At 33.8% G+C, this 144179-nt stretch overlaps 1 protein-coding gene across 1 annotated transcript; it reads right to left on the bottom strand.

The window, feature by feature from the left end:
- Positions 1–80275: 80275 nt before the first annotated feature.
- Positions 80276–83270, bottom strand: LOC149557943 (nuclear pore complex protein NUP98A-like). Its single transcript, XM_089830518.1, has 6 exons — positions 83066–83270; positions 82005–82975; positions 81799–81912; positions 81512–81691; positions 81338–81407; positions 80276–81213 (listed from the first exon to the last, which is right to left on the bottom strand). The coding sequence occupies exons 1-6, from the start codon at positions 83268–83270 to the stop codon at positions 80276–80278; spliced, it is 2478 nt and encodes an 825-aa protein (XP_089686644.1).
- Positions 83271–144179: the final 60909 nt, after the last annotated feature.

Here is a 144179-nt window from a genome sequence, read left to right as displayed (position 1 = left end):
TTATAAAGCCCTCATTTCACCTGATTGGTTGCAGTCCTCCTCTTGCAAGTTAGCTCTTTTGCCTAGAGTTGGGTCCAACCACACTCCCATCTCCCTCTCGATTGTTCCTTTTGACCCTTGTAGACCTCCTCCTTTTCATTTTGAGAAAATGTGGACCTCCCACCCTAACCTTTTAGAAAGAATAAAGGGCTAGTGGAGCATAGATGTGGAAGGCACTGCAATGTTCAGGGTAGCTAGAAAACTCAGTAATGTTAAAATGATTGTAAAAGCTTGGAATAAGTTAGATTTCAATCATTTATTCTCTTAGAAATAGGATCTCTCTTCTAATCTCACTTCTATCGAAGTCTCCATTCAGGAAAATGGGTATGATGCCTCAAGTAGGGAAGAAGAGTTGTCCATCCTGTCTGATTTACATGATATCATTAGCAAAGAGGAAAAGTTCTGGAGGCAAAGATTTAGAATGAATTGGCTCAAGGAAGGAGACTAGAACACAAAGTTCTTCCATTTATCCACTCTTAAACATAGAGCTAATAACAGGATATCTGGCCTAAAGAAATATCAGGTTGTGCTGACTAAGGAAGAAGATATTTCACTTGAAGTTGTTTCTTTTTTCTCCTCCCTTCTTTCTTGGGATCATTTTCTCTCTAAGGTGGACTAGGATGACATTGTCTCTTGTATCCCTCAGCTCCTCCAATCACACCATAATAATCTACTCTAGGCTATTCCTTCTGATTCTGAAGTGAGAGAAGCTCTTTTTTCTCTTTCGATGGATAAATCACCTGAACTTGATGGTTTTCCTACCTTCTTTTTCCAATTATACTAGCCTATCATTATGAAGGATTTGGTTAAGGCAGTTTAGGAGTTCTTTGGAGCCAAAAGTATTTTGAAGGAAATCAACTCCACATTCTTAGTTCTTATTTCCAAAGTGCTAGGTGTTGACACTCTAGATAAGTTCAGACCCATCAGCTTATGCAACTCATTTTATAGGATCATCTCGAAGGTGCTCACTTTGAGGTTGCTTAAGCTTCTTCCCCTAATTATTTCTCAACAACAATCTAGTTTTTTCCTGGGCAGACAGATTTTAGATTCAATCATCATGGTGCACGAAGTGATTCACTCTATTGAAGCTCAAAAGAGAGAAGGGATGTTACTCAAACTTGACATGTCCAAAGCTTACGATCGGGTGGATTGGTCTTTTTTGGAGTTGGTGTTGAAGACTTTTTCCTTTGATGTCAAATCATGCAAGCTAATCTCCCAGCTGGTCACCACCCCCTCTCTTGTAGTTTTAGTGAATGGATCCCCCTCTAATTTCTTCAAACCTACTAGAGGCCTTCATTAGGGGGATCCTCTATCACCAATACTCTTTATCATCTTGGAAAAATGTATTGGCAAACTCATCGAGAAGAAAAAGAAAGAAGGGAGGATCAAAGGTTTTAAACCTTCTTCCAAATGCACCCCCTTCATGCATCAACAATTTTTTAATGATACTATTATGGCTGGAGAGGCCTCAGTTAGGGAGGCCAAGGCTATGAAAGACACTTTGGACACCTATTCTAGCAAATCAAGGCAGCTCATCAATTGGGACAAAAGCTCTATTTTCTTTATCAACACTCTGGAGGAAAGATAGTAGAGAATCTCCAGAATCTTGGAATGTCAGGTGGGGAAGCTTCCATCTACCTACCTTGGTCTCCCCTTGGGTATGATCCCTTTTGATTCCTTCTAGAATGACATCATGGATAGGTTCAGTAAGAAATTGGCTGGCTGGAAAGGAACCATTCTTAGCCAAGCTAGAAAATGTCAACTAGTTAAATCCATCCTCCAAAACTTGCCAATATATGCCTTGAGCATTTTCACCATACCCAAGAAATATTTCAAGAGGATCGAGAAAATCCAAAGGGATTTTTTATGGATGGGAACTAAAAGGAATAAAAGGTACCCCCTGGTTGCTTGGGACAAAGTTTGGCTCCCTAAGAAGAATGGAGGTCTGGGAATTAGGAAGCTCACTCACATCAACAAGGCCCTCTTGACAAAGAAAATCTGGCACTTCTTTAGTAGCATGGGGGAATGGAGAGACACTGTGGTAAATAAGTATATAAAAATGCCCTCTATTTAGTTCACTCTATTCAGTGAGGATATCCTTAGAGGCTCATTTGTTTGGTATGCCTTCTTAAAAGCTAGGGACTTGGCTAATTCTAAAGTCTCCTGGAAGCTAGGAAATGGGGAGAACATTCTATTCTAGTTTGACTGCTAGCTTTCTTAGTGCCCCCTCATAAATAACCCCAGCTATGGAGTTTGGGCTAATGATTGCATCAACCTTTTTGGGCACAAAGTTAATAATTACAGGATTGAACAGGGATGGAAGGACCTTTCCATTATCTCAGAGGACCTCAAACCAATTATGATCATGCTTAATTCCTTATCCCTCAGCAACAATAAGGATAAACTGGTTTGGAGGGATAATGTCAATGGGCTCTATTTGGTCGCCTCTAGTTACTCTACTTTATGGAGCTCAAAAGAGTCCCCCCCTTGGTCAAGGGTCTGGCTCACGAGCCTAATGCCAAAAGTCAACATGTTTTTTTGGTTGCCACTTCAAGACAAAACTCTCACCCAAGAGAATCTCATTAAAAGAGGTCATATCATGCCTAGCAGATATGTTTTGTGCAAAGAAGAGTCAGAGATAGGTAATCATTTGTTTGTTCTATGCTCTTACTCCAGGATAGTTTGGGGCTTCCTCACCCAGGACCTTGGCCACAGCTGGTGCTTTCCTTCCAACCTTCTAGACTTTTTTTGTCAATGGCATGGCATGTTCAATGGGTCTGCCTTGCAAGAAATCAGCTCCTAGATCCTGCCCCATTTTTGGTGGAGCATATGGAAGGAGAGAAACAATCAAATTTTTAGAGATAAGGAGGAGCCGGCTTTAGTTTTTGGAAGGAAGATCTTTAGTAACATTAAGGAAAACTTTTTCGTGAGGAAGAGGGGAGCTTTTGAGATAAGAGGCAGGAAAAAGGAGAAGGTAAAAGAAAAAATGAGGAAAAGACAAGAAGCCAAGTGGCTCCTCCCCCTTAAGGCTGGCACAAAACCAACTTTGACGAAGCCTCCAAGGGCAACCCTGGATCCTTGAGTAGTGGAGGTGTGGTTAGAAATAAAAATGGAGATAGTGTTGTGGCTTTCACTCTCCCATTGGGTTTCCAAACAAATCATTTTGTGAAAGCCAACGCAGCGTGAAATGTTGTTAAACTGGCTTTTGAAATAGGGGTCACCAATTTATGGCTTGAAGGGGACTTAAATAACATTATTAAGTGCATCAATGGAAATTCATATCCTTCTTGGACAATTGAAAATCTCATTAATGAGACTAGAGAGACCCTTGCTAAATTCAATAAATTCCACATCACCCAGACTTTTCGGGAAGCAAACTTGGTTGTCGACAAGTTTGCGCATATAGGGATCAGCACAGACCAAAAAATGACTTGGCTTTCTGGAACTTGTTTGTTGGTAGACGTTAAATGTCTGATTGACTTGGATAAAATCCAAGGAAGTATGGAGGAAATCAAGTTTTAATTATAAAAATGAAAGGATTAAGAAATAAGGGTACTTTTCATAATAGAAGCATGGGAATTCGTAAATGCAATAATCATTTATTGATGAATTGCCATGCTTTATGGGTTGTTTATTGCAATCATTTCAGGGGAAAAAATAGGTTTATTTTTCTCTGTTCTTTGCTTACTCTCGGTGGTCCATTCCAGTCACAGAGTGAAGAGCACATGAGTAAAGTGGGTGTGCAGTATACGAAGATGGTGGCTGAGAGTGTAGAAAGGAGCCAGCGAGGGAGTCTGAGAAATGGAGAAGTAGGCCAAAAGTGTGGGAAAATCTTGAAGAGGCTGGGGTTAGCAAGTATATCATGAACCTACATGGTTTTGATCAGGAGGTGACCAAAATTATGATGGGGTCCTGGAAGGATGGCAGGGTTAAGGTGAATGGCATCTACTTTCAGATAATGGAGGAGGTGATTGTGGTTGTCACCAAAATCCCTATTGAGGGTTTCAAATTCTTTATGGATAAGAAGCTCTCCACCAATGTGATTAGGGACTTTGTGGAGAGTTAGAAGGAATTGAAGGCGTTGAAAAAGATTTACACCTACTATGTCCCCAACTCCATGAAGAAGCGGTGGAGGTATGTTCTAAAAGTTGTCATTGAGTACATTACTCTGGACCCAAGGTTTGATAGAGCTCAAACCCACCACTTTGTCATTTTGAATCATTTTCAGAAGAAAGCCAGAATTTCTTTCCCTTTTTACCTGTTAACCTCTTTGAGCAAGGCTGCGGACAGCTTCAAAAAGAAGCCCATAGCTAACTCAACTCTACACAAGGGACGGCTACTACTTATCCACGAGCACTTCAAAGCTTAGACTATAAGCATCACCCCCCCTTAGACAGAGAATGTGGAGTCTGGAAGTTCCATTTACTCCTCTGACTCAGATAAAATTTAGAGCCTCAACTCTGAGAAAGGTGGGATCTCTTCTTCAAGGAAAGTAGCGACTTAACAAGCTAAAAAATCCCTCTCCCTGATAACCCCAAGTAGAAAAATCCCTAGGGATCTTGGGCAGAAGCTAGCTAAGAAGGTTGAGGAGGGAGATAGCAATGACAAGGAGGAACCAGAGTCTAAGGAGATGGTTAAGGAGACGTAGAAGGAAATAAAGGAGGAAAGTGGAAGGAAGAAATGCAAGAGGGAGAGTTTGGAGGATGTGCGCTCTCAATTTGATGAGGTGTCTATGCTGCCTCTTTCTCCTATCCATCTCCATCCTGAGGAGCAGAAAGAGGAGAAAGTTGGGTATGTGGAAGGGGAAGTGTAGACCAATGGTAGGAGGAAAGTGTGGATCAACTTCAATGTCAAGACTGCCAAGATGGGCATCTTTAGGGAGACCATGAATCTCCAAATCCTTGTGGATAATCAAGAAGAGTAGCGGCTAGAAGAACTAATTGATCTAGTGATTGCGGCTATTTCAGACAGGTCCAAGGAGACAGGATGAACCTCTTAAATAATGATTGCAATAGTATAATTGATAATTTTAGATCAATCAAATGGCTTTTCCATGAGCTTGAGGAGGTTAAGGATCAGGTGAAACATATTGAGGCTACAAGGAAAGGGATGGATGCCAGCAGGAGGACAGATTCGGCTGACAGGCTCAGTCTGGTGGAAAAAGGAATACACAACATAGAAAACTACAATCACAACCTTGTGAATTAGATGTTTTCCTTGTTAAGCTCCATTAACAAAAACATCATCTCTCTCATGGGATGGACCAAAGACAGAGAAATGCACAAAGATGAGGATGGAAAAGATAAGGATGAGGCCAGAATGGAGGATGACTCTACAAAGGACAACTCCATTCTTGATCATGACCAGGGGAATCAAAGGGTGCAACAAATGGAAACGGAGGAGATTCAACTAGCCTTTGAGGCTGCTCAGGTGACGCATGATCTAGAGTGAAAGAATGAGGAATAAATCTCACTTGTTCTTTTTTTTATCGTTTTCTTTTAGCTTTTTGTTCTGGCTTTAGGCCATGGCTTAGCTTGTTTCTTTTTCCTAGTCTTTTCTCAGAACTCTTTCCTTTGGCTAGGCTTAATGCTTATTATTAGCCTTTGAACTTATACTTTTTTGGCTGGGCTTTCATGCTTATTATTAGCCTTTTTTTGTACTAACTATTGGGTTTTAGGTTCCCTATAAAACCTGTTTATCTAATCAAAAACATCCACTGCACATATCATAAGGTATGTGAAAATAGATACAAGTACATCAATATACAATACAATATCTCGTAGGATCTCAAAACACATTATACATAGATACATCAAGTGAATAGAAGTCTTCAAGATAAGAGGAAGAATGATAATGGTATCATTGTATCGATGAGCATCCAACATCTATCAATTTGAGGGGGACCCAAATGGTAAGAATACACTACCTCCCGACTGCATGGTCACCTAATCAGGTGTAACACCCTACCAAGGGACCTAAATTTCTACTAATTTTTCCAAACAATTTTTTTTTTGAAACATGAAAGATAAACCATTCATATCAAACATGTAGTAGTAGAAGCAATAACATACGTTCAACTAAAGCATACATAACATGTTACATTCCTTAAGGATCCCTGGATGTTGAGTCACACTTAAATTAAAAACTAAGTCTAACAACCACCACATCCATATAAATTATAGAAAGTCCAAAGTCGATAATATTCATTTGTTCTGAATGCATCTTGGCAAATCAATTCTAAATGCTCAATCATCTATTGAACATGTCACATGGTATGAATGGCTCAAAAGGATATAAAAATGCAAAGATAATGATTCATCAACCTTATTAAATCCATGATACAAGTACATTCAAGTAAATGAAACTAATAACATACATGATACATTCATTCATCACTAAGGGTATAACAATCATCATAAAAGATAACCATCTATCATAATACACAATTAATCTAAGTGTGCAGTTCCTCCCAACCATCAATAGCATCATTAGACCATCGTGCACCCTAGCCATCTCTCCATGCGTAACATCCCAAGTCATTGAAGGGATCATTGGTATTATCATAGTAGGGATGTTGCTCCTAAAACATGCTACAATGTATGCACAAAGAAATCTAACATGCAAGAATAAAGCATAAGATGATCCTACAAAGAAGATAACATCATCTATCACATGCTAATCATTAATATAAAGAAACATGTTAGAAAATAGCATCTAGCATAAGATATAACATCCATCATAATGATCCAAGAAAAGAAGGAAGGTAAATGTCAACAAAGAATGCCCTGGAGGAGATAGGCTCAAGTCAAAATCCACATGTCAAGAGTATATCATCCAAAAAATTGCCAATCATCATCAATGAAAGTAAATAACCACAATAAGCACATTCAACAATAAGTACATCATCAGAGGTACACACAAACTCTACAAAGGAGACTTAGGCTATATTCTAGGGTGTGTCATCACATGGCTACTTGAGTTACCCTGAACTGGTCTCTCATTAGACCCCAGACCCTCAAGCATTCAAATGGCTACTTGAGTTACCCTGGACTGGTCTCTCATTAGACCCTGGACCCTCAAGTGTTGAGTTACCCTGGACTAGTTACTCTGAACCCCGGACCCTCAACATGGCACATGTGGAACCAGAAAGCCCTCTCATGAAAACAAGGAAATCATCTTGTTCCCATCCTTAGTCTATAAAAGCACTCAAGGTATGGGCGGGTCAAATATCTCTAACTTATCAAATACTAGATTACATAACTTACAATAGGTTACCCTGGTACTGACCACTTTGGGCCTCGGACCCCCACTGTAAGCCACTCCCAAAGACATGTACCTAGACAACCTCTCTTAAGAACATAAATCACAGTTGTGTCCCATACCAAAACACCCATAATAATCAAACTTGGTTCCTTAATAGGTAACTTGAAATAAGCTGGCACTTCCATCCAAGTACCCATAAATGCTCCACAAAATAAATCTCATAAATGTGATCTTCAAAGTTCATGCTCATGAAATCACAAATCAAAGAATCATATAAAAGTACTTCAGTCCTATACGAGTGACTGGACCGCACTAAAAGATAATCCACACTATTCCCATCAGTTCCTTATGAGCAACCAAAAGTCATTAAATGACAATCCACAATGTCCATGGCATAACTTAATTATCAATTAAATTTAATTAATTATATTAATTAATAATTACATAACTATAATAATAATCAAATGATTATCAGAACCACTAAAGTTCTCATTTTTAGACCGTGACTAAAATGTGTCCATATAGAGAATAACATTCGTTAGGGCTTGTCATCAAGTGAGAAGACTCTCCTTCACCCTATAGTTATCCTATACAAATAACTGAATAAATTAAGGTTTAATCCCTGAAATATTTTGAAGTCAACCTCTCTAACGACAACTAAGAGTAAATGTTTGAATGGCTTAAATAATTAAGATTATATTAAATAACCTTTTAGTGATTTAATTCTAAAATCATCATCATGAGTTCATTTCAATTAACCATTTCCCCCTTATTTCAATCTCCATCAAATTATTCATTGATATCCAATAAATCCATTTGTATTTCTAATGAACCCAATATTATAAATAATAGTTTTAAGAGAACTTCAATTTTTAGCATACTCTAATAATTAACCTTAATTAAACTATATTTAATTAAGTTAATTATTAAATTCTAAATGTAAAACTATAATGATATCCCTCCTCTATTAATATGAACTAATGAATTGTTATTAGTTAATTCTTTAGTTATTTGTTAAAACAATTCCTAAGAGGCATCTCTCCTTAATCCAATCATTGGAATGGTTCCTATCACTTTCAAATTACAGTTTCCTTAACACACTATAAATACATATGTTTATTCAAAATAGCCTTCATAATTTTAAATAAAGTAACCGTCAAATAAAATAACTACATAATTCCACTAATTAGGATGTCATAAATGAGAGGAAGTCAAGATAGGAACCATAGAGATTCACCAACTTGTCTTTTCTCATAATTATCACTTTCAAGTCTTTCACAAAGAAAAAGGGACTTATAAATGTTAGCATTTAACATTAAAACATAAAACCACATCTTATTATTATAAACACACAATAAGTATGTAACCTACACTCTTTAACAAGACAAAATAACCTTAGAAGATAATTGACACTTAGATTATTGTGTGTGTAAGTCTGTAGCCTATGCTCTTAACATCTTAGTGTTTAATTTTACATGCGCTGTGGCCCCTTGATGTGAACATTGATCACTAATTGTTGAGGTGACAGTTTGTTGATAGCTATCATGGCTTGAAAGGGGTTTTTTTTATTTTTTTTGAGTGATCTCAGCAAGCCATGGCAGACAAAGGAAAATTTTGCAATACAAGGGGAAGGATCCACGTATAAGAGCAGCTAAAGAAATCACCATATGCAATAATTTTTATGAATCTTCATCACAGGAGGTTAAATATTATCTTGTGGAAAGGATCTCTACTATGAAGTGAAAATAATGTTCCTTCAATGTGACTACTGACTGTAACTTGAATTTTTGCAGCTGAATAGAGGTATAAACATTATTATGTCTTTGTATTTCATCTATGTAGAGAAGCTATGGGGAAGGTGCATTTCAAGTTGTTGATAAGCTAAATGGAAAACTCATCTGCAGCCGCAATGATATCACAGAATGCCAGGTGTCTAATTTTCAACTCAGCCTTTTAATGTTTTATTAAGTGATTGGGAATATAAAAAGGAATATCTCTAAATGCATCACAATCAACTACAATTCTAGGGGAGGCTATAAGTGGCCTGTAGATTGCATTCAAATCCATAGCATGCTTGATTGTACTCAAGCATGTTTGAATGTGCCCTAAGCTCCCTGCATGTTATTATTTATTAGAATTTTATGAAACCGTATGGAAAGGTAAAACCTTAATTGCAATGTGGATTTAGATTGGTTCATATTTGTTATACATCTCAATTGTACTACCCTTTTCTTATATAAATGTTGTGAAGGATTAACAAAATGTTCAAAGTAGTTAAAACTTATTATTGTAAGGGATGGTAGACATGTACATTGTTTCATTTACAAGCTTCACTTGTCTTTCTTAATTTCCCTTCACTTTCCTTTTGTCTAATTCAGAAGGAGATGTGTTGCCTATGTTCAGGAGGAGTTAACAGATCTAGACAATGTTTAATTGAAGAAATCTCCTTTCCCATTTATCCATCTTGACAATGGATCATAGAATGCAACAGTGACTAATACTGAGGCAAACATTAGAAGTGATTGTAATTACAGCTTAGGTTAAATAGTAGATGACATAAAACTCATGCACCTACGGTTAGGGAGAATGATGTAGCAACAACGTAAGCTAGAGAAATTAATTGACGTTTAACACTTCCCTACGCACTCAATTTCTTGTATATGTGAAAGATTTGAAACTCACAAGGCTAAACTCAATTACATTTGAGATCCCCAAGGAAACTTGTGGGTTAAGTAAAACTTTCATTGCATCTTTATTTTATGTAAAACCTTAAGAAATATTAACAATTTGAATCCCATTTTCTCATTGGCTAAAGGAGTGCTCAACATTTAGGTAAATGATACTTTAACCTGAATTTACATGGTAAGGCCTTTAGTTGTTAGGGGTTGTGACTTAAAGCCATATTTGCAATTTAAGAAAATTCTCATCTTAAGCTATTAATACAATTTAACTATGACGGAATTCTGAAACTTAAAGCATCTAATTTTGAGTTTTTAAGCAAGTCATTAACTTGAAGCTGTATTCAGAATGTTTCCAAACTCTAGAACTTAACAAAGACAAGTAAGGTACTCTAATGAAGCCATGTATCAATAAATTAAAATACCATTTCCACTAGTTTCCCCAAAGTACTTAATCAAACTTTTCAATTGGTGAATACTCAAAGTCCTTTAAAAAGCATCCAACAGAAAATCAATACAATCAGGTGAGAGGTTCTGAATGGATCACACAAGAAAAAGTATGCACTTTCAAATAGCAAGAGCATAAAAGAAAGATTTGTGAACACAGTATCAGATTTCATACTCGATTGGCTTTCAAGAGAGATCTCGGATCAAACTTATGAATGGCTTGTGCACCGACTGAGTGTATCCTTGGAGCAATGAGATATTCTAAATCTACCTTCAACCAATCCCTCTTTTTCCACTCCAACATTCACAACTCCTCCAAGAACCAAACCGACCCCCAGCTACTAGGAGTGTGTGTAGAAGCATATGAGGATGTCCATATACACTAGGAGAGCCTCTATATAAAGGCCTCTAAGATGCATCTAGAATGTGTCTAGAAAGAACTAAGAGATAAGCATTGACAACTCAACGCAAGCCTTATCCCACCTTCTAGGTAACAGAATAAGAATAACAAGGTTGTAGACACCATGTGTTTAATTAGTGCACTAACTCTCGTGTCATAGACAACTCGTGCATAAAAGAGGTGAGCATACTCCTAGGTAAATAATTATTAAAATAATTCACATTACTTTATTTAATATTTACTTGACCCTTTTTTAATTAATTTTTTAAAATCTTATGCACTTATCATGCAATCGTGACATTTTTAATAAATTAATTTATTTTCCCACTTTAAAATTTATTTTTGAAAACTTTATTTAATAAAATATTCATTAACTTAAATAATAATATTATTTAACATTTATTTAAAAATGGACACTAAACATATTATTATTAAGTTAAATAAACATTACGACATTCCAACTTTAAACTTATGATTTTCATCTCCAAATTTAATTCTTTTATTTAATTAATTTTTTGACTAATTAAATAAAATCAAATAATAAAATATCATATTAATTTTCCATTTAATTAAGTCATTAATTAAATCTTTTAATTAGACCTAATTAATAGAAAATACACAAAGGATTTACAAAGTAAAATACAGAAATCCATCATAGCGAAATGCAAACTAGGGTAGGCACTACATCAGGCTTCCACTCCCATCGTGTAGGAGAGATAATGTATGACCCACACATAGATAATCAAATCATAAAATAATCCTAGGAAAAAAATCTTAATAGCCAAAACTAACTCAAGGGTAACACAAACTACTCAAGAAGAAGAGATAATCAAAATTTAAAGGACACTCATCCAATACCAAAACCACATACCAAGTCAACATACAAATACTAAGACCAAAAATATACAACCATTTCAAAATCAATGTCAAGTGTCACAAGCACAAAGACCAAGAGATAAAAAATTTCATCAATAAAAGTAAACTACCAATCACTAATTCCAACAATAAAAACACCACTAATGAATAACTAATCATTCATTAATAAAAGTCAATTGTCAACAATAAATGACATCCAATCAATGAGTAACAAATCACAATAAATAAACCATCAACAGTAATATCCAACAAGTACACCACTAGAGGCAAATATTAAAAAATCATGAAGAAGACTCAGGTTACATACTATGCAGTTTTATCACATAAACAAACTCTAAGGTTACCCTGGCAATCTCTCAGGATCTTGACCCCCTAGTGACTCTATGTGGAACCAGAATAACCTCTTCTAAAGACAAGGAAACTAGTCATACTTCTCAAGGTATCATCTCCATCTCATCCTTAGTCTATACAAGCACTCAAGGCATAGACAAGGAAAAATCTCTAACTTATTTTTTTAATGTATCTCAAAGAAAAGAGATAGGCATGATATTTTAATTACTATGTTATCACTCATTACACGACTTACAATGAGTTACCCTAGTAGCCATTTTGGACCTTGGCCCCCATTGCAAGCCACTCTCATAGATATACATCTAGACTACCTTCCCAAAAATCACAAACCACTATAGTGTCCCATACCATAAAAGTAGTATTGATTGAATTTGGTTCTTTAATAGGCAAACCAAAAATAATATTGGTTCTCAAAACCCAAGTTCTCAGAAATGCTCAATAGTATAAAGCTCATAAATTAGAAATCTCAATTCAAATCATAAAATTCATCATGACATCCAGTCAAATAATCATAAAAGAAATCTCAAAAATGTCTTTAGTTCACATCCTAACTTGGCCAACTAAACAACCCACAAAGAAAACCATCATGAAAATAAACATGACAAGACTATAAATAGAATATTAGAAAACATGTAGTTTTCAGCCACATGATTTAATTCCATCAATTTCTCTTATTTAATTTGGGTCATAAAGATGTGTTCAGAAATAATGTAAGAATATATGTGTTATTATAAATTGTTATGCTAATATACTTATTTAAAACAATAAGTATTTAAATATCCAATCTTTTGTATATATAAAATATCATGCAATATTATCATATTATTAAGTTAGCTTTCTATTTTTAGCATATTTATTTTCACATGCATGCATAAGTTCAGTTACAACATACTTTCCTCTCAATTAATATTATTTATTTTTCTAATAAATTTTACAATTAAATTAAATTTAGATATAAGAATAATATTCATCTATATTTAGAAAATTATGATAATCTCATGGTTCTAATGACAAATTTAAAGTTGAAACTCTAACTGTTCAATTTATTATTTTCTTCCAAATTTTCATAATCATATATTTCCTATTATCTAAAGGGGTTTAAAAGATTACAATCATAATAATTTTCTACAATTTTTCCACAATCAAGTTATCATGATTAATAAGTTTTCTTTTTCAAAATCTACAACACAATTCTTCATCCAAAATTAATACAATAAATTAATAACCATAATACAAGCACCCATGAAGATATGAAGTAGACAAATCTTTTAATTAAATTCTATAATGAGTTTTCAAACCCTACTTTAAAACCACAACTAAAATCTGAGACAATTTGTGAATGTATGCAATTCCAAAATCTCTAGAACTTTCAACAATTCTTCTGATCCCCTTCCAAATTCTGCTTCCCAAAACTTGTGTAATTGCAAGATGAGCTCTTGATCACTGATAAAGAGTTCTACCCTAAATTGGGGCTCTGATTATGCAATCACAAGAGAGAACTCATTGATCAATTATTGTTTATCACTTTATTACCTTTTACCTTTTCATGCACAACTCTTTTAGATATTTAAATACAAAATATCTTAATTTAAATAATGATCTTTCTCTCTTTAATTAATTTTTGAAGCATTTTTAATAATATATTTATTAATTTAATTAATAACTTTATTTTAGAATTTATTATTCAAATAAAACTTCTAAATAATTATCATTAAATTAAATAAATATAACTATGTCATAATTAGAACTATAACTTTATCTTTAAATTTCATTCTTTTATATTTTATTCTCTTCTAATTTATTAATTAGTGCAAGCACTAATTAAAGCACAATTTGTTATTTAAATTAATAATAATAATCAAAATTCATTATTTAAATGCAACTCTAATTTAATTATTATTAAATAAATAATTATAACAAAGCAATATAAATCTTTAATATTTTAATTCTTTTTTTGTCCAACTTAAATTAAATCTTTTAAACTGAAGTACATATTTAATTAATTTATAATTAATTAAATATCATCATATTTTAATTTTTCTTTAACCAATTTTATAAATTTAGACTTTTAAATTAAAACACATATTTAATTAGTTTCTTAATTAATTAAATATTCTCATGCTTTAATATTTCCTTTTTAATCAAATAATATTTAATTATATGATTAACCCAAATATTATAATTAAATCATTTATCAAATAAATTGCATAACAAAATCCACATAAAAGCAACATTACCAAAATAGACCAAAACTCAAAATCAAACAACACAAACAAAGATAAACTCACAGGTTTTAAAAAGGGTGGAAAGTTAGTTATGAGTCCTCCTTGCAAGACAACTATTTAGGTTATGGTTGGGATTGGACCTGAACATTATCTCCCCATTCTTCTCATTGAGCTATTGTGATAGGGTACGCTCATCCTAGCAATTTAAGGAAGTCGATGTTCGGTACCTACATCCTACATAAAAGATTAGCATGTACATGTATATAAATATATCTTAATTAAACAAGCAATGGTAGGGAGTGGTACATCGTGTAGATCCTGAATAGCAAGTGACTATGACTCCCTCCTTTAACCACATCAAACATGGCAAACAGAAAGATAAAACAAACATACACACCATACACATGCAAGTATGGAGTAAGTACTATAATAAGTCTTGAGTACAACTCATCAAATATTCAAACATCGAAAACTCATCATTATAAATATCAAATATTCATCATTTGATATCATATAGAAAACAATCATATTCGGTAAGAACCATTAAAGCATCATTAATGCGCTCGTAATTGTAATACCCCACCAAGGGATCCAAAGAATTAACCTAAAGTTTGGTAGCATTTTTTTTTTTAACATGAAAGTAAATCCATCTACATCATACACATGATAGCAGAAGCAATAGCAACAATTCAAGTGAAAGTAAACATGACATACATAACAGGTTACATTCTTCATGGATCCCTTAACATTGAATCACATCTAATTAACTATTAATGATTCCATCTAATACTACATCCACATAAAATAATAATGATAAGTCCAACATTCTTTAACAAATATACTTTGTTCCAAATGTCCCTTAATAAACTACATTTCAAAAAGCTCAATCATCCACTGTACATGCCACAGGGTATGAAAGGCTTAAAAGAATATACATATGTGAAAATGAAGTACATCATCCTATTCTAAATCCATAATGCAAGTGTTATAAAGTAAACGAAACCACATGTCATACATGATACATCATCATAAAAGATATAAACATCCATCGTAAAAGATAGCCATAAATCATAAACACAACACATAATTATCTAAATACATAGTTCCTAATCGTAAATAGCATCATTAGACCATCATAGGCCCTAGCCATCCCTCCATGCGTAACATCCCAAGTCACTGAAGAGATCATCGATATTATTATAGTAATAGGGATGTTACTCCTAAAACAAGCTACAACATTTGCATAAAGAAATCTAACATGCAAGAATAAAGCATAAGATGATCTTACAAATTAGATAACATCATCTATCACATGCTAATCATCAATATAAATAAACATACCAATAAATAACATCCATCATAAGATCTATGAATAGAATGAAGGTAAATGCCAACAAAGAATGCTCTAGCCATGATGTCTCAGATGGATCTCAAATGGTAAGAGTGAAAAAACACTACCACTCGACCGCGTGGAACCTAAATGGTCCACTCCCACCACACTAAGGAGATAATGTCAAGTCCCAAATAGCTTATCAAACCACATAGCACAAAAACTCTCTAAGTCTAGGAATCCTAAAAGTTTTCTAACTCAAAGGTTCCAATCACAAACCGACATCTAATTCCAGAGGCACAAAAAAGACATGTAGGAAACCTACTATGCAAGCAAGAAAGTGACATCGCATGAATCATGCTAGAGTTACCCTGGTAGTCTCTCAATAGACCCTGCCCCCCTAGAAATCCCTATGCAACCACTAGTATCCTCTCGTATAGATGAGGCATACTACGGAATGCAAGGTCGCAACCAAACACTAGTACATTTGAGACCATTTTTCGACCATTATTGGTCAAAATTTTGACCCAATTTTTGACCAAAATTTGACCAACTTCGACCAACCCATTGGTCGAAATTTTTCTAGTCAAAATTTTAACCAACCTTCTGTTGGTCAAAATTTTGACCAATACGTTGGTCGAAAAACCTCAATTGCCATGTGCAAGTTCTAGCAGGAATTGGTTGAAATTTTGACCAATAAAGGTAGAAATTTTGACCAATGGAAGAAAAAATTTCTACCAAAAAAGGTAAAAATTTTGACCAATGAAGGTCAAAATTTTTGACCAAGCAAGGTAGAAATTTCGACCAACGAGGGTTAAAAATTTTTGTGGATTAAGGTAGAAATTTTGACCAATGAAGGTCAAAAATTTCAACCGCTAAAGGTCAAAAATTTTGACCAATGAAGGTAGAAATTTTGACCAATGAAGGTCAAAAAATTTGACCAGATAAGGTAGAAATTTTGACCAATGAAGGTCAAAAATTTTGACCAACGAAGGTAGAAATTTCTACCAACAAATAGGTGTAAATTTTTTTTCAAGCATTCTATAAAACAGTCACATGTCTTGCGTATGATATGACATTTTGCATGCATCCTACACTCTCTCATCCGACTGATGATGGATTACAGAGAGTGATCTGAAACCATGATGCTAAAAAAAACACACAATCAAATCCAAAACGAACTTGCATTACAAATGGATTGTGGAAATCTGATATTATTAATTTTGCATGCATGTCTACTAGGACAAATATATGTTTAAGTTGTGATTGTCCTGGTAGACATGCATGCAATTTTACCAATATTAGATTTTCACAATCCATTTGTAGTGCAAGTTCATTTTGGATTTGATTGTGTGTTTTTTAGCATCATGGTTTCAGATCACTCTATGTAATCCATCATTAGCTGGATGAGAGAGAGTGCAGGATACATGCAAAATGTCATATCATACGCAAGGCATGTGAACTATTTTATAGAATGCCTGAAAAACATTGACAGTAACTAATATGAAAAATATATAATTAGTTATATGATTGAGACAAATCATGTACCAGTGAGTTGGTCAAAATTTTGACCAGATAAATTTTTTCCAATGGGTTGGTCAAATTTGGTCAAAAATTGGGTCAAAAATTTGATCAATGAAGGTCAAAAAATGAACCCAAATGCACTAGTATGCTCGCCAAGTTGACTATTTAAGTTCGGTCATCAAGTCACCCCACCAAAGTGCCTCAATAAGGTCAATCTTTAGGTCTGCTCATCGAGCTTGCTCACCAAGTCAGCTCACCATGTCATGTCTCTAAGTGGCCTCGCTAAGTCGGCTCGCCAACTTGCCCCACCAAGTTGCCACTTTAAGCCCACTCACCATATTAGATCGCTAGGCTGGCTCTCGGCCAAGTCAGCTCACCAAGCTGACAATTGAAGTATGCTCACCAAGTCAACTCTCTAAGTTCACTCACCAAGACCGCCCCCTAGGCCAACTCTCCAGGTCAGCTCACCAAGTCACCCCCACCAAGTCACCTCAACGAGTTGACTCATTAAGTCAGCTCATGAAGTCAACTCACCCAATGGTTTTACCACCTTGCCCTAGCAAGTGGGCTCACTCAGTGCGCTTACAAAGTTGCCCCATACAGTTGCTTCTCTAAGCTCGCTCACCATGTAAACTCACTTGGTCGGCATGCCAAGTTGACACTTTAAGTTTTGTCATCAAGTCACCCCACCAAAGTGCCTCATCAAGGTTAGTCTTTAAGTACACTTAGTAGGTCAGCTCACCAAGTTGCTTTGTGAACTCACCTCACCAAGTGGCCTCGATAAGTCAGCTCACCAACTTGCACCACCAAGTTGCCACTTTAAGTCAACTCGCCATATCAGCTTGCCAAGCCGACTCCCATAGTCAGCTTGCCAAGCTGACAATTCAAGTATGTTCACCAAGTCAATTCTTTAAGTTCGCTCACCAAGTCCGCCCCTAGGTCAACTTTCCAGGTCAGCCCACCAAGTCACCTCAACGAGTTGACTCTTTAAGTTAGTACACCAAGTCTACTATTCAAGTACGCATGCCAGGTTGGCTCGACAAGCCCACCAAGTCATGTCACCAAGTTGATTGTTCGAGTACACTCAAAAATTTGACTCTTTAAGGTTGACTCACCAAGCCAGCCTACCAATTCATGTCACCAAGTCGCCTCACCAAGTTGGCTTGCCCACATGTCCCACCAAGTCCCTAAGTCTGCTCACCAAGCTGATAATTCAAGTGCACTCACCAAGTTGACTCTTTAAGTTTTCTCACCAAGCCCATCCCCTAGGTCAACTCTCTAGGTCAGCTCGCTAAGTCACTCCCACCCAGTCACCTCAATGAGTTGACTCTTTTAGTCAGCTCACCAAGTCTACTGTTCAAGTACTCGAAGCATGCTCTGCCTCAACAATACTCAAATTTAGGATAGTACTCTTTGGTCGATTGCTATTCTTATTGTGCTTATATTAATGCTTTTAATATAAGGCATGCAACCCCTCCCCACTACAGATTTGAACTTTTGACCTCTTACAAGAGCACAAGTTCTCTACCATCCACAATTGGCAAAGTATCAATTCATTTTTCACTTTCTATATCATTCAAAGAATATGATATTAACATTATTTCATCATCCTAGGGAAAACAATTTGGATTATTGTCATCCTTCATCTTTGCTCAAGGCCTTTAAATCTATTCATCTCAAGGTTTGATGAATGGAGAAACAAACCTTGCCTAGTTTTTGTGTGTGCATGTCATCATTTACAATTTGATGAAGCAAATTATGTCATGCCCTTACACATCAACAACAATTATTTTAAGTGATTGTCACTGTTTTTGCACCAATAGACTCAACAAGACTTTGCATAAAAGCATGCAAATCAAAAGCCAACTAATGTTGTCAATCTTCAAATGTATAGCTATGGAAATAGCATGCAAATAAGCTCAAAATGTAAAATCATAAAGTTCACCCCACATGCAATATTCTGATGTGTGCAGTTCTCTACCACTGAGTGGAACTTCGATTCTTTGTGTAATGTGGAATACTATTGGTTATTGTCGTGACAGGCACTCATTCTATTCTCTAATAGCCACGGTGAATTGTAACTCCTTGCATGTGTGCCATACAGTGCCCATTGCTTATTTTATTGCACTTGAAGTCCAAATTTAACATTAATCTAAATTACAAAAAGTATAAAACATATAGTTACAATGAAAATTGACACCAATTGATTTAAACTTGAAAAGGATGCCATCCGTGTAGTCCAATGTGGTCTTCAACTGCCAAAGAACTACATATTTAACTTTGATCTACATTACACATTATATAACACCATAAGGTTAAAATGCCAAAAATAATACAACAATTGATTTCAGCATAAAAGGTGCCACACATGCAGTAACATACAACCATTCAATTTATCACCAGCTCCTGATTATGGTTTTGTGAGTTATATGTTATAGCACATTGCATTTTTATGTTGTGAAATCCATTCTTTAATTTTTTGCGACATTAATGTAATTTTGTACTACCAACCTCATGTGTCAGTCACCTTGTTTGACAATTTGATGACATAATTCTTTATGATACAAGTAAAGATCGAGCACATTTTCTGTATTACAAAAAAGTTAAATATGAGAAATGCCAAAATACATAATGTTTAGTAGAATCCAACTCCACTTAATAGATATTGGGTGCACATCACTCACAAATAATCCCAATTTTATAACAGGGAATCGGGAACTACAATTAAGGCACTTGACATGCACTGATAGGCCATACAATTCACCTTCTATGTAAAATTATTTTGCGAGGCCCATTTAGATATAGCCTAAAATTTGATAAAATCTAGCAAATTTGCATGGCACCTGATGTAGATTCAGGTTTCTCAAAATTGACCTCAAGAAGGCAACTTCTAGAGGTGTATTAAAAAGATTAAATCATTAAGCAATTTTTTTCATATCTACTACAAAATTACATTGGCTTTACAACAAATAAAAGAATGCATAGATTGAGAGGAAAAAATTAGAAAATTCTCTCTGCACTACATCTCATGTCAAGCCAACTTCCTAAAAATATATTTGATATATTCTCGAATAAAATATTCTGGTCAGCCATAGTTAGGGGTCAAAACGATCTTGGTGCTTGAAACTTGAAATGTGGCAGACGACCTTAGACATAAACAAAACATTGACAAATCAGGATAATGTGTTGCTATAAAGGATTTCCCAAAACAAGCACCAAGTTCTCCTATACACTAACGTACATACCAGGCATATCACTAAGACAAGCAACAAAGATATGATACGATAATTCCAATTTTCTCCTCATGCTCATCATGAAATATCTATAGGGTACAAAGCAATACCATTGTGAGAAGCTTTAATGCGACCCATTCTACCTAACCGAGGCTCCTGTTTAAGAAATTTCCAATTAGATAATCAGTGCTTGCTCTAACTGTTAATTTTAATGATTGATAAAACAACTTGAATTGTAATTATGAAGGAATTCGTACAGAATTCAAAATGAAAAGATATGCAGATGAAAGTGAAAAATTGTACATTTAGCATTGGTTTGTAGCTATAAATCAACAAGCAAGGAAGCAAAAGTATAGCAGCAAATAGGATTTATTGAAACCAGAGCCCTCCCTTTCCCAAAGACATGTAACACCATATCCAGTATATTTAGTTAGCATATGTATTAACTTGTTAAATGTATTGGATATAGTACCACCAAAAAAATCAAGTCGTGAACTAATTAACAATAGTGCAATGCAGTCTTTTATAACAAGGTAAGCATTTAAGTAGGTACGATGAGCATAGATAAATCATAAAAATTAGTCATAGTCATGCTTGTGACCACCGATAATGCCAAAGCTTGAAATGTACAGAGTTCAGATAATTCCACGTAGGGTCTGGTGTAGGCAATTTTAGAGGAATGGAGACAAAAAGCTGCAGAACCAAAAACTCGGGTGAATGCTGCATTGGAATTACGATCTTACAGTTTCTATTTAAGTAAAATATTCAATGATAAATAGATATGATATATCTAAAAAATGTACAAAATGATAGACCAAACGCAATACTGGAGTGGAATCCTCCAAGTATTGTAACAACAAAATATACTCAACATTAAGAAAAAAAAGGAGAACAGAATATAAATTTGATAATAGAGTGATGGCCTTAGACTACCTATAAATTCTACTACAAAATTAACATGTGAGATGAGCTGGCTAACCTCTTCCAAAACATGCCTACATACATCTTAGAGTATCAGTAATACATATATAAAGATATATTTAAGACCCATTAATGGAGTTTTGCATCCACTCTAATATCACCCCAACATCATTGCTTAAAGAGCCTTGACAAAGGCGGCATTCACTTAACACTTCGTGACAATCTTCAATCGCAAATCTTTGCACAGCCATGAATACTACTCCCTTGCACTAATTACAAAAAACAAGTTGCAATGAAAGATGTCCCAATAGAAATGCGGCTAAATTAGCATATAAAGGTAGAATCATATAAAGTTATTGGGAAGCATGAAATTATTGGAAGTAACCTAGAACCCTAATAAAAACACTTATATATTGTATGCAGAACTTCACAGAGAATTATGTATCCTCTTTGCCATAAGTCACAACATGAATGAATGCATGTCTCAAGGTTTGCCTTTTTAAGCTTATTATTTGAGTCTGTAAGACATGATTAAACTCTCCTTTCGAAACAGTGCAACAACTTAAGGACAATGAATTAGTGAATAGTAACCAGCCAGGAAGAATGGCACACATTAAAGCAATTGAAGAATAAGAAGAAGTTTCGTGTAGTAAAACTGAAACACAAAATAGTAATGCGTAACAGAGGAGTATATGTCAGTCAATGGAAGGGTGGTTTTTAGGCCTTATTTCTAGATTTGAAATCCTTCGACCTTTTTTCCATTTCAAATTTCTTGTAGTGTTATTTTTAATATTTTATTGTTTTGTGTTAGTATTTCTTTATTTAGTTATTAAATTTTATTTTTATTTCTATTGAATTGACCCACAAATCAGTCAGCAACCTTGGTTAAAAGCCAGCAACAATTCTTTCCAGCATATAATCTGATAGAAACTTATCTTCAAAATTAGACACGGTAGCTGAATGCAAAACATTAATTGAACCTCTGTGCAGATGCACAAGGCAATTGCAAGCATTTCTATCATTGGTTAAAATGAAGCTTCTGTATAGTAATACTTGCAAATGTTTAACAGGATAAACTCAACCTTAATGTGTATTGATTTCAGCATCTTTGTAATTAGTTGACACATATTAAAGAGCTCAGGAAATATTGAACTCAACCGCAGTGTTTTCAGAATTACAAATTTTATGGTAAAATTGTCAGTGTAGCATAAAACTTCCAAAAAATTCTACAAAAAAATGGTTTGATGGTGAAATGTTTGCAAATTAATGATAGACTACTTAATTTGGTACAAGTAGTTCTATGTCTTGTCTAAGATGCATGAGTTGATTTCTAGCACCACAATGCACAACATGGAAAAAAATTATCCTATTTTTTGAGACAATTTGGTATGTGTTGCCATCTCACATCAGAGTTAGGCAGTGAAAATGTCTTAAGGTTGTTCGATCCCAATGATCTCTGCCCTTTTTTTTTTGGCATTGGTACTAACCAGTAATTGCTATTGGTGTGTGATGGGTATGCCAAAGAGGAGTGGAAGGTGAAATGGGGAAAATTTAGGTCTATTTTTGACATACATTTTTTATGTCCATGAGAGAGAGAGAGATACAGAGGTTGAGGAAGAGGAAGCTAGAGAGGGAGAGAAAGAGATGAGAGGAGAGATGAATGGGCAAAGAGACTAAGATCGAAGCACGCTCTGCCCCAACAAAGATTGTTATTCGAGATGTATATTCCCTGAAATACTGTACTTGCTTCCACAATGCTCATTTAACAATACCTACACCAATCAGCAGACACCAAAGAACCAACAAATTTAGAGCTAGATGTTACAAACACATTGTAGAGCTAAGTCTTATATGACAAAGCATTATCTACAAAATTTGTGTTGGATTCATTTAACAAAATTTGGAAAGACTTTAGCAAGAATATGATAAGGACCAAACTTTTGCAAGAATGGGACTAGACTTTGGGCTTGCCAATGAAGAATTTGATAACATATTACTCAATGAAAAATTCTTGCAAAATATATACTTTCAAAAGAAATTTTGACCAGAAAGGCACCTGATAAGCTGAAGGTTCAAGACAAAATTTTGTAGGAAGATCAGAGCGAAAGACACCACTTTCAAGACATTCAACATGGCCTCCAATATATGTTTCACTCTCAAGTAGATGCCCATTGTAAAAAATTTCTGGTTTAGATTGATGCTTGTTGCAACAAATGATGTTTTCCTTGAATGCCTGCAAAGGTTCATACATTAATAAAAATCCAACAATAATATCATCAACCCTATATTATAATCACCAAAGCACTAATAATCATGTTTAAGCCTCAAAGCACCTTTCAAAAAACCTGTGAACAAAAATGATGAAATTGCTAAAGAAAATAAATAGATTTTTCTAGAATGATAATCCAGGACTTGAAGAAAGCATTTAAGCATTATAACACTTAATAAGATCTAGCTTGGATTTAACCAATGTTGTACCAAAATAGTAGGGAACAACCAGGAATGTAATTATTTCAATAGCCATTTCATTTACAAAAATTTTTTAAAAGTATACATTATTGAATTTCAGTTTTCTAAATGTGTGAATATTCCAAAACCTTGATAGATTTAAGTGACCCTAAATTAGATCAGAACAATTTATAAAAGATTTCAAGCCATTGAAAGATTAGTCACCTGAACCATAAGCAACATTTCACAAAGAGTTCCACTGCCTTTGCGTAAAACTTCGTCAGGGGGTATAAGGATTATTGTTGCTAAAGAAAAGATAAAAGGGTGTACATATGTCATGTAAAGGTAATATGTTGCAACTGCATCAAATACTAAATAGGAAGCCATTGTTTGCAAAAAATAAGTATCAAAAGAACATATCATGGCACTCAGAAATGGAGAACAATGAAACTAGTACACTGACAAATAATTTAAACAAGCAATGTAAATAGCAATGCAATATTATCTTTTACTCCTACCAGTGAAATACAAAATGAGTGAATCAAGAAATCAGCATCAATATTCAAGTGTATCATTATGACTGACCTGTGGCTCTTCCATTGCAAAGCAGACCATATCCTCAGGATTTACTTCCAATGGATCATAACCATGAATGACCAAGAATAAGTCAACAGGTTGGAACATACATAAGATATAATACAAGCAAGCTATGAAAGCTTGTCCTAGGATAATTAACTGAATTGTTAAGCACTGACATAATACTTGCATATTTCTGATTTTTTGTCTACAGCTTAAAACATGGAGCATCACAAATCTTGGTGTTACTTTGATTTCATCTTGAAGCTTTTTTCTATTTGTTTGAAGCTATCCTGGGTCAATCATTTTTCTCTAAAAAATTAATGACTTTAACTAACAACTATGTAGAAACCACATATTTGTTAAAAAATAGAGCTATCATAACAAAAGCACTTTTGGTTCTAATGGGAAATTTTTCATACCCACACTTTCTTCTTCATTATGGACTTTGTTTGGTTGGTTGTTCTTTATGCAATGACTAGTGCAAGTGGCATCTTACAATGTGGAATAGTCCTACTGATCCCTAATCATGTACCCAACCTCATTGCCCCACTATGGGAAGTCCTTTTGAGAATATTAAACTATACATTCTCCTCCTAGGTGCTCTTAGCATTGCAACCAAAATGCACTGTCAAATTGTATAGTTGCACCATATTTTTTAGATTGTACCCTACTGCAAGACTTATTGATGAGCCCTAGAGATACAAGGGGCCTAGAAGGCATGATATATGTGCTCAAAGGTCATATGGACCTAAACTGATGTAATGAAGCCCTTAAAGACATTAATATATAATAAGCTCAACATTGGTGTCAAAGGACCCAATTGTCAAGAATAATGTAAAAGTGGTCAAAATGACCAAATGATACAAATATGGGTGTTTAGGGTCTAGGAGTATTGGGATAATTGTTTCAAATCATAAAAATCATGATTAAGTCATTTTGATGTCTTTTCAATAGGTGGAAAGAGTGAAGCAAATTGAATACAAGCAGATAGGTTCAAAAGTTTACAATTTTAAAATCTTGCTTCAGGAATGCAATATAGACACTAGTCACATGGTGCAAAGGATGAAGGATCTACCGACAAAATTGCAAACTCAAACACAATATGGACCCAAACCCCTATGTTTCAATGGTGTTCCCAAAAACACACAATGCCACCAAAGACTCCAAACTTGGATTTACCTTCACCAAGTGTTTCCTCCACCTCTACACACCTTAAAAAACTTCAACCAATATGTTTCTAAGGTTTCCAAACCCACAAATCTTTGGTAGATACAAAAAAGAATAGTTTTCCCCTTTACTAGGCTATTATCTTCTTTGGATCAGCAGACCCTGTTTTCTTGATTTTCCTCTGAAACTTTCTAAAAAACCAAGAAAATAAATAGGCTTTTAAGATACCCTTTTGGGAGTTCTATAACATACTAAAAACTTAATATGGACTCCTTTGGAAAAATATGCCAAAAATCATGATTGTCACTGTTTTTCAAGGGTAAAACATGAGGTTTTACAAAGAAACTATGCAATATACTTATCCCAACTCCACCAAATTCATAGATTCATCATATTTTGTGCCTAATTAGACAAATCCATCATCAATTTCATTCTATGAGGACTTCTGATATGAAACCCCCAAATTCAAGCCTTAAAACCCTCAAAATCAAGGGTATCACCAATCTAGGTCAAGCACACACTTCTAGGATCTAAAACTTAGGATTCACCATCCAATCATCATGTCTTCAAAGAATATAAAATAAAAAGTATACCTTGTTAAGCCAGATGTACGGCTGCATAACACCTAGCACTCATTTGGGTACCCAAATTAGTCCTTCCAGCACTCAACTTTGCATTTATTTCACAATAACCTGCAAATCTTCACTTTTCTTTCATATTAGAGGTTAGTTGGGCATTTTAGTGCTATGGGTTCCATCCCAAGAAGCAGTTAAGTTTACACATTGGATGGAACCCTCATTTCTTCATGTTAAACTAGGCAAAACTGTGACTTTCAACGTGACAGCAACAATAAAGATTTAAACCTGTTAATAAATGTATTAAATCTGATTCAAAGTATCTTAATAACACTTTACCAATATGAATGAAAGATTACACCACCAAAATATGCTTCAAATGTGCAAGAAAACTCAAAAAAAAAATTGTATTCTTGGTTGTCCGTACAATTTCTATACTATTTCATACATACCAATATAGACACTAGTCATATTAAAAGTAATTTACTTCAAGATTGAAGATATTTGGTGATCAAATGCGTATGGAGGGATCAGTTATGAAGTGTTTATGCAATTATTTTGTTCTGGTGATATGGTTAGAGGTCATGTTGAACAGGCACTAGATTAGTGACCCCAAAACCAAGGGTTTGGTGGCAAATGTGTTGTGTAAAGGGTAGAACCTTAAAATCTTGAAAATCTATTGTTTCTCAACCCCTAGAAGGACTGTTTCACCCTTTGGAATCCTAGGGTTCAGTGGAGTTGTGGGTTGCTGTGTAAAATTGGAGAATTAGGCCTAGTGTGGATAGGCTAGGGGTATCAGATCTTGGGTATGGTACAAAAGAGTTGATATTGAAACTTAGGGAGGATGTATAGATCCCAAAAGGGTATCTTAATCAGGTTTTAGTTTCCATAGTTGTTTGGGAACTATTGGAGAGAAATCCAAATTAGTGACTAGTGAGGGCTACTAGCTTTAAGGCTAGATATGAATGTTGGGTAAGAGATTAGTTGTCCAAAATGAATGGATGGATGGAACATGGTGGAAATTCCATGAGCAGATGATTCACAAAGGAAGAATTAAGGTTGAAGCCTTGGAAGAAGTTATGGTGTTTGGGAAACTCTAAGTGCACTTGGGGTAGCCTGGAAGGTAAGTCCTTGAGGGGACATAGGAGTAAAGAGTTGTTGCTAAATGAATGGATTTGCTATCTCATATGAAGAAGATGGATACCACACACCACCTCTACATCATAGACTAAGAGTGCATTGTGCTTGTTAAGGCTCTTGGGAATGTAGTTTCTTCATGTGATGCATTGGTCTTGGGGATCAATCTCAATTGGGTGTCAATGTTGGAATTTCTCAACAAGAAGTAACGGAACTGGTTGGGATTCACTGGAGTGACCTTGGAAGATATAAGGATGAAAGTTTTAGATGTTTAGGTGTTATTCACCATTTGACTAGTCATTTTGTGTCCTTGTTTCATCTAGAGATTGATTGGGACAAGATTCTCAATAAGGATTGGAGCATTGATCAAATTGGTACACTTGAGATCGTTGCTTGGCAATCGTTGGTGAAGGAAGGCTCATTCCTTTAATTGTGAACTTATTAGTTGGTTGCAAACTAGCCACACCACTCTGTAGTTTGCCATAATAGTAGAGAGTTGGCTAGTTCTTCTTGGCCAAGGCGGGGAGAGTTCATAGTCTTAGATTCATGCAGGCTTCTTCCAGCCACTTCTGAGCCAATCTAGACTGAGGCATTACTCAAAATTCATGCTAAGACTATAGGCCACTCCTATGCTTCAAATAGAGTGTTGAAATTGGTGATATCAAAATGTATTTCACAAATTCATGTTATGGGCAATAGTAGTCGTGGATCATTTTAGACCTACCACATGTGAAGTGTCCATTTTATGTTAGTTTGAGCTTCACTTGGTTTCAAGAATACTATAATATCCTCTACTTAACAAGGCCAACCACGTGAAGGTGGAACCTCATCTAGCCTCACCCCCCTCCCCCTAACATCAATCTAAAGTACCCATTATCATCTAATTACATACTTCATTGATTCATTCATCCATTTATGAACCATAACATTCAATCAATACAATCACATAACATTCATTAATATGATATAAAATTCATTACTACACAATACTAATCAAGACTTCATTAAGACATAACAATATTCATTAACATAAGATAAAAATCAGTATTAATACGCATCATTCATACATAATTACTTAAAACAAAGTTCTTTCATTATCCAACAAGGTTTATCAAAGAAGATTTTTAAAACATCATTTCTTCTTTTTGTTTTTATGAGCTCTTTTAAGAAAAGCACTCATAGGAGCATCCATATCTGCATCATTCTCCTCCTCTTCTAGCACGTGTAATGTCAAATTATGATGGCTCCTTCTCTTTGCAGGAGCAGGAGGCTGCTGCACTAAAGGGGGCTCTATTGCAAGAACAAGTGAATGGGATAAATTGGCATACTCTTTTTCATTTTTTAACTCTTACCAGTCTATAATTAAGTACTAGTACAACATAACATGCATTTTTCTTACCTGACAATGCCACATCATGTAATTTAACATTTTCATCTGCCACCATGTCAACATGTTGAACACTTGGAACATGTTCCACTCCTTCGACATGATGTTCAACATGCTCTGAAATATTCAAAAAAATATTATCATGAGTGATGGATTCATTTTGAGCACTGCACATGAAATATGAGTCAATAAATTTGACTCAAATACTACACAGTTAAATCATGATAGCAATATCACAATATTTACTCTATGAGATTTGTTAGAAAAAATGATTTATCAAAGTACAAAGTTGGAAATCATAATCAACTACCGATCAAAAGCTTAAAGATCCCTATTTTAAAATAATGAATATGTTTCAGCAACCAGAGATAATCTTTAAAGTAGTGTTAGAGAAATAAGAACAAAACTATGTGAATGTTCCAAATCATATAATAAATTGCCTTGCCAATCTATAAACCTGGTTGTCATTGCTCAAGAATACCCTAAATACATAATACAAGAAATGCAAACTACTATGATTTAATAAACAACAAATAGCGAAGAATATATGAGCATAGAATATATGTTTGCATAAGACCATGCTTGGAAAATAAATGGAAGGAGAACATTTCATATTTCTAATTGCATAATTAATTTCCAATAGAAAATTAATACCTCCACCACTATAATGCACATTATGGCCTTCGTCACGAGCAGGTTCTGTGGTAGGATATGAAGGCTGCAATAAAATGTTATGCACATTGTTATGTAGTCAATTTACGTTCAAAACTAATACCAAAAAAGAAAAGGATCAACTATTCAATTTCATTTACTTTTCATCTAACCAATTTACCTGTGAGATATCATTTGGTGAACTAGATTCTTGGGTAAGGCTTATAGGTTCTTCGCATAGGCGTGTAGCCACGACTTTATAGCCTTCCTTCAAGGCAAGTTTTCTATCTTCATCTGTGACCTCCACATTGAATTCTGTGCCCAGTATTTTTTGCTTAATATCATCAGTTTTGTATCTATGGTTTCACTAAACAAAATTTTTTGCAACATTATATTAAAAAAAATTATTTCATATCATTGCTCCTACTTACAACTTGAGACTGGAGATTCATATAGCCACCAGAGCCAAGTTTGTGTTGGCCAAACTTTTCTAGTCTCGCTTTTGTAGCCACGGATGTGTCTTGCAATCTATTAACAATTTCAAACATCTTAGATTATATATTTACAAATATGAATAATTAGTGCATGATTACAATGTACTTAATACTATCATGACATACCTCTTTTTGCCCTGTGCTGCTTCATTACCTCTATCTTCACATAGCCTTTTCTCCTTTGCATCTTCTACTATTTCATTCCACTCCATTGGTGGAATCATAGCTGGATGATTGTACTTTGGGTTATCCTTAAGAGCCCTTCTATATTGATCCCTCATAGTCTTTAAATGCTTTGCTTCTCTTTTGAGAAGTAGGCCATTGTCAAACATGTCTTTTCCAAATTTCTCGTCAAAAGATGCAATGAGCTGATTTTTTAATTCCACGGTTTGTAAATTCCACCTTTTTAAAAACAAATAGATTGTTAGATCAATAGCTTTAATATATTACACTAAATGAAAGAAAAGAAAATTTATGTAGAAATGATATGAAACTACGTACCTTTTACATATGGTGGGTCCAAATAGTCTCAATGTCATATGAAAAAGATGATCAAAGAAAACATTATTACCTACAAAAACATAAAGGATTTATCAGTCCAAAACGAGTAATATAAAAATAAATTAAATTTACACTTTAAATAAAAATAATTTTAAAGCACCTGGAAGCTTTCGTTCTTTTAAAGGGAAAATAGTTTTCTTATTCAGCAATAATGTCCCTTCATATGAACCAGTACTAATCACACGAACTACTCCAGGAAATGGATCAACTTCAGCAGTATTGCTCTCTGCTAGTCTGTCAACTGAAACATTGTGACAATTAAAGTAGAAACCAAATGAATTAAAGCATACTTATGGATATAATCAAATTGAAGAAATTGACTAGCAAAAATGTTTTTTCATTAGGTAGTCAGATTTTCAAAAATGCATAAAGTTGCATATAAAAGTTGTTGACAACTTTTAAAAATGTTGCTCGGTATTGTTTAAAAGTTGTTATTGTTTGTTTTAAGTTGGGGAATGACTACTTGGTTGTTCCAAAAGTCCTATAGGCCTCTATATATATCATGTGTGATCTCAGAAGGCAAGGGAGATTAGGTTGTAGTCGATGCTTGGACAAAATGAATAAAAAATCTCTGATTTACTGGTAATTTTGCTATTACAGTGGGTTGTACGATTTCGTACGGTATTGTTATGATTGCTAAGTGTGTGGCTTAGTTGCAGGGGTGTGTTCATAAGTTTTTTGGCTTTGATTTGACATTAATTCAAAAAGTAGCACAAAATCTTGCCTACATAGTATAATATATGTATGTATGTATGTATGCGTGGTGTGTGTATGCATGTGTTTGTGTGTATGCAAGCTTCTGTAGACATCATTTAAGCACTGATATGCTACTTCGTTGTTCATCAACTTGTACAAATAAATTACAAAATCTAGCAAAACAAGGTTTTACCAGTTCTAGTGGGTATAGATGAGAATGTTTGTGTGGCCCTTGTTGCTGACAATTCAGTAGGCAATAGTGGACCGACAACCAAAGGAGTAATCTGCACATCATCATGAGCTGAGGAATACAATATTGTTAGCAAAGAAATTTGCAATGGATAAAGATCAAATGGGATACTAGCTAGAAATGTCCACAAAAAAAAATTAACTGTTATAATGTTGATGAAAACAAACAAAGTGCTACTGACACGAAGGTTGTGCGCAACAACCATCACCATGTTCACCATGTCATGTCACAAATGGCACAAATGTCTATACAAGTACACATAAAATTAGAGATCAAGATCCATAAGATAGTATAAAATATTCATATCTATTGAACTTTTATTATTGCTTTAGTCGAATTACTGCTTACCTGTAAAGATCGGATTCTACGGCCCAATTCTGTTCTCAGTGCCTCTTTCTCCTCACTTTTGTCACCCTCGATGATAATGTAACAAGTTCATCAGTGTATCTTTTCTTGATTTTCTGGGTGATGAACACAGGGTCAGTACTAAGGGCGATGTTATGTAGATATGAAGCTCGTATTTTAGATCGCATTTGATCAGCGGTCATTCTAGCTTTTTCCTATCATTTGTGACATTAAATATCAATAAAATTTCATCAAAACAACTCCAAAGCCACAAAGAAAAGAACATAATAATACGAAATCTATTTCTATAGTAACATTAAAATTTACAATATTTAATGTTTACCTCTACTGAAGGTGTCTGAGATGGTGCATCCATATCGCCCTGTGAAAAAAATTAGTAAGTCTTAGAAATCAACAACGAAATTAAAGTAATAGACTTACCCAAAAAAAATATTAATAATAAAGTAGATTGTATATGTAAATAATTTTTTTTAAGTTAAAAATTTAGTGTAACTAATGTGTATATCTAAAAAAAATTTGACATGTTCTACTTAATGTTTATATGTGCACATATGGTTTAGAAAGAAAAGTTTGGTCGTACAAGACCCCATCATAGTTGACATTGATCCTAGCTGGACATTTCATTGATCATCATGATCTTCATCCATGTCATCATCATCATCATCATCACCATCATCATACTTGTCACTTTGATCATTGTTGTCACCACCACCATCTTCTTCGCCATCATCACCATCTTCATCACCATCATCATCATCTTCATCACCATCATCATCATGACCATCATCACCATGATCATGATCATCATCAACATCATCATCATCATTATCACCATTATCATCAGCATGACCAAAATCATCACCATCTTCTTCATCTTCACCATTGGGTAACTGTTGTTCCTGATAATCATTTACTTCCTCTTCTGCTTCTTCAATTTCTTCTTCTTTGATCACATTATACTTTACCAGACTTCCTCTTGGGTCATGTCTAACAAAAAATGACCAACCTTATTTTTGTGGAACACCAAAATAAAACACTTGCTCACACTGGCTTGGAAGAACATAGGGCTTATCTCTGACTAGCTCAAATAACCTTGTATTAATCATAGTAAATCCACTATCATGTTCAATAACAGTCCTATCAAGATCATTTCAATTCAATCGTAACCTAAACCATTTGATGAAAAATAGAACTATTTTGAATGAATTAAAGTCACACTCAAGTATATCATCCAAAATGCCATAGTATCGATTTTCAGATCGTTGAGGATGTATGTCAGTTCTAGATGAAATATTGGTGACCGCGAAGACAGCACTTATCTTGGAATCACATGTTTTCTTCATTTCATCTAACATTTTTATGCAGAATTTATAGCCATGGTAGTACATAGCTTTGTGGTGTTTGACTTGCAATTATTCAAACATGTCAAGATTATTTGCATCGATCTATGAGTTGATATTAAACTTATGTGTGATGATTAGTAATCTTATGCGTACCTTTGTATCTCTTAAGCCATATATTAGATCAAGTACCATTTGTGTAACATTGGGATCTCCATTACGATGAGCTTCTTTAATGAATGATACAACACCATCCCATGTTAATGAGCGACCATTTTCTTGAGACTGCTCAATCCATACCATCATCCAATCAAGATTGTTTGCAATATACAAGTTTAGTGCATCCCACTCACGACCAACTATAAAGAAGACAATTACACTAGTTAGAAACAACTTATATATATTGATGATGAATAATAATTATTAAACTACAAAAAAAAAAACTTATAATTACCTCTCACCCTCCTCAATCTACCTTTCCCCCTTAGATACTCCCCTTCGAATTTTTCATTAGAGTTGGGATCCCAAATGCGATCTACATGGATATTTGCTACAAATTTTGGAAGATATTTAGTAATGTACACCATTGTCTAGTATATCATATATCCCTCTATCATAGAACCCTTAGGACGTGCTCTTTGTCGAACCAAGCCCTTTATAAATTTCAAGTGCCTCTCAACCATCCACATTGATCTAGCTTGTACAGGTCCACACAATTCAATCTCCTCAACTTGATGTATGAGGTAGTGTTCTTGAGCATTGAAAAAGGTTGGAGGTAAACACTTTTGCATTTCACACATAAGCTGTGGAATTTTTCTCTTCCAATATTTTATATCTTTTTTGTCAATTTCTTTAGATGATAACCACCTAAAAGAGATTCAACACACAAAACCACATAAATGAGATTTCAAATAATATTATACAATAGATTTAAAAGAAAGCTACAAATCTAAGAAAAAACACTTCTAACCTCATGTATTTTCCAAGATCATATATAACTTGTTTAATACTGTTGTCAAACTGTTGTGGAAGGGATAGAGGTAGGACAAAATGCAATCATTAAAAATGATCATTTCAATATATTATTAAATAATGCAATAGGTAGTACATTCAATCTTACAAATATACTGTAAATAGAGAACATGACTTACCTTGACGAAGGTATGCCAATCATGTGTTTTCAACCTAGGCCCAAAATCACCTTTCTTTGATAGAAGAGTGCTTATATTTGCAGCAAATCCTGTTGGAAATTTTGTTTTTTTATGACTTCTTTTAATGCATCACTCTATTGCTCCGTTAATAACCAAGGAAGGGTGCTTGTATTTATGCAGTCTCCATTGCTATTTGATTCAATGGAAGCTTTTAGTGCATGATTGGATTCATGAATGTCGGTACAAATTTTGGAAATTTTTTCTCTATCACGCCTTCCATCCAACATTTTCCATAGTGTCTCTATTACATTCTTTCCAATATGCATAGCATCAAACAAATGCGCAATTGGGAGATTGTTGTAGTACGATAACCTACTAAATTGAGTAGGATAACTTTTCATTCCTCTAGGAAGTTGGTCATTGATGCCTTGATGACCTTCACAAGCATCAATTACAATGTTATTAAATATAAGACAATATCAAAATACAAATTTTAAACTTCGGACGACAAATTGGATATTACCTCGACAATTTAGTTGATCATATTCCAACTTCAATAAATGAGGTGTCATTCTTCGTGGCCTTGATGATGTCTCTTCTTTCAAATTGAAAAGATGTTTTTCGGCAATTCGATACCTATGATTATTGTGGAGAAAGTGTCTAAACTCATCAAACACCTACTTTCTTAAAGTTCTCGAATGACGAGATTTCATCTTCGAACCACAAACTGGACATGCAAATTTTCCCTTTGTCTGAAGACCTACAAGATCATGTAGAAGTGGATCATGTACAATTATCATGCACAACTTAAAAATTTGATAGTAATGTGTAAGCACTATAACAAACCAAAAATATGTGATATTAACAATATAACATACCACAAAAATGAGTTAATCCAGCGGCATCATGTATTGTCCATACAAGCATTGCATGGAATTGAAATTGTCGATGTCCTATCGATCTAGAGATGTCATACATAGTGATGCCATTCCATAACTTCAACAACTTATCAATTAGGGGCTCAATATACACGTTCATATCTTTCACTTGATATTTACCTAACAATTGAATGAACATAAACATTACATTATTATTATGACCATTTTCATGCACTATTTATAAATTAATTTAGATAACTATAAAATGATAAAAATACCGGGCACAATCATTGAAAATATTATGTGCTCCCTCTTTATGGACATCCAAGGAGGAATTTTATTATTAATAACAAAAATAGGCCACACTGAGTAAACAGATCTCATATCTCCATATGGATTGACACCGTTCGTTGCCAATGAAAGCTTCAAATTATGAGGTTCTCCTTTAAAGTGTGACCATGTTTCTTCTATCTCTTTAAATGCAAAACCATCGATAGGCATTCGCATAATGTCATCCTGACTTCTATTGCATGCATGATAATCCATAAATTGTGCCAAGGTAGCCCACTTGAATAACCGTTGAAGACGTGGAATAATGGGAATGTACCGAAGAACCTTGTGAGGCACTTTTTTTGTTATTTGATCTGACCGATATCTACTACTATGAAAATCAGGGCATTCTGCTACAAATTCATATTGTTTATGATATAGAATGTGATCATTGGGACATGCATGTATTGTTTCATACTTCATTCCAATCTGATCCATAATGTTAGATAATTCTCGGTACGAACGAGGCAAAATGTTTGATGGTGGTAACAAACACTCACTAATCAACCTACAACAAAAAATATGCATTGTTAATATAATAAATAGTAATTGTATGCTAACATTGAAGATGACAAAAATGACATACCTTAGCATACGTGACATTGCTACATTGGATATACCATTCATAACCTTTAAGTTCACCAAAAACACTATAGCTGAGAGTAGAGTTGTTTGGGAGCCTTCGTATAAGGGCTCGTGTGCCTTCTCAAGTAAAGGTATATCAAGACCATCTTCATCATCATTATTAGATTCACTAGTACCATCATTTTGAGTCTCTTCATCACCTGCCCCAATACCATCTTCTTCAATCATGTCCTCTGGCACATTATCATCTTCTTCATGAGAGTTTTATCCTCAGCTTGGATATTCACACCTCCATGTTCCTCCAGTAGGAAATCCACATCCAGCAATGGATGAAAATCGTGGCCCCCTTCAACATGACCATGTTTCCTATAATGAATCTGGGCTATTGTGATTAGAATTCTTCGAGTCTTTAAGCCTTTACACTTCTTGCAAAGACAATAACATTTATTAGGTTTTCTTCAGAACTGAGCCCACAATGCAACCATTGTCTCATTTTGTTCAACGTTCATATTGTCAAGCGTGGTCTTTCTTCATAGGAAAATATATCTGCAAATAAATTGGACATGTTGTGATTAATGTTTATATCTGCACATATGGTTTTCTTGATTAATGTTTTCACATGTAACTAAAATGAACCTATAATTTCTAGAAGGCGTAGATGTTTGGTATGTATAATTTCCACATGTTCAGTTGATGGTATAAATAGCTATGTAGTTCGTACTTCTAGCCATCTTAAGCTAGGCATTACTTTCTTATGTCAATCATATTGCCTGAATTGGGCATAGCAAGTCAGCAAGAACAAGGCACATCAAAATCCTTTAAGAGCACTCAAAAGTATTGGCACTAATTGGTGGATACTCGCTGTAACAACTTGGTCATCCATTGCTATCTGGGATCTTAGTCATCCATTACTATATTAAGAAAGATATTGGAAAATATTGTAGTTTGATGTGCACCAATATGAGGAATTAGAAGATAAGGAATCACATTATGAAGTCAAATGATATGACGGTATCATGTCGATACTAGTGATAAATTAATTCAATCAAATAAAACATATTCATATGGAATTATTGACTAAGACCACTCTTAAAGAGGAGAGATCCACTTTTAGAGTAGGCCTCCAGTGTTCATCATTTACCTTGACATCCTATTAGGTGTTTCCAGGTCTACCAAGACACAAACAAATATGTTGCCATGCATCCTCTTTTGAATCTAGAAATTTTGTATGAACCTAAGATCCACGATTGTTATTATGAAAAAAATGATGGAACGATGTGGAAGCATTGAGAAAACATTTTAACATAGCTTCTTCCCCAAAAATCTCACATTGAACCTCAAATGAAGTTTGAAAAATGTCCTCTAAAAAAAATATTTGTACAAAAATAAATAAAAGAATGAAAATTTTGTCATTTAAGTGAAATGATATCACTATAACATAAATGCTTCATAAAGTCCATTTACCACTTTGTTAGGGTATTGAGTGCAAAGATGGCTTCAAAGGAAGAACTTGATGATTCAAGGTTCATCCAAAATATTAAGAAGAAGAAAATCTGCTTGGATAACATTTCAAGTTAAGAGAATGAGGGGAGTGGCGAAGGCTTAAGCAAGTCTCCATACAGCAAAGCTAAGGAAATGGCTGCACCAAATGAAGGTGACTTTGGATCAACTGAACCATATGCCAATTGGCTTACCCTTGAAGAAGGCTCATACATTAAAGATGGAACTAGGAAGCATACAGATTTCATAGATGAGGTCAATGCTGTAGAAAATAGAGGGGAGGCTTCATCAAGCAGTGATGATGGATCAAACAAAAGAGGAGAAGGAAGGGAAGAATTTTTTTTTCCATTTCATATTCTAGAGGAAATATTGACCTTGATATTTTGCAAACTTCCTCTCCACACTGTTCCAAATGCAAATAGTTTCTACTTCATAGCAACGTACTATTTTTGGATCTGCTTACTTTCACAATCTATGGGAGCAGGGCAATGCACAAAGGTGGCTGGTGATGGAACTTTATGATGAAACCATTAGATCTTCCAAAGGTCTTGTTTTCTATGATGTCAATAGAAGACGAAGGTACAAGAAAATATTTAATGAAGACTGGATATGTAGTGACTTGCAGTGGTTTCTAAGAGTTGGAGATGGAGGCCTCTTGGTGTATAGCTGTAAGAGAAATGGGAACCTTCAAGTGGTCAATCCACTGACTATGAAATCCCATTATATTGAAGATGTAAGACTAAATAGAGAAACCAAACTTTCATATTACATAAAAGATTATAATGATGATGTGGCTGTTCATCTCAACTGTGATCCCAAGACAAAAACCTATCAGGTAACCCTTATAATTGGAAATCTTTACCTTGTCAGAAGTAAGAAATTTGTTGTTCTGATTTATAAATCTGTGAATAAGAGAAGGGAAATAAGAGATGCTCCCTTCGAGAAAAGAAGGCCTTATGAATATATGCCAATTGGCTTTTTACAAGTATTTTCATGCAGAACCAGAAAATCTATTGGGTTTCTAAAGATGGGACATATGTCTTTGTCTGTGGTTTGAATAGAGATGGCAATATCAAGTATCTCTGGGTTCTATCGAGGACGCAAGGTAAACTGCATCAGATCTTGGGAATTTTAATGTACAACGGTAGAATTATAATGGTTTTTAGTGGTGAGACATGATATCCAAATACTCTTATTTTTAATGAGCTTGATGAGCTTGGGGAGATCTGGAGATTTAAATATGAACTAACTGTAGCTTCCAAAATTTTGTTTTCAGGAATAACTATTGTAAATCTATTAGCACTATCAACTTGATCTATGGCTAATACTTCTTTAGAACTCTCATTCTACTCTAACATTAGTGAAGCAACATAAATCCCTCTAAGCTTGGCCTTCGGTGCTGCTTAAATAATAGAAGATGATGGTTCATATTATTATATGCAAAATTGGTCTTTGGTCAAGCTCCACATATTATTATTGTACCCTCATCATAGTCACCACATCAACAACACCTTTGATTTCTAAAAATACTTCTCAAATAGAGGAGGAACTGTATTGCAGATTTTGTACAGTATCACAGAAAAGTTCTAAATGCACTTATGTAGGGCCAACTTTCATGCAACATAAAATGAAGTAATGTGTAATTCGTTGTCTTAGATTCTATCATCAAGATACAAAGTTAGAATAGAAGAATTTTTTTACATCAACATTTCAAATCCCATTTTGTCATTAGTATAATATAGAGTCAGAGATAAACATTTCTAGATTGACATTTTAAATCACATTCTATCCTTAGTAAAATAGAGAGTTAAGGGAGAAGAATTTTTTTGCATTGACATTTCAAATCAGATGCTTGTATTGCACTGGCATAAATTGAGAATCCATCATTAGAATAATAAAGAGCTTGAAAAGAATATATGTTATTTAATAACTATCTAAAGCCCTATTATATAACTAGGATATTACAGGGGTTGCGAATGAGAACTTTTTGCATCAATGTTTCAATTGTATTGTATTTTCTGTGTCAATACTTTGAATCATCCTCTAATTTTTCATCCAAATAATAAAATCCTAAATAAAATAATAAATCAATTTCTTCCTCTAGTCCATCATATCATCCTTCCAAAACTATCTCATAGAATATAATCCTCTTCAAATAATGTTCCAAATTTCTCACAATCATATTAATAGTCTAATGTCTTGTTATTAAGAGATAGGAAAATATATGCTTGAACATATTGTACATTCTATTAGATAAACATCACAGAATGTTTAAAATGTAATTACTTTTATATATAAAAATTAAATTAAAAGGAAGCACATAAGTAGTTGCACTACTTACAAATATTAAAAAAATACATTGCTTTTATTTGTGTAATCTTATAATCAAATTATAGGGGCCAAAGTATTTGATTTGTGTATTCATTTGCATTTCCTTATGGCTCAAAATATTTTTTGCTTCTGATTTCCTAAAACCATTAAGATGTTATCAAAGATTGTACATTTCTGCTTTCCCCTATCCAACTTATTTCTGATGGTTTGTAATGCTTGGTGGTGTGATGATTTTCTGCTCTATAAAGTAACTCATAACTGATCTCAATTCTTTCTAGTCAAAAAAGTTACTGTGCTTATCATGTAATTTTTAATTTCTTTTTGCAGGATAAGTCTGCTCTATCTTTCTATCTGTAATGAATGCTTGAATTCCAAACAAGAATATAACATTTTTGATACGGACCTGTGAATGATTGATAAGTGCATAGAAATTATGGGAAGTGTGTGTTGTTGTATTGCCATGTTCCAATTGGGAAAAATGTGGTTGGCACACTACATTTTACACTGATTAATGGACCAGCTGAATGAGAGTACTTTTTAAAATTTTCTTGTCTAGGCACCAATCTAATAGGTATCTCATGGACAATTAAGTATTATTCTCAGTACTTGAGATTAATGGAGAGTTCGATCTGTTCTGTTTCTGAGAAGGGAAAAGATTTGTTTTTTCTTTAAGGCACACCTTGATTTCCATGTCCAATACAATGGTAGATAGAGCACCTAACATAGAGTACCTATTGAAAACATGCAAGGACTCTCCCTTTCTCTAATTATATAGTGTTGATCATTTTCTTGCAAAAGAAGTCTGGTCCATCTTCCACTCGATGTCGAATGCTTGGATTCCAAGTAAGTTTCGGTGCATTTTTTCTATTATTGTGGGTCTTCATAAAACTTACAAATAATCCTGATAATTACAAATGGGTGGGAGAAAAGGGAGAGACCTTCACTTCGCCTCCATGTCAGTAGGAAAAAGACAAGCAGTGTTAGGTCACGGACACCCAAGTGACTCTTGAAGGTGAAAACCTGAAACAAGAAGAGAACTATCTCACCCTAGAGAAGCTTTAAGAAACTACAAGAGAGGCAAGAGATTATTGAAAAAAGATTTGATGATGTGGCCAAGTTTTTGGTAGGGTTATGCACTCGATAACTGGGAATCTTCACCTGCTTCATGCTGAAAAATAAGGCCTCACTACTACAGTGGGGGTGGACATCACTAGTTCTATATATATTTTCTTAGCTAATGATTGGTTATAGCTATTGTTAGACAAGCGGGAGGGAAAGGAGACAAATCAGAAGAAATATCTCTTCTCTTCATTTGGGATTTTGTTATATGTTTTTTACTGCAGCACTTGGCACAAGTGGGCTATGCTTGTGGTACTATATATCTCAAATGAAAATCTACACATCAAACAATATAAAATATTGACTAAAATATTTATGAACTTAAGAAATTTTTAAAATTTAAATGCATGATGTGTCACTTTAATGTTTTATGGTATTTTTGGCCCCGCAAATTTCATTATATCCCTAGCTAAAATAGTTTAGTAGATGACCACTATAAAACTCCCTCACCACTTTGTTAGGGTATTGAGCATAAAGATCACTTGAAGGAAGAACTCCATGATTCAAGGTTCAAGCAAATGAGAAATGTCTAGTACAAAAAAAGGCAAACATTGTATAGGGTGCATATAAATATATTCAAAACAAGGCAAGAAATTTCAATCTATAAAACAAAACTTCAACTCGCCTTTGTAATTCTGGGAAGGAGACTCTTCAACATTTCCAGCTGTTATTTGATCCTTTCATGTTGCCTTCTTTCTGAAATCTCTTTCAATGTGATGCTATTAAACCCTTTTTTTGCGTACTCTTCGCCACAAATCGTAGTGGTAGAAAATGGTTCAGTGAAACACACAAGGAACATTTAATTGGAGATCCACGAGACATTCAAATCCATGCCATAATCTATGACATCAAACAATTATCACCCTGCTACATTGGAGTCATTTCACACATTTACATCTAAGAGCCAAGTTCCCTGGTCAACCATTGTATACATTGCTCTGAGCCGGGACTCATTGATACAATCTGAGCTAACTGTCACGTGAACACATTGGCATTGCAGTCTGAGTATTGTGATCTACTCTTAATCAAACATTGGATTGCCAATTTTTGGCATGCACTTTAAAGTCTGACAAAATCGCTTTCAAGCTTAAGCAAATAGGTGACATAAATCTCGATACTTCTTTGAAAATATTTTACTCCTACTAACTTTGTGAATCCAGTAAATTGTAGATCTCTCTCAAATCTACCAAGGTATTATCAGCAATGCGTTTACTTCTGGCATAATCCTTGTCCTTCTATCAACCTTTGCATTTGCATCCAAAAAGTAATGTGCTTGAAAGATAGGTGGGCTGAAGTCCGCTCTTATAGATCCAGGAAGAGAAGATTAAATTTCCTTAGTGGGAAAAGGAATAATCCCCCAACTAGGTTTCTTATGTGCAATGGAGGCAGGCAATCAATGAAATGATCTAACTCCTTTGACCCACTCCAGAATGTAGAAATATTGGATAATAAATCTCAACTAAACCCATCTTCCTAGAATTTCAAAAAGAAGGAGTCCCCAATGTATGAGTCTTCTAGGTTGCATGGTAACAATAAGATTAGGGCAGCAAACATAACAATTTTTCAATTTTTTCTTAGTGTGAGCCCGTGTTGGTCAAAATTTTGACCAACACGGGCTCATCTTTAACTAAAGCCATCACATTTCAACCAAAATTACCCCAAACTATCAGATGGTCAAAAGTTTTGGACAAAAATTCGATTCAAATGTACTAGTGAAACATTCTCTATACTCCCATTCTAGTCTATACTAGCACTTGAGGCATGGATGAGAACAAAACAATTATCTTATTAGGTTCATTTAATCTCCATTTAGTGTAAATGTTTTCACTTATTAATAAAACTTACAATGAGTTACCCTGGCAGCCACTTAGGGCCCCAACCCCCATTACAAGTCACTTCCCAACACTACAAATAAATAACCTACCCTAAGCTCATGGAATCATAAATCACAAAATCACTACAGTCCTATACAAGCGACTGAAAAAAATACCAAAAGATAATCCATAATAAGAGCATCAAATCTCAATGAGCAATTGAAAAGCATCCATAGATAATCATGATCACAATAGTTTTCTATTGGCAACTAAAGGTATCAACAATAATCACAATATCCATATCAATGATAAATCACAATATCCATTGGTTCTCAACAATCAACCAAAAAGGCATCTCAAAGAAATTAATACTGATCGAAGACTCCAAAATGGTTGAGTCAAAACATGTCACAACATGACAACATCAAGAATAAATCAACACTTCAATCCCATCAAGGCAACTGGAAAGCAATCCAAGTATAACTAATCGATGACTCAAAAATGGTTAAGTCAAGTGTCTCAAATACATACAACTCAGCTTCACACAAGAAGACTGGAAAGCAATAATAATTAGTAAATACAAACATCTCATACAGCATGTCATCACATTACCATGGTTGGATTTTAAAAGAATTGAGACCAAATAACATCAACATGCCATCACATTCACATAACTCCCAAGCCTCTGGTAGACATCCTAACTGGTCAACACTCTAGGACCACCAAAACCTCAAGCATGGATAGCACAAAGAACAAGATACAAACACATATTTTAGTTTGCTTTCACAATCACATGGTTAAGCCAAATATTAGGTTTCAGTTTTCACTTTCAAGTACATTTCAAAAGTTTAAGATTCTTCATTTAATCTACAACTCAACCTATTTATTTTTTGAATAAAACATAGAATTATCCCTCCATTATTTTTAAAAAATTCTCTAAAATAATCAGAAGATAATTATTTACTTATTTAAATCATTAAACTAGTTCCCATTGACTTTTAGATTAAATCATTCACATTATTCAAAACATTAGAATAATACTTATCAACTTTCAAATAATTAGTTTACAATTTCCTTTAAACACTTCAAGGACAATTATTTATATAAAATAATCCTCATTGATTTTAAGTAAAATCAATCTCATTAATAATTCAATTATTTAATTCCACTTATTAATATCTCTTTTCTTTTAATTTCCCCTCATTTAAAAATCCATTTACTTAAATTGACTAATAATTAATGACACTTCTTCTACTATTAACTAATCTTAATTTAATTTAATTTAATTAGATTAGTTAATAAATCATATAAAACAAATGCGTAATAATAAGATTCTATTTTAATTCAAACCCAAACTTGAATCAATTTCCAAATCTTGATTCTACTAGGGGAGATTGCAATAATATTTTAATTCCCATAACGGGATGAAACAATATGCATGCCCAAAATCCAAATTATAAAATTGAAGATCCATTCATAGAGAATTATTCAAACACACATAACAGACACGATGAAGATAGGAAAAGAAAGAGCATAATACAATATGCAAAATAATCACAAGTGCCTACCTGGACACTGATGGTAATTCGCTATGCCTCAGAAGATTGTAGAGAAGCTCCTCCTCTTAGAACCTTCTTCTTTCTAAAAATTCCTTCCTTCTCCAACATTTGCAATTCCTCCAAGAACCAAAACCCCCAAATGACTAGAAGTGCTTGTAGAAGCATTTGAGGATGTCCATATACACTAGGAGAGTCTCTATATAAAGGCCTCTAAGATGCATCTAGAATGTGTTTAGAAAGAACTAATAGATAAGCATGACAACTAAGCATGTAACTTCCATGACAAGAAGATAGACATGATAAGGTGTCTAGAATGTTGTAGACACCATGTGCTCAAATAATATGCTAACTCCTAAGTGTAGACAACATGTGCATAATTAGAGTGCAAACTCTTATGTTGTCCACATGACAACTTACAAGAGTTCGCATACTCCTATGTGAATAAATATTAAAATAATACACCTTAATTTTAATAATCACTTGACTCTTTTTAAAATTAATTTATTAATTTTAAATCTCATGCACTCACTTTATTAAATCCACTTGTTTTATCTTAATATACTTTAATCACATGCATGCATCATGTGATCTAGAATCTTTTAATAATTTTAATATCTTTTCCACTTTTAAATTTATTTTTCAAACTTAATTGATAAAATATTTATTAACTTAAATAATAATATTATTTAGCATTTATTTAAAAATTTACTCTAAATATATTAGTATTAAATTAAGTAAATATTATCACATTCCAAATCTAAACTTATAAATTTTATCTTCAAATTTAATTCTTTTTATTTAATTAATTTTCCAATTAATTAAATTAAATTAAATATTAAAATATCATTTTAATTTTCCATTAAATTAAATCTTTTAATTAGGCTTAATTAATAGAAAATACACTAAAGACTCATAAATTAAAATACAAAAACCCATCATAGCAAGACACATACAAAATCAAACCAAAAAGGTTAATATCATGAATTATGTCATCTGATGCATTCAGAGGGTACTCGACTTAGATACTGGTCCTAATTTTCAATTAGGAAAAATGGCTTAAAGGATTGGGATTTGGACTTGATAATTTATCTCACCTCTCTTACCATTGAGATAATGCGATAGGGTACCTATCTTGGCAATTCAAGGAAGTCGATACCCAATACTTGCAACTTGCATAAAATCCATGCATGTACAAGCACAATATATACTAAGCTAAATATGCAATGGTAGGAAGTAGTGCATCATGTAGATCCTGACTAGCAGGTGACTACGACTCCCTTCCTTAACCACATCAAAAATGCCATACAGAAAGGAAACAAACACACACACCATACACATGCAAGTATGGGGTAAGTATCCATAAGAAAACACATATGATAATAAATCATCTAACTAATTATCATCAACAACTACAAACACTAAAATAATCATCATACATACACGAACTATAAAGTACCAAGTAATCTCATCATATAATAAACTGAATGTAAAACAATATCTAATAATCTCAAAACAATGTCACTATTAATCATCAACATAAAACCAGCCCTAAAAGAGTTTGACAATGATAGCAAAAATGTGAACTAGGGGTAGGCACTATAGTAATCATAATCAATAATCAACAAGTGAAATATAATAAACTAAGTAATTCTTTGTTGCTATACATGTAATCCAAGTCATGAAATAATTTCATAATTATAAACCCAATCTCCTTGAAACTAACACATGCATAAAATAGGTATAAAAAGAGTTTGGTAAATATAATGAAAAATCATACTATGGGTGGGCACTACACTTCAACCTAGTAACTAAAATTTTTACCTTTCTCATATTAGGAGTGTTTTCATACTCAAAGAACTAATCCATACTAGAGATCCAATCCAACACAACATTGGTATCCAATTTTCTATCATAAAGAACAACATCTACGGAAGACTTTGAATTTGACCTTGACAATACTCTCAACAATCTTGCCTCATCTTGATCTTCTTCAGCTTCTTGATTAGGATTTGGTGTTATTGCTTCATCATCACACACATCATCAAGATGTGTTCCTCTCCTCTAGGTGATCTCTACAACATCTAATATGGATGCAATTTGTCTCAATGTATCCAATATGGAATTGTCATCATTTCCTCTACATTGAACTATCTTTATAATCAAGTTCCTACAAGATTATAACCCTCTACAAGTTGTAGGTCAAATCCTCAAATTTGCTACCCCAAAACCAATTCAAATTAGGGTTCTACACAATCCATTCACCATAAGAATGAACCTCCAACTTAGATACCAAATGACATGGGGAGGGATAATGGATAACTAGGGCCAAAGGCACACCCAGCTACCAAGGCCACCTATAAGAGTAAACATAGCAGAAACACAACACAAAGAAAAGAAACCAAAGGAGATAGAAGAGAAAAACACTTTAATAATTCATCAAACATCAACATACATGCCAAACTATAAGGCCTTGTGGGTTACAACCAACATTACAATTCAGACTCTAATGATGATCTTCACATTCCAACTCCTACTAACTCTTCCTTCTCGAACTACCTTTTATTTTCCTCCCCTAAAGGCTCTACCCAAGAACCCCTTAAATACTTGCACAACTAGAAGTCAACCTATTACAAATTACCAACTAAATAAACCCTTACATGAAATGCATAACTAAGCCACAAGTCAGCACTCAACAAATATTAAATAAAAATTATGAAATTAATGCACAAGGTCGGCTCAGACTAGAACCAAACATAGACAAATTGGCCAAAGAACAACCAAGGCAAATATAGGCACTCAAAAATGCTCAACACATACATGAACTTGGCAATACTGGTATGTGAAAATGCTTAACATATACACAAACATGGAAATAGTGGCACTTGACAACACTTGACACATACACAAACTTGACAACCACAAAGAACTCAACAACAACCACAAACTTGGCATCAATTACAAACTCGACAATAATAGGGAACTCGGCATCAACTATGAACTCATAATCAACTATGAACTTGACACCAACTAGAAGCTTGGAAACAATAAAGAGCTCAATAGAAACAAAGAAACATGAGAAACATGTAGGATAGCAATGCAATCCAGGATGCTCTTACATCACTAGGCGACAACTGTTGATCTTCATCACATGGTGCAATCTAGTGTGTCAATCAGAAATCTTCCACATCAGCATCAACTACCATATGTCTTGATGTTCCATTTTTGCATGTCCAATCAACAACTTGCCACATCATCTTGAGATAATGGCATCACGCCATGTGTTAGGTCTTGCCAACTCACTACCTCATTTTGTGTGCCATGTCACTTCTCTTGTCACATGGAAGCCTATCTCTTTGTTGCTATACACAACATCATCCACCATGTCATCTATGACATAGAAAGAATCTACCACATATCCACCTTTCTATGTTATTCAAACATTGTTATCCTCATTTGATGCATTTTGATTTAATTGAATAACAATCTGATCTTCTAGTGGTGGTGAGCTATTGTAGGTAAACTAGTTAACTAGGTAAACTCGACAAAGCTTGGCAACCAATGAAACCATGGAAGAGCTCATAAATCGCCAAAAATAACACCAGAAAAACCTCAAGTTTTCCAAAATACAAAAAATTGCCACTATATTATACCCTACTCGGCACCTTTAGTTTCCTCCTCTTCCTTGTCTTCTCTGATGTCTTGGGTCAGTGCAAGAGGTGCTTGAGTTTTTGTTTCTTCTTCCTCTTCATCATCATCTTCTTCTTCCTCCTCCTCAACACCTTCTCCAAATTTGGCTTTTAGTTTCTGCACTATCTTATCTTTCTTCTTAATGGCTAATGTAGTTTTCAACTCCATGGTAATCTTTGATTCTACCATCTCATAGTTGCCAAATATCTTTGCACTTTTATATATTTCCTCTGCTAGTAGTGTAGTGATGGCTATTGAGGCTTCATCAATATTAATTTCATACCCAAGTGGTCTTAACCATCTTACCCTTGGTGTGGAAGCTTGCACAAAAGTGTAATCAACATCAACAATAAAACATATGTCATTATAGTATTGTTCAACCAAAGAAACTAGTATCCTTATTCTTTCCTTCATTGATTTCTTAAAATCTTTAAAGTAACTTGCCATCAAGGTTTCAAAGTTTTCTCCCATTTTCTCAATGTATTAATTTATCTGCACCACAAATGACCTATTTTTCTTCCATCCTACATTACCAAAAGAGGGAAATGCATTTTGTACGTAAAAGAATATGCAAACCAGTATTGAACCAAATTTGCATTGTGCACTCTTGGTTTTCTTGATAGCTCCAAGATTCTCCATCAGTTGTTGTAATTGTAGCTCTACCAAATCATATGTATCATATTTCATTACAATCTTGTAACCCACATCCACAACTATATAGGGTACACTGTTCATTCTACTAGATTGATAAAATTTATGTGAGATTACCCTTATAGAAAAGTTCAACAATGGATCAGCAATAGTATCTATTGTCATGCCTCTCTTAGTCTATTTTGCTCAAGTATTCTCAATTACTTCCTTGGAGTCACTTTTGAGTGTCTTTGGCCGATCTAGGTTTGGTTAGCTAGTAACCCTATGAATTATTATTTTGGTGATCTTGATAGGTCCTCCCTCTAGCCATAAAGAACCATCATGAATTCAACTTAGTACAATTCTTATCCACTCAATCTTAAATACATTCAAAAAATCGAAGGCTCTCATTAAACCCTTTTTCTCAACAATTTTGTATTCCTCTTTTAAAACACAATTCTCACACAATCTATTATATGTATCTCTTATCTCCATGCCTCTTATACTTCCTATCTTGCAATTGTAGCACTTCCTCGCATCTTGCACATAATTACGTTTGGTGGGATCATTGACAATGTGCAAGAAGGATCTTGTTAATAGGAGATGTCAAGAATGGCTTTAAATATGGGTTGCTTAACTTCATTACTAACAAGTTGAACATTTAGAAACCTCCTTCCCTTCAACATTTTTCAAACTAGACATCATTTTGTCAAACTAGGGTTTATGCAAAAGTAAACTGTGTAGCTTGGCTTTTGATAAATGCCTTGTAAAATTTGATAAACTAGTGTGAGATCATTGCTAAAATCTTTGCAAACACCTTGGACAGGTTTCTGAATCACCTTCTACTCTGCTTGCTCTTGCTTGAATTCAAAATGAAAAATAATGAGAAAAAATTGATCATATAACCATCAAAAACCTTGCATTTAATGTTGAGTGCTTACACAACTATGAGCTTGGAATCTACCAATTTTAGGATCACTTGGCATCCATTGATATTTCAATCACTCAACAACTACTATGAGCTCAGCATCAAGTAGCTAGATTGCTAGCTCAGCATTAACTAGCATTCCACTCGGCATACATATGAAATATTTCATGCTCGGCAACAAAATGAAAAACTTAAAGATTTAACTTGAATTTTTAACAACATCTTGCATCTTTATTCATGCTAATGTAGTCTTTTTAGTACTATCTCCTTTGAAATTGGTGTATGATATAACACTTGAATATCAGTCCCATATACCTCTTGATTTCCTAGTTTGATGAGGTGTGATCACCTGACCCATTGGGTGAAGTGATCCCTTCTCCATTTGATGTGCTTCAATCATCTTTCTTTTTCCATGTCTTGTTCATCTCATCTCCCATGTGTTCAACATTTGCCTTTCCTTTTCCTTTATCAAATTCACAACTTGGTGCCTTTGACGTAGTTGTATAATGCTTACTGATGTGACTAGTCTTTGAATAGCTAAAACATGTGGTTTGCCTCAACCACCTTTTATAATTACCATTGAAGTGTGTCTTAATACAATTCTTAGGAACATGTCCATATTCTTGACAATAATGACAATTGTATCTTGTATTATAATCCCAATTATAAAAGTTCCCATTGTTTCTTACCTTTGTTGGCTTGTTTGATAACCACATGGATTTGGATCTAAATTCAAAAGCTCTATGCCCATACTTCTGAAAGTTGTAGCAATATCCTTCAAATCTTTGTTTATTCATGGTCCTGGTTCTACATTCATGTGCTTGATGGCCTTGCTTCTTGCACTTATGACAATGAGTCATGTTCTTAGGCTTGACATTCTAATTTGTATTCTTGCTTCAACACATATTAGCAGTATGTCCTTTCTTATCACAATTATGAAAAGTAGGTTTGGAGTTCTTACCTTTGATATTCCTTTTTCAGCAACTTTGGATGATTCTCCTTCTTTAGTGCTTGTGTAACCCAATCCTGATGTATCATTGTTGGATCTAGGGTATCTCAATAATTGCTCAAAGTATTTGATGGCTTCATTTGGCTTGTTGAAATTTTCAGCAAATTCTTTCTCTCTTTTCAGGTCACTCTGCAATTGTTCATTCTGCAACTTCAATGTAGTTATCTCAATGTCCTTGACATTCAATTCATAGTTGGCATTCATCATTTGACTTAGAGTATCCAATTGCATGTTAGAAATCTTGGTCAATTCTATTGACTTCTCTTCCAGTCTACTAGCCAAAACTCTTTTGTCTTCTTCAATCATGGCTTTGTCTTCCATGACAACTTCACATACCGGTATGTCTTGTGATTCTTGTTCTAACTTAAGATTTTTTATTTTCTCAGCTTGGATTCTGTGTTTTTCCATTAGATCTACAATTGTTGCATCAAATTTATTTGAGTCTCCATCTACAAATAGCTTAGCAGTGTCTATCTCTTTGTATAGTGTGTCATTCTCTGCAATGGCAATTTCTTTCCTTCTCTTCAAGAATTTCTTTAGTTCCTCTCTTGACTCATTTAGTTGATGTAGTATGAGATGTATTTCAATGTCCTAGTTTTCAATAGTCTTTCCCAACTTGTAGACTTCCATTTCAAGATCTTTCCTCAAAGCTACAAAGCTTGTTTTTTAGAGAACTAGGCTCTAATACTAATTGTTGGAATTACAAGTGGAAGGAGTAAACTTTTGACATTCATCATATACATTCAATATTTAAACTAAAATAATATGTAAAGCATATGCATCTATATCATGTAAACATGTAAGCAATCACAAACATAACACCAGATATGATTACCCAGAAACCCTCCAAGTGAGAAGGTAAAACTGGGGTGGGGATGACACCCAAAAATCTTCACTACTGTAGTTCTAAAGTGTACCCAAATAAAGTTACAATGATTTGACCATGAATCATGGTCTACCCTGTGAAAGGTCTACCCTATTAAAGGCTTACAAAGACAGTTAGGTCTCACCTTGTTAGAGGATTTCAACACCCTGTTAGAAGTGTGTCTTGTTAGAGGACTTCAACTTACAACTAATAAGAACCCTATTAAAGGATTTCATACAATTTTTTGGCACTAGTTTTCTTAAGAGATTTGACTAAAATCACCTGTTAAAATGTTTCAACATAGATCCTGCAATTGGCACTTGCTTTCTTGATGAAAGATCACCTCTACACAATGTCTAATTAATCCTTCATGATCAAATTTCTCAATGTTGTATCATTCTCTCTATCCTCTATTCTTCCTAACTAATTTTGCAATTCACTTCTTAATTCTAAGTCACCTTGACTACTCTACAAACTATCTTGTTCGCTTCTCCAATTTGATCACTCTCCCATAAAGAGTTTAGGGCTTCATCCTCCATAAGAAGACTTAGGTAGCTTAGTGTTAGGTATGAATCTACGGCTAAGATTCATCCATATTGCCACTTAAACCTTCTCATTTTATGATCAACTACATGTAATTGCATATGGAATCCAAATATAGATATGCCCTTATCTCCAAAAGATCATAATCTATCCTCAAGTCGGCTCAAAATTAGTTTACATAGTTGTTTGTACCATTACAAACAAATATGTCAAAACTGTGTCACTCAGCATATGAAATCACTGATGCTTGACATGTATTGTATTTCTGCTCTGACTCGACACCTGCACTGCTTGGCATCCACTATTTACTTGGCTCCTAAATTTCTCAACATGGTCTATCTTCTTGTAACTTGAGTGACTCGGTACATGAGTGACTTGACACTCATTGCAACTTGGCATGGTCTAATATTTACATATTGTGCTTGACATGTATTTCTAGTTTGGCATGAACTAAGTAAATGGCTTAAGTGTGGTGACACTCACTTGTCAAAACCAATCTAAGATCAACAATTGTGTATCCCTTTTCACACTTCATCATCGACACACAATCATACTCCCTTGTAGAGGGATGTACTTTAGAAATATTACATGTAGTGAATTAATATCAGTCACAACAAAATAGCTAAAACACAATCAGTTTGATAACCAAATACTCAACAATAGCTTCCATGCCCTCTGTTAGGGTTTAAAGATATGAAGGAAACAATCTTCTTGATCAAGTTCAGAGAAGTTGTGTTGACAATCATTTCCACATGTGAACTATTAAAGACTTTGATAAAGAAAGAAAAATTGAATCATCTTTACTATTCTAGGAAAACAAATAATTTCATTTTTTTTCCATTTTGATGATAAACAACATCATCATGAATGCATTGATAAAAAACCTATCTTAACATGATGTTGGTTAATAAAACTATAATTGTCAACCATAAAAAATAAATTTGTGCTTATATCTTTGCTTCTTCATACCAAGGTAGATTTTGTTTAGTTATTATGAACCGATATTAAACCCTCGATACTAATGTATTTACAAAACAATGCATGACATCTAAAGAAGAATAAACTTATTTTTTAATCCTTAGAAAAGATTTAACTTCCTTTACTGATATTAGAATCCATTCCAAAATGACAAACCCTAACACCATTTTCATTTTCATCAACTTTTACAAAAGAGATGAAAGGCAACATACATGCGACTGCGAAATATAATAGTTACCTCTTTTATTAACACTTTTTTGAGAGAGACAAAAAAACACCTCTGCACTTTATTTGCTTCAAACTCTCACAAAATATGCAGTGGAGATTCACATACAAATACAAAGAGTGAGCAACAATATATCAATCATGGAGATAAGATGAAATGATGCTATTAATCTTTATCAACCAAGAGCATATAAAAAACCATGATGTTTTGTAAAAACTTGATCATTTTACCTTGATATAATAGTGTCATTAACATTGGCTTCTATTACTATGCAACATATTAGAAACCCACAAAGAAATCTTCAACTTTACTGTCAAACAAATTTTCATGATGACTGCCTTAAAACTTGATGAACACAACTAGACTATAGCAAAATGAGTATCAATGGAATCACAATTACAAGGTGATTGATATATCAAAAAACCATCAACCAGCTTGACAAAACCATTTCTAAATTTACGGTCAAAGAATCATAGTGGTGGCCTACAATAAGGTACGGTTTTGCTTGGAGAACAAAGAAGCTGAAAGAAATTTTTTTGATGCCCTTTTCAATGTGATTATTAACCAAATTGCATAAGTCTCTCAAATCTACCATACACTCTCAAGAGGTGGCAATACGTTCACTAAGAGGTATAACCACTGTCCTCTTTAAACTTAACCACTGCTATGATGAGTAGAGTGAATATACAACATGAATATGCAAATATTCCAAAAAAATAAGCATAATAATAACATATTAAATAGCCACGTTATTGCAGTCAAAGACATTACACCATATTTTATTGTTAACTTTGCCATTTTAACAAAACACAACTGCTAAGGAATATTGACTTTTCAAACACATCTATGTTGCCACCTTTTTCATGTTATTTGCATCAAGGACAACATTATTGTCAACAAACTCCCACATTTTCCTTAAAGAAATATCATTTGCTTCCCTTCGTACATCATAGCACATGCATATATAAATGAATAAAAAATAACCACATGTGTGTGTAAGAAATTATTTTATGCATATACTTTTTTGTGTACATGATAAGCATATCATCCACTTACATTTGAAAATATTGATTATGATATATAAAGTAATAAAAAATGAAATGATAAATGCCAAAAAATATATATACCTTAAATACTAAGAGTTTATCATGTAGATCACCCATACATGTAGAAAACATGTACTTGTACCTGTTCATTCTATAATCCAATTACAATACTGAACCAATTGAAACAACTATGATATCACTGAACTGAATCATACTAAAATCAAAGATGTTAAATCACACACTGAATCACTGAAAAAATGTCTAGAGATAGTATTGAAAAAGAAATTATTTCTCCCCCATTTTGCATCAAGGACACACAATAATAACAACTACTTTTAATAAAATGAATGATTGTTTTTAGGAGTCAAAAACTAAGAAATAGACTCCCCCAGAATATAGAGAATCAATGCAACAAGGATTGAAAAATAACTCCCAATTGTTTTCAAAACCATTCAAAAGTTTCTCTCGGTAGGGCTTTGTGAAGATGCCAACGACTTGAGTATGAGTAGAAACATAGACTAATTGAAATTCATTGTCAAGGACTTTATCTTTGAGAAAGTCAAGCTTTGTGGTAATATTCTTTTTTCTTGAGTGAACATTTTTATTTTTACTTAAATGAATAGCACCAATGTTATCACACATGATTGAAATAGGCTTTGATATTTGAATGCCCAAATCTTATAACTAATATGCCATAAAAATCAATTGAGTATAACATGCAGTGTCAACAATATATTCACATTCACATGTGGACAATGTAATACATCCTTTCTTTTTTCTATTCCAAGTAACAAACCTATCACCAAGAAAGAATGCAACACCACTGGTGCTTTTCTTGTCATCAAAACAACCTTCCCAATCTACATTAGTATAACCAATCAAAGAAAATCAACACTATGTGGAAACCACAAACCATAATCAAGTGTCCCTTGAATATAAGTGAAAATTATTTTAACTACATTGTGATGTGATTTCCTAGGTGTAGATTGATATTAAGAAACCATACATACATCCTGCATTAGATCAGGCCTTGAGGTTGTTAAATAGAGAAAACTACTAATCATGGATCTATATTATGGTTGACTAACTACTGTAGAATCGTCACTTGTCCATGTGTCCTAGATTATCTCTTTACCATTAGATGTTTTCACCTAGGCTAGGGTCCTCCTAAAGTGTATAAAAGGGACCCTCATTCCCTCACATAGGAATATTAGTATACTTACAATTACAATGCTGAGGATGTGTACACAATTAGAATTTAGCAATTGGGGCAAAAATGAAGCAATTATCCATCAATTCCATAGTTGTTCATCCAATCCCCATTAGAATCTTAGTTTTCTCATCCATGCATCTTTATCATTTACATTAGCATTATAGGATCATTTGGATAGAATATTGCATTGAAGCTCACAAATCTCCAAAACCTTGAAGCTTCTTGTAGAAGGGAGCTGATCAAAATTTGAGGGCTCATGAATCAAGAAACTAAAGTTTAGGAGGACAATGGAGGCATATTACAACTAGCAAGGAAAGGTAAATATTCCATTTTGAATTGTAATCCTTCATTGGATATGCATTTGTTAGCTTAGATTGATTGTTTATGTATTGTCACTAATTTATACATACAATAACAACCTAAAGGATAAGGGATGAATTAAGATAATGTATGACTTGGTAAGGGCTAAAAATTTCATTGAACCTTCCTACGTTGAAAAATTGCATATAAAGAACTCCAAAAGAAAGCATAAATCCAAGATTTTCAATCCAAATATGTTGCTCCAAAAAACCTAAAAATATGTTCTGAGACACAAAAAATGGTATTTTGTATTACTAGTAGAGGACTTGCCTTGGTCAATCCCCCATATAAGAATTAACCTTGAAATAAGAAAGAATATAAAAGTCAAATAAATGTAAATATTCACCTTAATTATTAAATTTCTATGAATGAATTTGGATTGGCTATTAACAAATATGTATTAACAAATATATATATATATATATGCTAAGCTAAACAGGTAATGGCAGAAAGTGGTGCATCGCTTAGATCTTGACTAGTAGGTGACTACAACTCCCTTCCTTAACCACATCAGAAACACCATCCAAGAACAAACACACACACCATACACATGCAAGTATGGGGTAAGTATCCATAAGAAAACACATGTGATAATAAACCATCTAACTAATCATCATCAATAACTAGAAATAATGTAATAATCATCATGTATACATGAAATGTAGAGTCTAAGTAATCGCATCACATATCAACTGAATCCATAGCACAATATTTGATAGTCTCAAAATAATGTTGCTAACAAGAAACATAAAACTAGCCCTAAAAGAGTTCGACAATGATAACAGAAATGCGACCAAGGGGTAGGCACTACAAGAGTGGACTTGGGCTTGAGTCAGAGGGAATAAATCATGCCTTAATTTGTGCAAGTGATATGGAGAGGGATTTTAGACATGGAAGAAGAGGTGATGTGTTTCAATTAAGGTGGGTGAGGCGGATTAGTTAACTAGATGATGTGTGAGGTGGATGGATTTGTTATAGAAAGGTTGGTGGGTGAGCTTAATTAAATAAATAAATAATTTAATTAAAAGAGAAATTATTGGTGCATGGAATTTAATTAAATACATGAATTATTTTATTAAAAGAGAAATTATTGGTGCATGAAATTTAATTAAATAAATGAATTATTTAATTAAAAGAGGAATATTTGATGCATGGAATTTTATTAAATAAATGCATTGTTTAATTAAAAGAGGAATTATTGATGCATGAGATTTAATTAAATAAATAAATTATTTAATTAAAAGATGAATTATTGGTGCATGAGTTGAGTTTGGGTAACTGTTGGTTTAGAGGATGAGTTTGTGGGTAGAGGAATTTAATTAATTTAATTAATTAAATAGAGAGGAGTTTTGGAGATTAAATTAAATAGGTTTTGCATTTATTTAATTTAATAGAGGAAGGGGGTTTTATTAATACATTAGACTATTGGTTGTATGTTAATTTATTAATTGGGTTATATTTAATTAATTAGGAGATAGCATTAAATTTATTTAATATTTAATTAAAATATGCTATAGAAGATGACTAAATTTGATTACAAATTTACATGATCAAATTTAGGTGTCTACAATATCTATAAAAGAAAATGCATGATTCATGACACAGAATGAGGGACTTCTCTAATCCTTTCATAATTGTCCTGAAATCCTTAATACACCTTGAAAGTTTAGTTGTAAATGATGACTTGAATGTATTCTTCCTCATGAAAATATTGATTTCTCTTAGAATTTGTAGCTTGCTTGCGCAAAATATGGAAGTGAATAATGGATGATAAAATGATGTGAGTAAGCCTCCTTTTATAGAAATTTTTTTCAAAATTAAAAGAGTTGACTATCCACTTAGATGGTAAAAGATTAAAAACCCTAAAATGAGCTTGAGGTTAAAGTAAAAGAACCTAGGGTAAGGGATGAATTTGACCCTTACCTAAGGTGTAAGGAATAACCTCACCCCTTACTTGGGGTAAGGGAAGACTTCAACCATTACCTAAGGGTTTTTCACAATAGGATATCCTCCAAGATCTTGGGCATGAAAAAAATAAGAATAAAAAATGGGAAGGAACTCAAAAAAAGGGACTATTCAAGCATAAATGCATCCTTAATCTATGAGATCACTAAATAGCACCTAAAAAGTCTATAGACCTTCCAAATTAGTGGGTGCTAACTTTTAATATAGTACAAATCCCAAAAATTTATGTTAATTCCATTGTGAACCTAGCCATGATACTACAACATGTACTTTGAAGAATGTAGTGCAAGACCTTATTTATTCTAATGCATATATATTAATTTTAATCATGAAAGAAAATCAGTTGCACCTCCTACTCATAATTTTCCAATCTATACTAATCATTCTCCATTTCATTGAGCTAATATTGTTGAGAAACTTTTTGTTCCTCTAAACATTGATTATGATGAGAAAATAAAAGAGGTTAATTATACTATTAATAAAGTTGAGAATGTGTAGCCTATTAATGGGCCTAAGAGTGATTATCCTCTTCTAAATTTGAAGGAAATAATGAAAGCTAGTTGAGTTCCCCTAAATTCTAGGTGGATCAAGATTAATTTCGATGGAACCTCAAAGGGGAATCCATGCCTCTCTAGAATATGGATTATTGGAAGGAATGCAAAAGGAAGTATCATAGAAATTGGAGAAAAGTGGGTGGAAGATGAGACTAATAATAAAGCATAATTTTTGGCAATAGTTGATGCAATTTTAATGGGTATCAAAATTGGGGTGTATAAGCTTCATCTTGAAGGGAATTCATAGATTGTAATCAAAAAAATCCTCAAAGGGGAAATGGATAATTGGAACTTCAACAAATATATTAGGAAAAATCATACACTAGTGGGGGAAGTGGACAAATTTAGACATTCCCATGTTTTTAGGCATGTTGACTCATTGGTTGATAAGCTCTTCAAGGTTGGGGTGATGGGACTATTGCATGACAAGTTGGAACTTTTTGAGGACTTTAGTACCGTTTGAACAAAATATTTAGATTCAAAACATTTCAAAATATTTGGATTGATAACATATTGGCTCCATTTGGAAAGGAGACAATTTCATTGCTAATTTGATAGGTGTAATGAGTGTCTATATTATTGTTTACAACACAACAAGTTGATGGTTTTAAGGAAGGCATTAATGGTACTAATGGCACAACATTTTAAGCAATTTTTTGGAGACTTATGTTACTCCTATGAACATTCATATTGTGAATTAGTTTCAAAAACTAGTTAATGAGATAAGAAGGTATTGGTCAGTGAGTACTACTACCAAACCATGAGACATTGATAGGGTTAATAATAGACAAAAGTGAAAGCATGAAGTAGTTATATTAAGTGTAGTATATACCGACCAAGTCTATATACACCAAGTATACATGTCACCAAGTGATTCATGGTTAACTAAGTAGGAAAAAATGCCAAGTTACAACGTAACTACCAAGAATGAATGGAATATTCACTAATTTGTGTAGAAATCACACACATGTCTGAAATGGCATAGAAGGGTATGTGTGGGATCATGTTAGCCCAAAAAGTAGCAATGTGAAAAAGAAAACAAATCCAAAAATGTCCAAAAGTTTCTTAGAAATTGTATTGAATTTGTCTCTCCAATCCTAATACCAAAGAAAAAACTATATTACCTAAGAAAATTGCATACCTAATATATCAAATATCCTAGCCTTTGTTGCCCATACTAGAGGAATCCCATGCAAATTGGAGGTTTTTGATTCAAACTTAGTGAGAGGTTGAGATTCTCTCTTCCTTGATCCATGTGACTAAAATTTAATTGGTCAACATTATGCCTTTTTGGTTGTTATATAATGAGAGACTACTATATTTGGACCCAAATTTCCATGACAAGTTGTCACAATTATGACAGTGACTCGTCACTCAACTGACATCAGTCAAAATTGGCTCATATTGGACAGCATCAAACTTTTATTTTAGCAAGTTGTGATGACAAGGGTTACCATTGCAATTAAGATGGTTACAGGTATCATAAATTGGCCTACCATTTTGGAAAACCATTCATTTTCACCATAAGAATTATGATAGAAATATTTTGAAGACACCATTACAATTACAACATCTTTACGACAGATATGCTATGGGTCCCATAGCAAGCTATCATAAAACTCTGTCAAGCTTGGGATAGGCATGTGGTAGGAATATTGTGGGATTGACGGTCAACCATTGCAATTGCAATGATGTGCTATTGGTCAATGAATACTACTACCAAACCATGATACATTGATAGGGTTAATAATAGACAAAAGTGAAAGCATGAAGTAGTTATATTGAGTGTAGTATATACTGACCAAGTTTGTATACACTAAGTATATACATCATCAAGTGATTCAAGGTTAACCAAGTAGGAAAGAATGTTGAGTTACAACATATCTACTGAGAATGAATGGAATCCCATACTAACTTAGTATCTATGGAATCCCATATCTACTGAGTATATACCCATACTAAAGGAATCCCATGGAAATTGGAGGGTTTTGATTCAAACTTAGTGAGAGGTTGAGATTCTCTCTTCCTTGATCCATGTGACTAAAATTTAATTGGTCAAATTTATGCCTTTTTGGTTGTTATATAATGAGACACTGCTACATCTAGACCCAAATTGCAATAGTAGGCCATCACAATTAGGATAGTAACCCATCGCCCAACTAACATCAGTCAGAATTGGTTCTCGTCAGATGGGTGTCAGAATTTTGTCGTTGCAAGTTGTGATGGAAAGGTTACCATCACAATTGAGATGGCTATAGGTGTCATAAATTTGCCTACCATTCTAGAAAGCTATTCATTTTCATTGTAAGAATTTTGGCAAAAATCTATCAAAGACATTGTTGCAATTGTGACATCTTTGAGACAGATATGCTATGGGTCCCAATGCAAGCCATTGGAAACCTTCATCACAATTAAGAAAGGCATGTAGCAAGAATGTTGTGGGATCAATGGCTAGCCATTAAAATTGTGATGATGTGTTGTATTAATTTAAAAAAAATTGACAAATGTTGAATAGTTATGATGCAATCATAGGTTAATATTGAGCTTTACTTGGTTTCAAGAATTGTTTAATATTCTCTACTAATTAGGGCCAACCACATGAAGGTGGAACCTCATTTGGTCCGTCCCCCCCCCCCCCAACACCCAACATCTAAATTTCCTATTAACATCTAAAATCTTTAAGAAATTATCAATGTTTAAAATACAAAAGAAGATTCCAAACCTACAAAAGTGACATCATTTTCCCATCTTCTGATGCATGTCATTTTCCATCACATCCAAAATAAGGTTCTGCCGCTCTAAATTGAGAATGCACATGAAACTACATTCAAATGCATGAACAATAAGTAGAGATGATAAAATATACCAGGATTACATTTATTTAATAGGTCTATTAATTTTTTAAAATTATAGACCATCATCATGAACAATGTTTGTGATGGTCTATAACTTAAAATACCTGATTAAAGAACTCTAACAAAAATGCAAACCTATTGCATTTTTCAGCTCCACCTGATGTTGTATGCATATGAATTGACATTTCACATTGAACTATGGCATCCTTCTACAATGTCTAAGAACAAGAGATTCACACAATTAGTTGTCATACACTCATAGCTTATTATTGAGCTTCACTTGGTTTTGAGAATAGTTTAATATCCACTACCAATTAGGGTCAACCACATGAAGGTGGAAGCTCATTTCCTCCCCCCACCCCCCCCCCCACATCTAAAATCTTTAAGAAAGGATTTATCTTTAAAGTACCTAGAATGTCCTCATCACCTACTAATACTCTCAAGGGAAGTCCATCCTTATTTCTCACGAGCAATTCATCACACAGGTACACCCAAGAATGTCCTCATTGCCTCCTACATAAAATGAATTCAATATTAGAAAATTCCCCCTAAGAAATAATAGTTCAAGTGAAATAAACACATGAAAAATGAGAGAGAGAAAGATGAATCTACTTACTAATAGGTGTTTCCATTGAATACATGACCATGCTACCTATTGAGTGAGTTTTATTATTTTTCTACTGTGCCAAGATCTCTCTATTTATATACATACATACATACATACATACATATACACAGACACATATATATATACATATACATATACATATGTATATACATACATACATACAAAGATACATGCATATATACATACATATACAAAGATCACAAGGGCACGACAATAAGATGTAGAGATCACAAGGACATGACAACAAAATACAATGATCATAAGGGCACATACATACATACATATATATAGATACATATATATACATACATATATACATACATACATGCATACATACATATATACATACATACATGCATACATACATATATACATACATACATGTATGTATGCATGTATGTATATATAGAGAGAGATCTTTTTTAAGGTGTTGAGTGACTTACCTAAAGATGCTACACAAAAATAATGCAGACCAAGAAAAATAGGTAGAGTTCGCAAGAAATTTTACAAAAACATATCATAGCAAATATTTTCAAAAAGAAACAAGCCATAACCTAGTTAAATGTATCTAGTTGCTGATTAGTTGTGTTGATATATACATATATTTTATTGGGTTATGGATTCTACAAGGGAATGTACCTCATGATTATGGCATTTACATAGAAGCAATTGTTGCTTCTTCAACTCCCTACACTCAACTCTTTACTGAAGTTATTCTTCTAGCAATGAGAATAACTGTTGCAAATTCCTAAGAGCCAAGGGACCCTAAACCTATTCTATGTTTTCTAGTGACATGGGAGAATTTACTACTGGCTTCATTACTTCATTACATTTTGGATCATACAGTGATACCCAAATTAACAATGACATTATATACTTGGGATCCTCGCAAGGAGAGTAGGCCAATACATACATGGTTACATCCTTGGCTTCCATTGTTGTGTTAGCATATGGATCCTTTATATCCAACCATTCATTATAAATTGGGGAATGCACTACATGCTTGGAATTCAAGTGATGCATTTGCATATGCAATTTTATCACCTTGGAAAACTGTATTTGATCTTGGTAGTTGGGAACAACCAATTGTTCATTTTATTGTACCTAATATAATGATAGTTCTACATGAATTTGTATTCAACTCAGGTAATCAGAAACTAGACCAAATTAATAGTAGTAGTAGATACTTGGGATCCTTGTAGGGAGAGTATGCTAATAGAATTCAAAACTCACAAAATTTAAATTAAGTTATTTATCTACAATTTTTTTAAACCTTTAATAAGATAGGCATAAAATACCAAGTCTACTAAATCCAAACATTCTAGTTAAATTTACTGGCAAACATAGAACAAATAATAACATAGTCCACTAAGTTTCCCAACATGTTCCTACATTGTTAATACACTATCTTAACTAATTTTCCTTAATCTAATTGAAGTCAAATTGGAATTTCAAAAACTCATATTTCTTAAGCACATAGGAAAATAGTTATAATTAAGAGGCACAAACAAGTAAACATATTTCAAATCCCATTGCAAAATAAAAAAATCATTAAATACAAATACTCTTTAAAAAGTTGAACAAATTTTTCCTTAACAAAATTAGATATATTCTACGATTTCTATATGATATTTCAGCTAGATTTTCTCGTTTGAAATCATGGCATTCAGAAAAAAACATAGATTTGAAATAAAAGTTCCTATTAGCCAAAGCCAAATAAAAATCAACTCAATTTTTCCACACCATTGAAAATATCATTTATTCCTACATTGTCAAAACTTTGTCTCAACTTATTAGGCAACAAATTATCTAATGGGGTTTCTTCTTTGGGGGCAAATTAGATGCATCTTAACAAAGAATTCAAAGAAATATTGTCAAAAGTTTTATAATATACTTAAAATTGGTAGAAAAAAGGAGGAAATGAATAGAGTTCCTATTTTTGAGTGGTAAAGTGGTTTTCAGAGCTAGTAAATTAAATGGACATCAACAATCAGAATGTGGATAAAATATTGACCACCCTTTTCACTTAATCCACATTGTTTGACATTGTACAAGATCAAAAACATCTAAACTTTCTTAATTTATCTTTATGTTCTTCTTTATATCTGAGCTCTTATTATCTTAATTTTGATAAGGTAGTTGTTTATAATTTAGATAATCTTTCCTCCTTCAAATAGTTGATGCTTTCTGTCAACTTGCAATGCACATTCATAATGAAATATGTTGATTAATCTCTAAGTCGTGGCATTTTATGGGTAAGAAATGTAAATTCAGGAATCTCTTTGGTCACAATGTCAAACATTTCTAGAAGATTTCATAATGCACTTGGGTCAAGAAAGATTACATGTACGAATTGTCTATGCGGTATACTTTCATTTAATAATTAAAAAATCAATATAGAATTATAATCTATGTTTTTTATATAATTATTATTAAATAAAGAAATAGGTCTTATCACAAGACAAGAAAAAAAATCAATTATCTATGGACAAGGGAGTGAATTTCATAAGTAGAGAATCCTAGCAAACTTTCTATTTGGAAACTCCTTACGAAAGATTTGTTTGGAATTTCCAAGGATGTCGATATTCATGATGTTTCTATAATTACTACCTATAAAGCTTTTAGCTCCCAAAGAATTACCTTTCCCCTTGTTAAAACATCTAGATAAAGGGAATGCACTTAAGAACTGGTATAACAACCTAGAAAGAGTACCTAAGAAGAGATAGATCTCTCATTCATTCATTAATAAAATATAGAATTCATTCATTATCACATGAAGTAAAAAATGATTATGAGAATACATAAAATAATCTCATGATGTCCAAAGCTAACAGCTAACATTAGTTCATCCTTTAACATTCATTAATAGTAGCACATAAGCACATAACATTCAATAACATGTGAAATAAGGTATTTAAAATACCTCAACCAATTGTGATTTAATTTTGGATCACCTACCTAATTAGTTTGGAATTTTGTTCTCACTAGAAATCATAAAATGTAAGAACAAGTATGCCAAAAAGAGTGTAAAAAGATGATTATTGTACACCAATCATATTTTTTTAGCTCTTTTGGCACAATCATTCTTACAATTTTTCAGCTCAATCTCCAACTGGTCAATTTGTGTTTTGAAAAATTATTGTTAGACTATGAGTCAAAAAAAAAAGAAATATAAAACTTGAAAAAGATGTACATAAATGCAATTAATTTTTAAACTTCAATTTTATAAACTTACAAAGAGAACCATAGAATTACAAGAAACTATTGTGGTTTGTACTATTTGGAAATTATAGTTACAAGTGATAAAGTTATATACATTTGATATAGAGAGAGCAAATAATAGAAATGAAGTATTGTAGAAGATGTAAGGTCAACTACCCCCCCACAAAATTTGGATGGCATTGTTAAGTAGAGAATAGTTACATCCATAAATACATAGATACATACATGGTTAAGTGCTACCTAGCTATGTCCAAGGCTACCAATCTATGTCCAAGGCATCTTCACACTAGAGGCATACTTTTCCTACCTACATATCTATATCCACAGGATCAAGACCCTTGAACTACTCACTCTAAAAAATATGTAGTTTTGGTTTCTAATTGTTTTGATGTAGTTGTATTCCTATGACCATCAGTGAGCTTTACTCACCTAATACAACTCTTCACCATCATACACCCACTCAGGTAAATCGTGCATTTTTTTTATAATTACAATATTGTAGTACCCTAGTGCAACTATTATGTTTTAGTTTATAGTTAATGTAAAGTTAACCTATTTACTAACTCACTCATAACCTATTTACTAACTCACTCATTATATAGTTATGTTTAAAAGCTTGTGACAATAATCAATGGGTCTAAATAGATCGGTCAAGTTAATGTTGAAACATAGAGTTTAGCCTTCTATTCTCAAAGGCTAGGCACACTAGGTACATATAATGTCTTAAAATAGTTAAGTTATACCTAACTATGTCCAAGGTATTTGCACACTAGAGGCATACTCTGCCTACCAGGCTGCCTACATACCCGTATCCATGGGATCAAAACCCTTGAGCTACCCACTCTAATGAATATGCAGTTCTAGTTTCTAATTATTTTGATGTAATTGTATTCTTATAACCACTAGTGAGCTTTACTCACCTAATACAGCTCTTCGTCATCATACACCCACTTGGGTGAATCGAGCAATTTTCTATAATTACAATACTATAATACCCTAGTGCAACCTTTGTATTTTAGTTTATAATTAATGTAAGGTTAACGTATATACATTTTAACTCACTCCTTATACAGTTATGTTTAAAAGCTTGTGACAATACTCTTGGCCATGCTACCTATTGAGTGAGTTTTATTATTTTTCCATTGTGCCAAGATCTCTCTATTTATATACATACATACATACATATACACATATATACATATACATATGTGTGTGTGTGTATGTATGTACATACATACATACATACATACATATACATAGATCACAAGGCCATGACAATGAAATATTAGATCTCCATTGATCTCCATAATCCACAAGATCTTTCTATATATATACATACATACATATATAGATACATACATGTACACACACACACACACACACACACACACACACACACACACACACACACACACATACATACATACATATGCATATGCAATTTTATCACTTTAGAAAATTGTTTTTGATCCTGCTAGTTGAGAACAACTGATTATACATTTTATTGTACCTAATTTGATGACAATTCTATAGGAATTTGTAATCAACCCAACTTATCAGAAACTAGACCAATTTAACTAGGTTATAGCTTGTTTCTTTCTAAAAATATCTGCTATGATATGTTTTTGTAAAATTTCTTGCCCATTTCTCTCGGTCTACATTATTTTTTTGTAGGATCTTGAGATAAGTTAGTTAGCATGGGTTGAGTGAGTTTTATTGTTTTATTGTTTAAATTCTGGAACATGAGCTTTATTTTATCATTGGCTTTGTTCAAGTCCTGATTTTAATGAAGTAACAAAGTGATTTTTAGGGTGGAAAGGACTATATAATGAAGAGGAAACTTGAAAACTTGAATGTTGAAATGCTAAAATGAAATCTATCAATGATCAAACACCTTTGGTAGAGTTACAACACAATGTGAAGTTGATTTTAGATATTTGAAAAAGAAAACATGACATAAATCATTCCCTATTTTTTGATTGTGGAGAATTGCATGTGAAAGAGAGTGGAGAGCTTTGAACGAGGGTGGAGAGCCCTGATATTTGGTGGAGATTTCATTGTCCTGCCCTTGTGATCATTGCATTTTATTGTCGTGCCCTTATGATCTTTGCATTTCATTTTCATGCCCTTGGTGGAGATTGGTGGAGATCTAGGATTTCATTGTCATGCCCTTGTGATCTTTGCATTTCGTTGTCGTGCCCTTGTGATCTTTGTGCCGTTGTGATATATGTTCCCTTTGCAGAACTACAACATTTAAGGTCAAATTATGATGACAATTTGTGATGGTGGTGTAATTTGTGGTATTCGGGCCCAAATGTAGTTGTGTTGATTGGGCAAGTTGTAGAAAATTAAGGTGTCAGTTGTAAGTAGTCTCATTAATTAGATAAGGGAATCATCTTAGAAAGTGGGATGGTCAAAATTGGCATGTCTATCCTTATGATAAATGCCTCCATCTCATAATAGAAAATTACCTCAAATGAAAAGCAAAAAATTATTAAATATATGGAAAATCAGAAAAATGTTCACCTATAATATTTTTGAAGGACAAAAATATAATTTGGTGGAAAAAGCCATGAGCAATGTGGCTCCACATTGTGGCTATTCCAATGTCCAGTAGTATAAACTCTTCACATTAAATATGAAGATCTTGAAATTAAAAAAGATAACTATCAAAGATCCATATTGTATTTTAGTGATAATAAATATATAGTCTAATTTTAAGAAAAATAATAGTCTTAAATGTATATGATTAAGCAAAATAAACAAGAGTACTAGTTGTAGCTATACAATTCTAGCATTACTGATTATGTTAAAAAAAATGTTCAATAAAACAAGTATGAAGTAACATAAATGGATCATCTACTCGATCCTATTATGACTTAATATGAATGCATCTGATCATTACCTAGACAATATTATGCATGAGATCTTTAGTCAATCACCAAGAGATAATATAATCTATAAGTACATATTTATGCATACTTAGTTTGGTATGAATAAATTTGATTGAATGCAGGGATATTTGCTTGTGTGAATTCAAGACATGAATGATTAATTTAATTTGGCACAAGTACTATGCAAGTGTGTATGTATGCATGTAAAGTATTTCACAAAGTGAATTGATTTACATACATACATGCACATATGCATATAATCATCATAATCAGTTATCCTTGAACCTGACCAAATTTATTATATATGAACAAGAGATACATGTTTAGAAAGAAAAGAAAAGAACATTTACATAGGTACTTATTCTCCCCTTGAATACAATCGCAAAGCAAGGGCACCAAGATCACAAGGGAATGAAAACAAAATCCTAGATCTCTACTAATCTCCACCAATGTTCAGAGCTCTCCACCCTAATTTGGAGCTTTCTACCCTCTTTCACACATAGCTCTCCATAATGAATCAAAAAAATGGGGAATGATTAATGTCATGTTTTCTTTTCTTTTTTGTTTATAATCCATAATCCACAATCCACAAGATCTCTATATATATACATAGATACATAGATACATACATATACATACATTCATATATACATACATACATATACATACATACATACATACATGAAAACAACAAGGCATTTTCTAAGAGTTTACAATTATTCAAGAAAATTAATGTTTTACAAGAAAATACATCTGAAGAATTTTTAGCTCAAAAGCAAGAACATGGTGATGAAACCATACAAAAAATGCTTGACATGAGAGGTCTACAAGTGAGGGTGTTGACCAATCTTGAAAACTTGAATGCTGAAATAAAAGTTATCGATGATCAAACACCTATGTTAGAGTTACAGTACACTATGAAGTTGATTTTAGATAAGGTAGAGGAAGATATTAATAAGTTTGGCAATCAAAATTTAAGGCATGAGAGGAAAGGAGAAGGAGAAACTTTAGAAAGAGAATGCGAAGGAACGGCTTTAGAAAGAGACTACACGACAGAAGCAACATAGAGGATATTATGGGGGCCACTGGATAGAATCTAGGAAAGTGTTGTGGTAGGTACTATGACATTGGAATTGCTTTCAAGTGTCTATAATAATGTATAGTCCAAATATCAAATTCTTATAAGAGTGTCAAGTATTGGCATAGTCTCCCTACGATGATCCCATGTATCAAATTCTTATAAGAGTGTTTCAAGGTTGGGAACCGCTTCAACATCCTTTACATGGTTTAGAGGTAATGTCATTATGGTAAAGGCTTCTACAAGGGAATGAGCCTCATGATTATGACATTTACATAGAAGAAAAACTTGCTTCTTCAACTCATTACACTCAACACTTCACTGAATTTATTCTTCAATTCCTTGCATATGCAATTTTATCACCCTAGAAAACTGTATTTAATCTTGCTAGCTAGGAACAATTAATTGTTCATTTTATTGTACCTAATCTGATGGTAGTTCTAAATGAATTTTTAATCAACCTAGCTAATCAATGACTAGATCCATTTAACTAGTTATGACTAGTTTCTTTCAAAAAATATCTTCTATGATATATTTTTGTAAAAGTTCTTGCAAACTCTACCCATTTTTCCTAGTCTACATTATTTTTGTGGAGGATCTTGAGGTAAGTCACTTAGCATGGGTTGAGTGAGTTTTATTTATTTTTTATTTGGATTCTGGAATATGTATGTAGCTAGATCAATTTTTCTATTGTGTAGCTAAGATGTAATAAGCACCTTAAAAAGATCTCTAAATATACATGATCAAAAGGAGATATAAAGAGATACCTATTTAGAAGGGGAAAAAACCTACATTTACATACCCTTGAAGAAAATCGTAGAACTAGGGCATGGTAACAAAATCACAGAGAAAGGGCACAACATGGCAACAAAATATTAGAGCAAGGGCACAACATGGCAACAAAATCATAGAACAAGGGTACCACACCAAAATTGCAAAGCAAGGGCATGATAATGAAACACAAAGATCACAAGGGCATGACAACCAAATCAAAGAGAAAGGGTACAACAAAAAAATGTAGAGATATATCATAGGAACTAAATGAACCAAATACATATGCATAATCATGAGGCCCATTCCCTTGTAGAAGCCATAACCTAGTTAAATATACATATATATCAACCCTGCTAATCAACAACTAGACCCATTTAACTAGTTATGCCTTGTTTCTTTCTTAAAATATCTACTATGATATGTTTTTGTAAAATTTCTTGCAAACTTGACCCATTTTTTGTGGTCTGCATTATTTTTGTGCATGATCTTGAGGTAAGTCACTTAACATGGGTGAGTGAGTTTTAATGTTTTATTATTTGGATTCTGGAATATGTATGCAACTGGATCATATATGTAATAAGCACCTTGAAAAAGATCTCTCTAAATATATAATGAGATAGAGGTTTAGAAGGAAATATAAAGACATACATGTTTACAAGGAAAAGAAAAAAATATTTAAATGTGTACCTCTTCTCGCCCTTGAAGAAAATCACAGAGCTAGGGCATGTAGATCACAAGGGCATGACACAATAACGAAATCACAGAGCAAAGGCATGACATGACAATGAAATCACAGAGCAAGGGCGTAGAAACGAAATGTAGAGATCATGAGGGCGCAACAACCAAATGCACCAATCACAAGGGCCATGACAATGTTCACATCTCTCCACCCTTGTTCAGAGCTCTCCACCCCTTTCATGTGTAGCTCTCCAAAATCAAAACAAATGGAAAATGATTGTTTTGTTTTGTTTTTTTGTTTTATGCTTGTGAGGGTGTCGCAATTACGTTTCTGATGTCAGTATTGCAAAGACATCAAGGACAATTGCAAAAATAATAATATGAAAATGACCACAAATTACACTATTGTTGCAAATTGTCGTTGCAATTTGACCACAAATGTTGTAGTGAGACAAATCAAAAAATTTATCTTTTAATTCTCTTTTTAATTACAAATTATTGCATATATTTAATATCATGAGTTTATAGCATATACTATATATGATAGTATTATACTATATTCTATATTATATAGTGTATAAGATATATTATTATATATAGTTTATATTTTAGTATATATAGTAATTATATAGCATATATTTAATATACTATATATGTTTATTATATAGTATTTATATTAATTTATAGTATATATTAAATTATATAGTAATTATGTCTTAATAATTATATAGTATATATTATGATAATTATATAGGGACATATTTCTTTTGTTTTGATGGGTCGAAGGGGTCATAAGGAATCCTATGACCTCTTTCAACCAATTCAATGAAAACATAGGTTCCTAGGGGTGCTAGGACCCCTAAGGACAAATCTAATGTGATTGAATGGGTTGAAAGGGGTCATAGGGTAACTTATGATCTCTTTTGACCCATCCCATGACAACATATGTCCCTAAGTGTCATAGGAGCTCTAGGGTCATATCTTATTTTTCAAAAAGGGTCATATGTTATCTTATGACCCCTTTCAACCCATTTGATGACAACATATGTCCTACAGGTCCTCATTAGTTCAAATGGGTTGAAAGACATCATAGGGTATCCTATGACCCATTTTGACCTATTCCTTGCCAACATACATCCCTAGGAATCTTAGAACCTCCAAGGACATATCTCATTCATTTGAATGGGTTGAAAGGGGTTATAGGGTATCCTATGACCCCTTTCAACCCATTACATGAAAACATACATCCCTAGGGGTCCTAGGACCCTTTGGAACATATTTCATTCATTTGAATTGGTTGAAAGGGGTCATAGGGTATCGTATGATGCTTTTCAACCTATTCCATGACAAAATATGTCCCTTGGGGTCCTATGAGCCCCTATGGACATATCTCATTTGTTTGAATTGGTCAAAAGGGGTCATAGGGTATTCTATGACCCCTATCGACCCTTTCTATGACAATATATCCCCTTAGGAGTCCTAGGACCCCTAAAGACATATCTCATTTATTGTCAAAATATCCAAATATATATATGTTGTCAAAATATGAGTTCGATAAGTAATTATTACTTATTTTAAAATGAAGATATCTATAAAGTATTGATTTACATATTGATTGAAAAATGACTAAAATTTTCAAACTGTAAAACATTTTTAAAGTCTAAAAGATGTCCCACATTCTATTCTTGACCTAATATAATAAAAAAATTAATTTAAATTTGATAATGTTTTGAATTAGTTAAGGTGATTAGACATGAGTCTACTTCTTATATCTAGAATTTTATAAAAAATAAATTATTATTTGATTTTGATTATGATGGTCAAACATACACCTACTTCTTATTTTTATCCTAAAATTTTTGTACTACCACATTAAAATAATTTTTTTTTGACCAATCAGATTAAATTATCTTTAGATAAGACCTAGTAGTTTAGATACTACATTCAATTTCCAATAGATTTTATTCTTACAACTTTTTAATATAAACTTCACAACTAGTTCAAAATTGCACCTCAGGTTGACATAAACTTGATTTGTTAATTTTACACTACCACTTAAGGGTATAGTTTGGCCCACCATGATCCTGCACATCCACATAATCTTATGTGAACTAATTCCATCGAGTGGGAAAAGAGATTTACACAAGTTGAGGAAATGATTTGGTAAGATTTATTTGTAAAAGTGATTTGATTGTTTATGATTCCAAGACAAAGAAGGCTAATGAAGTAAGGGAAAATAAAACTATGGAACAAGGACTATTATAGATTGTTGATTTTGATCTATTACATATTCTAGATGTTTCCTAAACCCTAATTAGGTCAAAGATCATAAGCAACAAAAATTTATCTATTTAAAGACCTACAAGGAATAATTTATTGATGATGATAATGTTGCTATTGATGTGGTTACTATTGTGAAGTCAAGAGAGGGTTACACTAAATGCTTATAAAGGAAATTCTACTATAGATCAAAGTTCTAAGCAACATAAGGAAGGATTTTTTATATCAAACACTTGAGGTGATAAATCAGTGAGGAATAGAGGGATCTAAACAAGAAAAGCAAGTTATTACTATACAAATTAGTTTTGCTGCTATTTCTTTATCATTGTAGTAGTTAAATCCTTTAATAGGGAAGACTTAACAATCTAATTGCAAATCTCTTAACTGAATACACACATTGTATTATGTTTTGAAACCCTTGAAAAAGGTATATCTTTACAGGTTATGAAATCCTTGAAAAAGGTATATCTTTACAGATATGATTGCATTACCCCTAATAGTGTAAGTCACCAAAAGTGACACAACATTGTAGCCTTAACAAGGTAACCTCATACTACAGTAGTGAAGGGTTTGTGGATACCATCCTTATTGTAGTTTTCCGTCTAAAAAGGGCTTCTTGCATGAGAAAATCACTATGTTATGTGTCATGTGATTGATTTATGTTTACATGCATATATGGTGATAAATTAGTTAAATTCACTTGCATTACAATGTTTAGGTAATGTATGTCCATGTCTATCGAGTGAATTCACTACATGGGGCTAATAAGATTTGAAAGGATGTAAAAGTTTAAGAGGATACTGATTCACCCCCCTCTAAGCATCATACCTTTCTTAAATAATCTAACAATTGGTATTAGAGATAGTTCTTGTATTAAGCGGTTTCACCACCTTAGAGAAAAGATTCAAGATGTGGAAAGACATAGGCTTGACAAAACCATTGAGAATTAGAAATAGGACTGAAGGATGACCCTAAATAAAATTAATGAGATGAAGGAGATACTGTAGCAGTCATTGAATGAAAGGAAGGAAATTGTTGAAAAAATAAATGACACAACATATCAGGAGGAAGTGATTGAGGAACTATCTAACGAAAGCATGTATCATGAATCTAATGCTACTATATCTGATATGATGGAGATAAAACATGACTTTATAGATCAGATTAAATCAATGAAAAGAGAATAGGAAGTGTAATCTACAAGGATGTGTGAAGTTTTCGAACAAATGAGAAAAGAAAAGGATGAGAAAAAAATGGTTGAAGAGGATAAGAAACAAACCACTGCAAGACTGGATGCTAAAAATAAAGAAATCATGAGGTTAACATAGAACAATTATGATATGGTAAACTAGTTACTTGGTGAAAATCATGAGGTAGACATAAAGATGGAGTAACTTATTGAATTGAGAGCTCAGAATGAAAAGTTAAAGAGTGAACTAACATCATAGAGACACTAATGAAAGGCTGAAGAGATCAGAAGAAAGTACAAGAAAATTAGATGACAACTAAGAGGACAAAGGTAATTCAAAGATACTCTAGGATTAGGTTATACTGAGCATTCCACTATAGAGCAAGGAGAATCATCTAAGAAAGCCAAACAAAGGAATGTCTATACAAATTCCTATTGGGCAATCTAGATGCCCACTAATGGTTCATTGCCATTATGACTCACTAATATTTAGTTATATATTTGTGTGGTTCACTAACCCATACTAGAACAACTAGACCCAATGAAAACAAATCAAGATTAAGAAACATTGTTAACAAGTTGTCTAATGATATTGACACCCCTAATTTGGTTGTAGTTACAATGAATGTAACTAAAATCAGCATTGGTAGGCCTCCATGTCTTATGATCAGTGTAATTCTGTGTGCTCTAGCCTTTCCATGGAAGGCTTTAATGAACAACCTTGCTAATGTTATCATAGATGGAGCTAATAGGCACAAATAGTTATAAGGCCCTCTTCCATGGGTAGCATGGTTTGAGGAATAAAGTTGTTGAACTAGTTCTAACTACTTCCTTTTTTTATTATGTAATATTTTTATTGGTCTAATGTTATACTTGATGGTCTGAATGGACTACATATCAATTAACTTGGTTTGGCTTTCTCTAAACACAGTTGGTATTATGATACTCATATAATGTAGCAAACTTTTAATTATATCTAATAGAATTTTTTTTTTTTTTTTAAGGGAATACTAGTCCAACCCTCCCCTCTCAGTATCCTAGGTGTTCAACATAGAGAAAAATATTCCACGGTGAAATGGAGAACATAAAATACACCCCACCATCTCTTTTAGGTTGTCCTCCATAAATATGCCACTTCTCCCTTTTTCCTAGAAGATTACCACTATATCAAATAGACTAGGCCTCTCTCAAGCACATGTATAGTCTAACATTTAGTACACATACACATCAAAGAAAAGAGAGCACATGTGGTGATACTATGTGATGCATTAAGGGCATATGGTAAAGGCTTTAGGTCCAATGATTCCAAGTACAAAAAAACATAACAATTTTTTCAAAATATACCAAACATCATCTTGAATAAATAAGATCTTATGATTAAATTATTTTTCCATGATCTTAGTAACAAGTGATTAAAATAACAATTCTAGGAATCTAGAAATAAGTCATTTTAGAGAATGATTTTATTCTAAATTGTTGAAGTGTCCAAACATTCTCCAAAAGTATTTTTATTTTATTTTTCTTTAATTTTTAACAAGCACATATTCTTAATTTATTCATGATTTAATATTAACTCATGATTTGATATTAGTTTTCATCACAACACTTATAAATATAAAGTTTTCATCAAAATTCTAAATATAATTATTATATTAAAATATATCTTAAAACACAAATAACTAACTATGTTTAGACAAATTTCATTTTAAATATTTTAAAAATTACTTATTTAATTCACATTATATACCATTTCCAACATGAATATGTAATCAAATATAATATAATATAATTTAAAATTATTAAATTATTAAAAATATTTATATATAACATAGATATTTTCTTTCTAATTTTTGAATTTTTTTTCTATTCCATTGAATATTTTTCTTTTCCATTCCACCTAAGCTTTGATACATTATCCACGCATAACATCTAGTTCCTAGGCTTTGAACAATTCTATGAATGTCTATAATGTGTTTTATTTTCAAAATTTAAAAATATTAGTGACCAAAAGATTGGCCTATTTTATAACAAATAAATAAGATGTTTTAATAAATCTTTTCAATGTGAATAAAATAGCTATATATTCTATGAAAACCAACATAAATTAAGTTTTAACTTTTTTATGTTGAAAAATTATAACAACAAAATCTACATTAATACATTATCTCTACTGCTGGTAGGATGACACTCCTGCAATCTGTGATTCAGGCCCTTCCCATATACAGAAGCATGGTTCAAGCTGCCCTAGTGTATTTTCTTAGGGTCCATTTGGTTCCTAGAAGATGACAGGAATTGGCTTTTTCAAAACCTAGATTTGAAAATTTGTGCGTTTGTTTCAAAATTTGCAAAATGGAATTAGCATACGAGACTTCTAGTTTTGCCTCAAAACCAGGTTTTCCAACTTCCTAAAAAAAGTAAGAATTGAAAATCAAAACTTGGTTTTGTTTTTTAAGGAGTGTAAAAAAAATAGATTTGATTACTTTTTGAAATTTGCCTTCAACTCAAAACTTAAGCATAAAAATGTGTCTTCACACACATCTTCCGAGTGAAACAAATAGTTTCAGTAAAATCCCAAAATCGAAATGAAGATATACAAAACCTTGATTTCACTAAACCAAGGTTTGTAGAAATCTGGGTTTTTTAAATTCCAAAAACCAAATGGACCCTTAAGGAATTTGATGCTCTCTCTCTCGCCAATTTCTTTGGAGCGACAATTTGCAAAATACCAAACGGAGCCTCATCAATTGGGATACCATTTGTAGGCCAAAAAATGGAGGAGGCCTCGACCTTCGTTCTGCTATCTTGTGCAGTCAAGCTCTTGCTACCAAGCTCTATTGGTGTTGGTGTTCTAGTTAGTCTCAACTTTGGGCTCGTATCCTGTTACACAAGTATTTACCTGGTGTTGAACCTTCAAATATTTCCAGGTTTTCTCTTGAGGGAAGAGGCTCTATGGTGTGGAATACCCTCAAGATTAGTTCTCACCTAGTGAAGAGAAGTCTATTTTGGATCTGTAACAGAGGCACTCAGGCTCTATTTTGGAGTGATTCTTGGAATGAGCATCCTCCTCTCTTATCCTCTCATCCACACTTGCAGTCTCTTTGTGATTTTTTTCCTTTCTACTAGATCAAATAAGGTGTCTCATTATAAGGAGGCTTATAACCCAGGCCTTTTTGTGGGTTACAAATGAAAGAATTATTCTGACTGGCTGCCGGGTGGCTCTTTAGGGGATCGGTTGGAACTATCTTAGATATTGGCTTCTAGGGAGTGTAACTCTTTGCAAGAACCTAATTTTTTGGCTTAGGGAGGTGCTTCTTTTGGCAAGTATTTTTTTTCTTCAGAGTACCTTGTGCTGACGAAGCAACTCTTTGGCGAGGTGGAGGTCTCTTGGTGGAAGAAAGTTTGGAATAGTTTTTCATGGCCTAAGAGTAACTTTTTCCTCTGGATTTTGGTTTACAATCATTGTCTTACTTGGGGGAATATTTGGAAGTGAGGCTTCCAAGGGCCTTCCATCTGTGTTTTATGCCGCAATAGTGAAGAGATGGTTTCTCACCTTTTTTTCCCAGTGCCCTTTTGCAAAACAGATTTGGCACTTCTGGTGGAGTGTGTGGGGATGCACGTGCTGGCATGTTTCCTCTTTGTCTGAATTCTTTGATTTTTTGGGTCATCCCCCTTCTAAGACTTCTTTTCTTTATCTTTCTTGGACTATTGGCCCTTCCCTTATTTTATGGCATGTTTGGCTTGAGAGGAATAGGAGGATCTTTCATGATGTGCAGTTTGAGATGAGACAACTGTGGGGGAAAATTGTTAATTCTCTTCATGAAACATTCCTACCTAAATGTGACATTGGTGGAGGTTTAGATCCTAGAGATGTTGGTATTTACTCACACTTTTCCTTTCCTCTTCAGGGCGACACTCCCTCGATCCCCCATAGCCGCTCTAGGAATAGAGCTAGGCAACACTCTCAACGTGTTAATTGTAAGGGGCATTGGACTCCTTTCGAGGCTGGAGTTCTTAAAATCAACACTGATAGTTCTTCTCAGGAAAATCCTAGTTTGGCTGGTATTGGGGGATTTGGGCGTGATAGTTCTGGTGATATTCAATTTGTGTTTTCTATATACAAGGCTTACCATACTAATAACCTCATGGAAGCCCTGGCTATCTTGGTTGCAGTGAAACAGTACTGTCAATGTGGTTGGAGAAGAATTATCTATGAGACTGACTCACAGGTGATTGTGAATTTATTGAATAGAAGGAACTTTGTGCATGTGGATTGGCATTTGGATCTAGTTATTCAGCAGATCACTCAGTTATGCAATTCTCTAGATTTCGTGTCTTTTATGCACATCCCTCGTGAGTGGAATGGTGTGGTTGATTGTTTGGCTAAATGGACCTCTGAGCATGGGCTGACTTGGAATATTATTGATCATAGGATGCTTCCCCTTGATTTATCTCAGATGCCAGTTCAACTTGTGGACTAGGATAAAGATCTATGGTTCTCTTTGTTTCTTGTGTTGTTCTACTCTTTTTCATACTCAATAAATTTTTTACCCCTCTTTTAGTTTAATACATTATTTTCTATTCTCAATTGCCATTTATGAAAGAGTAAAATGTTAGAAATTTCTAAAATAATTATTACTTTTTTGTCAACAAAAGTCTCACACACCTTGCATAACAATATAAAAAAATTGGAACATCAATATTATAATAGTGAAATGGAACCCAGTGTAAGGAAATCTTGAGAGGTTTTGTTGTACTTAGACTCCAAATGACATACATAGTTTCCTATATAAAAATCAACCCTCAAACGATGATGGTATCAGATTGAAGGCACTAGCTAAATAGCCACGAAAATGCACCCGGTTGTTAGCTAGTGTCATTTACACCGTTAAGCACAGTCTTGAGCTCTGAATCGTACGCTAACAGTCTCGAGCTTTGAATCGTATGCTAACAATCTCTTTTTGCATTGAAACATGTAAAAATTGACTTATACGCAACAATCACCTTAATAAACCAAAAATTCAATGGCGAATGAAATATTAGATTAGAACTGAAGGATTATTTGTGTTTAGACGTGAAAGAATAAATCTCAAAATATTAAATTTATTGGAATTTGATTAAATTAATTTTGATATGTAGGTGGGAATCGACTTGTTAAGTGTTCAAAATAGTAGGGATTCGTTACTATTGAATTTTTTTGAGGGACCCAAGTTAGTTTAGAAGTAATTGCATTTTGTAAAAATTGTAACTAAAGTTTTGTTGAATTTGTGACTAAAGTTTTGTTGAAGTTGTCTTTTAAAATTTCTCAAAATCATTAATGCAACAAGTTTTATGTTCCATAAATAAATAATTATATCCAATTACCATCCCACTAATAAACCTTGCTTCACTTTTGACTCCTATACTACATCACCAACTACCATCCCCTCTATTAAATTATTCTCCACTTTTGACTCTTATACTACAAACTCATTATATTTGATTTTATATATTACTATTAAATCAATCACTTAAAAAAGAACTTATTGGAACCCATATGTCAAACTCTAATGATGCCCTCAAAACCCTGCTAGACCACATACACAAATTCAACAAAATTTTAGTCACAAATTCAAAAACCCTATGCAAAAACCCTTCAAGCATACAACTGACCCCTAGCCCAGATTGAAGGTCTTCGTTTCATCCGCCTCTATGCTCTTGGAAGGTCTTGTACATACCCAGTTCATGATATCCAAGTTTCGTCAGCTATTGTTCATTACCTATTCAGCTTCTTCAGGTATTACTTGTATTTGTTCTACGCGGATCGAATTCTCTTTCAAGCGTTTGCTATTTGCTTCTACATTATTTTACGCTAGCTTAAATATATTCTGATCTGTTTGGGGCTTCTATGTTTTGTCCACATTTTAGATTTCTGATCTACATAATTAAAATGTATTTAGGTCTACCCTTCTTCCATTGCTGTCTTCAAGAACAGTAAATGGATTCTACATCGGTTTAAGGAAAAATTATAACATGAACAATAACATCTCGAACTTTGAACTGCCTAATTTTTTTGTACACTAATATCTAAGAACAGATTATAGTCAATAAACCAGTCTACGTGGGAACCACAATCTTAAAACAAGCATACAATCTTCAAAATGCACCTTTATTCGATGTGGGGAATTCCCACTAAGTTTATTTTTCTACAACATATAATGATGAATGTGAGAAAGCAGAAAGGAGAAAGAAATCTTTCCATTGCCAGTGGTGTAAACAATCCTGAAAATTTGAGCAAGGGTTTTTGCATAGGCCACTGATCAGAAATTATTCTCTAGCTCAGAATAATGTGATTGAAACTCCTAGGTGATCCAAAAGCCATTCCTACAGACTACAGACTCCAGATCCCTTGTAATCCTCAATAGTTGAGATTGTTCACTACTTGCTCTATAGAAAGTTCATCATTTTCCTTCACCTCAGCATTGTACGACATCAATTCCATCTCTTGCTCTTAAAATATTCCACTGAGAATTTTCTCAACTTTTTCCACATCTTCTGAAACCCAGAGTCATCAAAACCGTGCTTAAATTCTTCACCCATGTCTTCAGTTTTTCTTTTCAACCTTCTCTCAAATTTGTCTACTTCCACAACCTTCTCATAATGCTGATCAACATTTTGAACATTTAATAAGGTCATCTCTGCCGGTTTAGTAAGGCCCTGTCCTGGAGTTGGTATCTTCCTTTCATCAATACCGTGCTCACTGAAATGTTTCACACGGAATTTCAGTTCTCCTTTAATAGCATTGTATGATAAATATTCTGCCCCTTTCTTTTCAGTTTTCCTTTGAAGCTTTTTCACAAATTTGTCCATTTCACCTCCCTCTATACAATGCTGACCTGTCTTGTCATCAACATGTTTAACATTTAACAAGGTTATCTCTGCCGGTTTATTAAGGCCCTGCCCTGGAGGTGGTATTTTACTTTCATCTGTATATACAAGAACCCTACACTTGTTAAATTGAATTATACTTTCTAAATCTAGCTGCCTAACATCAGTTTCTCCATAAAACTTAATAAACCCATAGCCTTTCCTTCCAACAACAAAGTCCTTAACCCTGTTGCAATAGCCTGGTAAAGCACGTTCTTTTGCTGCTAGTTCTTGTATCATTGGTTTGGTATAGTACTCAGGATGTCGAAGTTTGGGCATCAGTGTTTCAATATTTATAGTTACACCATGATCATAGTCAGTAGCAGTTTTGCCAGCTCTATGGCCCGAGAATGATATATAATCACGTCCTCTGTCATCTTTCTCCTGGTTAGAACCACTCTGTCTGGAAGACAATTTTACAGAATCATCAACTAGCCTTGGGAACAGAAAATTGTCTTGAATTTCTGCATAATTCACACAGTCAGGCCAATTTTCTTTGGCATCTGGAAACCAACAAATCTGAAATACTGAAAAAACCTCAATATAAAAATTCCTTTGCATCTAATGACAAAAAGTTGTGACATTATATCCTAAGATTACTTAAGCAAATAAGGCTAGAAAAGTTACTTCGAAGTTTCTCTGCAAATGCATCAGTTTCAATTGACTGTTTCCCATTGCCATCTTTTCCGACTGTTCCCGGAAATACAAACGAAATGCATCAGATAGTAATTCAAGTACCCTGAACTAATCCAGGGAGAATCTTCTAATTCCAAAACAAAGAGGGTGAAAAGGGGGCTAACCATGATCAGTAATAGGTAGAGCCACTTCCTTCAATTTTATAGCTGGTTTGAGTGCCATAGAGGAGTAAGACTGCTCAAGTTGTCGAATAAATAATGCCCTTGGATTTTCCCTAGGAATGGACAACATGTCATCTGCCTTTGGATTGCTTGTTGCATCTTCACCATAAGTAAAAAATGAGACCTGTGTTGCAGCAACAGAAAAACAAGAAAAGGTTAAATTTAAATTTCAGAAACAAATTCTATGATCAAACGGTAGACTAAAAGTATTTGTAATTCAAATTTATTTACTTTGCGATCATTCGTTGCACGATTATATCTTTGTGATTGCACGGGGATCCTTGATCTTGGAGCTATATGTGGTGTAGGTAATGTTGTCCTTACTCGAGTAGGTTTTTCATAAACCTACATACAAAATCATTTAGCTATGCATTGACTAATCAAATTAAAATAGGTATATGCAACAACTCTATTGAAATCATTGGTTCCATGCTTACCGGCATGCTAGATATTCCATATTGAATAGATGAGGTAGATCTTCCACTCCGGCCAATAGACAAATAAGGTAATGGTGGGAGAGTTCCAAAAGGATAGCTTACTGGCTTTGGTAGTGTAGCTATCATGCTCTGTTGAGCACTAACACAAAAGTAGATGGGAAGAGGAAACAGAGTGCCTCCAAATGTTGGAGCTGATTCTTCTCCAAAAGCAGGAGTCGATGCTTCTCCCATGTGGGTAGCACCAAATATTGAACTCGATGGTTGCTGGGACTGCCCAAGGGCTGGTGGAGTCTGGCCAAAATCAGGTGTAGAAGAAGATTGGAATTGTCCAGCAGGCTGACTGTTTCCACATAGGGCACTTGATCCAAATGCAGTATGTTTAGAAGAAGATTGGAACAATTCAGCAGGCTGATTGTCTCCAAATGGGGTATTTGATCCTATTGTACCAGGTGTAGAAGATGAAGATTGGAACAGCTCAGCAGGCTGACTCTTTCCAAATGGGTTGCTTGATCCAAAAGCAACAGGTGTAGAAGAAGAAGATTGGAACAGTTCAGCATGCTGGCTGCTTCCAAATGGGACACTTGATCCAAATGGGAGAGGTGAAGAAGATGATTGGAACAGCTCAGCAGGCTGACTGTTTCCAAATGATATACTTGATCCAAATGTGGGACTTGTCCCTAACAATGGAGTTGAACCAAATAAAGATCCACCATTTTGAGAAGGTTGATCAAAAGAGGTAGCACCAAATGTCGGAGTGCTCGGTTTATCAAATAAAGAGGCTGAAGATTCCTCAAGGAAGGCTAGGTTTGTACATGATCCAAATGCACCAGCTGAAGTAAATGTTGGTGTGGATTGTTCAAATGCTGGTGTGGGTTGGGCAAATGCTTGTTGGAGCTGGTCATAGGAGCTAACTGGTGTTGGCTGAGGAAAATCACCATCTACAGGTTGTTGACATTCAATATTTGGCCCGCCTGCAATATACAACCGATTAGTCTTAGAGCGGCATTTTGAATAGCCAATGCTAAATAATAACAACAATAATCAGACTTATTGATGCATACCTTTGTCACCCAATTCATAGTCCTCCCATCTTAGCAACTCGTGACTCTTCATCATGTATTTTGGCATAGCTGATATAGAATGCATATCTAACAATGTAGGGCTACCCTTGCGAATCTCCATCAAATTACTAATGGTGTATGGTGTAACTCTGCTACCTAGACCATGGCCACCAATTGCACCTCCACCTAGGTTCCCTATTGTCATAGTTACTCCTAAATAATAAATAATGTGAGAGCAGTGTGAAAAATGTGTAGAGGCTAATAGCAGGCACCAAATTAATAGAGAATATGAATATTAATAGATGTTGCATATCCAATTGATCGGATAAAAGAAAATGTTTACATACGTGAAACATTCAGAGATCAGCAAATTGAGAAAATCAAAAGTGGATTGAGAAATTGTTGGAGTGGTGCCAATCTAAATTGAGGACAAGTTGAACTTTCTAATTTAGATTGAACAAAAATATTACAAGCTTTGCAAAGTTAAAAGAAACATACCACCAGATGTACAAGAATTTGAACTAATGGCAGGGGCAGACGGTGCATCAAAAGAGCTTGCTCCAAAAATGTTGTTGGAGTTGCCTTCTGTACTTCCAGACTGTGGAGCAAAAGGACTTGTGCTCTCAGAAGGCATTGCTGCAAAAGCATTAAATGTTGTTCATAAAAAAACTTATCAATGGAAAGATATACTTATCAATGGCTGTTTCACAAAATTTCTGATTCCTGCTACAGATGAAGCATTTGGTACAAAAATAAAATCACTACAAGTACATTTGCTATTGCCTATAACCCATCCAAATAAATTTTTGACACATCGTGAATGATTCAAAACCCAAAATAAGTAAACAACCATATCCTTTTTTGGACAAAACCAATTTCAAATTTTGTATCAATGCTAAGATCATTAAACTAATCATGCATGTGTACTTAGCTAAAGTATAAATAAGCATCTTCTAAACAAAACCAATATAAAATCACTAAACTCATCCAGATTAATCCCTAAGCTGTTTTGGTTTCGCTCAAAATTGCTAAGATAGGATTGCAAGGATCAAGGTACAGACCGTTAGATCCAAACATTGTTAACTCGTATATTCACTGTTGCTGTGGACACATAGAAAACCAACTGTGAGCTACCAGTAAAATATATGCAAGCTCACACATAATTTTTCATTGAAACAAATTGTGCATACAATCCAGAATGTAGTCTAGACCTGAAATTCTCTAAAATGTGCTCTGGAAAGAACCGATCTTTACAAACAAATATATGTTTTTAGTTGTCTTCTGTTCATGAGCTTCTCATGCATCACCGTATCACCTTGTAACTGTTATCAAAAACTTCTAAGGGTTACAAATGGTTTATTCCAGATTATAATGGATAACCATTTGTAGTTGCAAAGGCACATACTATATACTGGTAACATAATATTTATATTTCTGTACAGATTTCAAATACAAATCAGTACAATCAAAATGGAAAGCTTTCATCAAATTTATAAAAATCATTGCAAAAAATGGAAAGATTCGTGAAATAATTAGAAACCACTGAAAAAAATGGAATGTTGCATATAAAAAACTAGCATTTTGATACAGGAATTATAACTACGCTGGTTATCTATTCTATTCTATTTTATACTTTTAAAAAAATGGATATTTTATACTTTAAAAAAAAATGGAAAGATTCATCAAATAATTAGAAACCACTGAAAAAAATGGAATGTTGCATATAAAAAACTAGCATTTTGATACAAGAATTATAACTACGCTGGTTATCTATTCTATTCTATTTTATACTTTTAAAAAAAATGGAAAGATTCATCAAATAATTAGAAACCACTGAAAAAATGGAATGTTGCATATAAAAAACTAGCATTTTGATACAGGAATTATAACTACGTTGGTTATCTATTCTATTCTATTTTATACTTTAAATTATATTATATCAATATTGGAATCGTTGAAAAAGTAATCATATATATTTTTAATTATCAATGCTTTTCTTATATTAGTCCTGAAAATCATTATCAGACATTAAAAAATATTCTTTAAAAGAAAATTAATACTCTTGATTGTTGCTGCTATATAGTCTTTTGATGTAGTAATCTTAATTTCAAACCTTTTTTTAAGGTTAAATATGTAGTAAATTTTTTCATTAAATAGTTTTATGTTTTTATGCAACTAATAAAAACCTTGAAATTCTTATATCTTATTTTAACATTTTGAGTTTAATAATTTTAATATTTTTATTAAATATATAGTTTAATGATAAATAATTGTAAAGATCTATCAAAATTTTGATTTTCTAAAGAAATTATAAGATATATTAGTTAATTTTTATTTTTTAAAGAAAAAATAAATTTATAAATGGTACATCAAAATTTTAAGCAACCATATACTATAGAAAATAGTGTAGAAAATAATATGATCTTTTATTTATAAATTTGAAACTTTTGAATGTTACCAATTAATGATATTAAAATGTAAGATAATGCTTCTATATTTTTTATTATATATTTATATTAATTTAAAATCTTTTTAAAAATAAAACATATCAACTTGGAAACTTTAGAAACTTGTTTATTTAATTAGAAAATTTTCCATGTAAAAATTTGAATATTAATAAAAGACAGGAAAAAGTACCTTAATATTGGAGGAGTCACACCAATTCTAATATCTACACCTGTGTGACTTTTAGGAAAAAGGAAGTCATAGTTACTACTTACAAAAGATTTAGAAGTTCACAAAGTTATTGCATTTGAGCACTCCACTCCTAAATAGATTCCATGCCTTTAGTATTTGGTTTTTTCCCTTTAGCATTGAGATAAAAAATTCCAAACACAACATTTCATTATGGAAACACTATGATACTATCTATTAGAGCCACATTATTTGAATATTAACGATGTGTACAAAGGTTTAATATGGGTAACTCTAAACAAAGATCACATCCTTGCGTGAACAACCAACTTTCTAATTTAATTTCTTAACATTCATCAAATCTTATATATCTCTCACCAATATCCAAGGCTCAAAAAAATCTCAATATTAGTTTCTCTCTTTCTAAGAATACAAGAATGAACTTCCTGCTTTGTTATTCACAATCTAAGCCCTTAGATTATCACACATCCATAAAAAATAGATTAACAAGTACTTTGAATTCTTCATGAATCTAGAGAATAACCAAGGAAATCATATTCAATCTTTAATAATGCTTTTGGTAATTGATTCTATAGTTATCCTTTCTCATACATGTTTTAGTTTTTTTTTTCAATCTACAATCTTAACTTTTGATGTTGAATTTTATTTTTACATGTTTGAGAGTCCCCCCCCAACATCTAGATTTTGAATTCTTTTGTCCAAACACAACCAAACACCTCTTGTTAATTCTTCAAACTCAAATTCATTATTAGTTGCCTAGTAATTTTTTTTTTTAATAATGCTTATATACACTCCCCTATATCATTCCCCATTGTGCATCCAACACCAACCTTCCTTGTAACAACCACTTTTTTTGGGTCTTAACTAACAACTAACACATTAAAGAAATACAATTATTACTTCATTTTCATAGGAAGACAATTAAATTGGTTATGTTCATGTGATTGAAATTAAGGGTTATAATAAGTTAAACATAAATTTCATAATCATCAATGAATTTACTGTGGAAATTGAAATCTACATACCATAGAATTTGAAACCGAAATCAATCTAGGGATGCTTTTGCAAAACCTAGGTTAGTCCACAAATACCACTTAGGATCAAATGGTGATTACGATCAAATACCACTATATCAATTAGGGCATCAATTACCATTGGATCATTTAGGGCATCACATACCACTGTATCAAGTAGGGCATCAATTACCATTGGATCATTTAGGGCATCACATATCACTGTATCAATTAGGGCAATAACATTTAGTTAGGAAAATACACTCATATATATTATTCAAATAAATGAAGACAGAGATAACAATCCATTAGATAAACTTACCTCTTACATATAATTATATTTCACGTTCAACTGAAAGATTAATCGATCTAGCTGGTTACCAATTATATTGATGAGAAAAGTTTCTTTTAATAAAGGAAAATAACTGAAATGATGATATAACTCAACCATCTTATCTTTTACTTGAATAAGCATCATAAAAGTAAAATACCTATTACCAATAAATGTTTGTTCATGCTTAACCTATCTTTGTCTGATGCACATCTCGACATCTTATGGAGAGGGGAATCATTGTCAGGGGCTTAACCACCCAACCACAGACTTTATACTTATCCCCACACTTTCTTTAATTAGAAAGGCTCTCCCTACCCGTAATAAACATGGAACACCTTGTCAACCACTGAGCATCTTGATACTTAATTACACCACTCAACTTGACAATAGAGAATGAATTGGACATGCATGAGCTAGTAAATGATTCCTTTTAAAATAATAAACAATTGTTACGTCACAATTGATTCTATTTCATGTTATTACAGATCACCTCTTCACACTCTTTCTTGGCCATACAACCAAGTGAGTCTTAGGTGTTAGAGTAATTCAACTCTTTTTGTTGAATCTCAGCTGATGTAAGAGTATCACATATCCCATTATATCATATCACAGTTTATATGACTCAAAAATAATCTTAATGGCTTGTAAAGAAGAAACTAAAATAGTTTGATTCTAGAAATTCTTCAATAAACAGAGATGTAAGAACTTATCATGTGCAATCGGTCTTGACTTAGCACATAAAGGTTAGACTCATTGAGTATCGATTTGATATTGCAATACAAGGATACATTACGGTATTTCATGGACACATTCTCACTTGCTGTAATTTCAAAAGAAGATTTAAGAAGGAAAAAAAAATAACAATCTAATTGAAAGGCAGATCACATAACCTAGTCTGAAATAAAAGAATGTGAGCTTTGGCTTGACACTAAACAGATGGTTCCTTAACGTGAGCATTCCAAATGCAATTTTCAAAGTAGAGATGAATTACGACTTTCAGCAAAGGTTGATCATGGACATAATGTTTAGAAAAGGAGCAGAGGTAAATTGTGTCAAAGGAAAAATGATAATCATGTCTCGGCTTCTCTCAGCTTCCATTAATAAAAGGCATTCGATATATAAAGGCTTCCAAGAAGCCGTAACTCATAAAGAGTTAAAAGATTTGTCTTCTTGAATCACTGATATCATTTTCCAAGTATACATTTCATCCTCTAAAAGAAAATAAATAAATATGGAAAAGAACTTGAAGTTTATAAACTAGCATACCTAAACATTTAATTAATTTTTTTTTTGTAAATTAAGCTGAAAAATATCTAATTTCAAGATATCTGAAGTTCACAAATATAAATAGTTCATCAAAATATGTATTACGAAAGTGAGAAGGCTGCAAATAAATAAAAAATAAGATTATATACAATTTTTCAAGTTCACAAATGTATATCTACAATATACATCAAATGCATAAGATCCAATATTTTTTATTCCCTAATATACATCAAATGCATAAGATCCAATATTTTTTATTCCTTATATCTACAATATACATCAAATGTATAAGATCCAATATTTTTGATTCCACATATTTTTAGCTATCATCTAAAAAATATAAATTAAATTCGGATTGCATGAAGCATGTTTGTAATAGAATTCTCTTGCACCTCCCCTTCCATTAGTTTCATATTCTCCACTTCCATTTTTTTTAACTGTTAGACAATATGTGGAAAGCTGCAACTGCCCATTCATCTTAAAATGCCCAACTAAATGTCAATTTTTTTTTAAATGTCAAAAAGTTTACATTGATGAATGCTTCTACTGTAGAAAGCCTCTTGACTTAATCAAAAGGATAATTTATAAGCATATATTTACTTGCACATATATATATTTATCAAGATGGCATCATGTTAAATGTTTATCCAAGGTTGTACCTTTTTAAATATGTATATTTAAATACACGTTTCATCTGGAAGATTATTTTATCTTCTTGTACATGTATTTAAATGTATGTATTAAATAGATAATATCTTGTATAAAATAATACCACGGTGTCACCTTTATTTTTATATCTATGTGCACGTACATAAATATGTTCTATAATGAAGTGATGAAAATGTCAACCATAATCTAATAAACGTATGTACTTTAATTAAGTTAAGATTATTAATGTTTTTAATATTTATCTAATAGCTCATGTGTGTCTAATATGTGTATCATGTTATGTAGTCGCTAGGTCCTCACCCATGGTGATTCAAGATTCATACCCATTTGCCCAGTGATGGTGATGCTCCTGTGCCCAATTCCTTTTTGAAAATGCTTCCATCCATTTGACGTGCTCCCTACAAAGAAATTCTCTGTAGTTAAATCATATTACCATAACAAGTTATTAATTATAAATGATTATAACAACTAATCGCCTTTTCAATTCCATGAATTCATGATAAATAATCAACTAGCATGTTATCTTCGTATGAAATTATAACGACTAACCATCTTACCATTTCACAGGATTATAACAAATTTAACTATCAACTGACTTCATGTGAACCTCAACGGCTATATGAACATTTTAAATTGGGTAAAAAATTAGGATGCAACATTCCCCATATTTCCTTCAGTAGTCCTATTAAAGTTTAATTTGAACTTCCCTTCCTTTGGTGTTAACCATGTAACATTCTTCCTTTTTTACTCTTTGCCACTAAAAATACTATTTGGAGTATTGATCCTTCCCCATCTTTTCTTAATATCCTTGTCCCAACTTGTAAATGCAAAATTTTCCTATTTTTGTAAGAATTAGAAACTTGGTGAATCCTCACTTTTATCTTCTAAATTAATTCTTCCTTAAAAAGGGATTGATAAGAAAAAAAAGGTCTATTCATTTCCTTTCAAATAACTAAATTAGCATAGATGAAGCAATAGTATGGATATCATTCCATGTACAATTTTGTTGTCCACTAGGCCATCCTTGAATGAATCCTAAAAGGTTGTCTTATCTCGCATACTGTCATCCTAAAGATAGAAAAAACTACTCCCAACACTTCAAAGCTAAAAGATAATCGATTAACAAGTGTTTTGCCAATTCTCCTTCCTTCATACATAGGAGGCTATTTGAAGTAATGGCTATTCTAAGAGGGGGGTGAATCATAATTAGGGATTTTAAAAAAACTTTTAACTAGATTTTGGATTGCACATATATCATTCAAAAGTGATTGTCTATACAAGCTAAACATATAAATAAAAATGCAAGATATCAAAGTAGTGAAGACAACTCACAAAAGAGACACAAAATTTTTGTGCCGAGTGGGAAACCCTCAAAATCTTTTGGTTTTCTCACATGGAAAAAACCACTTTGTTGGAACTAGTCATCTTTATTGAGAAACAACTCTTCTTTACAATAGCAACTACAACTATTTAGGGCTTCAACCCTTTCACTTTCTTTTACAATGTGTTTCTTCACAGATCATATACATACATAACTATGTGCTTTGATTACATACACCTATATATATATATATAAACAACCTTATGATTCTACTTTCATACTAAATCAAGTACTCCACATACAAGATAATATAATTGTGTATCCCTTTTTGCACTTCATCATCTACACACAATCATATTCCCTTATATAGGGATATATTTTATAAATATTACATGTATTGAATTAATATCAGTTACAACAGTATAATTGAACCAAAATTAGTTTTATAACCAAATACTCAACAATAGTTTTCATACCCTCTGTCAAGGTTTAAAGATCTAAAGGAAATACTATTCTTAATCAAGTTCAAAGAAGTTGTGTTAAAAATTAGTTCCACATGCAAACTATTAAAGACTTTGATTAAGAAACAAAAATTGAATCATCTTTACTGTTCCATGAAAATAAATCATTTCATTTGCTATCCATTTTGATGATAAACAACATCATCACGAATGCATTGATAAAAATCTGTCTTAACATGATGTTGGTTAATCAAACTATAACCGTCAACCATAAAAAAAATCATCATGCTTATATCTTTGCTTCTTCATACCAAGGTAGATTTTGCGATAGTTATTATGAACCAATATTAAACCCTTGATACCGATGTATTTATAAAACAATGCATCACATTTGAAGAAGAATAAACTTGTTTTTTGATCCTTAGAAAAGCTTCAACTTCCTTTACTAATATTAGAATCATTCCAAAATAACAAACCTTAACACTATTTTCATTTTCATCAACTTTTACAAAACAAATGAAAGGCAACATACTTGTGACTGCAAAATGTAATAGTCACATCTTCTATTAACACTTTGTTGAGAGAAAGACACAAAAACACCTCTGCACTTTATTTGCTTCAAACTCTCACAAAATATGTAGTGGAGATTCACATACAAATACAGGAGTGGGCGACAACATATCAATCATGAAGATAAGAAGAAATTATGATATTAATCTTTATCAACCAAAAGCATATAAGAAACCATGATGTTTGTAAAAATCTTATCACTTTACCTTGATATAATAGTGTCATTAACATAGACTTTTGTTATCATGCAACATAATTAGAGATTAAAAAAAAAAAACTTTTACCCAGATTTTGGAATGCGCATATAGGATTCAAAAGAAAAGAATTGTATACACAAGCTAAAAATATAAATGAAAATGCAAGATATTAGAGTAGTGAAGACAACTGACAAAAGAGAGACACAAGATTTTTGTGTTGAGTGGGAAACCCTCAAAATCTTTCGGTTTTCTCATAGGGAAAAACCACTCCGTCGGAACCTATCATCTTTATTGAGCAACAACTCTTGTTTACAATAGCAACTACAATTGTTTAGGGCTTCAACCCTTTTGCTTCCTTTTACAATGTGTTTCTTCTCAGATTATATACATACATAATTGTATGCTTTGATTACATACACCTATATATATAAACAACCTTACGATTCTGCTTTCAATACTCAATCAAATACTCCACATACAAGACAATATAATTGTTGTTGGAATTACAAGTGGAAGGAGTAAACTTCAGGGGGGGGGGGGGGGTGGTGAATCAGTAGTTTAAGCTCAGACCCATAAAAACTTTCACTTTTCATTCATCATATGCATTCAATATGTAAAATGAAATAACATCTAAGATATATGCATCTAAATCATGTAAACATGTAAGCAATCACAAACATAACACCAGATATGATTACCCAGAAACCGTCCAAGTGAGAAGGTAAAATTGGGGTGGGGATGACACCCACAAATCTTCACTAATGCAGTTGTAAAATGTATCCAATTAAGGTTACAATGATTTGATCACAAATCATGGTCTACCCTATGAAAGGTATGCCCTGTTAAATGCTTACAAAGATGGTTAGGTCTCACCTTGTTAGAGGATTCAACACCTTGTTAGAAGTGTGCCTTGTTAGAGGACTTCAACTTACAACTAAGCACCCTATTAAAGGATTTGATATGGCCTATTAGGACTACTCTACTTAAGAGATTTGACTAAAATCACCTGTTAAAATGTCTCGACATAGATCCTATGATTGGCACTTGCTTGCCTGATGACAGATCACCTCTACACAATGTCTAATTGATCCTTCACAATCAAATGTCTCAATGTTGTATCCTTCTCTCTATCCTCTATTCTTCTTAACTAATTCTACAATTCACTTCTTTATTATAAGTCACCTTGAATGCTCTGCAAACTATCTTGTTCACTCCTCCAATTCGATCACTCTCCCATAAAGAGTTTAGGGCTTCGTCCTCCTTAAGAAGACTTAGGTGGCTTAGGGTTAGGTATGAATCTACAACTAAGATTCATCCATATTACAACTTAAACCTTCCCATTTTCTGATTGGCTGCATATAATTGCATTGAGAATCCAAATATAGATACATCCTTATCTCCAAAAGATTGTAATTTATCCTTAAGTCGTCTCAAAAATGATTTACATAGTTGTTTGTACTATTACAAACAAATATGTCAAAACTGTGTCTCAGCATATGAAGTCAATGATGGTCAACATGCACTGTATTTCTGCTCTGACTTGACACTTACACTACTCGACATCCATTGTTTACTCGGCTCCTGAATCACTCGGCATGGTCTATCTACTCGGCACTTGAGTGACTCGACACTCATTGCAACTCGACCTGGTCTAATATTTACATGTTGTGCTCAATATGTATTATTAGTTTAGCATGAACTAAGTAAATGGCTTAAGTGTGTTGACACTCACTTGTCAAAACCAATCTAAGATCAACAATCTCCCCCTTTGACATGAGTGTCAAAAACCCTTGAATATACATAATCAACCCTCAATCTTCTCGAGCATAACATATCCATGACTCGGCTTATATAAAAAATTTCAAAATTTCAAAATTTTGTAATAACCTATATACCTCAAAATTGATAACTCTCCCTGAGTTAATGTGCCTATTTTGTATCCAGAATTTGTGCTTCCTTTGACTTCAATGTGCTGTATCTGATACTCTTTCACCTAATATGCTCTGTCTTAGTTGATATTTGTATTTTTTTGTTGCTTTCTCTCCAAAAATGTATATCACCCCAATGATATAATTCTACTACTATGCTCCCCGTTTCTTTTCTATTTCTCTTTTGTTCATACTCCCCCATATCATATTTCTCATATTATAACTCCCTTTCTTTTATATCTCCCCCATATTATTTTATTGTTATATTTCCCTCTTTCTTTATTCTCCCCCTTTTTGACACTTGCGTCAAATGGGTTATATACGTATAATGTGTTTGTCCAAAAAAGATTTATGGACATCCATTATGATTTTGAGGGTTGCATCCCAGTTGTCACATGCAACATCCAATGACTTGATTTGGATTGCAAGCTCGACAACAAGGTGCACTAGGCCATCTAAAGTAGAAAGATTGGGGTCTTTCTTTAGTAGAGTCTTGGCATAACCTAGCTCCTTGTGCAGTATCTCCATGTGTGGGGTGAGCGATGCCTGTATACATGTCAATTTGGCTCTTATACTAGCCTCATCTACTATCAGTACATCTAAAGCAATGTTTGGAAATGCTTCTCACTTTGAGCTAGGTTTTGAGGTAGCTTAGTACTTGATATGGTGAGGTTTCTCTCCAAACTCAAAATATGACTCCTGGTCTCTTGAGTGAAGAGTGTAGGATCACATAGCTTTGTGTACAATGAGACTATATTCTCAAATACCTTCTTCACCTCTTCAACCTTTGTTGCCAAAGCAACTTGTTGTAGTGCTATCTCACTAGATATTTTCTCATTTACCTTTCCTTGAAACTTCTTCTCAGACCATTCTAAAAGTTTTGTATTTGTATCAAGGTCTTCATTTGTGACCTTTTCCACTATATCAGTCAGTTGTTCTATAAGTGGCTTGATCTCTTCAGGAGTTGGCAGGCTAAATGCATCTAAAATGATGGCACTGAGATTTGTAATGGAATGGCTTCTATGCCTAGCTTCTCAAGAGCTTGTGTAGGAGTGATGTATGCTGGTAAGGCTACCAGTGCTTAGATGGCTTCCTCTTCCTTCACCTTAGGTGTTAACTTATGCTCTTTAGGCTTGCCCTGATCTATCACCATGACTTGAATAACACCTTGTTCTTGTGCTTTAGGTACAGATGAATCTATCTATCTTGTTTTTTGTTGTCCTATAATTGTATCTTTCTCCTTTGCTTGCTTCTCCGCAATAGTATCAATTTTAACACTTGTATCAACCTTAGTAGATGTATCTACTATTGTTTAAACTAAAGGTTGTACATTAATAACTGAAGGGATGAAAAAAGGTGGTTATTATGGATTCACCTTTTCCCTTGTGACCTTAGTTATTGTCTTTTACAATTCTTCTACACTAACCAAAATTGGATTTTCATAGAGTTTAGCTTGGAGTGTCAATTGGTCTAGAATCTTCTTCAAGTCTTTTGCAGTAAGTGGATTGATGTTCTAAGATGAAGCATCAAAAACATCTTTTATAGTTATAGTTGTAAGAATTTGGTATAGCTCTAATATCATGTAAGAATTTGTCTTAGGGCAAAATAACACCAAGATCAAGAAGCTCAAGCACTAGCACAATATGGACCAATAATGGATGATTAGAATAACAATAATGAGAATATCATATTTGTACATACACACTAAAGGTGCCCGTATATAAAGGCCTCTAGATTGACTAGGAGTTAGCAAAGTGATAAGCCTCACAACTAAGCACATGTCCACCAAGGGTGGATTATCTTCCATTGAGCACAAAAGTTAGTGCAATGATGCGAGGATAAAAATACCGAGGTGTATCTCATAAAGGGATGTTGTAGACACCATGTGCTTAATTAGAGTGCAAACAACTGTGTTGTCTATGTGACAACATAGATGAATATGCAAACTCCTGTGTTGTCAACAAGACAACTCATCTAGCCATGCATACTTCTAGGTGTCTATATGATAAATAATAAAATAATGCATTTAACCTAAGTAAACTTAAGTAAAGTGTAATAATAATAAATTATTTGCACTAACACCCCCCCCCCCCCCCCCCCCCTAGTGCAACTTAGGGGAATGCACTTAGACTCACAAAAGCTATGATGAAAATGCATCATGGGTCCCAACTACTAGGCCATGTTAGGTACCCATGTACAAATGTAATGCTTTATAGACAATGCTATGTAATGCAATGCAATCTCTTTGAAAACAGAGAAAAAGGGAAATCCTCATGGGAAAAAGCCTTCCCCAAAAAGAGAGATAAGTACAATAAAGAAGAGAAGAGTCATGTGACCCCCCTTGGTGAAATATCTCGCACCCCCAAGAGATCTCACAAATGAAGATACTTGACCTCAGTGAAGGCTTTGGTGAAGATATCTGTAACTTTCTCTAATGTAGGACAATACTGCAATGCAATGACTTGCTCATGTATCAACTCTCTAATGTAGTGCATATGAACCTCAATGTGTTTTGTCTACTAATTTTGAACTCGATGTTTTGATATCTCAATAACACTTTGATTATCACAGTGAATGATTGTGGGTTTACGTATATCAAATCCAAATTCCTCCAGAATATGTTGTAACCAAATAGCCTTTGTAGTTGATGTGATATCTCCTCGATACTCAGCCTTAGTTGAAGAAAGAGCAATAGTATTTTGCTTCTTACTCTGCCAAAAATTAGGGCTGAAACCAAGATGAAACATGTAACCTGAAGTAGACTTGCAAGAATCAAGATCTCTTGCATAGTCTGAGTCTGTATAACCAACCAACTATAGTCCAGTACCTACTGTATAGCATATCCCATGTGCATGTGTACCCTATATTTAGTGCAAGATGCATTTGGCGGCCTTTGAATGAAGCTCATGTGGCTCTTGGATGTAGTGAGAAACCATGCCAACTGCAAAAGCTATGTCAGAGCGTGTATGTATCAAGTAGATGAGACTCCCAACCAACTATCTATACAATGTAGCATCAACAAGTGGAGTGGAACACTTTCTCTCTAACTTAACACCTGAAAGAAAGGGAGTAGGAGCAAGCTTGCAGTCACTCATGTGAAATCAAGAAAGTAAATCAAGAGCATACTTGGGTTGAGAAAATGTGATCCCTGCTGAAGACTGTGTGATCTCAATACCAAGGAAGTAAATGCAAGTCTGTCATAGAAAATCTATCCTGCAAAGAAGTCTTGACACTGGCAATGATGGATGAAGTACTTCCTATAATGATCAAGTCATTCTCATAAAGCACGAGTATCAAGTGTTTGTCCTCCCTCTGAAGAATGTAGAGATTTGAATCTGAATGACACCTAGTGAATCCTGCTAAAAGAAGAAAGGAATCCATCTTGGCATACCGAGCCAAAGGAGCTAGCTTGAGGCCATAGATAGACTTGTTCAACTTGCAAACCAAAGTAGTATCCTAAATGAAACCCTATGGCTGCTCCATATAAATATCTTCAAGAAGATCATCATTCAAGAATGCACCCTTCATATCCACATAATGTACAACCCAACCATAAGGTGTGCCAATAGCTAGTGTCAAATGAATGGAGTTCATATTAGCTACCAGTGCAAAGGTCTCAGTATAGTCAATGCCAAGAATCTGTGAGAAACCTTTGGAAACAAGTCTAGCCTTATGCTTATCCACACTTCCATCTGCTACAAATTTGGTCTGATAGATCCACTTATACCGAACCAACTTTCTCCCCTTAGGAAGAGGAACTAAGTCCCAAGTGTTGATTTTCATTAAAGAGTTGTATTCTTCCTCCATGGCCTTATCCCATTCAGGAACCCCTAATGTTTCCTTAAATGACTGTGGATCATAAGAAATGGCAATATAAGCATGTGGAAATGATTTGTGTTGTGACCTTGTCCTCCTAGTATCTAAAGGATTCCCCACCAATGAATCTACTGAATCAAGTGTTTTTTGTGCCCAATGAGGTCTAGTGGAAGAAGAAGAAGGAAAATCCTCAACTGTTTGTGGACCCTGCGAAGGTGGTGTCTTGCGAGTCAAAGTTGAAGGAATATCAATGTCCAAGTCACTATCATCACTGTCATCACCTTCCACGATGGAAGGAGGAGTTGAAGGAGCCAAACTTGGTCAAGTTTCTTCAAAGTAAACACTCCTCTCAAAGAAGATTTCATGTCTCTAGATCCATGAGATTGTATGCCTTAATGTGGTCAGGATATCCAAAAATTATACAAGGTTTGCTTTGAGGTTCCAATGCCTTTCATCTTTGTGGAGGTATCCTTGCCCATGCTAGACAACCAAAAACTTTAAAGTGTTTTACACTTGGTTTTCTTCCACACCAAGCCTCAAAAGGTGTAATTCCGTCTAAGGCCTTATGGGGACCTCTGTTTTGGATGTAATTGGCACAACACATGGCTTCTACCAAAATATTTGATCTAGAGACTTATGTTGTAGCATACAAGTGGTCATCTCTTTAAGGGTTCTATTCTTCCGTTCAACAACATTGTTTTGTTGTGGAGTGTATGCAATTGAATGTTGAAGATCAATATCCTCATGAGTATAAAAGTCTATAAGCCTTGAGTTCACATATTCCCTTCCATTATTTGTTCATAAAATCTTGATGGCTTTCCCTAATTGCTTCTTAACTTGAGCTTTGAAGGTGATAAACTTATCAAACACTTCACTCTTATGAGCAAGAAAGAAGACCCAACTGTAGCATGAAAAGTCATCAATGAAGGTGAGAACATAGTGAGCCTTTCGAAATGATGGTTTTGGAAATGGGCCAGCTACATCACTATGAACCAATTCAAGAACAACAATAGCTCTCCAAGAATTCTCCTTGTCAAATTTCTCTTCGGGATGCTTGCTTGCTTCATAACCTGAACATACACCCTCTGAATACTTGACTTAAGGTAAACCAATGACCATATCCTTGTTGCTAAGTTGTTGAAGGTAGTGATAATTGAGATGTCCAAACCTCTCCTACCATAGTTTACTTTGTGAATTTGAGTGGGTCAACAAGGCAAGGGAAGTGGACTTAGGCACAAAATGAGAAAAAGAATAAAGTCTTGTCTCATGATTATCCTTTCCAATTGCCACCATAGAATCATCCTGTAGATTTTTCACCACAACTGAATTAGGAAGGAACTCTACTTTTTTGCCACATCCATAGTGAGTTATTTGGTAGATTGAAAGAAGGTTGATGCTAAGGTTGGGAACATGAAGAACATCCTTGAAGACTCCATTGTCCAACTCAACATTCCATTTTCCTTCAACTTCCACTTGTGTGTCATTTCCCGCATAGATGCAAGGTACATGTGACAGTTTCAAAGAGGAAAAATGATCCCTTGAAGCACCCATATGATGTGTAGCTCCTAAATCAAGAACCCGTTCCTAAGATTTGTTTGTACTTGCTACCAAAGCCTGTCCTTTACCTTTTGAAGTGGTTGAAGATCCTTATCCTTATAAGCATTTGACACATCAATTTTATGTTTCCTCATTAAGTTTAGCAACTCATCAATTTTCTTATCCTTATACTCATGTTCATCATGACCATTCTTCTTACAATAGGCACAAGCTTTCTTCTCCCTTTTGTTGAAGTTGTTCCCCTTCTTATTATTTTTGAAAAAAGACTTGCCTTGTTGTGAAGAAGATTGCTGTGTAGAGGAAGATTGATGCATAGAGGAAGATTGTTGTGTGTCATCTTGTGGCTTAGCCTTCCACTAATTTTGCTTCTTGTTGGAATTTTTACCACCTTAATTCCATTGATTAGCTACCAAGGCTTTGGTCTTGGAAGACTGGAGAATTCTCATACTTGCTAACTTTTCATGTTCTAAGACCAACATTCCTAAAAATGACTCGAATGAAGGCTTAGTGAAGGCACTACCTATTGTTAACTTTTGAGTATTATAATTGGAAACAAAAGCTACATAATCAAGAGGAAGATGAGTCATCACATGTTTGATCAACTTTCCATCCTTAATGGGTTCACCACAATCCTTAATTTGTGCCCTATACATGTCTAATTGGGTAAGATAATCTTTGATGGTGTCAAAATTCCTAGGATCCAATTTGTAAAAATTATCCTCAATGGTGTAGGCTATATCTTCATCTACTATCCCATACAATGCTTCAAGTTTATCCCAGACTTCTATTAGATTGTTAATATTCCTAATGTGATATTTGACATGATATGAGATATCCTTTAACAAGGTTCCTAGGGCCATTTCTTGTTTTGATGCCCAATCTTCTTTACAAGACTCATCAACATCATCATTAGGTTCCTTTGCTGCACCAGTTACATAACACAGTAAACCTTTTTCAATCAATGGTTCCTTTATCTTTTCTTTCCAAGTAGCATAATAATGTGGTGTTAACTTAGAGAAAGAACCCATAATGCAAAATAAAGAGCACAATATCAAGGAGACACAAGAACACAAGACACACATCCACTTTTCACTCGATCAAAGAACGCCCCCCACCAAATGAGTGCTTTAGACACTTTATATGTAGTGCATTTACAATAGGCCACTTGTCAAAATAGACAAAAGTGGACTTCTAATTTTACTATTTACAACCTCCTCTTGGAGTTCAAATTTGGTACTTAGCAATGTAGCTCAGATATACAACAAATTTGAAGTTTAATCAAAGCAATACAATGTAAAAAAAACATATTTTTGAAAGTGGTATTTTTGTCCACACAAGCCTATAATCTAATTGCAGATTTGGAAAGTAGATGAAAAATTATACACTTTAAAAAAAAATGAAACCTGAATATGTGTCCAGATGAGTTTGAACTAAGCCTTTGAAGTTGCAAAAATCAAGATTTGCAATTTGCAAAAAAGTTTAGGAACAAAGATCTCAAACATCCTATACCAATGTGTAGATCACAAAATTATACCCCAAAACAAAACAAAAATTTGCTCAAAAAAAGGAGTCCATATGATGGAGATATCGTTGTTTGAAAATAACCTCTACAATTATTTTTCCTGAATCACCGCTATCACACCTCCAAAAATCAATTGACTCTAGATTTGACCTCAGATGTCCAATTTTGATGAAACAAAAGTAAATTTTGGGGTTTGTTGACCTTCTAAATATGATGCCAATATCTTATTTGCATCAGTAAGCTCCAATCTTGTGCTGCAAAAAAAATCTCTCCTACTGGCCTAAAGGCCAAATTTTTCACAAAATTTTAGAAATAAAATGCAAATCCAAAAACAAAAAATGTAGAGACAGAAAAATGTTTAGATTTGAAAAATTAATTGCACAGATCTAAAGAGATCATACCAATTTCACAAATCGGACCTTCGGGTTCTGGTTTGCAAAAAAAATTTGCCTCAAATTTGACTAGCTCTAGACACTCCCAATAATTGCAGATACTTTGGATCTGAATAGTGGTCCTCTGAGAGGTGAAGAAAAAATAGTCTCCAATCGCTATGTGAAAAGAAACTCCCTTAGCTTTGATACCATGTAAGAATTTGGTATAGCTCTGATACCATGTAAAAATTTTCCTTAGGAAAAAATAACACTAAGATCAAGAAGCTCAACCACTAGCACAATATGAACCAATAATGGATGATCAGAATAACAATAATGAGAATATCATATGTGTACATACACACTAGAAGTGTCTGTATATAAAGGCCTCTAGACTAATTAGGAGTTAGCAAAGTGATAAGCCTCCCAACTAAGAAAATGTCCACTAAGAGTGGATTATCCTCCATTGAGCATATAAGTTAGTGTGATCTTGAGAAGATAAGAATACCAAGGTGTATCTCATAAAGAGATGTTGTAGACACCATGTGCTTAATTAGAGTGGGAACAATTGTGTTGTCTACATGAAAACTCAAAGGAATATGCAAACTCCTGTGTTGTCAACAGACAACTCATCTAACTATGCATACTTCTAGGTGTCTATATGATAAATAATAAAATAATGCATTTTACCTAAGTAAACTTAAGTAAAGTGTAATAATAATTAATTATTTACACTAACAATAGTCTCAATTTTTACATTTGTGTCACGAGGAGGACTAACATTAAGCATTTTTGTGTCATGCACTTTGTTTATCTTGTTGTTTCTCAGTTGTTGCCTTGTCATGATTTTTCTTTTCTATCTCTTATCTTTATCATCATCTTATCATCCTTATCATCTTGTTTACCCTATGAAGAGTCGGCTTCTCATTGTTTCACAATGGTCAACCCATAGATAAGTTTCCATATTTGAGTTGATTTCTTGACCATATCTTCAATGTTATTTTGAAGAATGTTGAAGGCTCTATATTTAGGTGTGAACCTAACTACATATCTCTTGACAACCTTAGCAATCTATCCCTTTGTCAACTTTGGCATCACTTGAGCTAATATTTTTTCCATAATCTTTTTTTCCAAATTCAGACAATAATGTCATTTTTGCTCAACAGTATCATATAAACCTTTTGGTATTGACTTGGCAAATTCTAGTGAAGTGTTCTTAAACTTTGACATCATGGCATATAATGCCTCTTCCACTTGATTTTTCTCTTCTTTTCCAAGTTTATCAAAATCAATATGTTTCAAACCAGATAAATCTACATTGCTTTTGACATTTTCACATAAGTTTTCAAGATTAGATAAAGGATTGTGACTTACTACTTTAAATTGGTTATTTTCATCTGATTTTGTCCTTTCTTCATCAGAATCTGGCTATGCCACATACCTTCTTCTTTGCTTCTTTTTCACTTGGCCTCCTTGATCTATTATCTTTGTCTTTTCCTTAGCCTTTTGAGTTCTAGCACGTTTGCTGGCTCTAGTGGTAGGAGCAGTGGGCTTTCCTGGGCTAGTTTTGACAATCTTCTTTGCCCTTGTCACTAGCTATGCCTTAGCCTTCCTCTTCTTTAGGTCGACAGGAGTAGGTGCTTCTTTGGCTTCTTCTCCCTTAGCACTAAGGTATACTTTAAGAAACCGCTCCTTTAGAAAAGGTTTAAAAACTTGGCGAAAGGTGTAAAACACCTGACAAAAAAATTTATTTTTTGTGGCAAGAAAAATAGTTTACAAAGAAAAAATAATAATCTCCATTGGTGAATCATTCATAGTCTCTCAAAAAATGTGTAAAATCTGGACGAATTGTGTTATTTTAAAACCACAAAAAATATATATATATTGACGAACAAAAAATAATAATCATAGTAAAATTTTAATTTTTTGGGCGAATCATTTCATTGTATTAGATAGAAAATATATACATTAGCAAAGTCGATGGCATCAGAGGTTCGCAAAGGGTTTCATTAGTTTGAAGTTGGCAGTTGCGAAACCACGAGAAAGGCTTTAATAGGTCTATCTCAATGTTGCTGTCAAAGGGAAAGTTAATAGTTTCTCTGTTGCAAAACTGCGAAGAGGGCAAAGATTGCATCATCGTTGGTTGAAAAGATAAAGGAGGAGTTAACATTGTGACTTTTTCGAAAAGGAGATTTCATGGCATCGACAGTTAAATGATGGTGAAATTTTATGGTGTGAAGTCACGAAAAAGGGAGATCACATCATCAGAGGTTTTTTTCCAGGCAGTTAGTCTCTTGGTTGTGAGATTGCAAAATGTTAATTCAGACAATTTTTGCATGTTCACAACGGTTAAAGGGAAAATAATTTTGGCAGCCGTGAAACCACTATGGTAGGGATTTTCATGTTCTAAGGTTCCGATAGAAAGATATGCTCATGCTATGAAGCTGCGAAAAGTTAAGATGAAGCCATCTTCACCAATTCACACTGATTAGAAGGAAATGGGTTTTGACAGCTGTGAGACCACAATGTGAAAAGTTTAAGTTCTGAAGCTGCAACAGAAGGGGAATCTCATTGATGCCACATCGCAAGGATAAACCAGTAGGGTTAAAAGGAAGCTACGAAACTATGATAACCTATGTTCATCATTTCGCAATGGTTAAAGTCTTCAATAAAGAAAAGGCCGCAATGTTACGAGGGAAGAGGATATAATTCTTGTCATAGGATTGCAAGGTAAAGTGAATGTTTGATTTAATGGTTACAATAGCCCAAGAAAAGAAAAATAAGGGTTTCACAATTTCGTGAGAAGAATTCAAGGTTAAGTTAAACTGCTTGTGATAGAGTGCAGAAAGAAGGGTTTTGCAACTCATAAGATTTTAAAGCTTGAAAGGACAAAAGAACAAGTTTTCAAATCTAATTCCGAACATTTGGTGAGTTGAAATTCTAAGGTAAATGAAATAAAGGTGGTACTAGTTGATATCCATGCACATGCAAGCTTTTAAAGCCATTAATGTGACACAATCACAGCACCAAGTAGAAAGAACAATATATCTTTATTTAATTCATCAAGTAAACAACATACATGCCGAACTGTAAGGCCTTCTGGGTTACGGCCAGATATAGAATACAACTTCTAGATCCATGATCCAGCTTCAAATTTGCATTTCCAGACTCATACCCTACTCTTTTTAAACTCTTCCAAAAAATCTCTTTTAATCTAAGCCTAAGCACTCTATTTATACTTGCCAAAATGGTTTATAGAACATTCTCGAACATAGAGAAGCCACAAGTTAGCTCTCAGCAAATATAACTACCTATACCAAAATTAAATGCGAGAAAAGTCAGCCCAAACGAGAACTAGACACATATTACTTGGCAAAAGAAAGCTTTCCAAAACTGGCACTTGACATCCATACAATCTTGGCATCCAAAGGGATTACATGACAACAACTATGAACTTAGTAGCAACTGGAACTCAACTATGAACTCGGTAGCAACTGGAACTCAGTAGCAACTAGCAATTGGAACTCGGTAGCAACTGGAACTCGGTAGCCACTAGCAACTGGAACTCGATAGCAACTAAAGCTACTGGAACTCGATAACAACTGAAAACTGGAACTCAGTAGCAACTAGTAACTGGAACTCGATAGCAACTAGCAAGTGGAACTTAGTAGCAACTAGAAACTGGAACTTGGTAGCGACTAAAGCTACTGGAACTCGGTAGCAACTGGAAACTGGAACTCGGTAGCAACTAGTAGAAAGAAAAAAGGTGCAGGATTACAAGGAAACCTAGGATGCTCCTGCATCAGACAACCAAGGTTGGAGAAAATGATTCTCCTGAATCATGCAAGTGTCACAACTTGAACTGAATCCAACTCAGATTGAGAAATCCATGTAGCATCTTCAACTGGTCTATTCTTCCACTTCACCAAATATTCGTAGTAGTCTTTTCCTCTTGTGCTCTTACCAACTCTTTGATCCAATACCTTTTCAACTTCTTCAGTCTACTTCTTAGGATAATCATCTAATACAATAACTTCATCATCTAACTCATGATACTTATATAAATCAGCAACATTGAATATAGGAGATATATACATGTCATCAGGTAACTCAACTTCATAAGCATTACCACTGTCAAACTTCTTCAAGATCTTACAAGGTCCAAATTTCTTCATCTTCAGCTTGCTATATGTTCCAATTGGGAATCGTCCTTTCTTTAGATGAACCATCACCTCATCACCAACTTGAAAATCATGGTGTCTTCTAGACTTATCAGCATTCTCCTTATATTTCAGATTGCATTGTTCCAACCTCAACTTCACTTCCTTAAGCAAAGACTCTATAAAATCAGCAAATTCTTCTCCTGTAGCACTTTTCTTTTCTTCATCAACAACATCTCTCAAATCTAATATACCTCTAGGATGCATTCCAGTAATAATCTCAAAAGGCGTCTTCTCTGTACTCTTATTCATAGAATTGTTATATGCAAATTCAGCTTGTGCCAATACCATCTCCCAATTACTTGGCTTATTCCCAAATAAACATCTCAGCAAATTTCCCAAGCTTCTATTTACAACCTCTGTCTATCCATCTGTATGTGGATGGAATGTAAAACTAAACTTCAATTCAGTACCCATCTTCTTTCACAAAGTCTTCCAAAAATAACCAACAAACTTACTATCTTGTTTGAAATAATACTTCTTGGTAATCCATGCAATCCCACAATCTCTTTAAACAAAAGTTTAGCAACATGCTCAGCATCTGATGTCTTCCTACATGGTATAAAATGAGCCATCTTAGAAAATTTTTCCACTACAACAAATATGGAATCATATCCTTTCACTGTCTTAGGCAATCCAAGAACAAAATCCATACTGATATCAGTCCAAGGTTTCTCAGGAATAGTAATAGGTGTATACAAACTAGTATTTTGACTCACTCCTTTTGCAACTTGAAAAACTCCACAACTCTTTACAAATTTTTGAACATCCTGATACATTTGTGGACAATAATATTTCTCTTTCAGCAAACTCAATGTCTTATCAATTCCAAAATGTTCAACTAATCTAGCACTATGTTTTTCCTTAATCAAATTCAACCTCATAGGACTTTTAGGAATACACAACTGAATACCTTTGAACAACATACCTCCTTGAATGAAATACTCATTGTACTTACTTATGCGGTTTGTCAGATTTGGTGCTCTGCACTCTCTCCACACCTCAAAAAAATTAGGATCAACATCATACAATTCTTTCATTTCATCAAAACCAAGAACTTCAACCTTCATTTTAGTCAACAAAGAACGTCTTCTACTCAATGCATCAACAACTCTGTTAGTAACTCCACTTTTATGCTTGATCACAAATGTAAAACTCTGCAAGTACTCAACCCACGTCATATGTCTTTGATTCAATTTATGTTGACTTCCCAAGTATTGTAAAGCTTTATGATCAGTATACAACACAAACTCCTTAGGCATCAAATAATGTCTCCACTTCTTCAATGCTTCAACAATAACATAAAAATCTTGATCATACACAGAATATTCACTTTTAGCATCATTCAACTTTTCACTAAAGAAAGCAATAGGCTTACCTTCTTGACTTAATACAGCCCCTATTGCATTACCACTTGCATCACATTCAACTTGAAATACTTTGTTGAAATCAGGTAAAGCCAATATAGGTAATTCAGCAACCTTTTATTTCAAAGTCTCAAAACTCTTATCAGCTCCATGTGTCCACTTGAATTCCTTTTTATCTCTCCTCATCATTTTAGTCATAACATTACAAACAACACTAAAATTCTTTATAAACTTTTTGTAAAAACTAGCCAAACCATGAAATGATCTTACCTCGCCCACATTCTTAGGTGTAGGCCATTCCAAAATTGCTTTAACTATCTTAGGATCCATCCTCAATCCATTAGTTGAAATCACAAATCCCAAATACACAATCTCCTTTTGCATAAAAGAACACTTTTTAAGATTAATCAACAAATTTTCCTCTTTCAACCTCTGCAATACTTGTCTAATATGCTCAAGATGTTCTTCCTTAGTCTTGCTAAATATTAGAATATCATCCAAATAAACAATCACAAACTTACCCAAGAATCTTTTCAGAACTTTATTCATCAACCTCATGAAAGTACTAGGTGCATTAGTCAAACCAAAAGGCATAACCAACCATTCATACAAACCATCTTTTGTCTTGAAAGCAATCTTCCATTCATCACCTTCTTTGATTCTAATACGATGATAGCTACTTTTCAAATCAATCTTGGTAAAATACTTTGCTCCACTCAAACAATCCATTATGTCATCCATCCTTGGCATAGGAAACCTATATTTCACTGTTATCTTGTTAATGGCTCTGGAATCAGTACACATTCTCCATTCTCCATTCTTTTTAGGTGCTAATACAGTAGGTACATCACATGGACTCAAGCTTTCTCTGATCAAACCTTTCTACAACAACTCATGCACTTGTCTGTTAAGTTCTTCATTCTCTGTAGGTGTCAATCTATATGGTGCTTTGTTTGGAAAACTAGCTCCAGGAATCAGATCCATACAATGACTTATACTTCTTATAGGAGGTAAACCATTAGGAATATCTTCAGCAATAATGCCTTTATACTCATTCAAAAACTCTACAATTTCTCCTAGCACTTGGTCAATACTACCATTTGTCATTCGGTCACCACTGACTTGCACTCGGTTAACACTATTTTCTCATACTTGGTCTCCATTGAAAAAACTCGATTTTCTTGGAATTATAGCAAAACAAACTTGATTCTTCTTCACTTCCTTTTCAAATTGTTTCCCATTAACAAGGCAAATTTTTATAGCAGTACAATTAACCTCATCTAGACTTTCGATCAAAGACAACAATGTTTGTTTCTTCCCATTTACCCAAAGAGTATATTGATTCAATCTTCCATCATGTACAACATATCTATCATATTTCCAAGGTCTACCCAAAAAAATATGACAACAATCCATGGGCATAATATCACACAAAACTTCATCAAAGTAATGTCCAATTTTGAACTTCACAAGGCATTGCTCACTCACCAATATATTATGCTCATCTTTGTTCCATGAAACATGATACGGTTTGGGATGTTTCAGCCTCTACAATTGCAACTTTGTAACTACCTCTTTCGATGCCAGATTTGTAGAACTTCCACTATCGATGATCACTTTACAACATTTTCTAGCCATCTTACATCTCGTCTTGAAAAGACTTCTGCTTAAAACAGGTTCCTCTCACCTCCCTTATTACATAAGGTTCTTCTCACCATCAAATTTTCTCTAGCCTCAGGTCCACTTGGTGAACTCTCAATGTCTTCTTGAATCATAACATTTCTATTATTCTGCCCACCTTCAGAAGATCTACATTCAAAGGATCTATGCCCTTCTTTGCCACATCTAAAACAATTACCATGAAATCCACCTCTAGAATAAGAATTACCTCTTCCTCAATAAGAATTAGTGCCTCCTTGGTAAGAATTACCATTTTTCCATTCGATCTTGCCTTTTTCATCATTCTTCCATTTAGTTTTTCCTTTATCTTGCACAAAATTATCAGATCTGCTACCTTCTCCATAAGATCTACCTTTGCCTCTCTGGAATCTACCACCTCTAGCTCTCTGTCTTTGTTCATGCTTCTTTGTTAAGATCTCCTCAGCTTTCAAGGCATATTGATATGCTTCTTCTACACTTTCCAGCTTCACAAAACTTATTTCATCTTGTATTCCAGATCTCAATCCATTAATGCACCTTGCAATTTTCTCAACATCATCATCCACATGTCCAGATCTAATGTCTAATCTATAGAATTTCTCGATATATTCTTTTACTGTCATGTCCTTTTGTTTCAAATTTTGCATCTTTCTCAACAACTTAACTTGGTAATTAGCAAGAAGGAATTTGTTCTTTACCTTGTTCATCATCTTTGGCCAGGTTCTAATCTTCTCATTTCCTCTCCTTTGTCTATCAATTTGCATGTGCTCCCACCATAGTGATGCATGACCTTTCAGCCTAGTGATGACAATCTTTATCTTTTTATTATCAGTAGTGTTTTCATACTCAAAGAACTTCTCCATATCAGAGATCCAATCCAACATAGCATTGGTATCCAATTTTCCATCATAAGGAACAACTTCTGCAACTAGTTTTGAATTTTCCCTAGACAATACTTGCAACAATCTTTCCTCATCTTGATCTTCTTTAGGTTCTAGATTATGGTTTGGTGCTGCTACTTCATCATCACTCACATCTTCAAGATGCGCTCCTCTCCTCTAGGATGTCTCCACATCATCTAATCTGGCTGCAATTTGTCTCAACTAATCCAATATAGCATTATCAACATTATTTCCTCTACCATGAACCATCTTCACAAATCAAGTTCCTGCAAGATCGTAACCCTCTGCAAGTTATAGGTCAAATCCATAGATCTGCCACCCTACAACCAAATCCAAATCAGGGTTCTACACGATCCAATCTCCACAAGGATGAACCTCAAGCTCTGATACCAACTGACACAATCACAGCACCAAGGAGAGAGAACAAGATATCTTTATTTAATTCATCAAGTAAACAACATAAATGCCTAGCTATAAGGCCTTCTGGGTTACGACCAGATATAGAATACAACTTTCAGATCCATGATCCAGCTTCAAATTCACATTTCTAGACTCATACCCTACTCTTTTTAAACTCTCCCAAAAAATCTCCTTTAATCTAAGCCTAAGCACTCTATTTATACTTGCCAAAACGGCTTACAAAACATTCTAGAACATAGAGAAGCCACAAGTTAGCTCTCAACAAATATAACTACCTATACCAAAATTAAATGTGAGCAAAGTCAGCCCAAATAGGAACTAGACACCGATTACTCGGCAAAAGAAAGCTTTCCAAAACTGGCACTCGGCATCCATACGAGCTCGACATCCAAAGGGATTACACGACAACAACTATGAACTCGGTAGCAATTGGAACTCAACTACGAACTCAGTAGCAACTGCAACTCGATAGCAATTAAAGCTATTGGAACTCGATAACAACTGAAAATTGGAACTTGGTAGCAAGTAGCAATTGGAACTTGGTAGCAACTAGCAACTGGAACTCGGTAGTAACTAGAAACTAGAACTCGATAGCAACTAAAGCTATTGGAACTTGATAGCAACTGGAAATTGGAACTCGGCAACAACTAGCAAAAAGAACAAAGGTACAGGATTACAAGGAAACCCAGGATGCTCCTGCATCATAATGTCGTCACCAAGTTACAAAAAACTAGTACTACTATAAGCTGAATATCCAAGGATTATTCAAGTACCATTTATCAAAGCAAAAGGTTTATAAGGTGAATTGAATTCTCAGATATCTAGAGCTAACAGAGCAAAAAGAATCTATAGTAAGATCAAAATGGCAAAAGCTGAATCATTAGTAAAGAAGGGCATTGCAAAGGGCAACAAGGTTTCATTGTCTACCAAATTTGTAGAAGAATGGTTGAAGAGTCTCCCTAAATCTTCCAATGCTCAAAGTGCTAATGTCCACACATTTAGAGACCCTTAAAACTTCTATAGAGATGCTCAAGTAGCACACACAAATGGAACTGAATTGTTCTGGTAGTTTTACAAGAAAAGGGTGCACAAGGTTCCCATCTCACATCCATGGACAAAAAACTTGGGGAAGTTGATAATGTCAGAGGTATACGTGGATGTTGACCTTATCAAGGCACTGGTAAATGCATATAATCCAACTACTCAGTCCTTTCATAGAAAGGATATGAGCATTCTTTGTACATTAAGTAAGGATGCTTTTGCTGAAGCATTTGATTTGTAAGGTCCCATGTCAATTCTTATTGACTTGGAAAGATTGGTAGCAACATTTCAGAGACAGAAATGTTTCTATACAAAACAGAAAATGTTGCGACATATCCTGAGGGAAAACAAGATGAAAGGAGAATTCCCAAAAAAGGTTATTGATTTTATACCCTTGTCATATTTCTATTCATACTCACAAAAAATAGTTTTCAGGTTGAACAAAGTATTGGGAGTAGATGGATCCATGGATGCCTCCCCAACATTGTATGTGATAGCTCTAGACATTTAGGACCCACATATTAATGTGGGGTATGATTTTGGAACATTCATTGCTGATAGTATTCATCAGAGATGGTGATAGGTCAACAGGGTGAGCTTGGCAATTTCAAATTTCTACATTACGTGTTGCTTATGCATCTCATCCTCTTCTACAACGTGGGCCATGTGGATTCCAGTTTCATTAAATCTTTGGACAAATTCAGAGAGGCTTTTCCTGTTCAAAGATGGACAAGATTATGGTAGAGGTTATACTCTTTTTCTAATTCCCTCTCTTTTTATAATGATTTTGTTGAAACTATTCATAGAATGTTAGGTTCAAAATTGGAAAGATTACCTAGGTTAATCAGGAAGATTGTTAGATCAACTATGATGATGAGGGACCAATTGATCATGATTGGGGCAGTGCCTTTTTGTTAGAAAAATGTACATTGATTAGAATTTTTGGTTGTTCCCAACCCCCTCATTTCTTGCCAAGATATGTACTAGAGAGGGTAGGTGTAGTGGAAATTTTTTGGTAGTTGTTATCCATGAATAGAGAATATTTAGGGCCAACCATCAAAAATGAGTCTTTTCTATGTAGAAATTTCAAAGTAGGGGATTTTAAAGTTGGTAAAGAGGCCATTGAGGAAGTTGATGCCTTCCTAAGAAAGTTAAATTTCCCCATTGCCCCCACTAGGGTTTATGACCCACATAGCATTGTTAGAAGTGCTCTTAAACAAATGAGGGGTTATAATGTGGTCATTGGAAGGAAAATTTGGGAAGAGGATGTCATTAGGGATAAACTAGATGAAGATGTATGTGTTGATAGGATGTAGAAGTGGAGAGAAATCCTCTCAATAGAGAAAGAAATGAAGAAAGTAGATCCTAATTTCTAGGGATTCTATTTTGATTTACCCTATTTTTTACAAATTGTTAAGTGTATTGAGGAGTTTGATAACATTATGGCTCAAGTTCCTCAAAATGCTAGAGATAGGGTAAACCCTTCTTCTCCAAAGGCAAATGTTGTATTGGAAATTAGTGACAAAGAAGATCAGCCTGACCCTTCAAATTGGGATAAAAGGGGCAAGAAGAAACAAAAATTGATTGAGGTTCCAGAAAAGGCTAGAGAGAAATCCTTACAAGTGCTTCCAAAAGGAACTAGTTATTTTGATGATGCCAAACAAAAGTTCTTAATTGATCAAGCTACTCAAGAAGAGAGGAGACCCAATAGATTAGAACTGTAGTCCATGATGTTGGATGACAGAATTATACAGGCTTAGGAATTCATGAAGGATGATGATTTTATCAGGACTAAAGAATTCAAAAGTTTTTAGTAAATAGAATGAAATTTCTTTGCATGTAAAACCTAGAAACATAGATGAAAAAGTGTCTGAAATGGTGCAGAAGCTCCAAGCCTATGATCCTAATAATGAAAACCTTACTATAGAGGAGGCTAGGGAATTGGTACAAAGGAGTGGTATGATAGTTTTCCTAGGATGGGATATTAGTTCATCATTCCTACTTGATCAAATGAGGAGACAAGAAAAATCAATCTCTTATGAGGAGATTAATCCATTTGGTGAGTTGCAGGGGGCAGGATTTAATATAGATAGTAAGACAATGGCTATTTGGAGTATAGCTCTAGAATCACAGAAGCCTAACCTGATGGAAATTAAAGAAACATCGACAGGTAATGCAATTTTTTGGAATGCACATTCAAATTCTTTAGATCAAACTTACAACCTCCAAACCACTGTTGCTATGCTAGGAAAGAACAAGATTGATATTCTTCAGGAATAACTTGTTTAGACATATGAAAAGTACCTTGATGCAAGGAAGAAGTGTGAAGAGGAAATGAAAATAACATATGTTCTATAGCAGGCTTTGGAGGAATAAAAAAAGGAGATTGAAGATTTGAAAAGAGAAGAAAGGTTAGTAAGGGAGGTACAAGACCAAAATATTCAAACTAACCAAATAGCAGAAGAACCACATCCAGTAGCACATATGGATGTGGATGAGTTTGAGATTACCAAGGATGCAGAGATCAGGACAATGAAATAGTTTTTGATTCATAGAATCACTGCTTTAAAGTGAACCTCTATCAATGTACATAGTATGTACAATACTCTATAGAGTAATGAATACCAATGCTCTGAGGTGCTATCACTATTATCTCCATTACTTTCCTAGTTGGGGCCATACAATCAATTCTTTGATAGGTTAGTTCCTTTACTCGCAAAGAAAAAGGAACTACCTAAGGAGATCATTGTTCCTATAAGGAAAATGATAAATCAAGTTAAAGAATTGAATTCATTCTTCAATGGTAAGATCTAAGCAATAAGGGGAAAATTGAAAAGCATGGCATTGGATACCCCAAATTACATTCCAACAATTTTGAACAAGGAAGGGTATGTGAAATCTTGGCAGGAGTGGTCTTAATCTTTTGATCTAATAATAGACCATCCAAGATTTCTAGCATTTTCAAGGGGTGAATCAAGTGCTCAAGTTGTATATGATATGATTGATATCACATACAAAATTGAAGTAGATATGAACAAGTGTTGTAGAAGAATATCAAAGAGAAGTTGTTCATCATAACAGATTACCTTAGCTTTGTAGAACATTCACTATGGGTAATACTGCAATTAGAACTAGAAGATAGGCTTAATGACCACTTGCCACTTGTCACATTTTGTAATTTTTTCCCCTTTTTCTGTTAAAAGATGTTACAAAATGTTTCAACAAATCGTAATGATTATCTTAATTGTTGTTATCTTTTGTCTTTTGTAATGATGTAACCTTTCTAAGCCTGAAGCTTGTTGCAACTCAATTGATATAAATATGAGTTTCCAAGGCTTAGAAATGGTTTGATCTGTTGTTATTTTTCAAATTAAGTATAATTTGCTTTAAGAGCACAAATTGTTCCAACTCTGTGTATTTCCATTATGTTTGGTAGTTCTCTGTGATGTTAATGTTAATGAAAAGTGTCATATTTTGAGCTGATATTATGGCCTTTGCACACATCTCTATTATCTTTTTTTTTTATCAAACAATTAAATCAAGAGAAAGATACAGTACCCAACTATTTATGGAAATCATTCACTCAATGCCCTCTTCTCACTACCAAAATTACAATCAAAACTAGGGAGTAAAATTTTCTCAAGACAATTACAAATGAGGTGTTCTCAATGAGATTTAAGATAACCATACCATGGGCTGGAGTGAAATTAATCAAATGGCTTATATTTACGTTCCAAACAAACAAGCATTCCAGAATCCACATAGAGGGAACTCCCATCTCCTAACCTGTATGTATTTGATCTGTTGAAGCAGTTTAATGTCAATAATTGAAAACCATAAGCTACCATAAGCTACTCCTTAAAGCTACAAAAATAACATTATGTCAACAATAGAGTAACAAAAATCTTGAACTCAATTGTTGTAAATTGTAATTGTAATATGATTGAATATGGAAGAACTGAAGTAGAGTATAGCTATAAATTCCTTAGAACTAAATGCTACATTGCTAAATCACTTCATTAACTCAGTCTCAAATGTGATGCCTCTATATCCCATATGGACTCCAGATCCTAAAACTAACTAGTACTAATAGGTTAATCTTCATTCTGAATCTGGTATTCAAAATCCATAAAATCTTCATCTTTATTCTGACTTTGAGACCTAAATTCATTAGTTATGTTGGAATCAGTAGTAGCACCACCATCTTTTGAAGTGTTGCAAAGGCCTTGTCTTTCACACATGGAATTCCAAATGGTTAATGACCTATCATAAGGAAAATATCTAACATTGTATTGAGTTACAAACAACCTCAAGCCAGTTTCCAAATTTTTGTCTAGTTTGTTTCTGACCTTTGATTTCAAAAACCCCAATGCACTGAAAACTCTCTCATCTTCAATCAACCCTAATATCATTGTTTGACATAAATCAACAAGTTTGAAATATTCTGATATTGAAGTATGCAATACTTCACTCTAACTTATCCTTTTCAGAGCCTTGTTATTGCACCAGGATCAAATGGATTCTCAAAGTTTTCCATCTAGTGTTTCATACACAATGCAAAAAGTTTACATTGTTTTCTAAGATTACTTGAATCTAAGATTCTTTGTATTAGTTGTCCATTGCAATCTGTATTCTTTGAAAAATGTGTTATCAGTTTGTCAATTTATTATGAAACAACTTTACATCACTTGGATTATGTTCGAAGTGTTTCCAAAATTGAGAAAACACACAACTCATGGCTTCAAGAATTTCTTCTCAAGGGAATCTTTCACTAATCTCACTTGAAAGTTGGTAAGAAATAGACTTCACATTTTAACTAACAGATTTAACAATCTTGTCAAAATCATCCTTTCTAACTGGTAGTACTCTATCTCTCTTGGTTGTTTTAGATTGGTGCATTGGTATTTCAAATCCTTTCACAAACACACATAGCTCATTTTTTCCATTGAATCATAAAAAGTTCTCAGCATGATTCAAATATGTAATTATCTCCCACCTTGAAAAAATTGGGCTATGACCTGTGAGATCTAAATACGAAAAATCCAGAGAAATGCATGTCATTTTACGTAAATCACTATACTCATTAATATACATAGTTCTATCTTGGGCTTTCTTAACAAGTTTGTTCTTTAAATCCAACATGGGGAGAAGACTAGTTAAAGTTAATAGGCTCTCTATATCACTTAACTTATTTAACAAATCAGGAGCTTTGTCTACTGTAAGGCATTTCTCATATATAACTCTAATCAAGGATTGATATTCTACTAGAACTTGTTCTATTGGTCCATGCAAAGATATCCATCTGGTCTCAAGATCCTTGAGAATCTTATTTATTGCTATTACTCCCTCAAAAAAAAATCTTAAATTCTGCAAAGTGTTTAGGACTTCTGTAAAAGTAGGAGTGGAGCTCATGGATTAGATCTTCAACTTTTGACACTGTAGGAAAACTACTTACAATATTATATGCTCAATTCATTCAGTGGGCCATGCAGTGTATGCCAAGTATGTAAGGTGCAATACTAGTTTGTAATCTTGCAAAAAGACTAGTTCTTTGCCCTTGCATTACTGCAGCTCCAACAGCTCCGAAACACACTAACTTCTTTGCAATTGTAATTCATCCATACCAGCAATTTCATTCAAAGCTTTTTTAACTTCTAAATATAAATTTCCTACAGTTCAATTGGCCCTCATTTTATGAACACAAAGTAGATTAGCTTGATGGACATGTTCTTTTACAATATATACATGCATACAAACCCAAGCAATGTTATCTACTACAGTGACTTCATCTAAGGATAATGAAATGAACTTGGATTCTTTTATTCTCTCCTATACATTTTTCTTTTCCACCTTAGCAAGACAACTTTCCATTTCCCATCCAACATATATTGACCAATGTGACATAGGATAGTGGGGAACTCTCAAAAAAGATGATAAATTACTATATTCTGAGAAGTATCTCATAGGATGCCCTCTAGATAGAATATGAAAAATAACACTCATCTGAATGGTCTTTGCCAAGTTTTCATCATTGGTTGCATGTTGAAGCCCATCCTTGATTTGATTGCCACTACTGCCACTACCAATTATTGCTATTTTCTTGAAATGCTCTTCATATTCTATGGCATACTTAACATGAAGGCATTCTTCCTTTGATTTCCATCTCACTGCCGCTACTTCCTTTCCATCTATGATTTGTTTTTCATAAACCTTACCAATATGTTTTTCTATAGTGTCAAGCTTTAGCTATAACTTTTTCTCTCTTTTAGTTTTCTAGGTACAAATTGTACACCTACATTCTATTGTTGGTTCATCATTGTTTGTGATTGGTTCAATAAACCAATACTTTGCTACCCAATCAACCTAGAAAGTCCTTTTCATTTGCCACTCCCACCCCATTTTTACATTCCTTTTTTTTTCTCTTCCTACCAACATCAATATTATCTTCTGTTACAACATCTTTTGTTATTTGAACATTGTTATCCTCATTTGATGCATTTTGATTTAATTGAATAACAATCTAATCTTCTAGTGGTGGTGATCTATTGTGATTTCCTTCTAGACTTGTAGTTGCAGAAGTTGGTGGACCAAAAACATTGTCAATTCTAAAGAAAGCCTTTATGGTAGCATCTCTAAGTTTTGGGCATTTTGATGTAAGATTAATCCCTTCATTTCCCTTGGGGGTCTTCCCCTTGTCCACATATAGCCTTCCATTGATAACCCCTTCAGTTTCACTTCCCTGAGACTGAGCAATATTAGTTAGAGGCTCACCATCCCCTGACATCTCAATCCATTGACAATCTATTTACTTCCCTGAGAATAAGCAATATTAGTTTTAAACTAGAAATTGAAACTTGAAGAGAAAAAAGAAAATTTCAAATCTAATTTCTAATAATTGGTGAATTTACATTCCATGACAAAGGACATAAAGTGGCCAATATCCATGCATGCAAGCTTTAAAAACCATTAACGCTGCCACCAACTTGCAGCATTGCATCCACTTTTTGAAAAAATTCTAATGAAAATGAGGTATGAAAGGAAACTATAGATAAGCTTCTTATTAAATTAAACTCGATAAGCTCAAGGAGAGTATTTTACAACACATACCACCACTTGTGGAAGCTATATCTAGAGTTTGAGTCGTGCCCGTGATGTGTCCTATTCTTTTGAAAATTTGAAGGAGTACTAGTGGTATTTAGTGAATGTCTCATTTCTTGGGAAAATTCAAATTTATACAAATAAATTACCAATTTACCATGCGAAACGAGCTGAATCCTCTACGGAAAAATGAAAGTGTGTTGATGAAACGAGCCGACGACTCCACTTTCCATAAGGTGAAATGAGTCGACTCCTCTATGGTAAAATGAAAGTGTGTTGGTAAATTCCTCCATACTGCATGAAATGGAAACTTGGTGAACATTACCTGATTAGCATTACCTGATCGGCTGTGTGAAAGGAAAATACCACCAGGAAAAAAATCAAATGTAAAGTTTTCCTTGGCGATTACTAAACTTGACAATGCTAAGCAACTAAGTAAACTCGACAAAGCTTGGCGACCAATGAAACCATGGAAGGGCTCAAAAATTGCCAAAAATGACACCAAAAAAACCTCAAATTCACCAAAATACAAAAAAATTCCACTATATTATACCCTACTCAGCATCTTTAGTTTCCTCCTCTTCCTAGTCTTCTCCAATGTCTTGGGTCAATGCAAGAGGTGCTTGAGTTTTTTTTTCTTCTTCCTCTTCATCCTCCTCTTCTTCTTCTTCCTCCTCAACACCTTCTCAAAATTTGGCTTTTAGTTTCTTCACTATCTTATCTTTCTTCTTAATGGCTGATGTAGTTTTCAACTCCATGGTAATCTTTGATTCTACCATCTCATAGTTGCCAAATATCTTTGCACTTTTATCTATTTCCTCTACTAGTAGTGTAGTGATGGTTGCTGAGGCTTCATCAATATTAATTTCATACCCAAGTGGTCTTAACCATCTTACCCTTGGTGTGGCAGCTTGCACAAAAGTGTAATCAACATCAACAAGAAAACATATGTCATTATAGTATTTTTCAACCAAAGAAACTGGTATCCTCATTCTTTCCTTCATTGATTTCTTAAAATCTTCAAAGTAACTTTCCATCAAGGTTTCAAAGTTTTCTTCCATCTTCTTAATGTATTCATTGATCTACACCACAAATGACCTATTTTTCTTCCATCCTACATTACCAAAAGAGGGAAATGTATTTTGTACATAAAAGAATATGCAAACCAGTATTGAACCAAATTTGCATTGTGCACTCTTGGTTTTCCTGATAGCTCCAAGATTCTCCATCACTTGTTGTAATTGTAGCTCTGCCATATCATATGTATGATCTTTCATTACAATCTTGTAAAAAACATCCACAACTATATAGGGTACACTATTCATTCTACTGGATTGATAGAATTTATGTGAGATTACCCTTATAGAAAAGTTCAACAATGAATCAACAATAGTATCTATTGTCATGCCTCTCTTATTCCATTTTGCTCAAGTATTCTTCTCAATTACTTCCTTGGAGTCACTTTTGAGTGTCTTTGGCCAATCTAGGGTTGGGTAGCCAGTAACCCTATGAATTATTATTTTGGTGATCTTGATAGGTCCTCCCTCTAGCCATAAAGAACCATCATGAATTTGACTTAGTACAATTCTTATCCACTTAGTCTTAAATACATTTGAAAAATCTAGGGCTCACGTTAAACCCTTTTTCTCAACAATTTTGTATTCCTCTTTTAAAACACCATTCTCACACAATCTATTATATGCATCTCTTATCTCCACGCCTCTTATACTTCCTATCTTGCAATTGTAGCACTTCCTCACATCTTGCATCATAATTACGTTTGGCAATATCATTGACAATGTGCCAGAAGGATCTTGTTTATAGGCGATGTCAGGAATGGATTTAAATATGGGTTGCTTAACTTCATTACTAACAAGTTGAAGATTCAAAACCTCCTTCCCTTCAATATTTTTCAAACTAGACATCATTTTGTCAAACTAGGGTTTATGCAAAAGTAAACTGTGTAGCTCAGCTTTTGATAAATGTCGTGTAAAATTTGATAAACTGGTGTGAGATCATTGCTAAAATCTTTGCAAATACCTTGAACAGGTTTCTGAATCACCTTCTACTATGCTTGCTCTTGCTTGAATTCGAAATGATGAATAATGAGAAAAAATTGATCATATACCCTTTGAAAACCCTTCATTTAATGTTGAGTGCTTACACAGCTATAAGCTTGGCATCTATGAATTTCAAGATCACTTGGCATCCATTGATATTTCCATCACTCGACAACTACTATGAGCTCAACATTAAGTAGCTAGATTGCTAGCTCAACATCAACTAGCATTCCACTCAGCATACATATGAAATATTTCATGCTCAGCAAAAACATGAAAAACTTAAAGATTTAACTTAAATTTTTAACAACATCTTGCATCTTTATTCATGCTAATGTAGTCCTTTTAGTACTATCTCCTTTGGAATTGATGTATGATATAACACTTGAATATTAGTCCCATATACCTCTTGATTGCCTAGTTTGATGAGGGGTGATCACCTAACCCATTGGGTGAAGTGATCCCTTCTCCATTTGATGTGTTTCAATCATCTTTCTTTTTCCATGTCTTGTTCATCTCATCTCTCATGTGTTCAACATCTGCCTTTCCTTTTCCTTTATCAAATTCACAACTTGGTGCCCTTGACCTAGTTGGACAATGCTTACTAATGTGACTAGTCTTCGAACAGCTAAAATATGTGGTTTGACTCAACCACCTTTTATAATTACCATTGAAGTGTGACCTAATACAATTCTCAGGAACATGTCCATATTCTTTACAATAATGACAACTATATCTTGTATTATAATTTCAATTATAAAAGTTCTCATTGTTTCTTACCTTTGTTGGCTTGTTTGATGACCACATGAATTTGAATCTACATTCAAAAGCTCTATGTCCATACTTCTGACAATTGTAGCAATATCCTTCAAATATTTGTTTATTCATTATCCCGGTTTTGCATTCATGTGCCTGATGGCCTTGCTTGTTGCACTTATGACAATGAGTCATGTTCTTAGGCTTGACATTCTGATTTGTATTCTTGCTCCTACACATATTAGCATTATGTCCTTTCTTATCACAATTATGACAAGTAGGTTTGGAGTTCTTACCTTTGATGTTCCTTTTTTCAACAACTTTGGATGATTCTCCTTCTTCAGTGCTTTTGTAACCCAATCCTGATGTATCACTATTGGATCTATGGGATCTCAATAATTTCTCAAAGTATTTGATGGCTTCATTTGGCTTGTTGAAATTTTCAGCAAATTCCTTCTCTCTTTTCAGGTCACTCTGCAATTATTCATTTTGCAACTTCAATGCAGTTATCTCAATGTCATTGACATTTAGTTCATAGTTGGCATTCATCATTTGACTTAGAGTATCCAATTGCATGTTAGAAATCTTGGTCAATTCTATTGACTTCTCTTCCAGTCTACTAGCCAAAACTCTTTTATCTTCTTCAATCATGGCTTTGTCTTCCATGGCTTTCTTCTTCTATTCAACCACTTCACATACCAGTATGTCTTGTGATTATTGTTCTAACTTGAGCTTTTTGATTTTCTTAGCTTGAATTCTGTGCTTTTCCATTAGATCTACAATTGCTGCATCAAATTTATTTGAGTCTCCATCTGCAAATAGCTTAGTAGTGTCTATCTCTTTGTATAGTGTGTCATTTTTTGCAATGGCAATTTCTTTCCTTCTCTTCAAGGATTTCTTTAGTTTCTCTCTTGCCTCATTTAGTTGATGTAGTATGAGATGTATTTAATGTCCTAGTTTTCACTAGTCTTTCTCAACGTGTAGACTTCCATTTCAAGATCTTTCCTCAAAGTTGCAAAGCTTATTTTTCAGAGAACTACGCTCTCCTACTAATTGTTGGAATTACAAGTGGAAGGAGTAAACTTTTGACATTAATAATATACATACAATATGTAAACTAAAATAACATGTAAAGCATATGCATCTATATCATGTAAACATGTAAGCAATCACAAACATGACACTAGATATGATTACCCAGAAACCCTCCAAGTGAGAAGGTAAAATTGGGGTGGGGATGAAACCCAAAAATATTTACTACTATAGTTGTAAAGTGTATCCAATTAAGGTTATAGTGATTTGACCATGAATCATGGTCTACCCTATGAAAGGTCTGCCCTATTAAAGGCTTACAAAGATAGTTAGGTCTCACCTTGTTAGAGGATTTCAACACCTTGTTAGAAGTGTGCCTTGTTAAAGGACTTCAACTTACAACTAATAAGCACCCTATTAAAGGATTTCATACAATTTGTTAGGACTAGTCTACTTAAGAGATTTGACTAAAATCACATGTTAAAACATCTTAGCATAGATCTTGTGATTAGCACTTGCTTTCCTAATGACAGATCACCTGTACACAATGTCTAATTGATCCTTCACGATCAAATGTCTCAATGTTGTATCATTCTCTATATCCTCTATTCTTCTTAACTAATTTTGCAATTCACTTCTTAATTCTAAGTCACCTTGACTGCTCTACAAACTATCTTATTCGCTCCTCCAATTCGATCACTCTCCCATAAAGAGTTTAGGGCTTCGTCCTCTATAAGAATACTTATGTAGCTTAGTGTTAGGTATGAATCTATGGCTAGGATTCATCCATATTGCCACTTAAACCTTCTCATTTTTTTATTGACTACATGTAATTGCATAGGGAATCCAAATATAGATATGCCCTTATCTCCAAAAGATCATAATCTATCCTCAAGTCGGCTCAAAATTGGTTTACATAGTTGTTTGTGCCATTACAAACAAATATGTCAAAACTATGTCACTCAGCATATGAAATTATTGATACTTGACATGTACTGTATTTTTGCTTTGACTCGGCACCTGCATTGCTTGGCATCCACTATTTACTTGGCTCCTAAATCACTCAGCATGGTCTATCTTCTTGGCACTTGAGTGACTCGGCATGTTGGTGTTTGAAAACGTTACCCGTTTCCAATTACCCTAATGAGAACAAAACACATCTAAGGACAGAAAACTCCCATTTTCAACATGCCTATTCAGACACCAGGCCAACTATAAGGCATGACCCTTTTTCTTCTTTAGGCTCTGCAAAACCTAGGTGGGTGGACTTATAGATTCTTTATATGGTACCAGTTGTCAAAGTATACACTAAATCTATTATGAAGTAGATAAAACCCTTATTTCTCCTGATAACTCATGAAATAACATCAATCTATAGTAGCTAAATGTAGATCTACGAATCTCACAAGCTGAGTGAGGGTTCAACTTTTATTATAGCTCTTCAACATGATTGGGAAAAGCGTTTGAATAAAGATGTTGTTTAAAAAAAACCTGAAAAATGCAACAGTATAACCAGTGATCCTATAACTGATCAGTGCCTAATCCATTGGGAAATCCCATGAATTCAAAACATACATCTGTGACATCAGGACATATCTCATATACCTAGACATCAGATCTATCCAACCACCTTGTGATTCAGACATCAGTGTTCATTCAGGTCTCATTCTCACAAAATATCCTTCTCATAAAACTAGTAACCTTGTTTAAACATATCAAGCATTTACTTGGCCCTTTGGTCCAACAAAAAAATACATCAAACATACAACCTGAAAGGGATGCAAATGAGTCTCAAATATTTGTTCCAAAACCACATAAGACTTACAGATTGCTGAGACAGGAGACAAGAACCAGAACAAAACTAGTGAAATTGCTGCTCATATGTATTCATTTCCTTGAAAATATACATTCAGATGCACAAAATTAAAACATGAAACAACCTAACATATCAGAACTATCTATATTATCTGCACTACTGCTGTTCACATGAGAGAAATTGCTGAAGAATGGAGGTGGAATCACAGTTCTAGATCCAAAGAAATGGTCTCACAGATGATTGCCAATTCTCTACCAACAGTGATCTCATAGTAACAAAAGACTGGGACCAAAACAATGGAAGAACGAAAGAATAATATAGAAGAGAAAGAATTTTTGGATCCGATCTTTACTTGACAAGTGTCCACTTGAAATTCAATCTTCTGGCAATTGAAAACTTCATCCTTCCTTCTCCATCTTGATCTGATTTGATTTCATCATTGCCTTGTAACTGATTTGCAAAATATCCCCTCCTGAATGATGAAATCCCTTATTTGCTAAATATCTTATTTGCATCAAAATGATGATAAAACTTGTTTTAATTGACTTAGACATGCCCCCAGCTCAATTCTCCTTGTCTTTTACGCATATTCAAGCTATTAACTTGCCAAAAATCACAACTGAACTTCCTGGTCTGAAAACGGTTGCAATTCATGTACCTGAAAGAAAACCTCCTGTAGCTTGAACCAGCTACTACTTGTGCAAAAATTGACTCTAGAATTAGATAGTTTGTCTTCTCTTGATTCTAGCGATATATTGGAGTGCATACCTAGCCTCCCAAAAATGCCTAGAAAGTCGATTTGAAAAAAGTCCTCTGGCTAGGAAACTAAGGTCTGCAACTGAATACTTTCAAAAGAAAATTTAAATACTCTAAAGTTTGAACTTTAGAATAAAAAACCTTCTAATTTAAAAGTCTTTTCTCGCACGTATATTTTGAAAAATATTTAAAATTATTTATCAAAGTTTTCAATTTCCTACCCTAGCCTTCTAATCTGTGGTCAACCCTCCATTTGACTGGTGCCACGTGTCATTCGTTGATTGGTCGACCTCTCAAACTCAGTTCCACATCACCACTGGGGCAGGCCCGCTGTGCCATGTGGCACCCAAGCACATCCCCGCATTATTTAACTACTGCGCAACTCTTTTTGCGGGGATGCGCACGCCGTCGGATGCGGCCACCTGGCGACATCCGGATGCATCTCCAGTTTTGACACCATGTCAGCTCGTATGCAACTTTGATTAAAATTTGTTTAATGTCACCTTCCGCTGACGTCATTGTGGGACCCCCAAGCCTGCGTGAGCTTCAAAAGCCAGCGGCTTTGAAACACTACTTAATAGTGTGCAATGTTACTTAAACACTTAAAAAACTCATACCCCATACAATGTGGGATAAATCACATTCACTCTAATGCCGCCCCTATTTCGATTAGAGTGAGCTTCGTTGGCATATGGAGCTCTCCGGCCTGGGGATTTTCTTTCTATTACATGCCTCTTTCATACAAGCGTTCTCCTTCACATCCAACTGCTTCATTGCATAATCTGACCGTTGTCCTCCATTGAGACGAGGTCCCTCTTTGATTCGTAGGTGGCCCAAATTCTGATGCCTCCCTTGTTCCTATTTTTCTGAAACCAGCGGTTTCCTTTTTTATTGCGCTTTAGAATTTGTTTCTCAATGCATAGCATGGGAGCCTTTATACTGCCATTGCGTGGAGCTGCTCCTGTTATGACGCTGCCTGGGTGTTCTTTCCTTCAAACATTTTCCTCTGCTGTAGCCTCTTTGTGTTCTTTTGCCTACCATTCAAACACATCTTCTTCTCCTCATGTGGGTTGAATGCCTTTTGGCATGAGACAAATTCTTTGGACATCTTCTTTAATGCTGTATGAGGCATCTTCTTTACTTGGGCGGCTTCTTCAACTTGTAGGGCGTCACATTAAAACTCGCCCCTGTGCATCCCTTTGCCTCTTTCTATCTTAGAATCAGCTTTGCCATAGTTGTCACTAGCATTAACCTCAATTTTTGTGAAACCAAGCATTTGACTTATCAATCTTGTAGAAGTAGTCTTCCCAATACTAGGCATCCCACTTAAAAGCACCACCTTTTTGGAGATGTCACTATTGCTACCACTACCACGTTTTTGGCTTTTAGTCCCTTTGGTCTCAATGTTTAGATGTTGTTTATCCCAATGCACCAGCCAATCATGTAACTGTTTCACAATGGATTGATTCCCAATTATATCATTAGGAGTCTTTCGCCGATACTTCTCTGCCCATATTTCTGTATCTCCTTGAGACATTTCTTCAGATGTATCAAGTGCTTTATAAGTGTGATAGGAATACCTAAGTCATGGAATTAATGATTACATCTCAAAATAATGTCTTTTACTCACAATTTGGCATCTATTTTGTGCCTTCTCAATGTCATGAGAACTCAAGAATCAATGCCTAAAACAATTCCACAAAATGCGAATATGCCTTTTCATGCCTTTGCATATTAATGTGATAACTCAAAACTAATTCCTTTAAAGATGATATGTCATTTAATCATAAAAATGACACATTTATAACCACATTTTCACCCACACCTTTTCTATTCAGTTTGATGCAATTAGTCAGGCGATAAGTGGGTCTGGCTAATTTTTTTTTTCATTTCTAAACAACTGAATTGCAAAACTGGTCCATTGACCCTCTGATGCTGATTAGAATCAAGTTTGACCATTGAAAACCACTTTTAAAACTCATTCTTCAATGTTCAGTCAACTGTCAAATATGTGTTAGGAGGTACATTAATTGGCTTTGAAAACTGACCAAATCAACTAATCATGTCCTGAAATTGAATACCTTGAGTCTTTGCTCTGCATTCTTGTACCCTATCGAATCTTGTCTCATGAAGAATTCGGGGTCAAAAGATATTCATTGTCAAAGTTGACCTCTCAGAATCACCTGCAGATAAACAAGTCAGAAAACACTAAACTGGGCTTTGATTTGGCTCGAAAAACTAGGCAAACAGACACTTGGGAAGACGAAAACAAGGGCATCGGTTCTCTATCATGAGGACAATATGAATATGCGATTTGGGCTCATGACGAATCACAGGACGCAAATGGCGAGCAATCAAAGTAAGCTACTCAGAATTGCTGACTGGAAACATTGACAAGATAATGATTTTTTGCAAATGGAATTGACCTGGAAAAGTGTGCATATAGATTTGTGATAGCTTACAAACTGACACACTTGGAGTATTTTTAGAAGAAAACACAAAGGTACAATCCATTTGAACTCACCAATCACGGATCTCAAGTTATAATACCCCGAACAGGGGTCCCGATCAATTTGCAAATGCTGACACCAGTAAAAGGTTACAAATTGCGTTTCGAATTGCATTTGAAAACTGATCAAAAGGATTTTTCAAGACTTAAAAATTAAAAAATAGGACATCTCTAACGTCTACAATGCAACGCAAAAGGAATTTTAACATTTTAGTCAACTAGTCAAAAGTTATAGCATGTCAAATAGGGCCTCCCAAAAATGTGAACAACTACACAAATGTACAAAACAATAAATGACCAAATTTGAGGGGTACGAAACCTAGTCAAACGAACTCAAAATTATTGGAAACATGAAATATAGGTTTTCAGGTATGGATACTAGATACTCCTAGAGTGGTAAGTCATGACGCGAATCTGGGTGCAAGATATTAAGGCATAAACAGGGCTTCTTATCGCTGTTTGACACTGTGTAAAATGCAAGATTGGCAATTTCTGAAAGCAAGACTTCGCCAAATGACTCGGAATGGTGATTTAACTTCATGGAACACTTAGACAGGCTGAAAAAGGGGTGTTAGAAACATTAAACACCGTTTAGGCTTCAGACTAGCAGTCAGGTGCATAGGCATCAAAAAGCTTTCATAGGGCTTAATTTCTCAATAGTGCTCAAAATAAGGGCTGCAATTTTGAGCGCCAACATGGGACATGAGTGACTCGACACTCATTGCAACTTGGCATGGTCTAATATTTACATGTTATGCTTGACATGTATTTCTAGTTTGGCATGAACTAAGTAAATGGCTTAAGTGTGTTGACACTCACTTGTCAAAACCAATCTAAGATCAACAATTGTGTATCCCTTTTCACACTTCATCGTCGACACACAATCATACTCCCTTGTATAGGAATTTACTTTAGAAATATTACATGTATTGAATTAATATCAGTCACAACAATATAGCTGAATCACAATAAGTTTGATAACCAGATACTCAACAATAGTTTCCATGCCCTCTGTTAGGGTTTAAAGATCTGAAGGAGACACTCTTCTTGATCAAGTTCAGAGAAGTTGTGTTGACAATCATTTCCACATGTGAACTGTTAAAGACTTTGATAAAGAAAGAAAAATTGAATCATCTTTACTGTTCAAGGAAAACAAATAATTTCATTTGTTGTCCATTATGATGATAAACAACATCATCATGAATGCATTGATAAAAAACCTATCTTAACACGATGTTGGTTAATAAAACTATAATTGTCAACCATAAAAACAAATTGTTGTGTTTATATCTTTGCTTCTTCATACCAAGGTATATTTTGCATAGTTATTATGAACCGATATTAAACCCTCGATACTAATGTATTTAAGAAACAATGCATGACATCTAAAGAAGAATAAACTTATTTTTAAATCCTTAGAAAAGATTTAACTTATTTTACTGATATTAGAATCCATTTCAAAATGACAAACCCTAACACCATTTTCATTTTCACCAACTTTTACGAAAGAGATGAAAGGCAACATGCATGCGACTATGAAATATAATAGTTACCTCTTTTATTAACACTTTGTCTAGAGAGACAAAAAAAACACCTCTGCACTTTATTTGCTTCAAACTCTCACAAAATATGCAGTAGAGATTCACATACAAGTACGTAGAGTGAGAAACAATATATCAATCATGGAGATAAGATGAAATGATGCTATTAATCTTTATCAACCAAGAGCATATAAAAAATCATGATGCTTTGTAAAAACATGATCATTTTACTTTGATATAATAGTGTCATTAACATTGGCTTCTATTACTATGCAACATATTAGAAACCCACAAAGAAATCTTCAACTTTACTCTCAAACAAATTTTCATGATGATTGCCTTAAAAATTGATGAATAAAACTAGACTATAGCAAAATGAGTATCAAGGGAATCACAATTACAAGGTGATTGATATATCAAAAAACCATCAACTAGCTCGAGAAAACCATTTTTAATTACAATCAAAGAATCATAGTGGCGGCCTAAAATAAGGTACGGTTTTCCTTGGAGAATGAAGAAGCTAAAAGAAATTTGTTTGATGCCCTTTTCAATTTGATTATTAACCAAATTGAATAAGTCTCTCAAATCTACCATATACTCTCAAGAGGTGGCAATACGTTCACTAAGAGGTATAACCACTGTCCTCTTTAAACTTAACCATTGCTATGATGAGTAGAGTGAATATACAACATGAATATGCAAATATTCAAAACAAATAAGCATAATAATAATATATTAAATAGCCACGTTATTGCAGTCAAAGACATTACACCATATTTTATTATTAACTTTTCCATTTCAACAAAACATGACTGCCAAGGAATATTGACTTTTCAAACACATCTATGTTGCCACCATTTTCATGTTATTTGCATCAAGGACAACATTATTGTCAACAAACTTCCACATTGTCCTTAAAGAAATATCATTTGCTTCCCTTCGTACATCATAGCACATGCATATATAAATGAATAAAAAATAACCACGTGTAGGTGTAAGAAATTATTTTACACATATACTTTTTTGTGTACACGATAAGCATATCATCCACTTACATTTGAAAATATTGATTATGATATATAAAGTAATAACAAATGAAATGATAAATGCCAAAAATTATATATACCTTAAATACTAAGAGTTTATCATGTAGATCACCTATACATGTAGAAAACATCTACTTGTACCTGTTCATTCTATAATCCAATTACAATACTGAACCAATTGAAACAATTATGATATCACTGAACTGAATCATACTGAAATCAAAGATGCTAAATCACACACTGAATCACTGAAAAAATGTCTAGAGATAGTACTGAAAAGGAAATTCTTTCTCCCCCATTTTGCATCAAAGACACACAATAATAACAACTGCTTTTAATAAAATGAATGATTGTTTGTAGGAGTCAAAAATTAAGAAATAGACTCCCCCAGAATATAGAGAATCAATGCAACAAGGATTGAAAAATAACTCCCAATTGTGTTTGAAACCATTCAAAAGTTTCTCTTGGTAGGGCTTTTGTGAAGATGCCAACCACTTGAGTTTGAGTAGAAACATAGACTAATTGAAATTCATTGTCAAGGACTTTATCCTTGAGAAAGTCAAGCTTTGTAGAAATATTCTTTTTTCTTGAGTGAACATTTTTATTTTTACTTAAATGAATAGCACCAATGTTATCACACATGATTGAAATAGGCTTTGATATCTTAATGCCCAAATCTGATAACTAATATGCCATAAAAAGCAATTGAGTATAACATGCAATGTCAACAATATATTCACATTCACATGTGGACAATGTAATATATCCTTTCTTTTTGCTATGCCAAGCAACTAACCTATCACCAAGAAATAACGCAACACCACTGGTGCTTTTCTTGTCATCAAAACAACCTCCCCAATCTGCATTAGTATAACCAATCAAAGAAAATCAACACTATGTGGAAACCACAAGCCGTAATCAAGTGTCCCTTGAATATAATTGAAAATTATTTTAACTACATTGTGATGTGATTTCCTAGGTGTAGATTGATATCGAGAAACCATACATACATCCTGCATTAGATCAGGCCTTGAGGTTGTTAAATAGAGAAAACTACTAATCATGGATCTATATTATGGTTAACTAACTACTAGAGAATCATCATTTTTAACCAGCTTACAACTAGTTTCCATAGGAGTTCTTACTAATTTATAGTAATCGACATCAAATTTCTTTAAGATTTCTTTTGCATACTTTACTTGTGAAACAAATAAGCTATGTTCAAGCTATGAAATTTGTAAACCAAGAAAGAAAGTAAGCTCACCCAAAAGAGACATTTCGAACCCAGATTCCATAATGTTGGATAATTGTTCTGGTAAATCATCATTAGTGGATCGAAAAATGATATCATCCAGGTAAATATCAATTGCTAATATATCATCTTTAACATTTTTGGTGTACAAAGTGTTGTCTACACTACCACGAGTAAAGCCATTAACAATAAGATGTTTATCTAGCCTTGAATACCAAGCTTTGGGAGCTTGTTTAAATCCATATGGCACCTTTTTAAGATGATATACAAAATTTGATTTTTCAAAAGATTCAAAACCTTTTGGTTGTTCCATTTAAACTTCCTCCTCAAGATAGCCTCTCAAAAATGTATTTTTAACATCCATTTGATAAACAATAAAATTTTTGAAACTAGTATATGCAAGAAATATTCCAGTTGATTCCATTCTTGCTATTGCTCCAAAAGTCTCACCAAAATCAATGCCGTCGTGTTGAGCATACCCTGTACACACAAACCTAGCTCTGTTTCTCACAACATTTCTATTTTCATCAATTTTATTGCCAAAAACCCATTTTCCACCTATGACATATTTGTCATCAGGTCTAGGAACTAGTTTCCATGTTTTATTTTTCTCAATTTGATTGATTTCATCTTGCATAGCATTTAGCCAGCAAGTGTCTATCATCTATAAGTGTTTCAACCATGCTTTCGGCTTCAAATTCTTATATCAAGGAGTAATATTCTACAATATGAGCATGTTCATCCCTTTTGGATTTCCTTCTAGTTATAATCCCTACTTCTTTATCTCCTACAACTAGAGATTCACGATTTATTTTAGCAATGATCCTAGAAGGAGTTTTCATATTTGTATTAGTCACTTTAGGACTTGAACAAAGTTCTTGTTCATTTGAGTTAGGTATTTCTAAATCAGCACAATCAAATTCTTAATCATCAAAATTATGTTCAATTCTTTGAAAAGAAGCATCTTTAACATCATTATCACCATTGATATTTAATATATAAGTTTTATCAAACGCCACATTTATGGCTTTTAAAATTTTAGTCAGCCTTTTATTGTAACACTTCAAAGCTTTGCGATGTGTATAATACCCTAAGAAGATGCCTTCATCAGATCTTGAATTGAAACCTTCTAAAGAATCATTATCCTTTTTGATAAAGCATTTACAACCAAACATTCTAAAGTTCTTAACATTTGCAATTTTACAATGCTACAATTCATAAGGTGTATAAGTAGTTCTAACTCTTATTTGATCCTTGTTTAGGATATATACACCTATATGAACAAGTTTTTTCCAAAATTTATTAGGCAATTTTGCTTCATTCAACATTGTTCAAGCCATTTCTTTAACTACCCTATTTATTTTCTTTCCACAACAACATTTTGTTGTTGTGTATGGGTAGTTGAATACTACCACTTGATACCTTGTTTCTCACAATATTCAATAAACTCTTCAGAGATGAATTCTCCACCTCGATACAATCTTAGACATTTTAATTTCATATCAATTTCTCTTTCTACTATTTTCTTGAATATCTTGAAGCCTTCAAAATCTTGGGATTTATGTTTAAAAAAGGTCACCCAAACCATTCTTGAGTAATCATCCACAAATAACATAATGCATATTTCACTATTCAAGGATGGAGTTTTGATTGGACCACGTAGATTATTATACTTTGGTTTTAAAAGATGTCTTTGTTTGTTTTCCTTTAATACATTCTTCACAAATATTTGCAAGTTTAATGATTAGAGGTAAACCCCTAACCTTTTTGTTATTGTTGATTCAGGCAAGATTATCAAAATTTAAATGACCTAATCTATTGTGGCACAACCAATTCTCTTCAACTTGACTCATAAGACAAGTATTAACCAAAGATGATTCTTGAACTATCGAGTCAATTAGGTTATACAGATTTCCCCATGTCCTTAATCCATTTCAAAAAACTTTATTTATTTTGTTTATGTTAGAACACCCCTTAGCATCAAATGAAATGGAATATCCGCTATCACATATCTAACTAACACATAAAAGATTATGTTTTAGACCCTCTACATAATATACATAATGTATAGGAGTGTCAGTATTCAAAAAGATTGAGCCATGACATGTAATATATGCACCTAAATTATCTCCAAATCTAACAAACCCTCCATCAAAGTCTTCTAGTCTTTTAAATTTATTTTTTATGCCAATCATATGGTGAGAACAACTGCTATCCAAAATCCATGTTGTAGGTTTATGAGAAAATAGGGTTGTTTCAACAATCAAAGACTTTTCCACATTGATATTTCAAGGTTTCCATACTTGTTTAGGCTTTTAATTCATTTAACATTGATTTGCAAAGTTCCCATAATGGTAAAACTCAAAACATCTAATTACTTTCTTAAAGCCATATATTGTTTCATTTCTTACCAACTTGTACTTATAAGCCTTATGACCAAATAAGTTACAAACAAAACAATAACCTTTAAAGAAATGATTTGAAACCTATTTTGAAGATCTCTTTATTTCTTGCAGAGGCAAAGTAGCTCTTCATCAAGATCAATCTCTTCATCCGAATTAGATAAAGGTTCTAATTGATATATTTTGGTTTTTAAACATTCACTATTTCAACGATAAACAATGTTTCTCCTTCCTCACCTAATCATTTGACTCTTCTTTAGAGCTCTCCATTTGTTGTGATGTGGATCCTATTCAGACTTGGAGTTTAATTTATCTCACTTTATTCAGTGTGGTTTCCCCCTAGATTATTACTATAGGGGTTTGGGGGCAGTGTCCCAAGACATGGTCCTGAGGCAGAGCAAGGTGGACTTGAGTGGCAACACCCCCGCAAGGGTTTTTGGGGGTAGCTCCCCCAAAGCAAAAAATGAATTTACTATTGTAAAAGGCTTCAGCTATTATTTTTCTATTTGATGACTTATTCTAGCCCTAATTTTTGTAAGGGACAAAAAACTTGTATAAAATGGCTTAGGGTTAGGGATTTCATAATGTGTGATGAGATTGTAGTTTCTTGCAGTAGTATTGAGTTGTAAGGGATTGTAGATTGTAATCACTGGACAATAATAGTATTGGACTTATTGTTGGTGGATATAGCCTAGGGATTGGGTGAACCATGTTCAATATTTGTGTCTTTTGTTCTCTTATGTGTGATTTATCATTTTCTAATATTGGTCATATTTGCATATAATTTTCATTTATGTCTGTCATTAATCCTAGCACCCTTGACAAAAAAAATCTTCTTTTTAAAGTTTTTGAATCTTTTGTTTTGGTTCCATGGTTTCTTGTTGAAGGAATTTTTAGATTTTTCATCATTTTCATCTTGATTAGCATACGGACACTTTGCACCAAAGTGTCCTAATTGTCCATAATTAAAACATTTAGGTTTTCTTTGATATTTCTTTTTCAATTTTCAAACCAGCAATACTTTGAGAGCATTTGTTGTATCTAAATCAGTTCCATCTTATTTTTCAGCGTTGAAGGTTGTTTCTTTTGAAATAGAACCAACATTATTGCTGATTCTCATTTCATAAGTAGTTAGAGTTCATTGTAATTGATGCAAAGTCATTTTGGAGAAAATTTTCTTTTCTTCCAAAGTAGAAATTTTTTGTTTCAAACTTTGGTGGTACAGTTCTTACTACTTTTGAAACTATATCATGTTCATCAATTTTTTCTTCTAATCCTCCTCTAGCATTCACTACTTCATGAATCCTTAAGAGATAGGTTGCTATGCTTTCATCTCCATTCATTTTCAAATTATCAAACTAGGTTTTCAAAGTTAACTTTGATTCCTTAACCTTTTCATCACCTTGATAAATGGTTTCTAATTTTACCCATATATCATTAGTGGACTGAAATACATGAATTTGACAAACACTTCTTTTGTGAGACCACATAAAATGACAAACTTAGCCCTCTTATCAAGTCCATGCTTGGTTTTTTCACCAGGGTCAATAGATATGGTTTTGGGTACAATATATTTTGTAACAACAAGCTCCCACATACAAACATCTAAAGAATTCACAAAGGCTTCCATCATAACCTTCCAAAACACATAATTTGTATCATCAAATAATGGGGCTTGAGTAAGAGAGGCACCTTTAACCTGTCCCATTGATACTTCCAAAATATCCTGGGATAATCCCTATAGGAAAACCTAGGAAGGAACTTTGTGCTTTGACACCACTTGTTGGAAGTAATGGTTGTTCTGAGAGGGGGGTAAAATCAAAACAGGGCCATTTTTAAACTTTTAGCCAAATTTTTTAATGTTCATATATCATTCAAAAGTAATTGTCTACACAAGATGAAGATATAAAAAAAATGCAAGATATTAGAGCAGTGAAGACAACTCACAAAAGAGAGACACAAGAATTTTGTTTTGACTAGGAAACCCTAAAAATCTTTTGTTTTTACCATAGGGAAAAAACCACTCTATTGGAACCTGTCATTTTTATTGAGCAACTAACTCTTCTTTACAATAGAAGCTACAACTTCTTAGGGCTTCAACCATTTTTTTGTCTTTTACAATATGTTTCTTCATAGATCATATACATGTATGGTTGCATGCTTTGATTGAATACAACTACACACACACACACACACACACACACACACACACACACACGCACGCACGCACACACACACACACACACACACACACACATTAAACAACCTTATGATTCTTCTTTCAATTTCAATAGTGAATCAAGTACTCCACATACATGTCAATATAACTGTGTATCCCTTTTCACACTTCATCATTGACACACAATCATACTCCCTTATATAAGGATGTACTTTAGAAATATTACATGTACTGAATTAATATTAGTAATAATAGTATAACTGAACCATAATCAATTTGATAACTAAATACTCACCAATAGTCTCCATACCCTCTGTTAGGGTTTAAAGATTTGAAGGAAATACTCTTCTTAATCAAGTTCTAAGAAGTTGTGTTAATAATTAGTTCCACATGCAAACTATTAAAGACTTTGATTAAGAAAGAAAAATTGAACCATCTTTATTGTTTCACGAAAATAAATCATTTTATTTGATGTTCCTTTCAATGATAACAATATCATCATGAATACATTGATACATAAAACAAAATGTATCTTAATATGGTGTTAGTTAATCAAACTATAACTATCAACCATTAAAACAAAGCCATCATGCTTATATCTTTGCTTCTTCATACCAAGGTAGATTTTGCAATAGTTATTATGAACCATGTTGGGATTAAAGATAGTGTAACTGAGAGGGGGGGGGGGGGGGGTGTGAATGAGTTACTAACAAAAATTAATCCACAGATCCCTTAGATGTCTTAAGGATTTGGTTACTGCAGATAATTGGTAAACAAATGTTGTAACTTGGTAAATTAAACTATTACTTATCTTTAAGCATTCATACATGTAACTGAAAACAAAATGAACACAAGAGACACCAGATTTAACATGAAAATCCAATATGAGAAAAACCACCAAGTAACTAGTCACCAATTTTTCACTTTTCTGAAGTGAGCCTTGTTAGGAGCCAACCATGTTAAAGGTTACAATACACACTATTAGGTGTGAACCTATTAGAGGATTTAATCATCCTGTTAGGAGTGGCCTTGCTAGAGGTCTTTAGAACAATTCAACTAAACTATCACCTTGTTAGAGGATTTACAAAATGGTTGTTAAACCAACTCTGTTAAGAGATCTGAAATCACTACTACAATGGTTAGAAAGAAACAATGAATTGACCTGAACAAGATGCAACTGAATTTGCTAGATACAGGTCTCTGTTCAACATCATTAGATCCTTCTTGATCAAATATGACTCTGCTAATCCTCAATGATATCTGATCATTCTTTAAATTTGCTTCTACAGTAATCAGTCTTCATATCACATTAACTTCTCATACCTCTCACATTATACTTCTTTGAATTTGCAACTCGACCTCTTACTTATACTATTCAGATTGTCAAGTCAACGCATTTACATCTTACATTTATCAATAATTAATTTATCAGTCAGCTACATATATTACTCTTAAAAAAATAAACGTTATTTCATAAGATAATGAAATCCTTTACTGGCCAACCCTGCTCGGTAAATACTGCTTCCAGGAATTTCTAGAGTTAACCTTCTTGACTCGGTTAACATTACAATATCTTTAAAATCCTTTGGCTGCCGAGTTCACTCAGTAAGAATTGAATCTTCCAAATTACCTTTGATGACTGAGTGAACTCGGTAAGAACTATTTTTTTTTCAAATTACCTTTGATGACCGAGTGAACTCGGTAAGAACTAATTTTTTTTTATTACCTTGAAAGCTCAGTAAACACTGTCCTTGGCCTTGCTGACCTTCTGAGCTCGGTAGACACTATCTGATGATTGATGTGACATTTGTGTGACATCAAAGAAAACACACAATTGAACAATTGTATCCAACAATCTCCCTCTTTGGCATTGATGGCAACACAACATGTCATAGAATGAAATTTGAGAACAAGTCTTTTAATGTTAAAATACAAAACTCCCTCTTTCATAATAATCTCTCCCTCTTACACAAATTCTTATTATTTGCAAATTTTAGAAAAATTTGACAGTATATTCTCCCTCTTTGACAACACATGCCAAAGATAACTCAAAACAACTGAATAGTATTGTACCTAATGTATTGATTCATATGCAATGTCTTCATTAGTTTGCTGCATCTACTGATAGATCTTCAATTCTTTTTCTGTTGATGCATCACTAAAATTGTATTTCAGTGAGCTTCAAATAGGGGAATGACCCCTAACTTATCTCTTAGATACAAGAATGCATTCTTAGGTAAATTCTTTATGAATATGTCAGCAATTTTTTCCTTTCTATGCACATATTCCAATCTTATTTCCTTTTCTTGCACCAATTCTCTAACAAAGTGATATTTTATGACAATATGCTTGGTTTTTTAATGCATCACTAGATTCTTGAAGATCTTAATTGCACTTGTATTATCACAAAACATAACAACTGGTTCTATAATTTATTGCTTCATACCTTTCAATAATTGTTTAAACCACACAATATTTGAGCAATTTATTGTTGCTGCAACATATTCAGCCTTTGCTGTAGATTGAGATGTACAATTCTACTTTTTGCTTTTCCAAGAAACTAACTTTTTTCTGAGAAAGAACGCTCCTCCACTTGTGCTCTTTCTATCATCAATATTTCCTGCCCAATCTGCATCAGTGAACACCTTTAAATCCAGTTTTCCTCCAAGTTTATACCATAATCCATATTCTTTAGTTCCTTTTAAGTATCTCATTATTCTTTTGATTTTAATCATGTGATTTTCTTTTGGTTTTGCTGAGAATTTTGCTACAATTTCTACTGCAAGGGTAATGTGTGGTCTTGTGTGCACTACATATTGCAACTTTCCAATCATAGATCTGTGCAATGTCTGATCCACTTCCTTTGATTCATCATCCTTGGTGAGTTTTAATCTGGTACACATAGGAGTCCCAACTAGTTTGCAATCTTCCATATCAAACTTTTTTAGTATCTCCTTGATGTATTTAGATTGAGTGGTGTAAATGCCATTCTTATTCTATTGAATTTGAAGACCAACAAAGAATTTTATCTCACCAAACACTGACATTTCAAATTCCTTGTTCATTTTTTCTGAAAATTCTTTGCAAAGATCATCATTTCCTATGAACAAAGTATCATCTACAAATATTTTTGCCAAACTAATCTTATTATCTGATCCTTCTTTTATGTACAAACTGTTGTTGTCATTAATTCTTTGAAAACCAATCTGAATAAGATAGTTATGCAATCTTTCATACCATGCTCTAGGGGCTTGTTTCAAACCATATAATGCTTTATGCAACTTGCAGACCATGTCCTTCTTGTCTGGATCAACAAAACCTTAAGACTGCTCAATGTAAACCTCTTCCTCCAATAAACCATTGAGAAATGCTGACTTGACATCCATCTGATAAACTTTGTATCTTTTGAATGCAACATATGCAAGTAAGGTTCTGACACTTTCCAATCTTGCAACAAGAGCAAAAGTTTCTCCATAGTCTACACCTTCTTCTTGAGAGTATCATTTGCATACTAGTCTAGCTTTGTTCCTTGATACCTTACCATCTTTATTTAGTTTGTTTCTGAATACCCACTTTGATCCAATCACATTCTTATCTTTGGGTCTAGGTTCAAGAGTCCATGTTTTGTTTTTCTCCATTTGTTCTGTCTCTTCATTCATAGATTCAGTCCAACTTTCATTGTCTAGTTCATCTTTGACATTTCTAGGTTGAAAATCAGCAAGTAAACAAGTGCCTTTCAATTTACTTCTTGTCATTGTTCCTTCCGATTTATCACCAATGATCTGATCTGGTGCATGATGCTTTCTAACATATTTGGTTAACATGAGCTCCTTGCCTTTTGAATGACTTGCATTATTATCTTTATGTATCTCAACTTCTGGTTCTAACTCTAGTTGCTCGGGCTCGATAGATGCTAACTCGATAGCTTCTATTTGCAACTCGAGTTCTTGCAGCTTAGTAGATGCTAACTTAGTTTGAACTTCTTGTGACTCGATTAATGAAGACTTTGGAGTTGAGGATTCCTGATTAATAGGTATATTTGGCATTTTATTAAGTTTAATGTAAACAAATCTTCTATAGTCTTTAGGTTCCTTCTTGCTTTCTTCTTCTGTTCTTTCTGCACACTCATCAACTTTCACATGTGCACTTTCTATGACTTTGTGAGTAGATAAGTTCAAACATCTATATGCTTTGCTTTTGTAGGAGTATCCCAAAAATATTCCTTCATCACTTTTTATATCAAATTTACCTTTTCTAGATTCTTTCAAAATGTAAAATTTGCTTCCAAATACTTTTAGATAACTTACATTGGGTTTGTAGCCATACCACAACTCATAGGGTGTTTGGGTTTGTAGCCATACCACAACTCATAGGGTGTTTTGAATGAGTCATTTTTCAGCTATACTCGGTTCAAGGTATGAACTGTAGTGCTGATAGCTTCCTTCCAGTATTCGATAGCAATGCCTTTCTCAATCATTAAGGTTCTTGCACAATCCATTATAGATATATTCCTTCTTTTTTCTTTTCCATTTTGTTTAGGAGTTCTAGGTGTTGAAACCTATCTTTTGATTCCCCTTTCAATGCAAAAGTTATTGAACTCATGTGAAATGAATTCACCACCTCTGTCAGACCTTAAGCATTTTAGTCTTTTGCCTGTTTCCTTTTCTACTCTGGCCAAATACCATTTGAACTTTTCAAATGCTTTCGATTTCTCTCTAAATTACATGACAGTCATCATTCTTGAATAATCATCAACAAATAGAATGAAGAATTTTTCACCAGTATAACTTTCAATGCCAATAGGTCCACACAAATTAGTATGCATAATTTTTAGAATTTCTTCAGTCTGATAGTTCTTGCTTTTAAAACTAGTCTTTCCCATTTTACCAATTTGACAATTCTTGCATAAACTAACCTCAGGTTTCTTTATGTCAAGAATACCTCTTACTTTCCTAAATTTACTAATCTTTATTAAGTTGTCAAAGTTTACATGACACAGCCTCCTCTGCCATAACCAACTTTCTTCAATTTGAGCAATGAAACATGAACATTCACCAAGTTCAAGATAAAATAAGTTACCTTTTGTTTGAGTGTCGGATCCAATCAGTTTTCCTTTGCCATCCAGCAACTATGTTTGTCCATGCATAAATTCTACTTTGAATCCATTATTGAGTAACTGTGCCACATTCAACAAATTATGCTTTAGTCCTTCTGCCCAATATGAATTATCACATACAAGTTCCTTGGTTAGTGAGATTCTTCATTTTCCTCTTATACAACAAGGTTCATTGTTACCAAATCTTACACTACCACCATCATAGTCTTCAAAGTATTCAAACTTAGTCTTATCACCAGTCATGTGATGAGAACAAGTATCTATTATCCATGTATCATTTTTTCTCATATGAGAAATGAGTGCCATTTTCTCGTCATTATCAAACTCATCTTTCATAGCAATGTAAACAATTTCATCTTCTTCTTCATCATCAGAATCATTAGAATCTTTAGCCATAAAACATGTTTTCTTACCTTTATCCTTGAATGATTTGAAGTCTTTCTTGCCATTGTACTTATGACCTTTCTTCTCATCTTGGTTCTACTTATTTGGGCACCTAGCAGCAATATGTCCAATTTCTTCACAAGAGAAATAGATTAGAGGAACTTTACCTTTGTATTTTCCTTTGCCTCTTGAATATTTTCTTACTAGTAGAGCTTCAAGCACTCCAAGATCACTGTCTGAACTTTGTTCTGATTCTTCATCACTTTTTGATTGTGGTTCCTTTATCTTTTGAGTGAAAGCTTGGCTTTAAATGTTGATTCAACATTCTTGGCAGCTGGAACATAATTGTCATAGTTATCTAGCTCAAATGTAGTCAATCTTCCAACTGTGGCTTCTAAATTTATTTTATGATTTTCCTCACATCTCCTTTCTTGAATTGCAGAGACCTTGATTGCATAAATAGGAAGTAGGGTTCTAAGAAATTTACTTATAACTGTCTCCTCACTGATATCTCTTCCAGATGCTTTGATTGCACTAACACATGCATTAACTCTTTTAACATACTTTGCAATGTTTTCATCCTCTCTCATCCTCATTTGATCAAATTGCCCTCTCAAACTTTCTGCTTTGGCTCTTCTCACATTATCATCTCTTCTATAGATTTCTTTCAGCTTATTCCACATTTCAAAGGCAATTTTGCAATCCTTGATGTCATCAAATTCTTCATAACTCAGAGTGGATGCTATATCTATCATCATGTTATTGTGATTCTTCTTTTCAGCAATATCATTGACAGATAATCTACCAGAAGGTTCTTCATATTTTTCATCAAGGTACTGCAGCCATGTATCACCAATGGAAGCTAGATGAAGCCTCATCAATCCTTGCCATGCTGAGAAGTTGTCCCTATTAAGTCTTGGAATTTACCTTTTGTAAGACATCTTGATCTTTAGCTTAGATCCTTGAAATATTTCCTTGTAAGCACCAAAAGCTTTGATACCAATTGTTGGAATTAAAGATAGTGTAACTAAGAGCGAGCAGGGGGGAGCGGGGGGGGGGGTGAATCAGTTACTAACAAAAATTAATCCACAGATCTCTTAGATGTCTTAAAGATTTGGTTACTGTAGATACTTAATAAACAAATGATGTAACTTGGTAAAATAAACTATTACTTATCTTTAAGCATTCATACATGTAACTAAAAACAAAATGAACACAAGAGACACTAGATTTAATGTGGAAACCCAATATGGGAAAACCACCAAGTAACTAGTCACCAATTTTTCACTCTTCTGAAGTGAGCCCTATTAGGAGCAAACCCTATTAAAGGTTACAATACACATTGTTAGGTGTGACCCTATTAGAGGATTTAATCACCCTATTAGGAGTGGCTTTGCTAGAGGTCTTTAGAACAATTCAACTCAACTGTCACCTTGTTAGAGGATTTACAAAATAGTTGTTAAACCAAATCTATTAAGAGATTTAAAATCATTGCTACAATGGTTAGAAAAAAACAATGAATTGACCTGAACAAGATGTAACTGAATTTGCTGGATACAGGTCTCTGTTCAGCATCATTAGATCCTCCTTGATCAAAGATGACTCTGCTGCTCCTCAATGATATCTGATCATCCTTTAAATTCGCTTCCACAGTAATCAGTATTCATATCACATTAAATTCTCATACCTCTCACATTATACTTCTTTGAATTTGCAACTTGACCTCTTACTTACACTATTCAGATTGTCAAGTCGACCCATTTATATGTTACATTTATCAATAATCCATTTATCAGTCCGCTACAGATAGTACTCTTAAACAAATAAACGTTATTTCATAAGACAATGAAATCCTTTACTGGCCAACCCTACTTGGTAAATACTACTTCCAAGAATTTCCAGAGTTAACCTTCTTGACTCAGTTAACATTACAATATCCTTAAAATCCTTTGGCTGCCAAGTTCACTCGGTAAGAACTGAATCTTCCAAATTACCTTTGATGACCGAGTGAACTCGGTAAGAACTATTTTTTTTCAAATTACCTTTGATGACCAAGTGAACTTGGTAAGAACTAAAATTCTTTGATTACCTTGAAAGCTTAGTAAACATTTTCCTTTGCCTTGCTGACCTTCTGAGCTTGATAAACACTATCTGATGACTGATGTGACATTGTGTGACATCAAAGACAACACACAATTGAACAATTGTATCCAACAAAACCAATATTAAACTCTCGACATTAATGTGTTTAGAAAATAATGCATGACATCTAAAGGTGAATAAACTTATTTTATAATCCTTAGAAAAGCTTCAACTTCCTTTGATGATACTAGAATCCATTCCAAAATGGAAAATACTAACACCATTTTCATTTTTATTATCTATAATGTGACTGCGAAGTATAACAGTTACCTATTCTATTAATACTTTATTGAGAGAAAGAAAAGAAAACACCTTTGCACTTTATTCACTTCGAGCTCTCGCAAAATATGTGATGGAGATTTACATACAAACAAAATGAGTAAGCAACAACATATCGATCATGAAGATAAATGAAATGATTCTATTAATCTATATCAACCAAAAGCATATAAGAAACCATGATGCTCTATAAAAATATGATTATTTTCCCTTGATATAATACTATAATTAACACAAGCTTCTATTCTTATGCAACATATTGGAAACTCACAGATAAATCTTCAACTTTATTGTCAAACAAATTTTCATGATGACTACCGTAAAACTCATCGAACAAAACCAGATAATAGCTAAATGAGTATCAAGAGAATCACAATTACAAGGTGAGTGATATATCAAAAACCCATCAATTAGTTCTAGAAACCATTTGTAAATTTATAGTCAAAGAACCGTTGTGGAAACCTACAAAAAGGTAGGGATTTTCTTGGAGAACAAAGAAACTAAAAAATATTTGTTTGATGTTCCTTTTCAATGTGATTATTAACAAAATTTCATAAGTCTTTCAAACCCACCATACACTCTCAACATGTGGCAATATGTTCACCATGTAAGTATATGTTAGCATGAATGTTGATGGTATTCTTATGGGGGAGTATATTAGCATTGTTGGATATATGATTTATATCTTATGTTTTGCATTCATAATAGTGTTTGTCATTGATGTCAACATACTATTTATTCTGTGAGGACTAGGAGAACAATAAAGAGAAATTTTCTTTGCATGATTTGAGGATTTTATCTCTTGACAGAGATGGAATCTAGTTGAATGAGTTGAGACAAAGGTTGAAGACATGTTGAAGATGACTTGATTAAGTTAACATGATCATATGTTCATTGCATGGGAAGTTATGAATATTGTGAGCGGACAACTTGATTGTAATCTTGGTTAAACTATAAAATGTTAATGTAATGTGTATTGTAATATCTTAATGATGTCCTTTATTATTATTGTAAATTGGGAAAGACTAAAGGATGGCTCAATAATTTGTTTTAGGACTTGGTAGTAAGGAAACATTTTTTCCTTGGTTGTAATTATCAATGAGATCACTTAGTATGGTATGCGATCATATCTTTGTAATATCTATTGTGCAAGATTAGTATGTGAAGTTCTGAAGACTAGAGAAGAGTTTGGTGCAGTTGAGGCATGGTGAGATTACAAGGAATCGTATTTGGAAAGAAAAGTTGCTAGTTGGATAATTGTTGTTTTAGATTTTATTATTCAAAAGGAATAGTACAGAGGCTATTTGGATAGTGGGTTCAGTGGTCTTCCTTCCAACTCCTAACATGGTTGGCACAACTCCTAATAGGGTTGGAATCTCCTAACATGGATTCAAAGTCTCCTAACATGGACGCATATGTATTGATTGTATTCTATTAACTCCTAATAGGGTCTATCC

Source organism: Cupressus sempervirens, chromosome 5 (genome assembly GCF_028749045.1).
Source record: "Cupressus sempervirens isolate cs-2001-9-10 chromosome 5, ASM2874904v1, whole genome shotgun sequence".
NCBI classification, from domain to species: domain Eukaryota; kingdom Viridiplantae; phylum Streptophyta; class Pinopsida; order Cupressales; family Cupressaceae; genus Cupressus; species Cupressus sempervirens.
Note: the sequence above shows the minus strand (reverse complement) of the source record. Positions and strands in the feature narration are given on the sequence as shown.

Bases quoted from the DNA above. Each gene is read 5' to 3' on its own strand.
- LOC149557943 (XM_089830518.1), bottom strand. From the start codon at position 83,270: ATGACAATAGGGAACCTAGGTGGAGGTGCAATTGGTGGCCATGGTCTA. The intron at 81,408-81,511 runs GGTTAGCCCCCT...TTTGTATTTCCG, and splicing joins CTCTACCTATTACTGATCAT to GGAACAGTCGGAAAAGATGG. The intron at 81,214-81,337 runs GTAACTTTTCTA...GTTGGTTTCCAG, and splicing joins ATTTGCAGAGAAACTTCGAA to ATGCCAAAGAAAATTGGCCT.